Source organism: Anolis sagrei, chromosome Y (assembly GCF_037176765.1).
Source record: "Anolis sagrei isolate rAnoSag1 chromosome Y, rAnoSag1.mat, whole genome shotgun sequence".
NCBI classification, from domain to species: domain Eukaryota; kingdom Metazoa; phylum Chordata; class Lepidosauria; order Squamata; family Dactyloidae; genus Anolis; species Anolis sagrei.
The window spans coordinates 21,118,438-21,240,020 of NC_090035.1; the positions used below are offsets into that span (position 1 = coordinate 21,118,438).

Below are 121,583 nucleotides of genomic sequence, written 5' to 3' on the forward strand. Positions count from 1 at the left end.
AAAGGGCTGGACCAAAATCGGCCACAGAGGCCGCAGTAACTTGTTGTAACTACTTTGAGTTAACAGAAAAGCAAAGAACACTGGATTTTCCAAAAGGGCTGGACCAAAATGGGCCGGTGGCCGCAGTAACTGGTTGCATCTTCTTTGAGTTGACAGAAAAGCAAAGAACACTGGAAGTTCCAAAAGGGGTGGACCAAAATCGGCCACAGAGGCCGCAGTAACTTGTTGTAACTACTTTGAGTTAACAGAAAAGCAAAGAACACTGGATTTTCCAAAAGGGCTGGACCAAAATGGGCCACAGAGGCCACAGTAACTGGTTGTAACTACTTTGAGTTACCAGAAATGCAAAAAACTCTGGATTTTCAAAAAATGCTGGACCAAAATGGGCCTAAGAGGCCACAGTAAGTGGTTGTAACAACTTTGAGTTAACAGTAAAGCAAAGAACACTTGATTTTCCAAAAGGGCTGGACCAAAATGGGCCACGGAGGCTGCAGTCTCTGGTTGTAACTACTTTGAGTTAACAGAAAAGCAAAGAACACCGGATTTTCAAAAAATGATGGACCAAAATGGGCCACAGAGGCCGCAGTAATTGGTTGTAACTACTTTGAGTTCACAGAAAAACAAAGAGCACTTGATTTCTCAGAAGTGCTGGACCAAAATGGGCCACAGGAGCCGCAGTAACTTGTTGTAACTACTTTGAGTTAACAGAAAAGCAAAGAACACTGGATTTTCAAAAAATGCTGGACCAAAATGGGCCACAGAGGCCACAGTATCTGGTTGTAACTTCTTTGAGTTGACAGAAAAGCAAAGAACACTGGAAGTTCCAAAAGGGCTGGACCAAAATCGGCCACAGAGGCCGCAGTAACTTGTTGTAACTACTTTGAGTTAACAGAAAAGCAAAGAACACTGGATTTTCCAAAAGGGATGGACCAAAATGGGCCGGTGGCCGCAGTAACTGGTTGTATCTTCTTTGAGTTGACAGAAAAGCAAAGAACACTGGAAGTTCCAAAAGGGCTGGACCAAAATCGGCCACAGAGGCCGCAGTAACTTGTTGTAACTACTTTGAGTTAACAGAAAAGCAAAGAACACTGGATTTTCCAAAAGGGATGGACCAAAATGGGCTGGTGGCCGCAGCAACTGGTTGTATCTTCTTTGAGTTGACAGAAAAGCAAAGAACACTGGATTTTCCAAAAGGGCTGGACCAAAATGGGCTACAGAGGCCACAGTAACTGGTTGTATCTACTTTGAGTTGACAGAAAAGCAAAGAACACTGGAAGTTCCAAAAGGGCTGGACCAAAATCGGCCACAGAGGCCGCAGTAACTTGTTGTAACTACTTTGAGTTAACAGAAAAGCAAAGAACACTGGATTTTCCAAAAGGGCTGGACCAAAATGGGCCGGTGGCCGCAGTAACTGGTTGCATCTTCTTTGAGTTGACAGAAAAGCAAAGAACACTGGAAGTTCCAAAAGGGGTGGACCAAAATCGGCCACAGAGGCCGCAGTAACTTGTTGTAACTACTTTGAGTTAACAGAAAAGCAAAGAACACTGGATTTTCCAAAAGGGCTGGACCAAAATGGGCCACAGAGGCCACAGTAACTGGTTGTAACTACTTTGAGTTACCAGAAATGCAAAAAACTCTGGATTTTCAAAAAATGCTGGACCAAAATGGGCCTAAGAGGCCACAGTAAGTGGTTGTAACAACTTTGAGTTAACAGTAAAGCAAAGAACACTTGATTTTCCAAAAGGGCTGGACCAAAATGGGCCACGGAGGCTGCAGTCTCTGGTTGTAACTACTTTGAGTTAACAGAAAAGCAAAGAACACCGGATTTTCAAAAAATGATGGACCAAAATGGGCCACAGAGGCCGCAGTAATTGGTTGTAACTACTTTGAGTTCACAGAAAAACAAAGAGCACTTGATTTCTCAGAAGTGCTGGACCAAAATGGGCCACAGGAGCCGCAGTAACTTGTTGTAACTACTTTGAGTTAACAGAAAAGCAAAGAACACTGGATTTTCAAAAAATGCTGGACCAAAATGGGCCACAGAGGCCACAGTATCTGGTTGTAACTTCTTTGAGTTGACAGAAAAGCAAAGAACACTGGAAGTTCCAAAAGGGCTGGACCAAAATCGGCCACAGAGGCCGCAGTAACTTGTTGTAACTACTTTGAGTTAACAGAAAAGCAAAGAACACTGGATTTTCCAAAAGGGATGGACCAAAATGGGCCGGTGGCCGCAGTAACTGGTTGTATCTTCTTTGAGTTGACAGAAAAGCAAAGAACACTGGAAGTTCCAAAAGGGCTGGACCAAAATCGGCCACAGAGGCCGCAGTAACTTGTTGTAACTACTTTGAGTTAACAGAAAAGCAAAGAACACTGGATTTTCCAAAAGGGATGGACCAAAATGGGCTGGTGGCCGCAGCAACTGGTTGTATCTTCTTTGAGTTGACAGAAAAGCAAAGAACACTGGATTTTCCAAAAGGGCTGGACCAAAATGGGCTACAGAGGCCACAGTAACTGGTTGTATCTACTTTGAGTTAACAGAAAAGCAAAGAACACTGGATTTTCCAAAAGGGCTGGACCAAAATGGGCCACAGAGGCCACAGTAACTGGATGTAACTACTTTGAGTTAACAGAAAATCAAAGAGCACTGGATTTTCAAAAAATGCTGGACCAAAATGGTCCACAGATTCCACAGTAATTGGTTGTAACTACTTTGAGTTCACAGAAATGCAAAGAGCACGGTATTTTCCAAAAGGGCTGGACCAAAATGGGCCACAGAGGCCGCAGTAACTTCTTGTAACTACTTTGAGTTTAGAGAAAAACAAAGAACACAGGATTTTCAAAAAATGCTGGACCAAAATGGGTCACGGAGGCCGCAGTCACTGGTTTTAACTACTTTGAGTTCACAGGAAAGCAAAGATCACTGGATTTTTCAAAAGGGCTGGACCAAAATGGGCTGCAGAGGCTGCAGTAACCGGTTGTAACTACTTTGAGTTAATAGAAAAGCAAAGAACACTGGATTTTCCTAAAGGGCTGGACCGAAATGGGCCACAGAGGCCACAGTAACTGGTTGTAACTACTTTGAGTTAACAGAAAAGCAAAAAACTCTGGATTTTCAAAATATGCTGGACCAAAATGGGCCACAGATAACACAGTAATTGGTTGTAACTACTTTGAGTTAACAGAAAAGCAAAGAACACTGGATTTTCCAAAAGGGATCGACCAAAATGGGCCGGTGGCCGCAGTAACTGGTTGTATCTTCTTTGAGTTGACAGAAAAGCAAAGAACACTGGAAGTTCCAAAAGGGCTGGACCAAAATCGGCCACAGAGGCCGCAGTAACTTGTTGTAACTACTTTGAGTTAACAGAAAAGCAAAGAACACTGGATTTTCCAAAAGGGCTGGACCAAAATGGGCCGGTGGCCGCAGTAACTGGTTGCATCTTCTTTGAGTTGACAGAAAAGCAAAGAACACTGGAAGTTCCAAAAGGGGTGGACCAAAATCTGCCACAGAGGCCGCAGTAACTTGTTGTAACTACTTTGAGTTAACAGAAAAGCAAAGAACACTGGATTTTCCAAAAGGGCTGGACCAAAATGGGCCACAGAGGCCACAGTAACTGGTTGTAACTACTTTGAGTTACCAGAAATGCAAAAAACTCTGGATTTTCAAAAAATGCTGGACCAAAATGGGACACAGATGCAACAGTAATTGGTTGTAACTACTTTGAGTTCACAGAAATGCAAAGAGCACGGGATTTTCCAAAAGGGCTGGACCAAAATGGGCCACAGAGGCCGCAGTAATTGCTTCTAACTACTTTGAGTTCACAGAAAAGCAAAGAACACTGGATTTTCAAAAAATGCTGGACCAAAATGGGCCATGGAGTTCGCAGTAACTGGTTGTAACTACTTTGAGTTTAGAGAAAAACAAAGAACACTGGATTTTCAAAAAATGCTGGACCAAAATGGGTCACGGAGGCCGCAGTCACTGGTTGTAACTACTTTGAGTTCACAGGAAAGCAAAGATCACTGGATATTTCAAAAGGGCTGGACCAAAATGGGCTACAGAGGCTGCAGTAACCGGTTGTAACTACTTTGAGTTAATAGAAAAGCAAAGAACACTGGATTTACCTAAAGGGCTGGACCAAAATGGGCCACAGAGGCCACAGTAACTGGTTGTAACTTCTTTGAGTTAACAGAAAAGCAAAGAACACTGGATTTTCAAAAAATGCTGGACCAAAATGGGCCTCAGAGGCCACAGTAAGTGGTTGTAACAACTTTGAGTTAACAGAAAAGCAAAGAACACTTGATTTTCCAAAAGGGCTGGACCAAAATGGGCCACGGAGGCTGCAGTCTCTGGTTGTAACTACTTTGAGTTAACAGAAAAGCAAAGAACACCGGATTTTCAAAAAATGATGGACCAAAATGGGCCACAGAGGCCGCAGTAACTGGTTGTAACTACTTTGAGTTCACAGAAAAACAAAGAGCACTTGATTTTTCAAAAGTGCTGGACCAAAATGGGCCACAGGAGCCGCAGTAACTTGTAACTACTTTGAGTTAACAGAAAAGCAAAGAACACTGGATTTTCAAAAAATGCTGGACCAAAATGGGCCACAGAGGCCACAGTATCTGGTTGTAACGTCTTTGAGTTGACAGAAAAGCAAAGAACACCGGATTTTCAAAAAATGATGGACCAAAATGGGCCACAGAGGCCGCAGTAACTGGTTGTAACTACTTTGAGTTCACAGAAAAACAAAGAGCACTGGATTTTCCAAAAGGGATGGACCAAAATCAGCTACAGAGGCCGCAGTAAATGGTTGCAACTACTTTGACTTAACAGAAAAGCAAAGAACACTGGATTTTCAAAAAATGCTGGACCAAAATGGGCCACAGAGGCCACAGTATCTGGTTGTCACTTACTTGAGTTGACAGAAAAGCAAAGAACACTGGAAGTTCCAATAGGGCTGGACCAAAATCGGCCACGGAGGCCGCAGTAACTTGTTGTAACTATTTTGAGTGAACAGAAAAGCAAAGAACACTGGATTTTCCAAAAGGGCTGGACCAAAATGGGCCGGTGGCCGCAGTAACTGGTTGTATCTTCTTTGAGTTGACAGAAAAGCAAAGAACACTGGAAGTTCCAAAAGGGCTGGACCAAAATCGGCCACAGAGGCCGCAGTAACTTGTTGTAACTACTTTGAGTTAACAGAAAAGCAAAGAACACTGGATTTTCCAAAAGGGCTGGACCAAAATGGGCCACAGAGGCCACAGTAACTGGTTGTAACTACTTTGAGTTAACAGAAAAGCAAAAAACTCTGGATTTTCAAAAAATGCTGGACCAAAATGGGCCACAGATGCCACAGTAATTGGTTGTAACTACTTTGAGTTCACAGAAATGCAAAGAGCACGGGATTTTCCAAAAGGGCTGGACCAAAACGGGCCACAGAGGCCGCAGTAAGTGCTTGTAACTACTTTGAGTTCACAGAAAAGCAAAGAACACTGGATTTTCAAAAAATGCTGGACCAAAATGGGCCATGGAGTTCGGAGTAACTGGTTGTAACTACTTTGAGTTTAGAGAAAAACAAAGAACACTGGATTTTCAAAAAATGCTGGACCAAAATGGGTCACGGAGGCCGCAGTCACTGGTTGTAACTACTTTGAGTTCACAGGAAAGCAAAGATCACTGGATATTTCAAAAGGGCTGGACCAAAATGGGCTACAGAGGCTGCAGTAACCGGTTGTAACTACTTTGAGTTAATAGAAAAGCAAAGAACACTGGATTTTCCTAAAGGGCTGGAATAAAATGGGCCACAGAGGCCACAGTAACTGGTTGTAACTTCTTTGAGTTAACAGAAAAGCAAAGAGCACTGGATTTTCAAAAAATGCTGGACCAAAATGGGCCTCAGAGGCCACAGTAAGTGGTTGTAACAACTTTGAGTTAACAGAAAAGCAAAGAACACTTGATTTTCCAAAAGGGCTGGACCAAAATGGGCCACGGAGGCTGCAGTCTCTGGTTGTAACTACTTTGAGTTAACAGAAAAGCAAAGAACACCGGATTTTCAAAAAATGATGGACCAAAATGGGCCACAGAGGCCGCAGTAACTGGTTGTAACTACTTTGAGTTCACAGAAAAACAAAGAGCACTTGATTTTTCAAAAGTGCTGGACCAAAATGGGCCACAGGAGCCGCAGTAACTTGTTGTAACTACTTTGAGTTAACAGAAAAGCAAAGAACACTGGATTTTCAAAAAATGCTGGACCAAAATGGGCCACAGAGGCCACAGTATCTGGTTGTAACTTCTTTGAGTTGACAGAAAAGCAAAGAACACTGGAAGTTCCAAAAGGGCTGGACCAAAATCGGCCACAGAGGCCGCAGTAACTTGTTGTAACTACTTTGAGTTAACAGAAAAGCAAAGAACACTGGATTTTCCAAAATGGATGGACCAAAATGGGCCACAGAGGCCGCAGTAACTGGTTGTAACTACTTTGAGTTCACAGAAAAGCAAAGAACACTGGAAGTTCCAAAAGGGCTGGACCAAAATCAGCCACAGAGGCCGCAGTAACTGCTTGTAACTACTTTGAGTTAACAGAAAAGCAAAGAACAGTATCACTAATGAAATAATTTTTTAATTATTAATAATAAATATTAAAAATATTTTTAAAAAAGAATTTCAAAAGCTCCCCCTCCCAAAAAACAGCCAGGCAGGCACAAACCCCAGCCCCAGCCAGGGACTGGGAGGCAGACAGACAGCTTCAAGCTCCCTCTCTCCAGCCCAAAGCCAAAGCCTGCAAAGACTCTAACAGGCAGCCGCCCTCAGCAAGCCAGGAGAATGCGCTCCGTCCACCCTCGCTTCCCTAGCACAATGCGGCCACGTGAAGCGTGCAGTCGCTTTTAAAGGGCAATGGCTGCCTTTACTGACCCGTGGCGACTCCTGATTGGCTCGCTGCGCTCCCAGCATCCAACTATCAATGACGTAACTTCTGAAACTGGCGGAAGTCGTTTCAAAGATGGCGGATGCTGCTTCGATAATAAAGTACACTTCCGGGTTTGAAAAAAAAATTAATATTGCTCCGTTATCAAAAAAACCCGAAAAAATAACGAATAACGAAAATAACGAACGAAACCGCCCAGCCCTAATATATATATATTAGTAATAAACAAAAAATAACAATTGAAACATAATAAAGTAGCAAGACTAGAATAGAACACGTTACAGATTAAAATATATCCAACACTTAAGGTTTATTTGAAACTAAATAAAACCATTCCTTCCTTGAGTGGCAAGTGGAGTGCTTATGTGTGTGTTTTCAAAGGGGGCGGGGCCGCTTGGAAGCCGCGGAGGCAAAAGTGACCAGTAGGAAGCAGCGGAGGTGGGGCTTACAGTGCTCAGGGCTCGATCCTAGTTGGTGAAGGTCTTCAAATAGGCAGGGCTTGGGGCCTCTGCTTACAATCTCATTGGCTGATTGGATATGTGTCTTTTCCTCGTAGCGGTAGAGATGAGTCGAGAGGAGCTACATAGGGTTTTTCAAAAGGGCTGGACCAAAATGGGCCACAGAGGCCGAAGTACCTGGTTTCAACTACTTTGATTTCACAGGAAAGCAAAGAGCATTGGATTTTCAATAAATGTTGGACCAAAATGGGCCACAGAGGCCGCAGTAACTGGTTGTAACTACTTTGAGTTAACAGAAAAGCAAAGAACACTGGATTTTCAAAAAATGCTGGACCAAAATGGGCCACGGAGGCTGCAGTAACTGGTTGCAACTACTTTGAGTTAACAGAAAAGCAAAGAACACTGGATTTTCAAGAAATGCTGGACCAAAATGGGCCTCAGAGGCCGCAGTAAGTGGTTGTAACTACTTTGAGTTCACAGAAAAGCAAAGAGCACTGGATTTTCAAAAAGGGCTGGACCAAAATGGGCCACGGAGGCCGCAGTCCCTGGTTGTAACTACTTTGAGTTAACAGAAAAGCAAAGAACACTGGATTTTCAAAAAATGATGGACCAAAATGGGCCAAGGAAGCTGCAGTCACTGGTTGTAACTATTTTGAATTAAAAGAAAAGCAAAGAACACTGGATTTTCAAAAAAGTGCTGGACCAAAATGGGTCACAGAGGCTGCAGTCACTTGTTGTAACTACTTTGAGTTAACAGAAAAGCAAAGAGCACTGGATTTTCCAAAAGGGCTGGACCAAATTGGGCCACAGAGGCCCAGTAAATGGTTGCAACTACTTTGAGTTAACAGAAAAGCAAAGTGCACTGGATTTTTCAAAAGGCTGGACCAAAATGGGCCACAGAGGCCGCAGTAACTGGTTGCAACTACTTTGAGTTAACAGAAAAGCAAAGAATACTGGATTTTCCAAAAGGGCTGGATCAAAATCGTCCACAGAGGCCACAGTAACTGGTTGTAACTACTTTGAGTTAACAGAAAAGCAAAGGACACTGGATTTTCAAAAAATGTTGGACCAAAATGGGCCATAGAGGCTGCAGTAACTGGTTGCAACTACTTTGAGTTAACAGAAAAGCAAAGAACACTGGATTTTCCAAAAGGGCTGGACCAAAATGGGCTACAGAGGCCGCAGTCACTGGTTGTAACTACTTTGAGTTAACAGAAAATCAAAGAACACTGGATTTTCAAAAAGTGCTGGACCAATATGGGCCACAGAGGCTGCAGTCACTGGTTGAACTTGCAACTACTTTGAGTTAACAGAAAAGCAAAGAGCACTGGATTTTCCGAAAGGGCTGGACCAAAATGGGCCACAGAAGCCCAGTAAATGTTTGCAACTACTTTGAGTTAACAGAAAAGCAAAGAACACTGGATTTTCAAAAAATGATGGACCAAAATGGGCCAAGGAAGCTGCAGTAACTGGTTGTAACTACTTTGAATTAAAAGAAAAGCAAAGAACACTGGATTTTCAAAAAAGTGCTGGACCAAAATGGGTCACAGAGGCTGCAGTCACTTGTTGTAACTACTTTGAGTTAACAGAAAAGCAAAGAGCACTGGATTTTCCAAAAGGGCTGGACCAAATTGGGCCACAGAGGCCCAGTAAATGGTTGCAACTACTTTGAGTTAACAGAAAAGCAAAGTGCACTGGATTTTTCAAAAGGCTGGACCAAAATGGGCCACAGAGGCCGCAGTAACTGGTTGCAACTACTTTGAGTTAACAGAAAAGCAAAGAATACTGGATTTTCCAAAAGGGCTGGATCAAAATCGTCCACAGAGGCCACAGTAACTGGTTGTAACTACTTTGAGTTAACAGAAAAGCAAAGGACACTGGATTTTCAAAAAATGTTGGACCAAAATGGGCCATAGAGGCTGCAGTAACTGGTTGCAACTACTTTGAGTTAACAGAAAAGCAAAGAACACTGGATTTTCCAAAAGGGCTGGACCAAAATGGGCTACAGAGGCCGCAGTCACTGGTTGTAACTACTTTGAGTTAACAGAAAATCAAAGAACACTGGATTTTCAAAAAGTGCTGGACCAAGATGGGCCACAGAGGCTGCAGTCACTGGTTGAACTTGCAACTACTTTGAGTTAACAGAAAAGCAAAGAGCACTGGATTTTCCGAAAGGGCTGGACCAAAATGGGCCACAGAAGCCCAGTAAATGTTTGCAACTACTTTGAGTTAACAGAAAAGCAAAGAACACTGGATTTTCAAAAAATGATGGACCAAAATGGGCCACAGAGGCCGCAGTAACTGGTTGTAACTACTTTGAGTTCACAGAAAAGCAAAGAGCACTGGATTTTTCAAAAGGGCTGGACCAAAATGAGCCACAGAGGCCGCAGTAACTGGTTGCAACTACTTTGAGTTAACAGAAAAGCAAAGAACACTGGATTTTCCAAAAGGGCTGGATCAAAATGGGCCACAGAGGCCACAGTAACTGGTTGTAACTACTTTGAGTTAACAGAAAAGCAAAGGACACTGGATTTTCAAAAAATGCTGGACCAAAATGGGCCACGGAGGCTGCAGTAACTGGTTGCAACTACTTTGAGTTAACAGAAAAGCAAAAAACACTGGATTTTCAAAAAATGATGGACCAAAATGGGCCAAGGAGGCCGCAGTCACTGGTTGTAACTATTTTGAGTTAACAGAAAAGCAAAGAGCACTGGATTTTCCAAAAGGACTGGACCAAAATGGGCCACAGAGGCCCAGTAAATGGTTGCAACTACTTTGAGTTAACAGAAAAGCAAAGAGCACTGGATTTTTCAAAAGGGCTGGACCAAAATGGGCCACATAAGCCGCAGTAACTGGTTGCAACTACTTTGAGTTAACAGAAAAGCAAAGAACACTGGATTTTCCAAAAGGGCTGGATCAAAATCGTCCACAGAGGCCACAGTAACTGGTTGTAACTACTTTGAGTTAACAGAAAAGAAAAGGACACTGGATTTTCAAAAAATGCTGGACCAAAATGGGTCATAGAGGCTGCAGTAACTGGTTGCAACTACTTTGAGTTAACAGAAAAGCAAAGAGCACTGGATTTTCCAAAAGGGCTGGACCAAAATGGGCCACGGAGGCCGCAGTCACTGGTTGTAACTACTTTGAGTTAACAGAAAAGCAAAGAACACTGGATTTTCAAAAAGTGCTGGACCAAGATGGGCCACAGAGGCTGCAGTCACTGGTTGAACTTGCAACTACTTTGAGTTAACAGAAAAGCAAAGAACAGTATCACTAATGAAATAATTTTTTAATTATTAATAATAAATATAAAAAATATTTTTAAAAAAGAATTTCAAAACCTCCCCCTCCCAAAAAACAGCCAGGCAGGCACAAACCCCAGCCCCAGCCAGGGACTGGGAGGCAGACAGACAGCTTCAAGCTCCCTGTCCCCAGCCCAAAGCCAAAGCCAAAGCCTGCAAAGACTCTAACAGGCAGCCGCCCTCAGCAAGCCAGGAGAATGCGCTCCGTCCACCCTTGGTTCCCTAGCACAATGCGGCCACGTGGAGCGTGCAGTCGCTTTTAAAGGGTAATGGCCGCCTTTACTGACCCGTGGCGACTCCTGATTGGCTCGCTGCGCTCCCAGCATCCAACTATCAATGACGTAACTTCCGAAACTGGCGGAAGTCGTTTCAAAGATGGCGGATGCTGCTTCGATATTAAAAATACACTTCCGGGTTTGAAAAAAAATTAATATCGCTCCGTTATCAAAAAAACCCGAAAAAATAACGAATAACGAAAATAACGAACGAAACCGCACAGCTCTAATATATATATATTAGTAATAAACAAAAAATAACAATTGAAACATAATAAAGTAGCAAGACTAGAATAGAACACGTTACAGATTAAAATATATCCAACACTTAAGGTTTATTTGAAACTAAATAAAACCATTCCCTCCTTGAGTGGCAAGTGGAGTGCTTATGTGTGTGTTTTCAAAGAGGGCGGGGCCGCTTGGAAGCCGCGGAGGCAAAAGTGACCAGTAGGAAGCAGCGGAGGTGGGGCTTACAGTGCTCAGGGCTCAATCCTAGTTGGTGAAGGTCTTCAAATAGGCAGGGCTTGGGGCCTCTGCTTACAATCTCATTGGCTGATTGGATATGTGTCTTTTCCTCGTAGCGGTAGAGATGAGTCGAGAGAAGCTACATAGGGTTTTTCAAAAGGGCTGGACCAAAATGGGCCACAGAGGCCGAAGTAACTGGTTTCAACTACTTTGATTTCACAGGAAAGCAAAGAGCACTGGATTTTCAAAAAATGCTGGACCAAAATGGGCCACAGAGGCTGCAGTAACTGGTTGTAACTACTTTGAGTTAACAGAAAAGCAAAGAACACTGGATTTTCAAAAAATGCTGGACCAAAATGGGCCACGGAGGCTGCAGTAACTGGTTGCAACTACTTTGAGTTAACAGAAAAGCAAAGAACACTGGATTTTCAAGAAATGCTGGACCAAAATGGGCCTCAGAGGCCGCAGTAAGTGGTTGTAACTACTTTGAGTTCACAGAAAAGCAAAGAGCACTGGATTTTCAAAAAGGGCTGGACCAAAATGGGCCACGGAGGCCGCAGTCCCTGGTTGTAACTACTTTGAGTTAACAGAAAAGCAAAGAACACTGGATTTTCAAAAAATGATGGACCAAAATGGGCCAAGGAAGCTGCAGTCACTGGTTGTAACTATTTTGAATTAACAGGAAAGCAAAAAACACTGGATTTTCAAAAAGTGCTGGACCAAAATGGGTCACAGAGGCTGCAGTCACTTGTTGTAACTACTTTGAGTTAACAGAAAAGCAAAGAGCATTGGATTTTCCAAAAGGGCTGGACCAAAATGGGCCACAGAGGCCCAGTAAATGGTTGCAACTACTTTGAGTTAACAGAAAAGCAAAGAACACTGGATTTTCCAAAAATGCTGGACCAAAATGGGCCACAGAGGCCGCAGTAACTGGTTGTAACTAATTTGAGTTCACAGAAAACCAAAGAGCACTGGATTTTTCTTAAGGGCTGGACCAAAATGGGCCACAGAGGCCACAGTAACTGGTTGCAACTACTTTGAGTTAACAGAAAAGCAAAGAACACTGGATTTTCCAAAAGGGCTGGATCAAAATCGTCCACAGAGGCCACAGTAACTGGTTGTAACTACTTTGAGTTAACAGAAAAGGAAAGGACACTGGATTTTCAAAAAATGCTGGACCAAAATGGGCCATAGAGGCTGCAGTAACTGGTTGCAACTACTTTGAGTTAACAGAAAAGCAAAGAGCACTGGATTTTCCAAAAGGGCTGGACCAAAATGGGCCACAGAGGCCCAGTAAATGGTTGCAACTACTTTGAGTTAACAGAAAAGCAAAGAACATCTTTTGATGCTAAGGTTCATATTGTATTGTTTTGTTATCCAAAATAAAGAAAAACTGAAAGAAAGAAAAAACAGAAAAGCAAAGAGCACTGGATTTTTCAAAAGGGCTGGACCAAAATGGGCCACAGAGGCCGCAGTCACTGGTTGTAACTACTTTGAGTTAACAAAAAAGCAAAGAACACTGGATTTTCAAAAAGTGCTGGACCAAGATGGGCCACAGAGGCTGCAGTCACTGGTTGAACTTGCAACTACTTTGAGTTAACAGAAAAGCAAAGAACAGTAACACTAATGAAATAATTTTTAATTATTAATAATAAATATTAAAAATATTTTTTTAAAGAATTTCAAAAGCTTCCCCTCCCAAAAAACAGCCAGGCAGGCACAAACCCCAGCCCCAGCCAGGGACTGGGAGGCAGACAGACACGTGGAGCGTGCAGTCGCTTTTAAAGGGCAATGGCCGCCTTTACTGACCCGTGGCGACTCCTGATTGGCTCGCTGCGCTCCCAGCATCCAACTATCAATGACGTAACTTCCGAAACTGGCGGAAGTCGTTTCAAAGATGGCGGATGCTGCTTCGATATTAAAAATACACTTCCGGGTTTCAACATTTTTTTAATATCGCTCCGTTATAAAAAGAAACCCGAAAAAATAACGAATAACGAAAATAACGAACGAAACCCCCCAGCCCTAATATATATATATATATTAGTATTAAACAAAAAATAACAATTGAAACATAATAAAGTAGCAAGACTATAATAGAACACGTTACAGATTAAAATATATCCAACACTTAAGGTTTATTTGAAACTAAATAAAACCATTCCTTCCTTGAGTGGCAAGTGGAGTGCTTATGTGTGTGTTTTCAAAGAGGGCGGGGCCGCTTGGAAGCCGCGGAGGCAAAAGTGACCAGTAGGAAGCAGCGGAGGTGGGGCTTACAGTGCTCAGGGCTCGATCCTAGTTGGTGAAGGTCTTCAAATAGGCAGGGCTTGGGGCCTCTGCTTACAATCTCATTGGCTGATTGGATGTGTGTCTTTTCCTCGTAGCGGTAGAGATGAGTCGAGAGAAGCTACATAGGGTTGGTTTGAGAACGGGTTAGCCGTTCGGGAATTTCCGTCAAAGTGTTCGGGAAACATCGTGCATTTCCGACTGTGGCTTCGGCTATTTCCGCTCCGGGGAAGCGCTTGCCGTCGCCAACGGTAACGTTCGGCGTCTTCTTCGCATCGAGGAGCGCGCTTTCTTTCCTCTCAGGCAAGCAGGCGAGGGACGGAGAGGCCTCGTTGGCTCTCGTTTTCCTCCAGGCCTAGGGACCGGGGCCTCGAGTGAGAGGCAGGCCGGAGACGTGAGGGATTGCTGGGCTGCGAGGGTTTCTCCTTTCCCCAGGACGAGAGACTCCAGTACTTCTTATTCACCTTCAAGGAAACTCTTGTTTATGGTTGACAGGGCCGAAGATGGACAGAACCTATCCTTTCCTTCTCCAAACTGAATGGGGCTTCGGACAGGACTTTCTCAAACAGGACCATTTACAAGCTTCAGGTAAAATGAAAGGTGTCCAAAAAAATGTACACACCCTTCAAAGTTTAAAAGCTGATACCTCAGGCCTAGGCCACTTGAACCCTCTCTCCTGGTGTTTTGGACTTCAAGGCCCACAATTCCTAACAGCTGGTTGTTGTTGTTCATTTGTTCAGTCATCTCTGACTCTTCGTGACCTCATGGACCAGCCCACGCCAGAGCTCCCTGTCGGCCATCACCACCCCCAGCTCCTTCAAGGTCAGTCCAGTCACTTCAAGGATGCTATCCATCCATCTTGCCCTTGGTTGGCCCCTCTTCCTTTTACCTTCCACCTTCCCCAGCATAATTGTCTTCTCCAGGCTTTGCTATCTCCTCATGATGTGGCCAAAGTACTTCAACTTTGTCTCTGGTATCCTTCCCTCCAGTGAGCAGTCGGGCTTTATTTCCTGGAGGATGGACTGGTTGGATCTTCTCGCAGTCCAAGGCACTCTCAGAACTTTCCTCCAGCACCACAGCTCAAAAGTATCTACCTTCGCTCAGCCTTCCCTAAGGTCCAGCTCTCACATCCGTAGGTTACTACAGGGAATACCATGGCTTTGACTAGGCGGATCTTTGTTACCAGTGTGATGTCTCTACTCTTTACTATTTTATCGAGACTGGACATTGCTCTCCTCCCAAGAAGTAAGCGTCTTCTGATTTCCTGGCCACAGTCTGCATCTGCAGTAATCTTTGCACCTAGAAATACAAAGTCTGTCATGGCCTCCACATTTTCTCCCTCTATTTCCCAGTTGTCAATCATTATTGTTGCCATAATCTTGGGTTTTTTTTTACTTTTAGCTGCAACCCAGCTTTTGAGCTTTCTTCTTTCACCTTGATTAGAAGGCTCCTCAACTCCTCCTCGCTTTCGGCCATCAGAGTGGTGTCATCTGCATATCTGAGGTTGTTAATGTTTCTTCCAGCAATTTTCACCCCAGCTTTGCATTCATCAAGCCCCGCACATTGCATGATGTGTTCTGCATACAAGTTAAAAAGAATGGGTGAGAGTATGCAGCCTTGCCGTATGCCTTTCCCAATCTTGAGCCAGTCTGTTGTTCCATAGTCAGTTCTTACTGTTGCTACTTGGTCCTTGTACAGATTCCTCAGGAGAGAGACAAGGTGACTTGGGATGCCCATCCCACCAAGAACTTGCCACAATTTATTATGATCCACACAGTCAAAGGTTTTAGAATAGTCAATGAAGCAGAAGTAGATGTTTTTCTGAAACTCCCTGCCTTTCTCCATTATCCAGCGGATATTGGCAATTTGTTCTCTTGTTCCTCTGCCTTTTCTAAACCCAGCTTGAACGTCTGGCAACTCTCTCTCCATGTATTGCTGGAGTCTTCCTTGCAGGATCTTGAGCATTACCTTACTGGCATGAGATATAAGGGCCACTGTATGGAAGTTTGAGCAGTCTTTCACATTTCCCTTTTTTGGTATGGGGATATAAGTTGATTTTTTCCAGTCTGATGGCCATGCTTGTGTTTTCCACATCATCTTTTAAGATTTTAAACAGTTCAGCTGGGATCCCGTCGTCTCCTGCTGCCTTGTTGTTAGCAATGCTTCTTAAGGCCCATTCATCCTCACTCCTCAGGATGTCTGGTTCTAATTCATTCACCACACCGTCAAAACTATCCTCGATATTAATATCCTTCCTATACAGATCTTCTGTATAGTCTCGCCACCTTCTCTTGATCTCTTAAGCTTCTGTTAGGTCCCTGCCATCTTTGTTTCTTATCATACCAATTTTTGCCTGAAATTTACCTCCAATGTTTCTAATTTTCTGGAAGAGGTCTCTTGTCCTTCCTATTCTGTTGTCTTCTTCCACTTCCATGCATTGCTTATTTAAAAATAGTTCCTTATCTCTTCTGGCTAACCTCTGGAATTGCGCATTTAACTGGGTATATCTCCCCTTGTCACTGTTTCCTTTTGCTTTCCTCTTTTCTTGGGCTACTTCCAGTGTCTCAGAAGACAACCATTTTGTCTTCTTGGTTTTCTTTTTCTTTGGGACATACTTTGTTGCCGCCTCCTGAACAATGTCGCGGACTTCTGTCCATAGTTCTTCTGGGACTCTGTTTACTAAGTCTAGTCCTTCAAAGCTGTTCTTCACTTCCACTGTATATTCGCTAGGAATGTTAGTGAGATCATATCTAACTGGTCTGTGTATTTTCCCTGATCTCTTTAGTTTTATTCTAAACTGAGCAATAAGAAGATCGTGATCTGAGCTACAGTCAGCCCCAGGTCTTGTTTTCACCGACTGGATGGATGTCCGCCACCTTTGACTGCAAAGGATGTACTCAATCTGATTTCGGTGATGACCATCTGGTGAGGTCCATGTATAAAGCCGTCTTTTAGGTTGTTGAAAGAGAGTATTCATTATACACAGCGAGTTTTCCTGGCAAAATTCTATGAGCCTGCGTCCCGCTTCATTTTGTTCTCCCAGACCATGCTTGCCTGTGATCCCAGTTGTCATTTGACTTCCCACCTTGGCATTCCAGTCTCCTGTAATGAAAATAATGTCTCTTTTTGGTGTGTTATCCAGTAGGTCCTGCAGATCCTCATAGAACTGATCTACTTCTGCTTCTTCAGCAGCTGTGGTTGGGGCGTATATTTGGATCACTGTAATGTTGTAAGGCTTTCCTTGCACTCGAATTGAGATCATTCTGTCATTTTTTGGGTTGTATCCAAGCACTGCTTTAGCGAATTTCTTATTAATTATGAAGGCTACTCCATTTCTTCGATGTTCCTCTTGTCCACAGTAGTAGAAATGGTGGTCATCTGATGTGAAGTGGCCCATTCCAGTCCATTTCAGTTCGCTGACCCCCAGAATGTCTATCTTTAGTCTTGACATCTCACCAATAACAACATTCAATTTGCCCTGGCTCATAGATCTTACATTCCAGGTTCCTATGGTGTGTTGATCTTTAGAGCATCGGATTCGTCATTCACCTCCAGTACTGTCGGCCGCTAGCCTTCCTTTAGGCTTTGAGCTAGCTGCGTCATCACATCTGGGGCTAGTTGAACTTATCCTCTGCTCCTCCCCAGTAGCATTTTGGCCATCTTCCGACCTGGGAGTCCCATCTTCCAATGGCATACCGACATATCTCTGGTTGTACTGGTCCATTTAGTTTTCTTGGCAAGGATACTGGGGTGGTTTGCCATTGCCTTCCCCAGGGATCACGCTTGGTCTGACCTCTCTGCCACTACCGTCCCGTCTTGGGTGGCCCTTCACGGTTTCGCTCATGACATCATTGAGGTGCTCAAGCTCCAGCACCACGACACGGCGGTGATCCTTTGCTGGAGGAATGGTAGGAATGTTATATTAATTCCTACAGCTGGTAGGAATGTTATATTAATTTTTTGTATCACCAAGAAACAAAATGTTTTTATTTCATTTCCTGACAAAACTTACTTAGTGAGGGAGAGTTATTGACCCCCCTACAATGCATATTTTAATGTGTGGTCAACTTTCCCGTTTCCTCTGATGCTTGGAGTCTTAATCGTTAGAACTTCTTGATTGCTAAATGCTTTTTTTGTATTCTAGATGTGTAGCGTTTGCCTTTCGAAATGGCTGTGTACGTTAATCATCAAATAGAAGCTCTTGAGTCCCATGGACCGCAATTCCATATTGCGTGGCACCACATTCATCCGTTTTTGGCCATTGTGTCTGTTAATTCAAATTCTGGGGGCAGTGTGGGTATTTTTCTAGAACAGATAAGCATTTGAAATGTTTATTTATTTTGTGCCAAAAGCATTGTATAAATAAATATAAAACTGATAATGTTAGAGACTGGGAATTATGGTGACAATCCCAGAAGGCAAGGGAGGAAATGAGATTCCGATGAGGTTTTCCAACAAGGCTTTATTTCAAGTTGATCAACATGAGATGAATAGCCTTTGACCACCCTGGTCAAAGAACAAACGACTATTCACCCCTTGTGTCGCACTTAACAATGGTTTTATATCAAACTTGTAAAAACAACACGTAAGCAACTTCTGATTGGTTGTTCTGTTTCTACCATTACAGCATATTCATGTTTTTGTTGAATGTTTGACCCTGAGCTGTAATTTTACCTATCTGTAAGCTTGCTTATCCAAGGCAGAAAGAATTTCGTGGGAGTAGATCTGCTTGTGTCTGAGCACAGGCAATTATTTTTTCCTATCAGCAGCAGCCCTTGGCAAGCAAAAGCTCTCTCAATAGACAGGGATTCTGGGTCCTGTAATAATTAGAAATTTATTTATCTTAATCATGTTCCTATATTCCCTCCTCTTCTTGTTGCTAAGCGGAGCCTTTGAAGCGAGCATTGCAATCAGTAGTATAAACAATATCATTGTCCTTTGTCATAGCTATCTCTGACACTGTCTCTATCTTTGTTTTATTTTTTCATGTGAGCCTGGCAGTGTCGACATTCGCATGTATAGGGTTCTATGCAGGGATATCATATTTTTAGCAGTTATTGAATCTATAAGGCTTTGAGTTATCAAGCCTTTTCCCATCAAAGTAAAACAGCACAAGAATATCAATAGCATTATGACAATTATAATTTGAGACATGACCAAGCCTTTAACCATTGTAAGTCTGGAAGCCATGATGTGTATATCTTGGAAACATCTTTTCATTTTGCAACAAAATGCATAGACCTCCTTCTCTGTTTAGGTGGTCTATTGTCAATCTGTGTTGCATCTGGGTGTCTTTTATCATATAGTTTGTCAATTTCTCTAGTTGTGCTGAAATGTGCCAGTTAGTGTTATTTTAATATATGGGAACAAAATTGCACCAATTCTTTGTGATCCAGTGAAGTATGCATTGTCAGTGTCATATTGTTATGTGTCACTGTGTGCCCCTTGAACTCTGGCCTATCCGAACTGTTTTGTTCTATGTCTCAAGTGGCTGTTGTATCAAAGACTCTCAATCTGGAAGAAATCAGGGATTAAGTTGTACATGTGCCATTTCAGACTGGGGCAGTATCTTTCCTTCTTGCCCAACTTCTGTAAATCCAGTAGAATCCTGGCCCAATCTTGCCAGTGTCTTTATATGTATGTTGCAATGCAATGCGGAATCATCTGCACATGTCAAATTCTGTTCAGTTGTATAGGTCTGTGTCCTGTATATCTGACAGGAGTATAGTGATGTCACATCTATGGTGTTGTCCCAATTGGACATGGGGCACGGTCATAGTGAGATGTCTTTTCTGTCAGTGAGGTTTGGGCTGAGCTAAGTGGTGCACAAGGGCGTACAAAGGTGTAAGGGGGTGAAGACCTCCCCTTTTAAATTGCATTAACTGGGATCATCTGTCTGATCAGTTGTCCGTTGTATGGTTATGGTGTTTAGAAGTGAGCTGTTTGTTCGTATCATACCCAACAGACCTGCACATGCAATCCTTTTGCAATGCAATTTACCAATTGGTGGAGGGTATCCTTCTCCCATTCTGTTGTAATGGGGTGTGGCATCAGGCTGTGAATGACATCACCTCTGTTTCTTTCTAAAACACAGTTGTAAACACTTGACTGAAACAGTATAAACAAATGAAAGCTTATCAAGCTAGCAATCAGAACTAAATGGTAACAATAACCACTTTAACGATTTAGCAATAGAAATCATTCAACTTGAGAAAGGATATCAAGTCCAGGTCTTGCTGTCTGGCCCAAATGTGGCCATGCACATATGTAAAATCCAGTTTTCATTATCAGGACCAAACGTGGCCACACTCATGTGTATCCAACCTATATGTCTTTTTAGTCTCTTGCATAAAGGCAATCTGAGTCAAACTGGGGATGTGTTCCCCTTCTTGATTGAAGAAATTAGTCTATTAAATTCCAGGTAAAATGAAGAAAGTCTCTATGTCCAACAAGTCTCTACATCCAGCAGTCTCTAGTCTCTAAAGTCAGTCTCTGTGTAAAGAAAGTCTGTAAAATAAAGTCACCATATCTCACGTCTTTAGCTTGTCCTATCCAGCAGGTAGTGCTTTGGATAGGCTCCTGTATTTTTGACTCCCATTAGGCTTCCCAGCTGGCTATGATGCCTTTTGGATATCCAATTTAGGATCCGGGTCTCATACCAGGAGATCAAGAGCTGAAAAAGATAAATAGAAAGATAGTGAGAGAAAAGGGGGAGGGGGATACTGATTACCCATCTGTTGGTTTCCGTCGATAGCTTTCACTCCATTCATTGGCGGGCCTCCACAATCTCTCACTTCGAAGTCCTCTCGGCCATTCTCCATCCTTTTAAACAATTCTTCACGGTTTTCTTCCCATGATTTATCTCACATTCCTTTCCATGATTTATCTCACGTTTCTCTGTCCATCTACTGCAAGCAATCCTTTATACTGGTAGCTCATTTCATCTTCGACTTGCTTTTCCAACTTCAACCTGCTTTTTTTTTCTTCTTTCAACTAAATAAACAGTTTAACCTTTTTGCTGGCAATGTCTCTCAAATCTGGCAAAAACCTTCTTGGCCCTTTGCAATGCATTGTCTTTTAAATCTGGCAACTCCAGGGCAAACTGCCCTGTCTTTCTGGTTTAATGTCCCATTTTAGAATTAATTCTTTCAGTAACTTTGTAGAGGGATTGGGTCAAAATAACAAAATCTGTAGAGGTACTTTGTCCTATGTTTGAAGAAAGCTGTGAAATATAGCCACCTCAGGCTGAGAACTATAACAGAGGCTGGATGGCCATCTGTCAGGAGTGACCTAAATGTAATATTCCTGCTTCTTGGCAGGGGGTTGGACTGGATGGCCCATGAGGTCTCCTCCAACTCTTTGATGTTATGATTCTATAATTCATGTCCAGGGTTATTGTATCCACATAAAAGTAAATTCAGTTGTAAAAGTCAATTGCTGGTTTCCTTTTGAATTAAATACCAAACCAAACAAACAAAAAACAATGTAAAGAACCCTGTATATCAATCAGTGTCTCAATTTACCTACAGGTAAGCTGGGGCTTGACTTTTAAAAAGGCAGTTTTGTTTTGCTTTTCTAACTTAAAATATATTTTATCTGTTGACATCTTGAGGGAGTTTCTATGTACTCCTAACATAAAACCACAGTGGTCACCCCACTGTCATATGAAGAAGAAAAAACCCATCTTGTTATCTTGTGTCTCCAACCAAAAAACTTTGTGTTTCAAAACAATTTTAGACATGAATCTTGTGCCTCTTCTTTGTCTCAAGAGAGGTTGCAGGGAAATCCCCATTTTCTGTAAATTATTAGCTATCACACAGTTCCTAGTGTGTGCATCTCTAAATAGCCAAAAGAAAAAGTTTAAACTTTCAACATCTGAGGATGCCTGTCATAGATGCAGGCAAATTGTCAGGAGAGAATGCTTCAGGAATATGGCCATTCAGCCTGAAATACCTATGATAACCTGAACCTTTAAAACCTATTTGTCCACACACACAGATGTAACATTTCTCTTCTTGACACAAGCCTTAAAAATGTCCCAACCTGTAAAGAGTTAACATCTAATAACAGTCCTTGAAAGAAAGAAGGGGTGGTAAAAATGAAGCATCTTTGAAAACAATGTCTGGGGCAGGCTGCCATCTTTTCTGTTATCTCTCTGTAAGGCAGCTGTCCATTAGGTTTGCTTTAAACATAAGAATCATTTTCATATTCTTGAGCAAAAAATGAAATTTAGACCTCAGGTTTTAAAAATATACTCTTAAAAACACAGTCAATCCATTCCATAATCAGTTTTCCCTTTTCCAAGAACAATAGACACCCTTTGATCTTATTCTGGGCTGGCACCAATGTAAGTTCTTAAATAGCCTGCTTTTTTTAAAAAAAACTTTTTAACACAGACAACGAGTTTGTTTTTGGGTCTTTTTCCCTTTCCAATTCCTGGCATCCAAGGGGTGAATTCTTCATGTTATCTCAGATACATATTCATAGTGCAAGATTCATTTTTCATAGACACAGAACACATTAGGATTTTAACCATTTCAGAAAATGTCACATAGCATAATATTCATTCTCCAAATTCACACACATACAATGCTTGTTAGTTGTTAGGCTTTTTGCACGTTCACACACAGAGAAACCTCGTTCACACACACACACGCATATACACACACAAACTTCCCAAGGTCAGCTCTTTTTTTCCCTTCGCACACAGAACAGAGAACATCAAACTTTTAAAGATCACCCGTTTTGTCATTATCCACACATTTTTTTACATTTTAAAAACACATAAATCATTTTCCATTGAATCAGCATTTTTGTTTCTTTCTTTTTTGAATCCTTCAAACACAATTAACATTCCATATATACCTTTCAGTTCAACATGTCTAAGTTTCTCTTGTTAAATATCAATTACATCATTTGAATGCACAAATTTCAAACTCAGTCCCGTGTCATTTAGACATATATATATCAAGTGATCTGCCAACTTACACAAAACTCTCTCTTTTTAGCACATAATTCCATCAAACACATTCCTATCCTCTCCTGAGTACTGGAACAACAGGTTTCCATTTGAAATAACAAGAATCCAACTCCTCTTTCTCACTTTCCTTTTTACAAAACAGCGCTTCAGACATGCACAAATCTCAATCCAGTGTTGTAACACAGAGACACACACACAATTTATTTCTACAGTTCCCTGACACGGCAAACTGTTTAAACTTCCAAGGGGTCAATTCCTCCCCCCTCTCTGTTTTGTTTCTCTTCTTTTTTTTCCCAAGGGGGCACTGCTGACTGTTCTTGGGGCACCCTCACAATCAGCTATCTGGGGGATTTCTGCCTTCCCCCCTTTGCCTCCCTCCAGCTAGCTTTTCCCCCCCAGGAACAAGGCCTTACAACCCACACACGGACGGTGTTTCTCTGGAATGCCTCGTTCCTCCTTCCTCCGACCTGTCGGCAGTCTTCTTTCAAGTGTTGTTGAACCTCTTTCACGGCAGAGACGGACAGGACACACTCTGTGGCCGCAGCATGTAGAGCCACCGGTCAATCAGAAGGGGCCCCGTTCTCAGCGCACTCTTTACGCCGCAGCCAAGAAGAGGTGCTGTTGCCCTGAGTTTCCAAAAACCATCTCTTCCCCTTCCAGCCAACGGGCACTCACCACCCAGATCTCAGTGGAACCTCCAAAATGTTAGAGACTGGGAATTATGGTGACAATCCCAGAAGGCAAGGAAGGAAATGAGATTCCAATGAGGTTTTCCAACAAGGCTTTATTTCAAGTTGATCAACATGAGATGAATAGCCTTTGACCACCCTGGTCAAAGAACAAACGACTATTTACCCCTTGTGTCGCACTTAACAATGGTTTTATATCAAACTTGTAATAACAACACGTAAGCAACTTCTGATTGGTTGTTCTGTTTCTACCATTACAGCATATTCATGTTTTTGTTGAATGTTTGACCCTGAGCTGTAATTTTACCTATCTGTAAGCTTGCTTATCCAAGGCAGAAATAATTTCGTGGGAGTAGATCTGCTTGTGTCTGAGCACAGGCAATTATTTTTTCCTATCAGCAGCAGCCCTTGGCAAGCAAAAGCTCTCTCAATAGACAGGGATTCTGGGTCCTGTAATAATTAGAAATTTATTTATCTTAATCATGTTCCTATAATAATATAGAGGGAGCACAAACGGCAAAATAATTTTAGACCAGAAACAGGCAACAGTGACTGCATTGTCTGTAGCTTTAAGCAGTTTTTCCTCTGTGCATGAGGCATGACATTGTGGGCAAGCATACAGATGCTGAGTTGTTTGTCCTGCTCCACAGTTGCACAAAGTAGAGGATTCTTCTAGGTAGGGCCATCTTGCCAAGTTGTCTTTTGATTCACCAACTCCACTTTTGAATCTATTCAGGGACTTCTACATTGCCCATTCTTGGTTTGCCCCCTGCAGGCAGACCCTCATATGGGGCCATCCGGTTGGGATTTCCTGGTCTAGCTGCCCAGAGGGATACTCTTGCTGTTGTTGGGAGAACATTAAGAGGAGTGGTGGTTCTCATGAAGCTTTTCCTTGATTGGAGTCTACTGGGAGGAGGTGTTCAACCTCATTTCTCTCACAATTGGCAGCAACTTCTTGTTGCAATGCCAGCTAGCTTATACAGTCAATCAGGTGTAGGTTTGAGACATCCTGTGATTATCCAATATCTTTCATTTAGTGCCATATTCACATGCTTTGCATGGACAGACTTGTACCAAACAGAGCAGGCACACTCGGCAGTTGAGTAAGACAAAACTAGGGCTGATGTACTTGTTAGTTTTGGGTCTGCACCTCATGTGCTGCCAGTAAGTTTCCACAGAATATTATTGTGCACAGCTACTTTATGCTTGGTGTTCATACAGTGTTTCCTAAATATTAGTGTTCAAGCTAAGGTGTCACCGAGATACTTAGGATGGGAACATTTGAAATATGATCTGGTTGTATATAGTCCCATAGAAGAACGGGAAGGGGAGCACAGCACTTCTGTCACCTACCACAATGTGCAAAATGGAGTCTGCCTGTTTCAGTTCTGTGGAGGAAAGAAAGTTTAAATTTGTTCCCCCGTGACAAATTTAGGTTTTATAAAAACAATTCTGGAAACTGCTTGAAAATATGTAATGTCATAAATGCACTTATGCACTTTAACATATGAAGAGGAGGAGGACTAAGATGCTGTAACGCTGGCGAGCCCATTTGCACTATATGTGGCTATACTACATTTTAAATAAACACCTGTGTTAGTGATTTGAAATGCAATTCATTTCTAACTGCTTTTAGTGGTATATGTTTAATGTTCACTCATGTCTTCGTTTCTTCTCTATCTTGGCTTATTGCTGCCTCGTCCCCATTTCAATGTTTAGTTTGTCATTATAAGTTTATTGTTATTACTGTGCATTATTTTGTATTATTCCTGATGTTGTTTGTACTTTGTCAGGCACTGAATGTTTGCCTGTTTCTGTGTGTAAACCACCCCGACTCCCTTTTGGGGGAGAGGGTGGTATAGAAAAAAAGGGAGTCAGCTTTGATAATCATTATGTGCAGTTCTGCATGAACTACTACTGATTTGACAGGAACCTATTCAATAATTAATTTTGAATTTAATTTAACCTGTTAATAGCTTTGAGACGTACATGTTTGTTAACTTCATACATCACATAAGAAGTATATAAAGGTGATCAACATGTAAAAGTTACATTCCATGTCTATTAACATTGGGTTAAATTTTTACAATATATTTTTATGAATTAATCTTATTTAAAAATATATATTAGTAGAAAGAAGAAAAGAAGTGTGGCTTGAATTCCCCTTGACTCAAATAACCTGTACATTGTGAAGATAAAACACTTCTTTAAATAACTTCTTTAATTAGAGTCATTTTCACAAAGTGGGTTTGTTTGTTTTTTTTAGCAAAAAGGCAGGATATATGTTTTATAAACGAGAAATGTAAAAAAGCATGCAACACATCATTTTCAGGGTGAATATGCTTGTGATGCCTACTTGGAAAGAAACTTTCAAGCCACGTGCCTCAGCTGGCACCCATCGAAACAGATCCTGGCGGTGGGCTGCGAAATGGGGGACGTAGTGGTGGTGAACAAGCAAGACAAGGAGCATCACGCTGTACCTTCCAACCACAATGCTGATATTACAATCCTAAACTGGAGCACTAATGGAACCCGGCTAGTTTCTGGTGACAAAGTAAATGGCAAGATGCAAATGATTCTCTACTGTACAACATTTTAACAACTATCATGCAAATTTGTTTGGAAACAAATTTAACGTAATTAACTGAAAAACATTTAGTGGATAGTGACAGTGGCCACTACTATAGTAAGAATCATTTCAAACAGGATCAAAGGAAAAAGGGACGTCAGAGTATTCGGAGAAGGCTAGCAATAGATCATTTAATTCCACAAGAGTTAATATTGTCTATTATCTGTTTTTCCAATTTACTATATTTTCTTTTGAGGTCATGGCCTGTAGGCAGTTGTCTCTTTCATTTAATATCAGAGGAAATCTGATTAAGGCAAGGAGAGGCGGATAATAAATATTATTATTACTACTATACAGACTGTTCCTTCATATGCTCAATTGTAGAGTGTGGAATGCTGAAAGCAGATTTACATTGATTTCATGACTTTGGTATATGGTGACACAGCTGGAAGACAGCTTAGGACACTGGTATCTTGCAGTCTAAGGCCCCATCTACACTGTTTTATAATCCAGTTTCTGACTCCAGATTATCTGCTTTGAACTGGATTATGTGGCAGTGTAGACTCATATAATCAAGTTCAAATAAGATAATCTGGATTTAGAAACGGAATTATATGGCAGTGTAGATGCAGCCTAAGAAGGTCCTTAATGTAGTTTTTTATTTGTTTTGAACAATTCCTAACTCATCTTTCTTTACAAGGAGACCCAGAATGGCTCACAACAAAAAAAAATCAAATACTAGTGTTCTGTCGCATGCTGGGCCTGTAAATAGTTGTCTTTAAAACAGGACGTGCAACCTTTGCCCAATGGGAAGCCAGGGGTCCTGAAGAGAAGTTCTCAGAGGTTTCCACCACAAACAGTCTTTAGATGGTTTGAGAAGTACAACAAAGTCTTTTATTAATGAGTAATCAAACAGAAACTTCTCTTGTCTTCAGTAAAGTTAAGTAAATGATTACAAGCTTTTGGGCAATTGGTGAATTCCTAAACTATCTTCAATAACTTCTTCTTTAAAGGAAAATCCTCTTTTTAACTTTTCCCAGGCTGACTGAAACTTAAACCTAACTGATGTGGGCACCACTACCGGGTTGAACTGCGTCTCAAAGCACCGAGTGGACCTACCAGCAAGGCCTGTAGTCTCTTCAGCTGGAGTTCTTTGATCTTTAGGGCTGTTTCCCTGGAAAGTCTTTGGAGACTCTTTTCCTTCTGTTTCTGTTGGAATTTCTGTAACCCTGGAAATTCTTAAAGGTTGAAGCTTTTGTACAGGGGAAGCTTTAAACACGTCCTGTACATTGGCTAACCTTGCTAAGACTAACTAAAAAATGGCTCCCTTCCCTTCCCAATTGCCCCGAGCAAGGGGCAGGACCAAAACTCAATGATGATAGACAGGTGGCTTGCCCTATAAATGCAGAGTCCCTGAAACCTAGGACTGCAAACAAACATTTAATGTAAAGCAAACAAAATTGGAGCTCCTGGTACAGCTGTACCAGAACAACTAGTTTCAGGAAATTCTAAATGACTTTATGAATCAGATGATAAAATGCAATAATTGATACTATATTAATATCTCTCTTTATAGCTTGGTGTCCTTGTTCTATGGAGGATGGGCCAGCGGGGTAGAGTTCAAGGCCCCCCACTCCTTAAGCATGAATATAGGAAGCATCTCAATTGTATTTTCCGGCCACCTCCTCCTGGCGAGTAAGTAGAACAGTTTGGCTAGATTTCTGTCTAGCAGGATTATTGTATTTTAAAGACTATATGTATTTTATTGAAATTGTAGTTGCTGACATCCTCAGTGTTCACTTTGCAATATCTGTGCCATAACAAACCTCACCTCATGATGGATGTTCTTGAAACCCCGCTTTTATGGCAGATGCCAGTTTGGATTCTTTGCAGTTTGACTCATAGGCTATAGAGATTTTAGTTGTGATTGAAAAATTGAAGTGCAAGTAATAAACCCAAAGCTCATTTTGACTTTATGCCCATTTAAATTGCTTGGAGATGCCTTGAAAGAGCTGTTATTGGAGACTAAAAAGTGTTACCATCTTTGGGCAAGGAAGAGGGGAGAAAATCCTTTCGGCTGGGAAACCAATTATTTCCTTGATGCAGACACAAATTTTAGCAGTAGCATAGTAGACGTTTAGATTACATTGGAGTTCAGCTTAAAAACACATTTTGGCCTCTAGTGTGGCACCATTAATAGACCAACTTTAATAGATAGCGAAATACATTGTTTTTTGTAAAGAAATAAGAAATAAACAAGTGACTATTAGAATATGGAGCTCTGCCTCCCCTTTTTTTGCTTTAGATTGGTTAAGCAGGCAGAGCCTATAACAGAGAGAGTAGACTCTTAAAACTGCCTAGCATTTCAAATTATAGAGTAATGATTTGGTACTCCATGGGTGGACCTTTTTGCCTCTCAGGATAATTGCAAACTGTTTCAATTTGTTTTGAGATTTTACATGGAAGGGGCACTGGCTATTGTTTGGACCACCTATTAGTTATAACTCACTAGCTGTTCCCTGCCACGCGTTGCTGTGGCCTATAGTAAAACTTATCAAAGTTGAGGTAGATATCTGGACTATTATGAAAGAGAGGTCCCTACCTATTCCTTCCCCCTTTTCCTCCCCCTTTCTCTCCTTTTTTCCTTCTCTACCTCTTTCTTTCTTTCACTCCTTGGTTTCATCCTCTCTTTCCTTCATTCCCTCCCCCTTTCTTCCTTTGCCTTCTTCCCTCCCTGTTTGCTTCCTTCTTTCACTTTTTATTTCCTTTTATTTTACCACCATCATAATAATAACAATAATGCAATGCATTGCCTCTGGAACCTGACACCTCTCCCATTCCCCCAGGGTCTCATAGGAACAATAGCATAATAATAATAATAATAGAAATAACAACCTTTACCCGCCACGTGTTGCTGTGGCCAATCTTCCCTCTTTCTCTCCTTCTTTCCCTCCTTCCTTCCCTCCCATCTTTCCTTCTCCTCTTCTTTCTCTATCTCTTTCCTTCCTTCCCCCTTTTTCTTTCTTTTCTGCTGTCTCTCTTTCCTTTCCTTCCATCTTTCCTTTTCTTTCCTTTTCTTCTTCCTTCTTTCTCTAACTTTCCTTCCTTCCCCCTTTTTCTTTACCTCCCTTTCTCTTTCTTCCTTCTTTCCTTCCTTCCTTCCTGTCTTTCCTAGATTTTGACAGGGCAGGAAGGGGCGGGGTGGGGTTTGGAGGTGGCGTGAAGTAAAAGGAGGTAAGATTGGGGCGGGGGAGTGATGGAGCGTGGGGTTGCATGTGTGTGTGCGGCAGCGGGGGGAGTGGAGCATGGGGTTGCGTGTGTGTGTGCGGCGGTGGGGGGCGTGGGGTTGCGTGTGTGCGTGTGGCGGCAGGGGGAGTGATGGAGCGTGGGGTTGTGTGTGTGTGTGCGGCAGCGGGGGGAGTGGGGTTGTGTGTGTGCGTGCGGCAGCGGGGGGAGTGATGGAGTGTGGGGTTGCGTGTGTGTGTGCGGTGGCGGGGGAGTGGGGTTGCGTGTGTGTGTGCGGCGGCGGGGGGAGTGATGGAGTGTGGGGTTGTGTGTGTGTGTGCGGCAGGGGGTGTGTGTGTGCGGGAAGCGGCGCGGTGGGGCTTGGAGTGGGCATGGTTTCCGCAGAGGGAACATTGGCTGGAAGGCCATGTGCGCGCGCCAGGGAACTTGCGGCTGGGCGCCAATGTGCATGCTCAGTTGTTTTGCCGTTTTGTGAGTGTGTTGTTGTGTTGTTTTTCATTTTGAGTAGATATGTTTGTACCTTGTGGGTTGTGTTATGGGCATGGGAATTTTGGTTAAGTTTTGTTGGGGGTTTTTTTAGTTTTGTTCTTTTGCCGTTTTGTGAGTGTGTTGTTGTGTTGTTTTTCATTTTGAGTAGATATGTTTGTACCTTGTGGGTTGTGTTATGGGCACAGGAATTTTGGTTAAGTTTCGTTGGGGGATTTTTGAGTTTTGTTGTTTTGCCGTTTTGTGAGTGTGTTGTTGTGTTGTTTTTCATTTTGAGTAGATATGTTTGTACCTTGTGGGTTGTGTTATGGGCATGGGAATTTTGGTTAAGTTTCGTTGGGGGTTTTTTGAGTTTTGTTTCTCCGTTGGATGCCCCTAACAAATTTATATATATAGATTGTTCTGCATTTACAGTGATATTTCCTTTTCTTCTACTGGCTGAAAGTAGTTATCCTTTCTTTCTAGAAAGTTCTGTTACAAAGGAGGCATAAATAATATGCTTTGTTCTTGCCTACAGGGACTTGGCGCAGTTGGCAAAAGCGGCAGTGAGTGGTGACGAGAAGGCCTTGGATATGTTTAACTGGGGAAAAGCTGGCATGGGAATGCCTCTGAAGATGGGACCACAGGAAGGATTAGACATTGCTGCTTGGTTTCTCCTTCCCGAGCAGTCTTACCTTGCTGATGCAATCTCCACTGTCCTGCTGTGAAAAATTGAAGCAGAAACTGCACATATTCTTCTTTTAAGCTCTTTTCTTTTACCCCATTTTTAGGGACACAATTATCTGTGAATTCTTTCTTTTAGTCACTGAAATCCATTTAGACCAGTAAAGGAGTGTTTTTTTAACCTAATAATAGAAAGTAGTAGCAATTTGTGGGATTTGTATTTTTCACCTGTTAATGGTAAAATAGTGACTTAGCTTATCAGATATTTTTCTTATATAAAATAACAGCAGAGCTGTGATTAAAATGAAATAAGATTTTCAGGGGAATGCTCAAGATGAAAATGCTGTTTTTTTGTTTGTCATGATCTGATTTTTTAGAACGTAACTGAAAAGCAAATTTGTTTTCTGTTATTCAGAAATAACCATTGTTACCTTTAAAGAAATCTTAACTGGGTTACTTAATCACTGCTCGTGGCCCTTGTAAGTATTTAACCATTGTCAACAACTCTACAGGTGCTCCATCAAATGAAACAATACAAGATAGAATTGCAGTCATTTCAATCTGAGGGAATGGGTAGTCTGACTTCTTGGAACCCTCTGCAGACTACATGTTACTGGCCCATTCTTTCCTGTTGTTGACAGTGAACATGACGATCCAGAATGATTATATGCATAACTTGCAAAGTGACAACTTTTTCAAATTATTTTCCAGATCCAATAAATTTATGGTCTGTATCTTGATTTAGTTGAAAATATAAAATAGAAAAGTTTAAATATTTTGAGCGATGATTTATAGCTCAAAATACTGTATAGATCAAGTAGATATTCCTTTCATAATGTTGTGTATATTCTGTTTGGGGATAATGTATATTAAACTCAACACTTCTTGACATATCAGGTTGTGAGGCTGATGTAGGACAACTAGTTTTGTGGTGTAAGGTATCAGAATTACAAAACTTTTGATTATTGAGAAAAAAAATAATTTTGGTCTTTGTGTAATTAAGCAGGGTTTCTTTTCAATACATGCATAATCGTGGTTTTGATTTGCTCTATAGCAATGCCAGTTGAACATATCATTGAACAAGTCTTGGGCTCTGTTGCAGGAATTGTGCATTATGTGAATGAAAGAGGGAAAACAAGCCAGGCATTGACTACAGAGGGTTCAATTCAAAAACTGCTGTTTATGGAAAATGATGTCTTGGTGGTCATAACAGAGACACTCCTTTTATCACTTCATAAAATTTCCCTTGAAGGAGAAACAGAGGAACTCTTGAAGGTAGGTAATGTATACTATAGGATCATTGATTTAACACACACTTAAGTCTAAGATTTGATTGTTGGGGTTTCTAACAAGTTATAGACTGACACAATGAATTGTTGTAGACTAGGCATATTTTGTATATAATTTACAATGTATAAAGCACTGAACCCTGTATATTGGAAAGAAAAATGACAATATTCTGTGTCCAGTTTGGTTTACATCCTCTACTGAAGAGGCCCACACATACTTGTCTTACCTCTTGGTGTCTTTGGTTTTCCTCTAAGCAAAGTCTGAAGAGAACCACTAGGGAGATGGGTTTGCAGTCTGAGGAGGTTCAGGTTGTCAATTCCTACTCAGAAGAAGAAATTTTGGACCAATGTTTTCTCTCTTGCGATTTGCTTGGAAGGCCTGGAAGGTTTGATGCAGGCGTGTGTTGGTTCCTGAGATGCTGAAATGTGCCAGATCTGACCTAGAACCTGACACAGCTCAATATGACCACTCAGTGAAAAATAGTTCTACATAAGCAACATGTTCTTACTTGCCCTAGCTGAAATCCATTGATGCCTAGCTATGTAAAATATAAATCCTAGTTTTCAATATTGTTATCTCACAGGATATATTTTATCGTTAGGTAAAGCTGAGTGGGAAGATTGGTCACCCTGCTGATATTATTTTGACTGACCATAGCCTTCTAATCACTGCAACAAGGGAACCAGTTGTCAGGTAAGAAAACTCAGGAAAAGTTTCATTTAATAAATAACCTGTATATGTATATATAAACTTCTTTATGTTTGTGGACTGTTTTTCAAATAAATATTATTAAAAAGTTGTGTAAAGCAGTTGACTTAGAACCAAAGAAATGAACAGAAAGCCAATCTAACAAATCTCATCCTAACAAATGCGGAGGACCTGATCGATGCGGTCGAAGTGGTAGGATCCTTAGGGTCAAGTGACCATGTGCTCCTGCAATTTGAGGTACAAAGGAAGGCCGAAACTAAGACAAGTCAAACCCGCATTTTGGACTTTAGGAGAGCTGATTTCCAAAAAATGAAGGAAACGCTGAGCAGCATTCCGTGGACACAGATACTAAAAGACAAGGGAGTTACGGATGGATGGGAATTTCTCAAGAGTGAAATACTCAAGGCGCAATTGCAAACCGTGCCAACAAAGAGAAAAAATAGGACAAGTGCAAAGAAGCCAGAATGGATGTCCAAAGAACTTCTAACTGTGCTAAGACACAAAAGAGACATGCACAAGAAGTGGAAAAAGGGAGAAATCACCAAAGAAGAATTCAAACAAATAGCCAACACCTGTAGGGAAAAGGTCCGCAAGGCTAAAGCACAAAACGAGCTCAGGCTTGCCAGGGACATTAAAAACAATAAAAAGGGCTTCTATTCTTATGTCAGTAGAAAAAGGAAAAACAAGGAGGCGATAGGGCCTCTTCGAGGAGAAGATGGGGCAATGCTGACAGGGGATAGGGAAAAGGCAGAACTACTTAATGCCTTCTTTGCCTCGGTCTTCTCACAAAAAGAGAGTCTTCAACCTCAGCAAGATGGAGTGGATGAGGGATTGGAGGACATCCAACTCCAAATTGGGAAAGAAGTCGTCCAGGAATACCTGGCCGCTCTTAATGAGTTCAAGTCCCCAGGGCCAGATCAACTACACCCCAGAGTATTGAAGGAACTAGCGGAAGTCATTTCGGAACCATTGGCAACCATCTTTGAGAGTTCTTGGAGAACGGGAGAAGTTCCAGCAGATTGGAGGAGGGCCAATGTGGTCCCAATCTTCAAGAAGGGAAAAAAGGATGACCCAAACAACTACCGTCCGGTCAGCCTCACGTCGATACCGGGCAAGATTCTGGAAAAGATTGTTAAGGAAGCGGTCTGCAAACACTTAGAAACAAATGCAGTCATCGCTAATAGTCAACATGGATTTATCAAAAACAAGTCATGCCAGACTAATCTGATCTCTTTCTTCGATAGAGCTACAAGCTGGGTAGATGCGGGGAATGCCGTGGATGTAGCGTACCTGGATTTCAGTAAGGCCTTCGACAAGGTCCCCCATGACCTTCTGGCAAGGAAACTAGTCCAATGTGGGCCAGGCAAAACTACGGTGAGGTGGATCTGTAATTGGTTAAGTGGACGAACACAGAGAGTGCTCACTAATGCTTCCTCTTCATCTTGGAAAGAAGTGACAAGTGGAGTGCCGCAGGGTTCCGTCCTGGGCCCGGTCCTGTTCAACATCTTTATTAATGACTTAGATGAAGGGCTAGAAGGCATGATCATCAAGTTTGCAGACGACACCAAATTGGGAGGGATAGCCAATAGTCCAGAGGACAGGAGCAGATTTCAAAACGATCTTGACAGATTAGAGATATGGGCCAAAACTAACAAAATGAAGTTCAACAGTGACAAATGCAAGATACTCCACTTTGGCAGGAAAAACGAAATGCAAAGATACAGAATGGGGGACGCCTGGCTCGAGAGCAGTACGTGTGAAAAAGATCTTGGGAGTCCTCGTGGACAACAAGTTAAACATGAGCCAACAATGTGATGTGGCGGCAAAAAAAGCCAATGGGATTTTGGCCTGCATCAATAGGAGCATAGTGTCTAGATCTAAGGAAGTAATGCTACCCCTCTATTCTGCTTTGGTTAGACCACATCTGGAATATTGTGTCCAATTCTGGGCACCACAATTCAAGAGAGATATTGACAAGCTGGAATGTGTCCAGAGGAGGGCGACTAAAATGATCAAGGGTCTGGAGAACAAGCCCTATGAGGAACGGCTTAGGGAACTGGGCATGTTTAGCCTGAAGAAGAGAAGGCTGAGAGGAGACATGATAGCCATGTATAAATATGTGAGAGGAAGCCACAGGGAGGAGGGAGCAAGCTTGTTTTCTGCTTCCTTGGAGACTAGGACGCGGAACAATGGCTTCAAACTACAAGAGAGGAGATTCCATCTGAACATTAGGAAGAACTTCCTGACTGTGAGAGCCGTTCAGCAGTGGAACTCTCTGCCCCGGAGTGTGGTGGAGGCTCCTTCTTTGGAAGCTTTTAAGCAGAGGCTGGATGTCCATCTGTCAGGGGTGATTTGAATGCAATATTCCTGCTTCTTGGCAGGGGGTTGGACTGGATGGCCCATGAGGTCTCTTCCAACTCTTTGATTCTATGATTCTATGAATACCTGCCTTTTTTGCTCTATTGTGAACAATAAACCTCCATTTTTGAAAAAATGCTATTAAGTGTATATGATATTATCAATCAATACTTATGGATAGTATTGAAAAAATGGCTATAGTATTTTGGGTTGTTGTAAATTTTTTGGGCTGTATGGCCATGTTCCAGAAGCATTCTCTCCTGATGTTTTGCCTGTCTCTATGGCAGGCGTGCTCAGAGGTTGTGAGGTCTCACAACCTCTGAGGATGCCTGCCATAGATGCAGGCAAAATGTCAGGAAAAAAAATACTTCTGGAACATGGCCATACAGCCCAAAAAAACTTACAACTCAGTAATTCCGGCCATGAAAGCCTTTGACAATATAGTCTTTTGGCTTTAGCCTCCAACCATAGGTATTACACAGGCATACCTCAATTAACAAAGTCTCTGACAAAGAAGCTCTTTTTTACAAGGTTCTTTTTAATCCCATCTTAAACAGTATTTGAAGGATGGTAGAGGAATACTGTAGAAATGCACACTTTCAGTTGCTTGGTTGCAATAATATTTCTACCATAAACAGTATAGCTCAGAAATAATGGGATTTTCTTCTAAGACAATCCTATTCCATCTGTCTGTGCCAGGCATAGAAATAGTCCTTTCTCTGGGATCCCTTCTGGCTCATTAATTAAAAGCAAAACTGCCCTGTATCATAGCTAGTATTGGAGAATAGAGACATTGTAGTCCAGTAGCCCACCGCATTCCCCATCCTTTGAACTATGTCCTTTTATTTACAACAGCCAGCCCAGGATAATGCTGGATGGTACTGGCTATTACGTTGGGCCATTTTCTGTGATTTCTCTGGAGCAGCACTGAATGACATAATAAGATCTCCCTTTGTATTGGGAATGGCTGCAAAAGAGAGGAAATTAGCAAACAAGGTGCACAAGAAGCATTGCAATCTAGCTCAGTTTCTGTACAACTTTTGTTATTTTCCCCCGGCCAAGTCATATCTTATAGGAAACTCCTGTTGATTGCCTTCTTTGCTATGTAGATTCTGGGACTTGGAGCTAGGTGAGAACTATGTAGTGTCTCTGGATTAACAGTTCGAATTTGAAGTAGGAGAATGTATCAAATTTCCTATTGCAGTGCTAAAGGTGAGAGATTTTATTGCACTGATTTTCAACATCCTATTCATCCTTATTTACAGACAGACAGCATTCAGTGGTGATTTACTGGAGTTCATAGGAAATCAAGATGTAAACTGAATTATAGTACTTGTTTTTTGTTATAGTACTTGCCTTAGAACCCAAGTTCAACTTTTGTTTTTCTCAGGGTTTTTTTTTTCATTTCAGCAGTAAGATTTGGGATGTGATAGGATGCATTTTGCTGCTGCTGATAGAAATAAACAGTCAGTTTAAAGCCCTAGAAACATACTAATCTTGGAGAAAATGACACTGATGTCAACCACCCCCCCCCCCCCCCCCAATAAGGGATAGTGACATAGTTCTGCAAAGGGCAAGGGCACCAGACTACACAACAAGGGTTAAGTCTTGGTCACATTGCCAAGGCACTAACAACAACAATGACCCCACGAGGCTTTTGGGAAATGGCTGGATCTTGGGACTTCTGCCCTTTGTGAGAGCTGTAGTTTCCCAAGGAACAAAAGCATGAATCAGTTGCAGCACAGCTGGGGTTTCATCTGCCAGTCTTCCCAATGATCATTGGACTCTCTGTTTGCCTGTCTTGGACTTGAGTACATACTATCTCCCTCATGAACTTTCCTCAAAGACCTTTTTAAACATCGGACTTCAGACTTCTTCATGAAAATTAATCTTTTTATTAAATATACTTGGGATGTGGGACAAAGATGGGGTTTTTGCTGCTATAAAATGCTTATGATTTGAATGTATGTGAAACATTGCTTGTCTTACCCTTTAACTTTGCCCTACTAAAACTATGAAGCAACTCCACAAAAGGGACTACAAAGCCCCAAACATTCCTGGACTTCACTCTCTTCAAGGAACCATGAACTTTCTTCAAGACAACTTATGAATTCATGCTGTGTCCTGATATCGTCTGCTTTGTATAATTGGTATTATTAATCTCTCTCTGGGGTCCTGGATGGGAAGATAGCTGCATATTATTTCCCTGTGTATAATTTCTATATGGTTTTTATGTTTATGTAAGGGAACCCCCTGGCCTTCAGAAACAAAAGACTGAAACCTCCTGCCAAAGACACACTTGCATGGATAAAAGAAGGAGATTCTTATCTCTAGCCTTGGGAGATGGCTCACTAGAGTAAAGCATGGTTTAACAAAAGTTTCTGTAACATAAGGGAAATCTTCCCCTCTGCTTTTGCTTACTTCACATTAACCTCAGGCTGCCATCATTGTTCTCCTGCCTCACAACCAGGAAGGATCAGAACACATGTTGATCCTTTGTCTTAGAGCACATGGCATTCCTTTGTCTGCAGATTCCTTTCCCAGATTCCTTTGTGCTCCCTCATCCTGCCTCCATTTCTCCTGATTGGCTGTTGCCACCCCTGGTGGCAGAGGTCTCCCCATTGGATCCTACAGACCACTGGAGCTTCCTGATTGGTCCAGAGGCGCCGGGGGCGGGAGGGCTGCCTCCCAGGTGTCCGCCCATCACCCAATCACAGCGGGGAACATCAGAGGAGCTGGGGTGGGAGGTTTGAACTCTGGGTTTTCAAAAATTGTATATATGCCTGCATCACTGTGCTCTGGCATGCTTGTGGTGGAATTATTCCTACAATGCATCCGATCTCAGCTGAATCGCTAATAAAGACACCTCGATTGCTGAACTTCATCCACTTTGGTGAGCATTATTATTTTTAATATTTTAAATTGCTGAAATTGGCTTCACTGGCCTCACCAAGGTTTATTAAGGACTCTCTTTGGTGCAGTCCTCGGGATCTCCCTAGCTGGGGAGATCCTCCTAAAAGTAGCTCGATATCAACACCACATGATCCAGACAATCACCTCTGTAAACCTGAATGATCACATTCTTTCCTACATAAAAAACAAGATAGTTACTCATGTATAAGTCTAGAAATTTTAGTCAAAAAATCAACTAAAAAAACCTGGGTCAACTAATCCATGGGTGTAAGTACTGTTTCTTAACTGTTCTCAAAAAATGAATCATCACCTTTTTAAAAAAATCTCAGAAGAGAGGCAAAAGGCAAGAGTTTAGTTTATATAGGGAGAACCTCAGTAGAACCCGGTTTTTAAACTTTCTTTTCTACTCTTAGCATTTTAAACCCTTGCTTCTCTGCCTTTTATGGGCAATCTTTGTTGTTTACTACTTTGTGTCTCTATATTGCTTTTCTGTGTCACTCTCTGAATTCCCTCTTCACTTGGTTTCCTCTTTACCTTGTTGAGATAATGTATTTTCTACCGAAGTTCCACTTTGGTTCCCTCTTGATTTCTGTGTTTATTTTTTATTTTTTATTTTTGAATTTAAGTGTTTATTTATAAAGACATTTACATACTGCCTTTGAGCACCTCCTCCATAAGTGCACTTAGGTGGTTTGTAACAATAACACAAAATACAAAAATGAAAAATGAGATCATAGAAACAAACAAAATATAGCACCATTAGCAGATAAATTAAATGCACTTTAAAACCTAGTAAAATGTATATTATCTTCACTGCCCACATAAGAAAAAAAATAACCAGAAAGCATTAACTATGGTGAGCCTTACAATTATTGAAAGCAGAGGCAGTTACATTTCAAAACCCAAGGCATCGTTATGTTGTTATAGATCTGGGTTAGAATCCCTGTGTAATTTCCATTTAAGAAGGGCAAAATTTACCTTGAGAAGAGGAAAAGAATTACTAATGTGATAGTAAAAAATATGCATATTCAAAATGTTAGTTTTCCTGCTGGCGGATATCTGCTTCAACCTTTATATCTCACCAGAGAATTTACCTGTCTGCTTTTATAATGATAACAATGACAATTATTATTATAATTATTATGATCACTATGTCCACCTAAAAGTCTGAGCCAAGTCCACATCAATTACACAAAATTGTTGTTGTTGTTATCATTATTTTATGTGATTAATGCAAAGCTGGCCCAGATCCTTTAATATGCAAGAAAGATTGGGAACCCTCCAGTGTTCATGATATTGATAATCTCTGTGCCTCGTGTCTCCTTGTCACAAAAAGCTCCCTTGCACACTGTTAGGAGTATAAGAGAGCCTTTTGTGACAAATATCCTCATCCCCCTTTCCTTCTTGTCTTCCTAGTAGGTAGCATGATGGAAATATGTGTGTGTATGATCTTCATGTAATATGATCAGTATGGTATATTTGACAGGTCTTTTATCAAGTGTCACAGACAAAGGGAGAATAGCTATGTGGAAGAAAACAACACTCTCCAGCCAAAATACATGGTTGCTGGAAGGAAAGGACAAATGGAAGCTTCAGGCACCTACAGAGTTGGAAGGGAATATCATTCAAATACAGGTAAACAGGTCATATATTTCTTTTTTGTTTTGAGGTGGATAAAGAATGGTTTAATCTCAATGCCAATGCCTATTTGTACTGCCCCCAGAGTATCTACTGAATTGGGGCTGCTATAGAAATGAGCCCCTATCTTCTCCTTGACTATAATAAGCCTTCATAGTTTTTTTAACCATTGCTTTTCTATATTCATCCTAATGGGGATCGAAGAAAAATTTGTTAGCTGTAAACACAACCAACTCTGTGCAGATCCTTAGTGAGCAAGCCATGTGTTCGCATTTTCACCAGCAAGTGGCAGTGGTGCAGGTTTCTCCAAACTTATTCAGCATGACTTCTTTTAGCAACAAGATGACTGAAAATCTCTGTCTTGACATGCGGGTGAATGGGGTTTTTGCCACTAAGGTAACTTGGCATCACAACTGATTGACTGGTGTATGATTGAGAGAAGGGAGAGAGGACGGACTCAATGGAAGATTTTAGACCATGATTTGCTGAACTGCTCTAACAAAAAACTCTATATATGTTTTAAAAAGAAAACACAGCCCCAGAATATAGCTGTTTATGTGAGCAAACTGAAAAAGGACATTATGCCACCTGTTGTGATAAAAGTTTATTGTGTCTTTTCAAATGGAAAGGAAAGAAAGGGGGTATATATAATACAGTAAGTTTGATTGTCATAACATGATTGAGATCTTCCTTGAGGGGGAATTCCATAATTATCATTCAGGTACATCCACAATAATGTGTCTGTAATCCAGTAACCATTCTGTAAGCAAGGGGATGGTTCCTTTTTTATCTAAGAATTAATACTTAACCCTAACTTTTATCAAAAAATAAATTATCTGCTTCCATAAGTAAAGTAGCAAAAGGTCTTTTGAATGTGGAAATAGCAGCAACCAGGAATAACTGGTGCTCTGAGTTGTTACTTAGTGCTTTCATCTCCATAGAATAGATCTGCAGAGTCCTGCGCAGAGTGCCAAACATGTACCCTCTACTTATTCACAGGTTGTACTAAAATCCGTAGTTCTTGCTTCAAAACCTGCCCTTGACTCATATGTGAGGTGAACTTATACTCAAGTGTATATGATACATTAAATAATGAAGTGTATCAAAGAATTTCAGATAAAAATCAGCCTGTTGTTCATAGCCACTTTGATTGAGTCTCCTTTGGGAGAGATAAAGTGGGATGTAATAATAATAATAATAATAATAATAATAATAATAATAATAATCAAGAACAACAAGAACAAACAAAGCCTTTGTGTAGATCACGAAAAACTATGGATTATGTGTGCCACAATATTTGTGTGTGCCACAATATTTAATTATCTTGATGCATAATCTTGTGATGAATGAATATTGGCAGGACAAAATGCAGAGAAATGGAATGGTTCCAATTGTCAAAGCAAGGCTGTATTTTTATTATCATAGACCTGAGCTCTTCTCTTATCCAGTTCTTTGCCTTGTCTTATCTCAGGTTAGGTCCTTCTTTCTCCTAGCCTTGTGATCTTAATCTAAGGTTTATGTTGGATTTTCTCATATGAGATGATATTTTAAAAAAATATATAAGCTCTACTATGTCTATGGAAATAAATGAAAATTAGATGGTAAACTGACATAATAGTCAAGACATATAATTTGTAATTTGGCCCTAATGTGGTAGCGGATAGATGCTAAGTCTAAAGTAGCTTTATGCATTTTCTGTTTTGTTTTCCCCTTGATTTTGTGCAAATCTTAGGATGCTGTAGCCTTTTGGAATGGAAAGCAAGTTGTTGTCTTTGAACTCGGTGCCACTTTACGAAATACAGGTATGATCTGAATAAAAAGATCAGTGGAAGTGGATTTTAGATAAACATTCTTATGTATCTTCAAATCATTTCTAATTTATGATGCTCCTAAAGCAAACCTATCATAGTTGTCTTCAAGAAGAGACTAGATAGGTACCTGCTGTGGATGCTCTAGCTAAATTTTCTTCTTTGAGCAGGACCTTGGATAGCTTTGGAGTTCCATGGAATTCTATGATTCTCTGATTATATTTTATCCTAGCCACTTATTCTGGAACATGGGGGTTTGTAAAAAGCTGAATTTTAGTTTTCTGTGATGAACATTTATAGTTCTTAAAAATATCATTGAATTGTACACATTCTTGAGAACAATTGGTCAATGACAAAGAAACTAGGAGAAAAATAGTATATTGTGTAATTCTGCAGAATATTGCTGAAACAAGATGTTTTATTGAGTGGAAATTTAAATTGTATGTGTCAAATATGTTAAGATTGTGATGAAAACTTCTCTTTTATTTGGTACTAGCTTGGGGACCCGGCGCTGCCCGGGTTATTAGAGAAAGGAATTGTATATCAAGGTTGGTGTTTATCAGTTATTTATATGGCTCGCAGTGGTCTCAGGAAGTTAGTGAAGGTACTGTGAATCCCATCATCTATGGTCCATCGTCCTCCAAACTGCACCAGGATGGAGAGAGGGTCATAGGGGCACTGTGTGCTAAGTTTGGTCTTGATCAGTCATTGGATGAGAGTCACAGCAGTCTCAGAAAGTGAGTTAAGGTACTGCAAATCCCATCATTCAGTCTCCCGCAAACATCACCAGAATGTTGAGTTGGCCATGGGGGTTCTCTGTGCCAAGTTTGGTCTTTATTGGTATTTGGATGAATGTCACTGTGGTTTCAGGAAGTGAGTGAAGATACTGCAAGTCCCATCATCCATTGTCCGTCCTCCTCCAAATAGCACCAGGATGTAGAGTCTCTCATGGGGGCTCTGTGTGCCAAGTTTGGTCTTGATTGGTCATTAGATGAGGGTTGCAGCAGTCTTGAGAAGTGAGTGGAGGTACTTGAAATCCCATCACCCATAGTCTGTTCTCCCCCAGACCTCACCAGAATGTTGAGTTGGTCATGGGGGTTCTGTGTGCCAAGTTTGGTCTTCATCAGTCATTGGATGAGGGTCTCAGTAGTTTCACTAAGTGAGTGAAGGAAATGCAAGTCCCATCATCCATGGTGCATCATCCTCCAAACCACACCAGGATGTAGAGTGCATCATGGAGACCCGGTGTTTGGTCCTTATCAGAAGTTTGGTCCTTATCGGAAATTGGATGATGGTTGCAGTGGTCTCAGGAATTGAGCGAAGATACTGCAAGTCCCATAATCCATGCTCGATCCACAGTCAAACCACACCATGGCGTAAAGTGGGTCATGAGAGGTCTATGTGCCAAGTTTGGTGTTGTTCAGTCATTGTTGAGGGTTGCAGCAGTCTCGGAAAGCGGGTAGAGGTATTTCAAGTCACATCATCCATGGTATGCCTTACTCCAAACTGCAGTAGGATGTAGAGTGGGTCATGGGGGCTCTGTGTGCCAAGTTTGGTTTTGTTCGGACATTAGATGAGGGTTGCAACAGTCTTGGGAAGAGAGTGGAGGTACTTGAAGTCCTATCATCCATGGTCTGTCCTCCTCAAAAGTACACCAGGATGTAGAGTGGGTCATGGGGACTCTGTGTGCCAAGTTTGGTCTTGCTCAGTCATTGGCAAGGGTCTCAGTGGTCTCAGGAAGTGAGTGAAGTGACTGCAAGTCCCATCATCCATTGTCAAATTCTTCCAAACCGCACCAGGATGTAGAGTGGGTCATGTGGGCCCTCTGTGTAAATTGTGGTCCTGATCCATCATTGTTGGCAGTTATGATGGTTTTAAGAAGGGAGTGCAGGTATTGCAAGTCCCATTGTCCATGGTGCATCCTCCTCCAAGCTACACCAGGATGTAGAGTGGGTCATGGAGGCTCAGTGTGCCAAGTTTGGTCTTTATCGGTAATTGGATGAGGGTTGCAGTGGTCTCAAGAATTGAGGAAAGGTACTGCAAGTCCCATAATCCATGGTCCATCCCCCGCCAAGCCAAACCAGGACATAAAGTGGGTCATGAGAAGTCTATGTGCCAAGTTTGTTCCTGATTAGTCATTGGATGAGGTTAACAGCGGTCTCAGAATGTGAGTGATGGTACTGCAAGTCCCATCATCCATGGTTCATCCTCCTCCAAACTGCAGTAGGATGTCGAGTGGGTCATGGGGGCTTTGTTGCCAAGTCTGGTCTGTATTGGTAATTGTCTGACTCAGCCCCCTCTGGCCTTTTCCTTTGTCATCTCGGAATCTTGGAATTGAGGCTGGCCAATCAGAGACCATATGCAAATTTCCTTCTCATGTCTCTGTTTCTGTCATGAACTCTTTTCTCCACCAGGGGCTCCTCTTGAAGCTGGCCAATCAGAGACCATATGCAAACAGCACCGCTGCCCAGCCAATCAGAATCTTGGAACTTTCAGGCTGGCCAATCAGAGACCACAGTGGCAGCCAATCAGAAAGCTAGCACATACACCACCACACTTTTGTCCTCCGCATACAAACTTTCACCTTTATTATATACTAGCTTGGGGACCCGGCGTTGCCCGGGTTATTAGAGAAAGTGGGTAATGGCGGTTCTGTATGCCAAGTTTGGTCTTTATTGGTCTTTGGATAATGGCTGCATTATTTTCAGGAAGTGAGTGAAGGTACTTGAAGTCCCATCATCCATGGCCCATCCTCCTACAAACAGCAGCAGGATATAGAGTGGATCATGGGGGCTCTGTGTGCCAAGTTTGGTCTTTATCAGTCATTAGATGAGGGTGTCAGTGGTGTCAGTAAGTGAGTGAAGGTAGTGCAAGTCCTATCATCCAAAGACCATCCCCTTTCAAACTGCAGCAGGATGTAGAGTGGATCATGAGGGCTCTGTGTGCCAAGTGTGGTCTTGATTGGTCATTAGAAGAGGGTTGCAGGAATCTTCGGAAGGGAGTGGAGGTACTTGTAGTCCCATCATCCATGGTCTGTCCTCCTCCAAACTGCATCAGGTTGTAGAGTGAGTCATTGGAGCTCCATGTTCCAAGTGTAGTCTTGATTAGTCATTGGCGAGGGTCTCAGTGGTCTCAGGAAATGAGCAAAGGTACTGCAAGTCCCATCATCCATCTCTAAAGTTTTCCAAACAACACCATGACGTAACGTGGTCATGAAATGTCTATGTGGCAAGTTTGGTCTTGATCCGTCATTGGATGAGGTTTGCAGAGGTCTCAGAATGTGAGTGACGGTACTGGAAGTTCCATCATCCATGGTCCACCCTTCTCCAAAACTGCAGCAGTATGTAGAGTGGGTCATGGGGGCTCTGTGTGCCAACTTTGGTCTTGATTGGTCATTAGATGAGTTTTGCAGCAGTCTTGGGTAGTGGAGGTACTTGAAGACCCATCATCCATGGTCTGTCATCCTCCAAACTGCTCCAGGATGTAGAGTGGGTCATTGAAGCTCCATGTGCCAAGTTTAGTCTTGATGAGTCATTGGCGAGGGTCTCAGTGGTCTCAGGAAGTGAGTGAAGTGACTGCAAGTCCCATCATCCATTCTTCCAAACCGCACCAGGATGTAGAGTGGGTCATGCTGGGTCTCTGTGTGAATTGTGGTCCTGATTCATCATCGTTGGCAGTTGTAATTGTCTTAGGAAGGGAGTGCAGGTATTGCAAGTCCCATCGTCCATGGTGCATCCTCCTTCAAACTGCACCTGGATGTAGAGTGCGTCATGGAGACTCAAGTGTGTCAAGTTTGGTATTTATTGGTAATTGGATGAGGGTTGCAGTGGTCTGAAGAATTGAGCAATGGTACTGCAAGTCCCATAATCCATGGTCCATCCCCGGCCAAACCACACCAGGACGTAAAGTGGGTCATGAGAGGTCTATGTGCGAAGTTTGGTCCTGTTCAGTCATTGGATAACGTTAACAGCGGTCTCAGAATGTGAGTGGTGGTACTGCAAGTCCCATCATCCATGGTTCATACTCCTCCAAACTGCAGTAGGATGTAGAGTTGGTGATGAGGGCTCTGTGTGCCAAGTTTCGTCTGTATTGGTAGTGTTCTGACCCAGCCCCCGGCCTTTCCTTTCCTCTCTTTGTCATCTCAGAATCTTGGTTTTGAGGCTGGCCAATCAGAGAGCATATGCAAATTTCCTTCTGTCATGCCCCTTTTCTGCCATGAACCCTCTTCTCCACCAGGGGCTCCTATTGAAGCTGGCCAATCAGAGACCATATGCAAATAGCACCACAGCAGCAGCCAATCAGAACGCTGCCACATACACCTTCCGCCCTCCGCCCTTCCTCTGTCCTATACAAACAAACACTCTCTTTTATTATATACTAGCTTGGGGACCCGGTGCTGCCCGGGTTATTAGAGAAAGGAATTGTATATCAAGGTTGGTCTTTATCAGTTATTTATATCGCTCACAGTGGTCTCAGGAAGTTAGTGAAGGTACTGTGAGTCCCATCATCTGTGGTCCATCATCCTCCAAACTGCACCAGGATGGAGAGGGGGTCATGGGGGTTCTGTGTGCTAAGTTTGGTCTTGATCAGTCATTGGATGAGGGTCACAGCAGTCTCAGAAAGTGAGTTAAGGTACTGCAAGTCCCATCATCCATAGTCTCCCTCAAACATCACCAGAATGTTGAGTTGGCCATGGGGGCTCTCTGTGCCAAGTTTGGTCTTTATTGGTATTTGGATGAATGTCACTGTGGTTTCAGGAAGTGAGTGAAGGTACTGCAAGTCCCATCATCCATTGTCCGTCTTCCTCCAAACAGCACCAGGATGTAGAGTCTCTCATGGGGGCTCTGTGTGCCAAGTTTGGTCTTGATTGGTCATTAGATGAGGGCTGCAGCAGTCTTGGGAAGTGAGTGGATGTACTTGAAGTCCCATCATCCATAGTCTGTTCTCCCCCAAACCTCACCAGAATGTTGAGTTGGCCACGGGGGTTCTGTGTGTCAAGTTTGGTCTTCATCAGTCATTGGATGAGGGTCTCAGTAGTTTCACTAAGTGAGTGAAGGAACTGCAAGTCCCATCGTCCATGGTGCATCATCCTCCAAACTGCACCAGGATGTAGAGTGCATCATGGAGACACGGTGTGCCAAGTTTGGTCCTTATTGGAAATTGGATGATGGTTGCAGTGGTCTCAGGAATTGAGCGAAGATACTGCAAGTCCCATAATCCATGCTCGATCCACAGTCAAACCACACCATGGCGTAAAGTGGGTCATGAGAGGTCTATGTGCCAAGTTTGGTGTTGTTCAGTCATTGTTGAGGGTCGCAGAAGTCTCGGAAAGCGAGTAGAGGTACTTCAAGTCCCTGTCATGAACTCTTTTCTCCACCAGGGGCTCCTATTGAAGCTGGCCAATCAGAGACCATATGCAAATAGCACCACAGCGGCAGCCAATCAGAACGCTGGCACATACTCCTCCCGCCACATTTTTGTCCTCTGCATACAAACTTTGACTTTTATTATATACATAGATAGATATTGATATTGATATAGATATAGATATAGATTGCTCCAGGTTCTTTCAGTTGTGATTCTCCAGTGCTGGCTATGCATGAAGAAAACCTTTACACAGATGAGCCAAATCGGGTCCAAGTTCGCACCTGGCAAGTAAGAAAGCTGATATTATTGAGTTATTGTGAGTGTCTGTCTAAGAATTTAATTTTAGAGGGTACCAATCAGTAACTGGTGTTGGGAAAGTTTTCCCCAAGATTATTACTTCCCAGCAAAGAAATATGACAACAACAGCAACAACACTTTACTTATATTCTGCCCTTCTCCCTGAGGGGACTCAGAGTGGATTACAGTATATAAACAGAAAAAGGCAAACATTCAGTGCCTTATTACAATGGCATACAATGAGACACAAACACACAGACAAAGGCTTCTCCTTTCATTTCTGGCTCTTGAGGCAGTGATTATCTCCAGCTCTGGGAGGAGGTGCTCTTTCTCTATTTCTAAACTGAGGAGCCTGCATCCATAGACACTTCTTGGCCATGTGGCTGGAATGACTGCTTGGAGTTTTGGGTTTTTTTGCCTTTTTCTGCTCAAGCGGTAGCTATTGAACTACTCACATTTGCATGTTTTTGAATGGCTAGGTTGGCAGGAGCTAGAGCTAACAGCGGGAGCTCACCCCATCTCATGGATTTGAACTGCCAACCTTCAGTACAGCAGTTCAGCAGCACAAGGGTTTAACCCATTGCACCACCACAACCCCTATAATCCTCTCCCATCCTCTCCCTCGATTGAGGTGGAAATTATTGAAGACATGGAAGAAATTGTGTATGTCTCATTCTTCCAGATTTTCCTCCTGGCCTTTCACAGCCTTATTAGTAGGATATGCCATCCTGGAAAAAGACAGTACTTTGTTGTTCTGCAAGAAACATATTTTTTTTAATGATGTGTAAAATTTAGGCATTTAAAAAAGCTTCCATTACAGATATGGCAATTTCAGGAAACTATAGAATTGAAAACAAAGAGGGGAACGATTATGGAATATCAAGACCTGCTAATTCTGTACTTCTGAAAAGAAGGGAACTGTGGTTCAGGCATTGATATATGCTCTGGAAGCAATTTCAGGCAGAATGACAAAACACCTGAATGAAATCACCATAGTGAAATTACCATAGTGAAATCAACCAGGAAAATTGCCTCACTGATTACTAGATCTTTGGGTCTAATCTGAGGCAAATTACATTCAGTAACATCTGGGAAACAAGATGACAATAGTAAGAATTTCTATAACAACAAATTATGGTGAAAGTCGTAGAGTGACAGAACTGAAACTTTAAAATAAGACTCTATGTATGTCTCTCCCACCCTTTTTCGCACTCTCTCACACACATATGCATTCATGCATGCAGGGGTATTTGTTGCTTGTTAGTGGTTAGTAAATGAAATTGAGATTAGCCACTTTGGTCTTTGTGGTGATTTTTAAGAAAGAGGGGAAGTTTGAGTTTTGAAGAATTTGCTCCTCTTCCATTCTAGGGCACAGTTAAGCAGCTACTAGTGTTCTCTGAATCAGAAGGAAATCCATGCCTCCTTGATGTCTGTGGGAATTTCCTGACAGTGGGATCAAACTTGGCAAACTTCAAAATATTTTATCTTTCTCGCAGGTACAAATAAGACATAACATTGGGGGGAAAGAAAGAACTTACTGTTCCATATTTTGGGATATGGATTCCATTCTGTATTATATAGAGTCCTTTCTAGCCCCGGACTGTTTCATAGCTATGAATTAGGGTGTAATACTATTTTCAACACAAGGAAAGATTCTGCTAGCACAAGACATTTCTCGCTTTGCTACATGCATACAGAGAGGGAACTCGCAGGTAGCCTCTGCAGAGCACTGTCCATATTTGCTTGTTTATGTAAAAACAGGAAAAAAGGTATGTAAAAGAGATGGGAATACCTGCTGTCTTACTTAGAATTGGTATTTGCGTGATAAATTAATATGTGCCCACAGTGAATCATGGATTTATTTTTCTGGTCAAAACAACTAATGTTGCTCTTAAGGCAGAAATCTTAAGGCAACATGAAAAAAAAACTTTTGTAACACTCAGTAGTTTTTTCATAACTGTGAAAATAGATCACAAGGCCTGCAGGCTGAATACAACCCGCCATGTCATTTTATGTGGCTCTCTCCAGATGCTGGACTACAGCTCCTGTTTTCCTCAGGACTAGAGCTGATGAGAGTTGTGATACAATAACATCTGGAAGACTGCAGTTTGTTCTGTTGAGTCAGGAGAGTGGGGTTTGGATTGAGAGACAAGGCTTGCAGATATGAAGTCTGACTTTAAAATGTCCTTTAACCTTTCCCCATACTCAGAGCCACAAGGTCTGTTGGGTAGCAATTCCTGTTATCCCCAGATAATAAAAAGGGATGGAAGTTGTCATTTAAGAACATCTTGGGACCCAAAACGGATAAAACCTAAAGAGCAGCAACCACTATGTAAAAAATACATAGTTGACCCCCCATCCATGGATTCAACAGCTCTTTGAAGGCAACCAGAAGGCTGATGTGGCCCTCAATGAACATGAGTTTGATACCCCTGATTGTTCCAATTCTTCTGACAGAGAGGCGAAAGTGCACTGCAGCAGTAAGGCTCTGACAGATCTGCTTCCAGGTACCGGTGGGATTACATCTGTCAAATGCAATGCAAGTGGAAACAAAGTGAGCATTCTCATCAACAAGGTGAGCTTGGGCTGTATTTTTTGTTGTTGTTTGGGACATGTTTTCTTGTAATTAAGGCCTGAAGCAACATCAGAGCTTACAGAGTTGGAAGGGCCAACTATTCCAACCCTTGTTATGTAAGACAACCATGATGACTACTTTGAAGTGCATTTCTTTGCATTTTAATGTTTAAACTGGAGATAACCAGTAGGCTGTGTGAGTGAATGTTTTAAATTTTTAGGTCTAGAATTAGAAATATTCTATTTTTTAAAGATTCAGAACTGTTTTTAAAAATTGCTCAGGAGCGGCTCTAAACCCAAGGAACTACCTGTTCCATCCCAGAACATCAAGGCCTTTATGCATATGTATTTATGTGTTGTTCTTTATTTTTCTCATTCCCCTGAGTTATTATACCTTTCCCCCCACATCTAACTCTTCCTCTGTATACATTTGTAGGCTGATGGGAGTCTTGATTCCAAGATCTGTTTCTATGACATTGAAATGGATACAGTCACCTTGTTTGATTTCCAGTCTGACCAACAGAAAGATGGCAGGGAGATTTCCTCCTTTGGACAGGAAGCTGAAGGGTGAACATTTTTCTTAATGCTTACATTATTCTTTGAAAAAGCTTACTCTAAAATGATTTTATTGTTCCATTACCCCCCACGGTTAGGCTATTTATAGGAGTGGGGAGAAAAGGGCTCTAACAGTCAGTGTGCTCATTGATTGCAGGTGAACTATAAATCCCAGTACCCACAACTCCAAAATGTCCAGGCCATTTCCCCTCAAAAGCCACCAATATTCGAATACTATACATTTCAGGACCCACAACTCCTATAAATTATGATGAATTCTCCCCAAACCACTCCAGTTGCTGGCCAATTCCTAACAGTCAGTTGGAGTGAGCAAGCTCGTGGGTGTCTGTTGCTGCCTGCGCGTGCACAGGGGTTATTACCAAATGTGTGAATTCACAGGCTACCACTCGGGAAACTATGTTTACAGGTAAGCAACCTATATTACCTTATTCACAAGCGTGGAGAAGGGAAACCCTGTCCAACTTACTGAGCTCATTAGAGGAAAGGAAGAGATCTCTATCTATACACATAAAAGTGAAAATATGTATGTGTGTGTGTGGCTGATGTGTCCCACTTACACAGACAAGCTCTTGCCCCCACAAACAGCTATAGCTCCCACTACTCAGGAGACACCAATGGCCATCCCTCCAGTGCCATTGCAGGTTACAGTGAGTGCCGTGAATGCAAACTCCTTACTGCCAATCACCCAAGTGAAGGCTTTCATACGGGAACAATTTCATCTTAGATTTTATGTGTTTCCTCCACCACAGACATCCCAGTGTTTCTGACTCTCTCCATTGGTGTGGAATTTGCATGACCCCGCCCATTGCTTTCCCCTTAACCCTTTCCTATTCTATGGCACACAGCAAACAGTAATTGGCCAGCAACTGGAGTGGTTTGGGGAGAATTCATCATAATTTATAGGAGTTGTGGGTCCTGAAATGTATAGTATTCGAATATTGGTGGCTTTTGAGGGGAATTGGCCTGGACATTTTGGAGTTGTGGGTACTGGAATTTATAGTTCACCTGCAATCAATGAGCACACTGAACTCCGCCATGGAATTGGACCAAACCTGGCACACAGAACCCCCATGACCAACAGAAAATACTGGAGGTCTTTGGGGGGGGGGGAGTCACCTTGATTTGGGGGAGTTGTAGTTTCCTGTCGTAGTCACTGCAAATTGTACATTTGGTAATCTCTGTGCCTGAGCAGCATCATTCGGAACCTTCTGAAAGAAAAAACTGACAGTTAGACCCCTGGCCACGCCCACCTTCCCCTGGTATAAATAGCCCATGGGCGGGGCCAGCTGGCAGTTCTCTTCGTCCGTGCTGTTAAGCAGCTGGAGAACCTTCTACTCTTGCGAGCTACAGTCATTAAACAGAAAGCGATCCTGTTCCTTTGCTAATTACTATGGCAACTAACTCTTTTAAGAAATGTACCAGATGCCCTAATATTTTGCCAGACAATGATGGGCATGATCTTTGCCTCGCTTGTTTGGGCGAGGCCCTTTTATACCAATCCTGTTCTGTCTGCCAATCCTTTACTCCGCAGACCAGAAAAAAACAGGATTTTGAGATTAAAAGCAGCTCTTTACGAAAGGGCCCTCATATTGTCAACTGATCTAGTTAACATTGACCTACCTCATGTGATAGCACCTAAAAAAAAGGTGAAGAAGCCCAAGGACAAAGGGGCTCAAGATGGCTGCTCGACCGTTAACAAGAAAACGGCCGTTGCTGGAGCAACGGGCAGCTCGTTAACTGCCCGTCATGTTACTGAGGCTGCTTCGAGACCGAGAGAGAAGGGCGGAGAGCTCCCCCTGTCGGTCGATAAAAACAATGCTACACCAATACAAGAGAGACGTGAGGGGGAGCCGAGATCGGCTAAACTCACCCCTCCGATGCCGATTCTCGTGCCCAATCTGCCTCCACCCTCGGTGGGTATGGGGCCCTCGACCTCCGGAGATGACTCGCTCCAATTGCGGCCTCCGACAATGGCTGATGCGCGAGGAGAGGCGCTTGCAGCAGAAGGCTCTTTGCCCATTCCTCCTTCCACTGCCGCCGAGATCGAGCTCGGTGAGGGGGCGGGGCGCGTGAGCGCAGCCCAACCTGCTGTTCTTACGCCAGCTGAGGAGACGGGGCACGCATGCGAGACTCCGCCTGCCGGTATCAAGGCTAATGGAGGAGGGAGGCAGTTGAGCATTGCTCCTCCCCAAATGGACGGGGCTCCGCCTTTCGCTCCAGCTGGCTTCGGGCCATCCTCCAATGGGTTTCTATTATTTATTTATTTATTTATTTACGGCATTTATATGCCACCCGTCTCACCCTGAAGGAGACTCAGAGCGGCTTACAATATATATTTTCATCCAGGATGCTGCCAGATGCCCATGCAAACTCCTGACTCTGTTGGGCACAGACAGAAATATCCACATCATCAGGGAGTGGGGGACCCTAGATTGGATGCTCATCCTGCAGATATGCTGGGCCCTTCCACATCAACAATTACTAATGCCAGACCCCAGTGTGTGACTCGAGATGTAAGGAACACTCAGAGTCAGACTGCATCTTCTTCTGTAGAGATGGCTCCATCACGACACGCTATGAACACTCCTGTTGCAGGAGTGGCCACTTCAAGACCAACAAGTGTGCCACCAGCATCCATCAATGATATACATGGTGATGAACCTTCATCAGCTCATGCGTAAGATGATACAACCCCTCAAGGTCCTGAGTCTGCGTCTCAAGCTGAGGGTGTTGAACATTTACCCAAGCACATGGACAGTTCATCGGAGGAGTCTGATGTGCCTGAATATCTTTGTCAGGGAGACAATGATACCACTTCTCCTATGCAAACTGTTGAAATTAATAAATTTAATGTAGTTATAGGGAGAATGATTAAAGTGTTAGATCTACCCGCTCCAAAAGCGCCAGAGCATGTAGACAATCCCATGTTTCCCTCGGATGAGCAGGTTTCATCACCTGCTACTATTCTGCCGGTGTTGCCTTACCTGCTGAAATTGGCACGTGTGGTAGATACATCTCCCATGTTGGTGCCTGCGATACCAAGGAGGCTTGATGTGCTGTACAAGATTGATGTCTCTTCCAATAAGTGGGTGGTTACTCCCCCTAGACCCAACACAGTTGTGGCGGAAGTTGCTAAAACAAAACGACCCAAGAACACCCTCACGACTCCTCCTGATAAGGAGGGAAAAAAGATAGATACCTTGGGTAAAAAGGCACACCTATCAGCGGGCCTTCTCACGCGTATATTCAAGCTTGATTTGGGGGAGTTGTAGTTCACCTACATCCAGAGAGCACTGTGAACCCAAACACTGATGGATCTGGACCAAACTTGGCACACATACTGATATACTGAAATTTAATAACTGATATACTGAAATTTAATATACTGAAATTTAATTACTGACCTGGCATTGTTGTTCGATCACAACCAAAGAAACTGTGACCTCCACCAATGATGGACCAGGACCAAACTTTGCACACAGAACCTCCAGGACTATCTCAACCTACTGGAGAGATTTGAGGGGACTGACCATAGTGGTAGTTGTAGTTTACCCTGCAGCCAGAGAGCACACTGAACCCCACTGATGATGCATCTAGAGCAGTGGTTCTCAACTTGTGGGCCCCCATGTGTTTTGGCCTCCAGTTCCCAGAAATCTTATTAGCTGGTATACTTGCTGAGATTTCTGGGAGTTGTAAGCCAAAATACCTGGGGACCCACAGGTTGAGAACTACTGATCTACAGCAAACTTGCCCAACATAACAAACTTTTTTTTTAAAGTTAACCCAATAAGTTTACTGGAAACAAAAGACAAAGATAATTTTAGTCAGAGTTCTTAAAAGGCAAATCAAATCAAAATATTACAAAGACAAAGTTTGTTGATTGAATTTAGTTACACTGTAATAAACACTTGACTATATTTGTACAATATAAAGTAATATGCTTGTCTATCATTGTCTTCACTAGGAACTTGGTTATTGATATAATACAGAACTAAAAGGGTAAAGTACAGAACTATAATAACTAAATGGTAAAGGTACAAGCTATAATGGTGAAGCACTCTGGGCGATAGTGGTAAGTACTAAGCTATGATGATGGCATGTCCACGCTATAGTGACTGTGAGGTATATACTATAATGATGGCTATATGGTAAATACAAAGCCATAAGGTATATATAGCTATAGTATAGTACAAGCCATGAAAGTCTATGAGATATATACTATAGTGATGTATATACGTGCTCTAGAATGCCTGTTTAGATTGCCAGGCCAAGAAACCCAGACAATTTCTGGCCTTCTCCTCTAAAATTTTGGTACAGTCTAAGAAGGAGGGAAAAGCCTTTCAGACAAGTTCTGAGGCAGAAGGGGGTTTTAAGTTCCACCCCTAAAACTAAGTATAAATGGAAAAGTCCACACCAAAGAGAGAACAAAACAAGGAAATAAAAGGCTAGCCAGTGGTTCTCAACCTGGGATCCCCAGATGTCCCTGGCCTCCAACTCCCAGAAATCCTAGCAGCTGGTAAACTAGCTGGGATTTCTGGGAGTTTTAGGCCAAAAACACCTGGGGCCCCACAGGCCGAGAACCACTGCTTTAAGGAGACTACTTACCTGTTTCTACTCTAGAGGAGAGGCACTTGGTTGCAGGCAGGTGCCCACATATACTCTTTCCAAGGCAAGTAGGCAAGTTCTCTGTTTCTTACTCTAGAGGAGTGGTGCTTGGCTGCAAGCAAACATATGTGCTTTCTCTCCTGGGCCTTTTTTTTTTAATAATTTTTTATTGTTTTATCACATTTATTACATACTATTACATTTTGTACATCAACCTCTTTAACATGTTGTTTTGTTGTTTTGCTCTGACATTTCCACCCCTTTTCTCTTTTTTTTCCCCCTTTTTCACCACAGTGCTCCCCTCCACCCGTCTCAAGCCACCATTCTTACATTTCATCTGTCCAAAATTTCATTTCTTCTTGTGACGGTAATTTTCCTTCCTTATTTTTTAATCCATTTACCACAAATCTTCCCCATACAGCATCAAAATCGCTTTGTTTCCATATACCTTTTTTAACCTTTAATATACATGTCAATTTATCATTTAATGCTATTTTCCATGCTTCTTTATACCACTCCTCTATTTGTATATTCATTTCTTTTTTCCAATTCCTTGCTATAAGCAGTCTTGCTATAGTTAGTAAGTTTGTTATCGCTTCTTTATCCTCCTTTTTCAATTGCTTATCTTTATATATTGATAGTAAGGCTATACTAGGGCTTTTATCTAATTCTATATTCATTATAGTTTCTATTTCTCTAAATACTTTCTCCCAAAAATTATTTACATATTTACATTGCCACCACATGTGTATATATGTTCCTGGTTCTTGACACCCTCTCCAACAATTTGTTGAGTTATTTTTATTCATATATGCTATTCTTACCGGTGTCAAGTACCACTTCCATATTAACTTGTAATAGTTTTCTTTAACTCGTATCGATAAATTTTTTAAATGTCTTTGTCCCCATAATTGTTGCCACTCTATTTCACTTATTTTTATCCCTAAATCCTCCTCCCAAATCTCTTTAAGGGTGTACTTTTTTGTTTTTTCATCTTTCATTTCAATTAGTATCTTATAAATTTTGCTAATTATACCTCTCAAGTTTTCGTGTTCTTCTACAGTCCTTCCCTTCTGTATTATTTGTTCAAATTGATTGAGTTGGCTTCCACTTCTATTAATTTTTTTCCAGTTTATTAACCATTGTTCTAATTGTATACAATGAAACCATGACAATTTTATTTCTTTAAACTCTTCCAACATCATTTCCCTCTTCATTTCCACCTTCATCCAATCCCCTATCCTATCTAAGTTTATTTCCCTTACCTTTTTATCCATTACATTTTTTAAATTTTTTGGGAACTTCTTTTCCATCACTATTGGGGTTATGATTGATCCCTCCTTTATTAACCTCCCCTTATATTTATTCCATACTTTCAGTATGTTGCTCAACATTGGGTTTCTAATTTCCCTCATTTCTTTTCTAGTAAACTGTTTAAAAAATATATTCCAAGTTTCATCTTCCACTTTTCCTGAATCATTACTAAGCCAATCTATTCCCTCTTTTTTGACCATTCCTTCTAACATAACAAATTTTAAGTACTAATGGAGTTTTTCTGGGTTATCCTGGCATGATGCGAGTTGCAGTTCGCTCACAACTTTATGTATTTTGTACAATTAAAAAAATGAATTTTTCAAATAACCCAGGCAATGCTGGGTACCCAAGCTAATAGATTAAATAAATGCAGAGGATGTATATATGTAACAATGAAACAATCTTCAAAAGCATTACAGTATTTTTAGCCTAATACAAGTTTAATTGACATCAGCACTTTACTCCCATATCAATGGTTATACTACCCCTGCTGCTACTGATACTCTGCCATTCTCCAGCACAAGTGCACCTTAGAACAACCTCAGCACAAGGGCACTTTACAGTTGTCGCTATACTGGAAGGAGCAGGTAATAGTAAGGGGCGGGAATATTGGGAGCCAGGGACAGATAATCATAATTATAAACAAGTGTTTATTACTGAGATAACAACTGCTGGAAACGGAGGGAGAGTCCCCGGGGGAGGTGGGTCCATGGGTGGGGGGGCCATAGAGGTGGTGACAGGTAGAGTGAGATACGGGAAAAGGAGAACAAAACATCTATTTTGGCCCAAAACTTGCAATAATAAATTGGCAACTTCTAAAGATGTTAAGAATCAAAGACAAAATCAAATTCGGCCCAAAATTCTCAATAGGACATTGGCAATTCCAAAAATTAATGCTACTATCCGGCCCGAAATTAACAAAGATAGATTGGCAATTCCAAAACTTTCTCCTGACAAAATACAACCGAGGTGCCAGGATGGTGGCCCCTCCAAGCTGAAGGTTGTGCTGTTCAATGCCAGGTCGGTAAATGGAAAAACTGCCATTATCCAAGATCTAATCCAAGAAGAACGAGCAGACCTGGCTTGTATAACGGAGACCTGGTTGGACGAGGGGGGAGGGGTCAATCTCTCCCAACTCTGTCCACCAGGTTATTCTGTTCAGCACCAACCAAGGCTTGGAGGGTGGGGAGGCGGAGTCGCAGTGATCTACAAGGAATTTATTCCCCTGATCAGGTGTCCCATCCCACAATCATCTTCCTTTGAATGTGCCGGCTTTAGGATAGGTGACCGGGACAGGATAGGGATTCTGTTAGTGTACCGAGCACCCCGCTGCACTACAGTCTCCCTACCTGAGCTAGCAGGAGTGATCTCAGACATGGCGTTGAGCTTCCAACGGCTTTTGGTCTTGGGTGATTTCAAGGTCCATGCTGAGGCCTCTCTTTCTGGCGCGGCTCAGGACTTCATGGCCGCCATGGCAACCATGGGCCTGTCCCAGCTAATATCTGGTCCCACCCATAGCGCCGGGCACACCTTGGATTTGGTCTTCTCCCAGGGATGGGATGAAGGTGACGGGATGGAGGAGCCGACCATCGCTCCATTGCCATGGACCGATCACCATCTGATCAGTTTTAGACTAACTGTGCCTTCTAACCTCTGCAGGGGTGGTGGACCCATTAGAATGGTCCGCCCCAGGAGACTGATGGATCCAAATGGTTTTCTGACGGCTCTTGGGGATTTTTCCACCTCCTTGGCTGGCGACTCTGTCGATGCTCTGGTCCTTCACTGGAATAGTGAGTTGACCAGGGCAATTGACACAATCACTCCGGAACGCCCCCTCTCGAGTAACCGAGCTAAACCAGCTTCTTGGTTTACCGAGGAACTGGCAGCGATGAAGCGAAAGAAGAGGAGGCTAGAGTGCGTGTGGCGCCAGAAGCCCACCAATCCGGCTCAAACACACCTGAATGCCTTTTTAAGGTCCTACGGTGTGGCAATTGCGGCGGCTCAGAAAACATTCATCACAGCCAATATTGCATCCGCGAAGAATCGTCCAGCTGAGCTTTTCCGAGTCATCAGGGGCCTGTTAAATCCGCCAAAAAGCAAGGCTTCGGATAACTCGGTGGCTCGCTGTGAAGCATTTGCTCGATCTTTCGCGGATAAAATTGAGCGGATCCGGTCAGGCTTTGACGTCATGTTAACGGCAGTCTCTGGGGATGTAACGAGAGCATCTGCTTGTCCAGTTTTATTGGATTCTTTTCAATTGGTTCAGCTTGAGGATGTGGACAGGATCCTTGGAGAGGTGCGACCCACCACATGCATCCTAGACCCCTGCCCTTCCTGGCTGATCAAGGAAGCCAGAGGGGGTTTGGCGGAGTGGGTGAAGGTGATGGTTAATGCCTCCTTACAGGAAGGAAAATTTCCAGCGAGCTTAAAGCAAGCTATTATAAAACCGCTGTTGAAGAAACCATCACTGGATCCCACTCAATTCGACAACTATCGGCCAGTCTCCAATCTCCCCTACTTGGGCAAAGTCATGGAACGTGTGGTGGCAACACAACTCCAGGGGTTTCTGGTAGACACTGGATTATCTGGATCCGGCACAGTCTGGCTTTAGGCCGGGACATGGAACTGAGACAGCCTTGGTCGCCTTGGTAGATGATCTTCGCAGGGAACTGGACAGGGGGAGTGTGTCCCTGTTAGTTCTGCTGGACCTCTCAGCGGCTTTCGATACCGTCGATCACGGTATCCTTCTGGGTCGCCTCATGGACATGGGGCTCGGGGGCACTGCTTTGCAGTGGCTCCGATCCTTCCTTGAGGGACGGACCCAGAAGGTGTTACTGGGTGACACCTGTTCGACCCCACAACCGTTGTTGTGTGGAGTCCCACAGGGTTCAATTCTGTCCCCGATGTTATTTAACATCTACATGAAGCCGTTGGGAGAGATCATTCGGAGTTTCGGAATGAGATGTTATCTCTACGCAGATGATGTCCAAATCTGTCACTCCTTTCCACCTGTCACCAAGGAGGCTGTCCAGACCTTGAACCGGTGTTTAGCTGCTGTATCGGACTGGATGAGAGCTAACAAATTGAAATTGAATCCAGACAAGACAGAGGTCCTACTGGTCAGTCGTAAGGCCGAACAGGGTATAGGGTTACAGCCTGTGTTAGACGGGGTTACACTCCCCCTGAAGATGCAAGTTCGCAGCTTGGGAGTGATCCTGGACTCATCGCTGAGCCTGGAACCCCAGGTCTCAGCGGTGGCCGGGAGAGCTTTCGCACAATTAAAAGTTGTGCGCCAGCTGCGCCCGTACCTTGGGAAGTCAGATCTGGCCACGGTGGTCCACGCTCTTGTCACATCCCGGTTGGATTACTGCAACGCACTCTACGTGGGGTTGCCTTTGAAGACTGCTCGGAAACTACAATTAGTCCAGCGAGAAGCAGCCAGATTGCTCACCGGGGCGTCATACAGGGAGCATACCACCCCCCTGTTATGCCAGCTCCACTGGCTGCCGATCCAATTCCGAGCACAATTCAAAGTGCTGGTTTTAACCTACAAAACCCTATACGGTTCCGGCCCAGTGTATTTGTCCGAACGGATCTCCCTCTACGTCCCACCTCGGAGTTTAAGATCATCTGAGGAGGCCCTGCTCTCGACCCCGCCTCTATCTCTAGCGAGGCTGGCGGGGACAAGGAGCAGGGCCTTCTCGGTGGTGGCCCCTCACCTATGGAACTCACTCCCCGGGGAGATCAGATCAGCGACCTCCCTTCTGTCGTTCAGAAAAAAACTGAAGACCTGGATCTGGGACCAAGCTTTTGGACATTCTGGCAGCTAAAATAAGGACCCATTGATGAGCAGGAATTGTTGGAATGAATGGACATTTCGGAACTCTGAATTTCACTGTGCATGAAATTGTTTTTATTATATTATGTAGTGATGTGTTTTAATGCTGCTAAATGTTTATACTGTTTTATATATACTGTTTTATATATGACAGGCATCGAATTTGTGCCTTTGTTTGTAAGCCGCCCTGAGTCCCCCCTTGGGGGTGAGAAGGGCGGGGTATAAGTAACTGCAATAAATAAATAAATAAATAAATTTAGAGTAACCTTATTTGAGTATCAACATCCCTCCAGTTTGTTTTTTCATTGATTTTACCTGTCCAGTTTACCTGTCCGAACGGATTCTCTCATCAAGGCTATTAAGATCTTTGGGGGGGGGGCTGCTCTCGGTCCCACCACCCTTGCAATCACGGTTGGTGGGGACGAGAGACAGGGCCTTCTCGGTGGTGGCTCCCCGGCTTTGGAACTCCCTCCCACTAGAGGTTAGATCTGCCCCCTCCCTCCTGACTTTCAGGAAATCACTAAAAACCTGGCTCTGGAATGTGGCATTCGGGGACTGAACCTAGAACCTTTCCCTGTGATGAATTATGATGAACTGTGACTACGAGCATGACTATGACTTTGACTGGATTGCCGATTTGGCGTAGGAAACTGTAATAATGTAATGATGATGTTTTTATTGTACTGTGTTGTACTATTTTAATATGTAATGATTTGTACTTGTTGTTCTTTTATATGATTGTACTTTATATATGCTGTAAACCGACCTGAGTCCCTCATCGAGGTTGAGAAGGCCAGTATAGAAAACCTCTAAATAAATAAATAATAAATAAATGTTGGAGTTGATTGTTGACTTCTTTGTGGGCTGCTTTTAAACACAAATATAAATCCACCTGAGGGCACTGTGAAACTATCAACCGGCATTTCAAAATGCTGTCAGTTGCTATCAGCAATAAGCTTGCCATTTAATATTGAACATTTAGTGTACATTTTGATGGAATATGTTTATTATATTAAGATGTATACTATATCAGTTCGAAGGGAAAGAACCCTCATTGCTGCAGCCCCAGAACCAAAGGACTGTAGCCTCAACATGATAATATTATAGTTATATGAGTAAAAATAGTATTTCTATAGCAAGATGCATATTATGTCTGCATTTGACATGATCTGAATATTCATTAAAATTGAATCTGTATATCTCTCTAAAGTATTTTTAGTATACATATTGAGGCTATAGTGCGGTTTCTTTCATTTAGTAGAGAGTTAGTGTACATTTAATATAATACAATATACACTAAATCTGTATTAAATTGGCTGTCAGTTGGTACCACCAGTAAGATTGCCATTTAATATAGCTCACATCATGTACTGAAGCTCTAATATTATTCTGTTTTAGTTTCAATAAATGCAGTGGTCTGTGTTTTATTCTGTTTGCATTCTGTATTTTCGGTGCCATTTATGGGTTTTACGAAGTATGGTTACCGAGATTAATGCTTGTGTTGTCTCAATAGGAGAAAAATCTCTGATACTCCTGAGCAGTGTGATCACATCCCTGTTAGTCACTTTTGGGATCAAAATGAGCCAAGGCTTTTCATCTGTGAAACTGTCCTTGACCCAAATCAGCAGTCCCTGGACAAGAAACAACAATCCACAGAAAGCCTAGTATGTCTTTTTGTTGTTGTTCATATCTCATTGGACACTACACAGGAATTGTTTCATGCTGACATAGTTCTAGGCATTTAACTAGCATTTTATGAACAAGCGTTTGGTTAAGCAGTGCAACCAATCATAGGAAGACGGTAAATGGAACATAGGAATGGCACAAGGATTATGAGAACGGATCTGATTTCAACTGAGGTGTTAAGTTATGTCTGTTTTGTTGTTCTGTCTTGTTGATTGTTAACTGTTGTGGATTGATGCTGTTGATCCTGTTTGTTGCATTGTTATGTTTTAATTGCACTGACACTGTTTGATAATTGTACCATGTAAACTGCATTGAGTCGCCCGTTAAGGGCTGAAAAATGCGGTATAGAAATAAAGCAAATAAATAAATAAATAATAAATTTTCAGCCATGTGCCATGTGAGGGAGAGCTGAAGACCTGGAAATTATCATTCAAAAGACTGATTCTGATTAAATGCAACAGGAAAGAGCTAAAATTATAAATAGAGCACCCTTGATAAAGGTTCATTCTTGTCACATCAGTTAGCTGCCCCCACCCCCCAGACAAGGTGAGATCAAGTGAATTAGAAGGCTTGTTTTATCTAGAGAGATCCCTAACCAATTTCTTTCTATAATGAAGCCAATATAAGGAGAGAATGAGAGGTAAGTAATTTGCACAACCCCCCCCCCCCCCAAAAAAAACTAATAACAGTGCAGTAGTAGAATACAGTCTAAACGAAGGGCCCAAGAAGAAGCAAACCTTTCCCATTTATAATGTTTTTTAAAAGTAGAAGCATCAGTCCATAAAGCTGTTTTGCAGATTTCCTCCAGTGGAGCATTTATGGAGAAAGCTGCAAACTGAAATGAACTCGAGGGGAGCAAAGCAGGGTATAAATAAAGATGATGACAATGACATAGTCCTAGCAAACTATATGCAATTTCACTCACTTTTTTAGGGTTGAGTAATTGCTCATGTCTGTGGTCTTCATGTTTAATACTTTGTTCATTTTTGTTTGGATAATGCTCTTTCTTAATAAAATGAAATATGAGAAAGAAAACTGAGAAGGAAGATTGGATTCAGCTGGGCCAGGGAAAGTACTGAAGGAGGAGGGGTCCTTTTTTGAGAGAAACAAGTTGCCCGACTGAAAAGTTTCTCCTACAGACAAGGGGAAAATTATTTCTTTCAGGATTCTGCAACTTCATTGGATATGGGAGACGTTATTATCTTCATTTCATTCTGTTCATTTTTAATTCTGCCACTTCCCTATGTTCTTGTAGTATTTTCAATAGAAGTGATACTATTCACAGGGTCGTCTGCAAATGCCTTTGTCTTACCTGCTTTGTTTGTAAATTGGGGATTGCCTGTATATATATATATATTGAGAGGAAACAAATATGCTAATGAAGGTGGTCAGTTGAAACATTCACACCTAGCTCCAGCAGAGAAAAGCTCTTTGCTCCACCCCAGCCATTCCACAGATATATAGACCCATTGTCCTAATTCCAACAAACCTCACTACCTCTGAGGATGCTTGCCATAGATGCAGGTGAAATGTCAAGAGAAATGCCTCTAGACCATGGCCCTATAGCCCGAAAAAACCCACAAGAACCTAGTGATTCCAGCCATGAAACTCTTCGACAATACAGGAAACAAATAGTTTAACAATCTAACAAAGCAAACCTAAAAAAATTATTGTGCCACTAATTCCCAAATATTATTCTTTTTTGCTTTCCAGGTGGATACTTTGATTACATGCTTCTTCATTACTGAAGAGCATGGCCTTTTGCTGCAGGACAGCTTTCCATTACCATCATCCTACCAGTCTCTCTTAGCCATGGAGGTGCCACATTACTATTTTTCTAGAAAGGTGAGAAAACTAAAGAGGTCACTTCTGAAATCCTAGCCTCTCTCTGCATGCTGCAAACCTGTGCAACTCTGGAGTAAGTAACGATACACTCATAATAGAGCAGAGCTACTGAAAGTGATGATCCCTGGCACATTTCCAGAAAAAGAGACAGTTGTAACCAATGGGTACAAATGTACCAGTCCCTGGTTCATTAGGCCAAAAAACAAAAACAAAACAAACAAAACAACCCCCCCCCCCCAAATAAACAAAAAAACAAACAACCCTGATCCTTTACATCAGATAACATAAGAAGTACCGGACTGGAATACTAATTTTAAAATGCACAAATATTTCTCGGCCCAGTGTAAAATTCGAATGTCACAGTCACTATTGGCAGGTTTTCAATCCAATATATATTAAATTGAAGGAACAAGTGAATAGCATTAATTGTGGGTGGGTTACATGGCACGTATACATTTTACATGGACTCGGATGTTGTTGTTCTTTAATTCCAGTTGATAATCCTTTGAAGGTTCATGGTAGATAGAGGATATTGGTAGGTTACATACCTGTGACCATCTTTCTTCGAGTGGTGCTCTGCGAATTCACACTTGTGAAGAGACTGTGCCTGCGCGGGCTCCAACGGAAACTTCTGCAGTTTAAACTTTTCAAGTTTTGGCGGTAACCCCGCCCAGCCCCGGCAGGGGATAAAAGGGCACCCCGTGCGTATCCTCGCAATTCCTTCGCCGCAAAGGCAACGAGGAAATTGGAGGTTTGCCTGAGGGGAGGCTGGGCGGGTTAGTGTGAATTCGCAGAGCACCACTCGAAGAAAGATGGTCACAGGTATGTAACCTACCATTTTTCTTCGTGGTCTCTGCGAATGCACACTTGTGGAGACTAGCAAGCTGAGGTCCCGGAGGCGGGAAGAAGGCAAACCGACCATCAAATAAAGGGCCAAACAATTTTATTAAGTGCAAAAACGATGAACAACATATTGCTTTCACTTCATAAGAAGGGTACAGTACGTAAGCATATGGGAGTACGTGATCCTCCCAGGCCACACGTGGATGACCGATTCACAGTAAACAAAGACACTCATCGAGATGAGGGCATTTTAAAACAGTTACATAAACATGTTGACCCATGGTAAACAACACACTCATTGAAATGAGGGCACTTTAAATAGTTGCATAAACGTTTGGTAATAAAACACATTGGCGAAAGGCACTACGAAAATGAGCCCAAAAAGAGACTCATGCGCAATGTAGAGTGCAGAGATACCTGTTTGCCAGGCAGGCAGTATAACCTATTCAAACAAGTGCAAGTACATTTTAGTAACTTCAGCGACAAGCTCTATTCGAGCAACCCGTGGTCACAGTAAGACATTACAGTGCAATCATCAGAAAAAAAACGTACGGTACCGTAAAAAAACCACACGGTATCGACGGTACAACTTAGTGCAAGGATTCATGGCGGACACGACGCCAAAAATGCCCTCCCAAAGGCCATGTCAGGTGTACACCTGGTATCCAATCTGTAATGGGATACAAATGTCTGAGGGTTTTTCCAAATGGCTGCTTTGCAAATAGCGTCCAGGGAAATCCCCTTTAGAAAAGCCGTAGAGGCTGCTACTGCCCTGGTTGACCGAGCCCGGACAACTGAGGGGGGTTGTTGTCGAGTCAGCTGGTAACACAGCTCGATGGTCGAAGCAATCCAGTGGGAGAGGCGTTGTGTTGTGATCGGCAGACCCAGTTTGTCCTGGGCGTATGCCACAAATAGTCGCTGAGTCCTTCGGGACTGAGCAGTTCTGTCCCTGTGACACAGCAATGCTCTCCTTACATTGAGCATATGGAGTCTCCTCTCTGCCGGGGTAGAGGGAGATTGGAAAAAGGAAGGGAGAACAATGTCCTCGTTAACGTGAAACGGGGATACAACTTTGGGGAGGAATGTCACATCCGTGCGGAGAACCGCCCTATCCGCATGGAAAACCAAATAGGGTTCATCAATTCTCAGCGCGGCCAGTTCCGACAGCCTGTGGGCTGAGGTGATCACGACCAAAAAGGCCACTTTCCAGGAAAGAAGCCGGAGGTCTATCGATGCCAAGGGTTCAAAGGGGGATCGCATGAGCTGGGCAAGCACGAGGTCGAGGTTCCAACCGGGATGGAGGTTATTGAACCCCTTCAAGAAGGATTTCACTGAGCTGTCAAACAGAGAGGCGCCCCCTCTCCGTTGAAGTTGCCACGAAATGGCAGCTAGATGTGATTTCAATTATGACAGAGAAAGTCCGCGCTCAGTGAGGTGCAGTAAGAACAAGAGAATCGACGGTATCGATGGCTGAGGGTCGTCTATTCCCCTTTCGGCGAGGAAGGCCTGGAAACGGTTGAGGCACGCCAAGTAGCACTTTTTTGTCGCTGGTTTATGAGCTGCAGCCAAGATGGGAAGGACGCCTGGGCAGAGCGTCCTCAGAACTGGATCTTCCACGCTGAAAGGTGAAGGGAAGCAAGGTCGGGATGGAGAAGCTGCCCCCCTTCCCTGGAGAGGAGATCTTGTCAAAGCGGAAGGCGCCGCATCCGATCCCCGGACAGCTGGAGGAGAACTGGGAACCATGGTTGTCGTGGCCATTCCGGTGCTATCAGGATACAGTTCATTTGCGCCATCTGGATCCTCTCGATCACCCTCGGGATGAGTGGGAAGGGTGGGAAGAGGTAGAGTAGGTGTTTCGACCAGTCCAGAAGAAACGCGTCCCCGAGACATCCCGGTACAGCGTTCGGAGCCAGGCGTGCGCCAACCTGCGGTAGCTGAGCATTTAGAGGCGACGCGAAAAGGTCGGCGGCTGGAAGACCCCAGTCGTTGAAAATTTTGGTCAGTTCCTCGGGGTTCAGCCTCCACTCGTGCGAGGTCGACCTCGTTCTGCTGAGTGCGTCCACCTCGACGTTGGTTTCGCCCGGAAGGTGTAGGGCTGTTATCGACACCGACCTGGCTACACACCACTCCCACAGCTCCAGAGACAGCTTGAGCAGCTTTCTCGAACCCGTGCCGCCCTGCTTGTTTACATAAAACATCGCCACCATATTGTCCGTGAGGATTTGGACAGATTTTCCGGTGACGAGAAGAGCAAACGCCCTTAGAGCTTTGAAAATCGCCAGCAGCTCCAAATAGTTTATATGGCATTGTCTTTCCTCTAAGGACCACAGATCGTGGACCGAGAGTTCTCCTGTATGGCATCCCCATGCGAACATCGAGGCATCTGTCGTGATGGTGATGGATGGAGGCTCGGGATGAAAGGGAATGCCTCTGCAGACATGACGATGGTTCATCCACCAGTTTAGGGAGTCTTTCACCGACCTCAGGACCAGCAGACGCTTTGTGGCCCTGTCCCTCATTGGGTTGAAGTGATCCAGGAACCACCTCTGGAGGGGACGGAAACGAAGCCTCGCCAACGGGGTCACCATCACCGTGGAAGCCATGTGCCCGAGAAGGACTTGTATTTGCTTTGCCGGGACAACTCGGGACTGACGAACTCTGAGCGCCTCTGCGCGTAGGGCATTGAATCTCTCCTCTGGGAGGTAAACAGATTGGGAAAGAGAATCGAACATGGCGCCTATAAACTTTATGCGTGTGGTGGGTTCTAAATGGGATTTCTCCCTGTTTAGCTGAAGACCCAGATCTTCTAGGAGGGAAAGTGTTTTTGCCACCTGGAGTCTCAGAAGGCTCGGGGAGCGAGCTGCCAGCAGCCAGTCGTCTAAGTTTGGGAAAATGCGGATTTTTCCCCTTCTGAGGACTGCCGCGACCACTGACATGCATTTGGTAAAAGTTCTCGGTGCCGTCACGATCCCGAACGGGAGCACGTTGAAGGCATAAGTCTGTCCCGCTACCCTGAAAGCCAGGAAGCGCCTGTGGCGTTTTCTCACTGAGTGATAAAAATAGGCGTCTCGGAGGTCGACGGACGCAAAGAAATCTCCGTGTCTGAGGAGGGGAAGTATGGACGATACCGTCACCATCCTGAACCTTTGGGGCTTGATGAAAGAGTTCAAATCTCTGAGAATTGGACGGAGGGAGCCATCCGGCTTTGGGACAGTAAAGTATCTGGAGAAAAAGGCCCGATTGTTTTGACAGTCCGGGAGGGGGGAAATGGCCCCTTTCAGAAGCAGCGTATTGACTTCTGCCAGAATTGTCGGAGATGGTTCGGTATTGACAATTTGTCCCGTTGGCGGGAGTTCTTTGAACTCCAACACATAGCCTTCGCTGACAACTTTTAAAACTCATGCATCTGAGGTGATATGTTGCCATGCAGGGAAGAATTTTGTCAGGCGGTCGCCAAATGGTGCAGGGCCGGATGGAAGAACGAGGGTGGGTGTCGGTGGGAGGGACATGGGAACAGCATCGGTACCGGATATGCAAACGGTATCATCCATTAGGACGTCGGACGTTGCTGCTGGGGTTGTTGTTTGCGCTGCTGCTGAGATTGCTGAGGATGGGTTTGTTGAGATGAATGCAGGGACGAAAGGACTGGCGGTACTGGATTGTACGATACGGGACTGTGTGTCGATGCTTGTATTGAAACCACCTCGTCTTCTGTGCCTGGGGCTGGTTTTCAAAGCCGCATTTGGTAGCCAAAGTCTTAAAGTCTTGGTTCGACTTAAGCTTATCGTCCGTCCCTGCATTTAAGAGACCAAGGGCATCGAAGGGGAGGTCCTCAATGACCTGCCGTGATGATGTTGAGAGGCCAGAAGAGCGGAGCCAAGCATGTCTTCTAATGGCAACGGCGTGGGCAATCATTTTTCCGGTGGTGTCCCCAGTATGCTTGGCCATCTGCATCTGATGATGCGCTAGGGAGTTCGCTTCTTGGGCCAAAGTGGAGAGGACAGTACGATCCTCCTCCGACATTCTCTGGAAAAACGGTGCCGCTTTTTCCCAAAGTATTTGTTGATATGCGCCCATGCACGCACCATAATTAGCCATCCTAGCCAGCAAGAGAGTGCCAGAGTAGAGTTTTCTGCCAACAGCATCGAACCTCTTTTCCTCTCGGTCTGACGGCATCGACAATTGCCTCCCGAACGCTTGGGCCACCTTCACAACCACCGAATTTGGATCGGGGTGATGCTTGAGCCACTCCAAGCCCTCATCATCTGTTCTGTACCATGCTTCAATCCTCTTGGATGTAGGTAAAATGGAGGAAGGGGTCTTCCAAGAGCTTTGGATGACCTCGAGGAGGTACGGCAGGAAAGGCAAGAGAGGAGCAGGTGGAGATTCTGACTGCACCCTTTTGAATACTGGATCCACCACTGCCTTGGAAGTCTATTTGACCTCCAGGCCCAAGGCGTCTGCCATGTGGGCCATTTGATCTGCAAAGGCTCGCACATTGTCTGTAGGGGATGGCGGATCGACCTCGTATGTGTCATGGGTAGGTGATCTCTCGATCCCGAGAGATGGAACCAAGCCCGAGTGTACCGATCCCGGCAACTCGCCATCTTCCTCCTCCTCCTCGGCTGCGATGGACTGGGGAGGGGGTGACGAAGAAACATCCCGAGCCAGCTGCCCCGGCAAAGCGGTTGGAGGGCACTTGAATGCCGAGGCTTGAATGGCACGTGCCAGCCTCATAGTCTGTCTGCCTCTCTCCGGTGTCTCCGTCACCGGAATAGTCTCCTGTCTTGCCATCACAGTTGTCACGGTCTCCTGTCTGGCTGTCACAGGTGGGAAAAGCTCCTGTCTGGCAGTCACAAGACGAACGGGTGCCTCGATCACAGTGTCCACTGAGATCACAGGGGATTCTGGTTGCTCTATGGGCACCTCTGGCGACCGGCGTTTCTCCCGAATAGGCTGGGAGGTCGGCTGGGGCTGAGCTGACTGTATCGGCGATGACCTCGCTGACGAGGTGGCCGAGGAGGCAATGGTCGGTCTTCGAGAGGAAGAAGAAGACGAGGATGGAGGTGGCATCGTCTTCTTCTTCTTCGCTGGGGGCTGTGCCGACTTGGAAAGGGATTTTCCCGGGGTGGGTGGAACAGAGGAAGAGGCAGAGGCACGCCGAGATTCTTCTTGAGCTCGGCGAAAAGCAATGCGAACCGCCGTGGAAGATGGCGGAGTCGCCGATGTCGACCTCGTGGACCTAATCGACCTTGCTGACGCAACCGAGCTGGTCGAAGAGTGTCGGATGCGCACGGTCTCGGTGGTTACCGTGCATGGTCCTGATGTAGTATTCTGGGGAATTCAGATGGGTAGAACAGCTACAAGGAGGACAGTGCATACTAGAAAAACCAGCAATTTAACCTAGAGCCATAGGTTGTAGAGCAGCATTTCTCAACCTGGAGATCAGGATCCCTGAGGGGGTCGCAAAGGGGTGTCAGAGGAGTCGCTAAATATCATCAGAAAACATAGTATTTTCTTTTGGTCATGGAGCTCCGTGTGCGAAGTTTGGCCAATTATATCATTGGTGGGGTTCAGAATGCTCTGATTGTGGGTGAACTATAAATCCCAGCAACTACAACTCTCAAATGCCAAGTTTTATTTTCCCCAAACTCCACCAGTGTTCACATTTGGGCATATTGAGTATCTGTGCCAAGTTTGGTTCAGATCCATCATTGTTTGAGTCCACAGTGCTCTCTGAATGTAGGTGAACTTCAACTCCAAGACTCTAGGTCAATGCCCATCAAACCCTTCCAGTATTTTCTGTTTTTCATGGGAATTCTTTGTGCCAAGTTTGCTTTAATTGCATCATTGGTGGAGTTCAGAATGCTCTCTGATTATAGGTTAACTATAAATCCCAGCAACGACAACTCCAAAATGACAATTGGGCATATTGGGTATTTGTTCCAGATTTGGTCTAGTGAATGAAAATGCATCCTGCATATCAGCTATTTACATTATTATTCATAACAGTAGCAAAATTACAATTATGAAGCAGCAACAAAAATAATTTTATGGTTGGGGGTCACCACAACATGAAGAACTGTATTAAGAGGGTCGCTGCATTAGGAAGGTTGAGAAACACTGTTGTAGGATCACTCTGTACCAGCAGCATGGGTCCTACCCCGTAATTGGGCACTACAGATGATGTGGCATGGGACAATGCCATATCTTCTGTATTCCCCGATGACAGGCATGGCGTCACTCATTCTGGACATGCAGCTTACCCTATCTGAATTACAAATGATACTTGGAATCAGTGGGACTGGGACACTTCTAATTTAAAGACTCTTGCACACAAATAGCACGAAAAGGCAAATGTTAAATGACTGACAAAAGATCTCTATATGTTTCTACAAGTGATCTTTATAGCTACAGTAGTAGTGTAACATGAGGCTTTTTAATTTCACTATACCGCCTGTCGTTTCAGTTTATCTATATTACTCTGCACATAGTTTATTATTTTATTTGCACTTCTTTCTTTTTCTTTTTTTCATTTCTGCTACCTATAGTTATTGTTTTGGAGGGGAGCTCTCTATAACCCTTATGTAAGTATTATGAGCTGTCCTGCCTTAATTATAATTTGTTTTCATTTCAAGGGCTTCTTTGATCCAGTTCCTGTTTGCTTTATTCTGCATATTTATTAATAATGCTTTTGGGGAGGCGATCATTTTTTTTCTGAGGAAAGTCGATTTGCAGACATTATCATATTGGCATCACAGACACCTGGTGGAATGTGGCTCATGATTGTAATATCATCAATTTCTGAGAAATAGACTAAACAGAAAAGGAGAACTTAGCAGCATTATACAAAACGTTTACACTTGTAAGGATTTCCATGACTTAAAGCAGTGGTTCTCAACCTGTAGGACCCCAGATGTTTACCAGCTGTTTGGATTTCTGGGAGTTGAAGACCAAAACATCTGGGGACCCACTGGTTGAGAACCACTGACTTAAAGAATATCTGGATAGAAATTAAGGGGGATAATACATTCCTGGAAAAGAAGTCCACATATTTAGAAAAGAGAGATATAATAGTAATGTGAAATTTCAGCTATCCTAGACTAACAGTTGGAAGAGACCCCAAAGGCCATCTGGTCCACCCACTTACCATGTAGGAATACGCAATCAAAGCACCCCCCGACAGATGGCCATCCAGTCTCTGCTTAAAAATTTCCAGAGAAGGAAACTCTACCAGACTCACAGGCAGCATATTCCACTATCAAATAGTTTTTACAGTCAGGAATTTCTTCTTAATGTTTAGATGGAATCTTCTTTCCAATTTGAATCCATTGTTCAATTGAGTACTAGTTTCTGTGGAACAGAAAACAAGCCTTGCTCCTTCCTTCTCAATGGAACGTTCTTTCAAACATTTAAGCATGGCTATAATGTCTGCTCTCAGCCTTCATTTCTCCAAGCTAAACATATTCAGCTCCTACAGCCATTCCTCAAAGGGGTTAATTGCCAGACCTTTCATGGTTTTGGTCGGCCATCTCTGGACTTGTCAATATCCCTTTGAATTGTAGTGCCCAGAATTTGGTGTCACCTGCAAATTTTGTAAGTATGCCTTCCATTTCACCGTCCAAGTCACATGTTGAACATGATTTGCTGTGCATTGTTTGTTCTTGTTTTGCTATATAACAATTTTTCCTTTCAGCCAGAAGCAGAGAAGAAAGATGAGATGGAGCCTGGTGTGATATCGCTTTACCAGATGGTAGCCAGAAGGCCGATGCGCGATTTCATTGGTCTGGAAGAGTGTGACAAAAGTACGCTTGATGCTGTGCTTAACTTCAGCTTGTATCTTTCAATGGGCAATATGGATGAAGCCTTTAAATCCATCAAACATAAAAAGGTAGGATCAGTACTCGATTTGAATGTGATTGTTGATGGTGTTTATTTTCTCTTTCTCTTACTAATAAATGTCTTCATTCTGTTTGGAGTCTGTTATCCAGATTTTAGGCATGATTCGATTTGATTTAGGATGTGATCTGGTTGTTTTGAGACCAGTTTTCCATTGAATGTGTTTGTCTTATGTGTGTTTGCCCCGTGCCTCATCGTAGTTATTCTTAATGGAAACTTATAATTAGGCCACACAATAAAGAAATCACAGATGTGCAACCATATTTTGGGCAAAACCCACCTCTGCCTGCTACTTCCACCAGGAGGAATTGCCATTCGATGCCTGTCACTTCTGTCTGACTCCTTTCTCTGCTTCTTCAGCGTGATACCTGTGGTATTTCCTGCACCCAAGCAGCTGTTTGGATTCTTCTTTAAAAGCTTTGTTCAATTAGGGACTCCAGGCCTGCCCATCTCCATCAGTTATATAACACGGCAGCGAGGGTTGAGGCTTTACCTCCTTTTGTCCATGGAAGCAGCAACCTCGGTATTTGCTCCACTTGCTACAAAACGACTCTCGGTATTGACTTGGTCTGCTTCCTGGAAACAGGAAACTTTTTTATCTGCCTGCTAAACTGATGAGCATGGCGGCAACTCAAGAAGCCTCTTCGTTTTCAGCTTCTGCAGTGGTTTCTACCTCCAATCAAGCTACTATCCTCCTTTTGGTGTCTGTGCAGATGCCTCCCTGGACTCCTCTGCCTTCCTCCAGGGGGAAGGCATTTGCTGTTGCACAGGAGCGAGGATTGAGTATAATTAGTTTGCAATTAATTGCTCCTGCAATTAACTGGCCCACCACCAGCTGGAGAGGGGAGGGCGCCAATCTTGGCCCTCCTGGTGGCCACTGAGCTCTCGCTACCGGCTTTTGAATCCTTTCCACCCCTGCCATCAGCCCCGTGCGTGCTAGACCATTCTGCTAGGCCTGGGTAACAACGCAAAAATTTGTTTCTAAAATCGATTTGTAATTGGGGTTTTTTTTTGTTTCGATATTTAAAATAATTACAAAACTTTCCCAAAAAAAAGTTTCGGTATTTACGAAATTTCGTAAATATTTACAAAACATTTTGTAAAGATGGCGCCCTTTTTTTTCAATATTTTTTAAATATTTTTTTAAATTTAATTATTAATTTAGTAGAATAGGGATTAATTATTATTAATTATTATTAAGGAGGGAAGGCAGGCACTCACTCTGGCGGGCCCTCTCGCTCGCCGCTCGCTCGCCCCTCTCGCTCCAGCAGACAAGAGTTCTTCCTCCCACCCTGAACATTATTCCACAGATATATCAACCCCACTTGCCTAGTTTCCAACAGACCTCACAACCTCTGAGGATGCCTGCCATAGATGTGGGTGAAATGTCAGGAGAGAGTGCTTCCGCCCCTCTCGCTCGCCGCTCGCTCGCCCCTCTCGCTCGCCCCTCTCAGCAAGCATCAGCAGGCGGCCATCTTACGTATTTCCGAAATGGACGGAAATACAAAATTTTTTGGCGCCTGCCGTTTTGATATTTAAAAACACTTCCAGGTTAAAAAAAAGTTTTGTAATCGTTTCGTAATTCAAAAAATAACGAATTTTTTAACGAATTACGAATTAACGAAACGAATTGACCAGCCCTACATTCTGCCTCCAGGCTTTTCAGGGGAGAGTCCTTCGATACCGTGCACCTAAGTGGCCATCTAGTGGGCACTCACGGTACTGCACCAGCTCATCTTTCCTCACCGGTTAAAGAATCCGATATGGATTCAGGGCCATGGTAAGTAGCAGCACCACGTATCTACAATTTTTGGATACTGCCAAGACTCAGAGGTGTGGAAGGCCAACTATGCATGGATACAGAGCCCATACACATGGATGGCCAACTGAAAATTTATTGGAATGTTTCTGTGAACCGGCTTGAGCCCCTTTGAGGAGATGGTGGCAGGGTTCAAATAAAGGTATTATGTATCATCGTTCTGCTCGTATCATATAATGGGCTCCCTCTGGTTAAGGCTAACAGCTGGACTTAGCCCGCTTGTTTTTCCCTTCTACTTAGGGAAGGCTTGCAGACAATATGGTCCTTTAATCATGACCACCCTTCTCCAATCCTAAATTTAGGATGGGAAGACTGTCTTCAAATGTATACATATGACTATATATCTTTTCTCTTATTCTGTCCATTGTTAAGAGGCATGATAGATCCAAACGCTATTGCTGCTGAGTATATTCTGTTTTATGCTATTAACAGCACTCTTCCTTCCTGTGATGTCACATGACATTGTTCCCAGGCTGTTGATTTTGCCCATGATATCTCAGTCTCCAGTACCCTGGAAAGTGTACAAGGGTATTGGAATAATGATATATTTACTCATCTCCTCTCTTACGATTGTTGTTTCTTAAGCTAGATATGCCATATCTTCAGCACTCAATCATTGGCTTCTTCTATTATGGTTTTTGCTGTCTTCCCCTGATGTATTCTGTAAATGGATGCCACATTGGCCTGGCAGCTTGCCAAAGTAGTACCATACAGCATTCTTTACATTTCCAGTTTGATAGCATTGCCTGCCATGTCCTACCTCATGCGCAGAAGAAGAAGAAGAATTGTTTAAATCTACAGACAATTCATTCACTGTTGCCTGTTTTTGCTCTGAAATTATTTAGCCGCTTGTGTTTCACTTGGGTTATTGTATTCTTTCTCATGTTGGGCTTTTGAGCACTCCTTTGACAACCTCCTGTGCAGCCCATGTGGTTGGATCTGGGCTGTCAGCCTTTACCGCAGTCTGGCGGAGGTCAACCCCAGAGGCCTGGTGCTAAGAACTATCAGCTCATGTCACCTGCCTTCTCTACCTGTTGGGGAGAGACCCAGGCCTTGTTACTGACGGCTGATTGACCACCGGTATCAATTAGTGCACTTCTCTTGCACTTTCTTCAGCTACTTCTGACTGCCTAGAGGGAGGGTACCTAATGTGCCATCCTGAACCTAAGAAACATCAGCTGATACATCCGTTTTTCCCAAGCCTTGGATGATATCGCTTCTACTCTTCTTTCTCTGTCTCTAATGATGCTTCATTTGCCAAAACTGATTTGAGGGATGTTTGTTTCCTTCACCATAGGGGACCAGTACTGTGTTTTATGCACGGCAGTTTGGTCTCATGACTGCTTTTCATGCTTTCCCTAAGTCACCTCAGTGACATTACAGCTACCTGTGTATTCATAGCTGACTACTGGCAACTAAATCAAAGCTTCTACTCCCTTCTCATATCTGGTCTATGTAGTTTTTCCTCATATGACTTTAACTACGACTGCAACACTTCATGCAGGGCCCTATTCTGGCCCATACATGCATATTTTTCCCTTTGTTTTATTACCTCAGTTATGATCCTCACAACCACTTTGTTGGTCAGACCATCAAGCAACATCTGTGCAGTTTGTCCTTCGGACCATGGAATACCCCTAGAATTCTAACTGTGGATTCCTTCTTTTGGATTTGGGGATACACATTCGAAGGGCCTTGATGCCCAGGGGACCTGGCCCAGGATGAAGGCCACCAGACAATTGAATTCCTTTGAAAAGCTACGAGGTGAACAGGGCGTGATGTTACTCGAACCATCGCTGTCGGGGCACATAGTCCAAGCCCTCACAGGTAACATCACCACCACATTCAGATAAGCAAGTAAGATGAAATACACTCTCTGCTTCTAATATTTACCTTTCATCTAAGGAACTGGTGCATCAACAGAAGGATCCACCTTGTGCTAGTATATCTTCCTGAAGCCATGAATACATTAGCCGACCACGTAGGCAGGGCATCATTCTCCCATTTCAGACCATGAGACAATCTGGAGATATATCTGGTCGTGCATCCTCTTTGTTCTGCGTGAGTCAGCCCCACAACCAAACATGGGGCCATTTAAGGGAGGCGTTCCTCTTTGCCTATTCCCTCCATTCCCTGTTGCGTCTCTATTGGTTCTCTTCGCAGTTGGATGGTGCCCAAATTGCGAGTGGATAATGTAGGTTGAATCCTCGTTGCGCTAGCCATGCTTCTTTCCTCCCTGAGATGCTCCAGGATGAGCGGATGCACCTCTCCAATCACTCAGATCTCCTCATGCCCCAGGAGGGTTGAGGTCCCCATTCCAAAGTACATCGTCTAGACTACAGTTTGAAGGATATGGCCGATCAGGGAGGCTGAACCCATCTACCCTGGGCACGGCCACTGAGGAGTATCTTAAAGACAGCCCAAAGAGCCTTCTAAGCTCTGTCACTTAAATTGGACCTGGTTTCAGCCTTTTGCCTTCCTAGTGAGTTTAATCTAGTTTTGACCTTGATTTTTTCTGATTCTGTTTCACAAGGAATTGGAGGCGACTGACCAAATAAACAACAAATTTGTTGTATCTACCCTTCCTCTTTCAGTGCTACATTGTGGCCATGGCTTGTTTTAAGAGGAAAATAGATTCTCCTGTCATGTTCTTGGACCTCTGTTAGTCCATTTCATCGAGAGCTGAGGAATAGGAATGTTCTATGCCCTTTTGGACCTATCTTCGAGATTGGAGATAGTGCTTTCAATTTCAATTTGGGGTTCCTGACCTTACTGATATGTCCTATCTCATGGGAATGGCTTACTGGTACCATTGTTTTGCTGTGTCTTATGAAGGAGTTTTCCATGCTATCTTGGCATGTAATATGAGTGAGCTTTGGGCAGATGAGTCCTATTACGATTTACTATGACAAGATCATAGTAAATATTGATGCGACTTTCTGCCCAAGATAGCCTTCCATTCCTAGTTTCCTCCAAGATCGTCCCTTTTGGTTCAGTCATTACACTCTGTGCCTTTTTATATAGTTCAACAGGACTCTTTTAAATGTCCTAGGCTGTTTCTAAGGTACCAGGAGGATGCCAGTGGTCTCCTGGTGCTCCTGCAATATGGTCTTTGATTTATGTCGTGGTTTATCCAGCTTACTAGTTGAACGGTTGCAATTTATTTATTTATTTACTTACTTACTTTGCTTGTATACCACAGTTTCTCAGCCCGTAGGCGACTCAACGCGGTTCACAACAAGAGCAAAAGTCAGTCCAACAACATACAATATTAAAACCATTAACAGTATAAAATACAAACTAATGACATCTCAATAACAACACATTAACGTCTCGTAACTAAAATCGTGATCCAATTCGTCATCCATAATTCCGTTTCCTATATTCATCATGTTCATTGCACTATTTATCCGAATGCCTGTTCAAACAGCCAGGTTTTTAGTTTTTTTCGAAACACCATTAGCAAAGGAGCTGATCTAATGTCCATGGGAAGGGCGTTCCACAGCCGAGGGGCCACCACAGAGAAGGCCCTGTCCCTCGTCCCCGCCAGCCATGCCTGTGATGCAGGTGGGATCGAGAGCAGGGCCTCTCCAGAAGATCTTAGAGTCCTGGTGGGTTCATAGGCAGAGATACGTTCGGATAGGTAGCTTGCGCCAGAACCGTTTAGGGCTTTATAGGCCAACCCCAGCACTTTGAATTGAGCCCGGTAGCAGATCGGTAGCCAGTGGAGCTGGTGCAGCAAAGGAGTTGTATGCTCCCTGAACTCCGCTCCTGTTAGTATCATGGTGGCCGAACGCTGGACTAGTTGGAGCTTCGAGCCGTCTTCAAAGGCAACCCCATGTAGAGAGCGTTGCAGTAGTCTAAACGGGATGTAACCAGAGCGTGGACTACCGTGGCCAAGTCAGACTTCCCAAGGTACGGGTGCAGCTGGCACACAAGCTTTAACTGTGCAAATGCTCCCCTGGTCACCGCCGAAACCTGGGGTTCCAGGCTCAGCGATGAGTCCAGGATCACACCCAAGCTGCGAACCTGCGTCTTCAGGGGGAGTGCGACCCTATCCAACACAGGCCCCATCCAATTCACCTGGGTAGGTTCAGGATCACCCCGCTGGATCTGTGGTAACTTCCACTGCCCTTCTCAGGGTTTTTTTTTTCTGAAGACCTCTGTTGAACAAATGCTTCACCTAGTCCATATGCCTCCATGTTGCACAACAAGGTTGATGCCCACTGTTGTAAAGGTGTACCCTTTGGCAGGGCCATCTTTTTTTCTTCTGTGAAGGGTCATTCCACGAAGTCGTCATCCACTTCTATGACTTTCATGTTGCACAACAAGGTTGATGCCCACTGTTGTAAAGATGTACGCTTTGGCAGGGCCATCTTTTTCTCTTCTGTGAAGGGTCATTCCACGAAGTCGTCATCCACTTCTATGGCTTTCATGAGGGCTTGCAGCTGGACCCAGTTTGCCATGCTGCCGCATGGTCCACGCCACTTAGCTTTGTGTCCCATTACAAAGTGGACGTCTCCTCCAAGAGGGGTGTATCATTTGGAAGGGCAGTCCTCTTCTCTGCGGTGGCATGACGCCCACCAGCCAGGGTTAATAGCTCACTAGTCTACCATATGTGCGTATTCACAGTTGACTATGACAGGAAATTATAGGTTGCTTAGCTGTAACCGTAGTTTCCTGAGTAGTCACCTGTGAATTCGCACATCCCCGCCCGACCTCCCCTCAAGTGTCATGCCCCGCCTTCCTGCTGCTTTGCGGCGGAAGAGAACTGGTGGCTAGCCCCGCCCATGGGCTATATATACTCGAGGGGGGCGGGGCTAGGCAGGGATGAAAATGTCTATTTTATCTTCTAGAAGGTTCCGAAAGCTGTACTGCACAGGCGCAGAGATACCATATGTGCGAATTCACAGGTGACTACTCAGGAAACTACGGTTACAGGTAAGCAACCTATAAAAACTAGCAGTCCCCTGCCACGCGTTGCTGTGGCCCAGTCTGGTGATCTGTAAAATAAAGTAATTAGAAAGTGCTGGTTTTTAATATATGTAATGTCTTTATGCTTGTGAGTAAACAGTATTTCTTTATATTTCTTTGACAGTGTTGACATAAAGATTGTCTGGTTTGCCTACTCTGGAACATGCAACATTTAATTGTCCATCTTTAGGAGTCCCTTTCAAATGTATAATACTTTATCTCTGTATGTGTGAATCATGCTTATCTATCTATATCTATGGCTTGATGGCTCTCTGTCAGGAGGGCTTTGATTACGTTTTCTTGCCCTGGTGAAGGGAGTTGGATTGGATGGCCTTAAGTATTTTCTGTTGGTCATGAGGGTTCTGTATGGGAAGTTTGGCTCAATTCTGTCATTCATTGGGTTCATTCAGAATGGTCTTTGACTGTAGGTGAACTATAAATCCCAGTAACTACAACTCTCAAATGTCAAGGTCTATTTCCCCCAAACTCCATCTGTATTCATATTTGGGCATATGGAATATTCATGCCAAGTTTGGTCCAGATCCATCATTGTTTGAGTCCACAGTGCTCTCTGGATGTAGGTGAACTACAACTCCCAAACTCAAGGTCAATGCCCACAAAACATTGGTAGTATTTTCTGTTGGTCATGGGAAACCTGTGTGCCAAGTTTGGTTCAATTCCATCGTTGGTGGAATTCAGAATGTTCTTTGATTATAGGTGAACTATAAATCCCAGCAACTACAACTCCCAAATGACAAAATCATAATTTTTTGAGTGATGGTCACTCCTTATGTAGTGAGACGCTTTGTTGCCAAATTTGGTGTGATTCCGTTCATTGGTTTCCCCTCGTGGTCACTGCAATTTGCACATATGGTTTATTCCTGCGCGAGCGCAGGCAGCAACGGAAAAATCTCGAGACCTTTTGTCAGTTAGCGTAGCCCCTGCCCACTCTCTCCCTCCTCTATAAATAGCCTTCAAGGGGGGCTACACTCAGTTCTTCCTATCCGCGCTAAAAAAAGCAGCACGGAAAAGAAGAGACCGCATATAATCTATTAATGATGACTACAACATCCTTCAAAAAGTGTGTGTCATGTCCAAACAAGTATCTGGACAATGACGCTTATTTAAATTGTCTTGTTTGCCTGGGAGAGGAACACCTCTCTTAGGCCTGCACAATTTGTAGTGCCTTCACCCCTCAAACTAGGAAAAATAGATAGCTGCGTTTAAAAGCAGCACTGTATGAGCAGGCCCTGCTACCCAAAGAAAATCCTGCTCAAGTGGAGGCAGCAGAAAAGAGCGATCTGGCTCTAAAGAAAAAGAAAATAATTAAAGTGAAAAAAATTAAGCCTAATAAGCCCTCAGAAGGAGGTGAAATGGCTCAAAATGGCTCAGTAAGGAAAAACAAACCACAAAACCCCTCGAAGGAGGGAGAAGCGGCAAAACAAAGCCAACCGCTAAATACAAAGGCGTCTGTGGCTAACAACATTGAATTAATACAAGTAAATGGAGCTGAGCCTTTTCAACTTACTGGAGACTCTAAAGCTCCGTTGACATCAAATGTTCCATCTGAACATTAGGAAGAACTTCCTGACTGTGAGAGCCGTTCAGCAGTGGAACTCTCTGCCCCGGAGTGTGGTGGAGGCTCCTTCTTTGGAAGCTTTTAAACAGAGGCTGGATGGCCATTTGTCAGGGGTGATTTGAACGCAATATTCCTGCTTCTTGGCAGGGGGTTGGACTGGATGGCCCATGAGGTCTCTTCCAACTCTTTGATTCTATGATTCTATGATTCTATGAGACTCCTTTGGAAGCCTCAAGAACTCCCCCGACTCTGGCCCGCTATTCAAACAGCCTAGAGTCGGTATCGGAGGCTCTTTCTCCTCCACCGGGCTTCCACATGCAAGCCCAAGGCATGCTCGAGATCGAGCTCCCTCTAGGCGCTTAACAAAGAAAGGAGGATGCTGGCGTCGTAGCCGCTCGACGTCAAGGAATTCCAGTTCCTCCTCCAGCAGCTCATCTAGCACCTCCCCATCAAGGAAGCGATGCAGGAAGGGGAGGAGCGGAGGGAGCCACAGAGGCCAAAGAAGAGCCTCCCATTTCAATCCTACAGGGAGAGAGCAGCAATGCCTGCCTCCTCCACCTTTTATGGATGGAAGGGGGCAATGCATCCCCCCCCCCCACCATTCATGAACCAGGGAGGTTACTGGCGAATGGCACCAGATGGCCAAATGATATACTGTGAAGCGATGCCCAGACAATGGCCCCCAATAGCTTCCAAAATAAATAATAAATCAAACTCTTCTTGTGTAAATAAGGTACACTCAAAGAAAAATAAGAAAACATCTACTCAAGATTCTGAGCTTTTGGATTCACAAAGCAATATCTCACCAGCAATTCAAGATCAGATTGTTCATTTATATGAATCTGAGTCTTCTGATGAAGATTTAGATGGCCAAGACAATAGTAGAGATTATGGACATGATGCTTCTAATGAAGATGACACAAAGTTTGCATCTCTACTGATAAGAATGATCCGGGCACTTGACCTACCAACTCCCAAACCATCAGAGTCGGTAGAAGACCTGATGTTTCCCAATGCAGAGCAGCAGAAATCCAATACCACCTAACAAAAGCTAACAAAAATGCAAGAAGGTTCTCCTTCTTTAACCCCCGCAGTACCAAAAAGAGTAGACAGTCTTTATAGGATAGATTTATCCTCTACAAACTGGATAGCTAGACCACTGATACCTAATACGGCTATAGCTGAAGTGGGCCAAGGACAGAAAGCCAAAAAGTTAAATCCTACGCCTTCAGATAAGGAAGGTAGGAAAATAGATGCCATGGGGAAAAAGGCCCACGTGGCTGCTGGACTTTATACAAGGATGGCTCATTACGCTACGTATATGAGCACATACCAAACGTTCTTGTGGAACAAAATGCTACCATATATTGATCTTTTGCCAGAGACTGAACAGCACCTACCGCGAGCATTCCACTCAGAGGCTGTTTTGATAGTGAAGTTCCAGAAAGATTTTGCGAAGCATATGGCAGATACAGCAGGGAAAATCTTTACTAATGCCATAGCAATAAGATGACATGCTTGGCTGCGTGCTTCTGCTTTGTCAGAAGAGGGTCGTTCCTTGGCTGAACATCTTCCTTTGCATGAAGATGGGTTGTTCCACCCAACAACTGATGAAAAATTAAAGCATACCCAGGAAATGAAGAAAACCATGCAAATTTATGGTTTTCCGAAACAAGGATTTTTTCAACAGAAACCTCGATGGCAGACATCAGCATCATACTACGGAAGGAATAAGGGTAATTTTTATGGAAGTCAGCAGTGTCAACGTGCTTTCCAGAACAACATTCCGTTTACACCACGAAAGCAATCTTACGGGTCAAGAAATAGATTACAGCCACATCAAAACAAACCCAATCGTATAGGGGGAAACAAGCAGCGTTTTTGACATTCTCACTGCAGACGAAGGGAAATCTGATTTACTACACCAAGTTTCTGTTTCTCCTGTTTGTAGTAATCCGAATGTTATTCATTCTACGTTACCCTATTTTGGAGCATGTTTAGCTCCATTTTATGAAGTCTGGTCAGGCATTACCACTGACTCCTGGGTTCTTCAGATTGTTAAAGATGATTATTTAATTGAATTTGATAGTTTACCTCCTGTGGGCTTTATTGAGGTCACGTCTCCATCTCCCCCACTTTTAGAGGAGATAGAAACCCTACTCTCCAAAGGGGCAATATGCTCCATTCCACCAATTGATTATGTAAGATGTTTTTCCTCGAGATACTTTTTAGTATCCAAGAAAGGAGGGGCACAATGCCCAATACTGGATCTAAGGGGGGTTAATAACTATATAAGTACTAAGAAGTTTCGTATGGTACCTCTTAAGACAATACCTCCCTTGTTGAATAAAAACGTTTGGTTCACAATGGTGGATTTAAAGGATGCTTATTTCCACATCTTTATTAATGTACAACACCGTAGATTTCTCTCCTTTATGGTTGGGAATCAGGTCTACTGGTTCAATGTCCTTCCGTTTGGTTAAGTGAAAGCCCCGAGAGTTTTTACAAAATGTATGTCCGCAATGGCGGCTTACCTCCGTACAGCTGGAGTAACGGTTTATCCTTAGATGGATGACTAGCTGTGCCCTGCCATGCGTTGCTGTGGCCTATAGTAAGAGTTTTGAAGTCTCTGCCTAGCCTCACTTCCTCCTTTCTTCTCTCTTCCTTCCTTCTCTTGTTCTCTTTCCCTCTTTCTCTCTCACACACTCTTTCCTTTCCCCCCCTCTCTCTCTCGCATCCCTCCTTTCTCGCCCTTCTTTATGCTTATGTGTAAACTTGAGTATTTTCTGTTGGTCATGGGGGTTCAGTGTGGCAAGTTTGCCTCAATTCTGTCGTTGGTGGGGTTCAGGATGCTCTTTGAGTGTAGGTGAACTGTGAATCCCAGTGACTACAACTCCCAAATGTCAAGGTCTATTTCCCCCAAACTCCATCTGTGTTCATATTTGGGCGTATTGAGTGCTTGTGCCAAGTTTGGTCCAGATCCATCATTGTTTGAGTCCACAGTGCTGACTGGATGTATGTGAAATACAACTCCCAAACTCAAGGTCAATGCCCTCCAAGCCTTTCCACTATTTTCTGTTGGTCATGGGAGTTCTGTGTGCCAAGTTTGGTTCAATTCCATCATTAGTGGAGTCCAGAATGCTCTTTGATTGTAGGTGAACTATAAATCCCAGGAACTACATCTCCCAAATGATAAAATCATAATTGTTTGAGTGATGGTCACTCCTTCTGTTGTGAGACGTTGTGTTGTGTTGTGTTGTGGAGCCTCCCCCTCCTCTCCCCCCCGCCTTTCCCTTGCCTTCCAAGAACTCAGCTCTTTTGCTGCTCTTCCGTTGTCCCTCCCTTTGGCCAGAGTCGTCCAAAAAGGCAAGAAGGAAGGGGGGGCGGAGGGAGGGAAGACGGAAGAGCCCAGAGGGAAGAGCGGCAGCGGAAGCAGCGTTCCTTGTGTTTTGCCTCAGTAACTTTCCAAGCGCAGTCCCACAGGCAGCGCCTCGGAGCGCTCCTCCCATCAGCTGGGACTTTTTTTCCTGCCGAGGGAAGGCTGCGGCACACGGCGGTGGCGCTCCTGCTTCCCGATGGGGAGCATGGGCAAAGGGCTCCACGTAAGCTAACATAGGCTCTCCGGCTTTGCGCAGTGAGGGAGGATGGGGTGGGCTTCGTGGAGGGAGCGTTGGCCGGCAAACCATGTGCGCGCGCAGGGGAACTGGCGGCTGGGCGCCATTGCACATGCTCAGTTGTTTTGTCATTTTGTGAGTGTGTTGTTGTGTTGTTTTTCATTTTGATTCGGTTTGTTTGTACCTAGTGGGTTGAGGTAGATGCATGGGAATTTTGGTTAATTTCCGTTGGGGGGTTTTTGAGTTTTGCTTCTCCGTTCGACGCCATTTCAGATTTATATATATAGATTGGATGATAGTAGCAAAAACAAGGGAATTATTGATTTCACACATCAGTAGAACTTTGTTTCTGCTCCATTCCCTAGGTCTAATAATAAGCTGGGAGAAATCCAACCTAATTCCATCAAGTAGAATCCAGTTCATTGGAACCCTACTGGACTTGGAGACACAGAGGGCTTATTTGCCAGACGACCAGTTCCAAAAACTACGAACTTTAGTGCTGCAAGCAGTAGAAAAAGACTACATAAGAGCAAAGCAGATTCAAGTGTTGTTAGGCCACATGGCGTCTACTACTGCAGTGACACCACACGCAAGACTGCACCTCAGACCAATACAATCTTGGTTCCTGTCGGTTTTCAACCCATGGTTGCACAGTTCCAGTATGCGCATATCTTTGCCTACGGAACAGCGCAGGCATTTAATGTGGTGGACAGAGCATCACAATGTTTGTATTGGCCTACCTTTTCATCAACCCAACCCATTCAAAATCTTGACTACAGATTCCTCCCTCAAGGGATGGGGAGCTCATGTGGATGGGCTAACAACCCAAGGCACATGGACGGAATTAGAAGCCACAAACCACATAAACATTCTAGAGTTACTAGCGGTAGAAAAAGCTCTAAAGTCTTTCGAACCAGTACTGATAAACAAGGTAGTTCAAATAGTAACAGACAATACTACAGTGATGTTTTACATAAACAAACAGGGAGGAACACACTCTCCAGATCTGTTGTCATTGACACTCAAGATATGGAACTGGTGCATAGACAGAGGTATTCTCCTATTAGCAATTCACCTCTAAATTTGCTAAAGAGAAAGGAGTGGAGCCTGAAACAGCCCCAATTTCCCTTGTTTTAGACTTCTTAGTGCATATGGTGGATTTGGGTTTGTCCTGGTCCTCTCTGAAGTGTTACCTAGCAGCGTTATCCTGGTATAGGAGAAAAGCGGGTTTACCGTCGTGTTTCAGCGACCCACTGGTTTCTCTTTTAATGAAAGGTTTAAAGAATTTAAGACCTTCTGTGTCCTCAATCACCCCACCTTGGAGTCTAGAGATAGTACTCACGGCTTTGACTAGACCACCCTTTGAACCGATGTCGTCAGTAGACGTATGTTATTTGTCATGGAAAACGGCATTCTTAGTGGCAATTACTTCAGCCCGCAGAGCAGGGGAATTATGTACTTTGAGATGTGATGAACCATATATGAGGGTTCATAAGGATAGAATTGTCTTGAGAACAGACATATCTTTCCTTCCCAAATCAGTAAGTAGGTTCCATTTGTCACAAGAAGTAGTGCTACCAGCCTTTTTCCAGCATTCCGTTTCTCCTCTGGAGAAAAAATTAGACATGTTGGATGTACGTAGGGCAATAGTGTATTATATTGACAGGACTAAAGATCATAGAAAGTCCCCAAGGTTATTCTTGAAATACAAAAAAGATTCCATGGGACTTCCTGTGTCTTCACAGAGGATATCCTCATGGATTGTTTCCACAATCAGACTTGCTTACCGTTTATGTGGGAAAGACTTACCTTTACAGGTCAGAGCGCATTCCACGAGATCTGTTGCAACATCGACGGCGTTCTTGAGAGGGATCCCACTTGATGTGATCTGTAAAGCAGCGACTTGGTCCAAACCAACAACCTTTGTGAAGCATTACAAGTTGGACGTATCGTCTAAGGCGGATGCTGCTTTTGGCAGGACAGTGTTGTTTTCAACTGTGGCATGACGCCCGCCTTCCAAGGTTAGCAGCTCGCTAGTCTACCATATGTGCAAATCGCAGTAACCACGAGGGGAAAATATAGGTTGCTTACCTGTAAACATAGTTTCCCAAGTGGTCACCTGCGGATTTGCACAACCTGCCCATCCTTCCCTCTTCTTATGTCATGCCTCAGATCTTGGCTGCATTTTAGTGGCGGAAGAACTGAGCGTAGCCCCCCTTGAGGGCTATTTATAAAGGAGGGAGAGAGTGGGCGGGGGCTACGCTAACTGACAAAAGGTCTCGAGATTTTTCCGTTGCTGCCAGCATTCGCGCAGGAATAAACCATATGTGCAAATCCGCAGGTGACCACTCGGGAAACTATGTTTACTGGTAAGCAACCTATATTTCTTTTGTTTTTAAGGAACTCATTATGCACAGAGCATTTATATATATATATATAGATTGAATATTCTCTCTTTGTAAATGTTTTATTAGGTGCATATGCTAAGTACCAGTGTTGGTTTGAACTCAAAAAGCTACATTTCCATGGGATATTAGATATTTTTTCTTAAGTAGCTGCCTCCTATGACAATTCTCAAATAGTTTGTGATATGCCATTTGGCATTCATCAGGCATTGCCATTCAGAGGGAGAGAAAACTTTCTGCTGGAATGCTTTCTTCTTTGGCACATAAAACAATGTATTGGTTCCAGAATATTTTGTTCTATTCTCATAAGAATAGTATAATTCAGTGTGTCTTCCCACATCCTTTCTTCTTAAAGGTAGTTGAACTTCTCAACTTTATTTACATTTCTAATATAAGCACATTGATTCTAAATATTGTAGTAAAAATGTCCACAGAGCCCCAGTTTTTCCTAATTTTACATTATTATACTTATTGCAATACTAAAAAGGTAACAAATGTTAAATATTCTAATATTTTAAATATATATTTTAATTGCAGTTAATGAGAGAACGTTTAATTTTCAGCAAATGTAGATCTTTCCTTTTAAAAAGCCAAGTCAGTCGGATTGAGATACAGCCCATTTTTTGAGATACAGCCCATTTTTTTTTGAGATACAGCCCATTTTTTTATTATTTGGGTCCCTATATAGCAGTGGTTCCCAATCTTTTTTACCCGGGACCACTTGAACAGAGACCACTTTGACCAGGGACCATTCTCCAACATTACTACCAAAAGGGTTACAAATCAGGTTTTGGTCAACTTTAGATTCAGTTTAGTTATTTGTCGTGTCAGAGCAACCAGGACATTATATTACATTTCTAACAGAACAAAGCAAACAAAACTTGTGAGTTTGGTAGTTGGTTAAATGTCCTTTGACCAGTATCTGGCCACTTGGAGTGCTTCCGGTGTTGCTGCAAGAAGGTCCTCCATTGTGCATGTGGTAGGGCTCAGGGTGCATTGCAGCAGGTGGTCAGTGGTTTGCTCTTCTCCACACTCGCATGTCGAGGATTCCACTTTGTAGCCCCATTTCTGAAGATTGGGCCTGCATCTCGTGGTGCCAGAACGCAGTCTGTTCAGCGCCTTCCAAGTTGCCCAGTCTTCTGTGTGCCCAGGAGGGAGTCTCTCATTTGGTACCAGCCATTGATTGAGGTGCTGGGTTTGAGCCTGCCACTTTTGGACTCTCGCTTGCTGAGGTGTTCCAGCGAGTGTCTCTGTAGATCTTAGAAAACTATTTCTTGATTTAAGTCATTGACGTGCTAGCTGATACCCAAGCAGGGGATGAGCTGGAGATGTCTCTGCCTTGGTCCTTTCACTATTGCCTGCTACTTCCTGGCAAATGTCAGGTGGTGCAATACCGGCTAAGCAGTGTAATTTCTCCAGTGGTGTAGGGCGCAGACACCCTGTGATAATGCGGCATGTCTCATTAAGAGCCACATCCACTGTTTTAGTGTGGTGAGATGTGTTCCACACTGGGCATGCATACTCAGCAGCAGAGTAGCACAGCGCAAGGGCAGATGTCTTCACTGTATCTGGTTGTGATCCCCAGGTTGTGCCAGTCAGCTTTCGTATGATATTGTTTCTGGCACCCACCTTTTGCTTGATGATCAGGCAGTGCTTCTTGTAGGTAAGAGCACAGTCCAGAGTGACTCCCAGGTATTTGGGTGCGCTGCAATGCTCCAGTGGGCTTCCTTCCCAGGTGATCTTCAGAGCTCGGGATGCTTCTCTGTTCTTGAGATGAAAGGCACATGTCTGTGTTTTAGATGGGTTAGGGATCAGCTGGTTTTCCCTGTAATAGGCAGTAAGAGCACCTAGAGCTTCGGAAAGCTTCTGTTCTACCATCTGAAAGCTCCCTGCTTGAGCAGTTTAGCTATTTAGGGTGCTGATACAGAAAATTGCATTGGATAGTCCACTACAACTCTAATTTCTGAAACAGAACATATGCCATCCAGTAGTCACCATCTGCTCGGCCACAGAAAACCATATTTAATAATCTAGAACTGATGTAGTAGTAGTAATCTTTTGTAGGTAGTCAGCGTCTCCCCTCCCGACATCCCCATTGCCTCGGCACTATAAGAGAGTTTCGCAAGACCAGTTGCTCTTGTTGCCACATGGTTTCGAGGCAATGGTTTAGTAATGATGAGGCCACGGAGCATCTTTTCATTTTTGGGGACCACTGGCGGTCCATGGACCACAGGTTGGGAACTACTGCAGTATATAGTCTTACCAAGATGTTCTGACAAGTCTTATTTTAAGACATTCCAGAGACTTGCTTTGATGCTTTCATACAGGTTTTTCAAACTTCAATTATAATTGGTTTGATAGCCTTTAGAAATACCATGGCAAATAGAACTGCTTTGAAGAAAGATTTTACTTCTCTACTTGTTTTGATATTTTGTTGTTACACATCAAAATAAACCAATGCACCTACAAAAGCCAGAGACTTATTTTTGAAATAAAAAGCCTTGGGTGATATAGTGCATCCATGGAAGGGAAAATGTAATTCCAAACAAACTGTAAATATCTGTGCGCCTTTAAATACCCACATTATATTTGGGCTTGAGTTCATTCAACTTGTCTATGTAGCACCTCATCACAATGGAAATCAAGAACCAGCTTCATAATGTATTTTGTGAAGAAAATGACAGGGTGGAAGTGGGGAGTGAGTGGTTGATGCCAGCATGAAAATGAAAGACAGATTTTAGTCTATTATATATTTTAAAGGTCTCTGATAAAGAGACATTAAATATGAAGCAATTCACATGTCCATCAAACTTTGTCAGTTGACTGTGTAGTAGAGCAACCTCTCCCATCGTTGCCAAATATTTTGCTTAAGTGAACTAATAGATTGGGGAGGCCAGTTCACATTTCCTTTCACGTGCTACAGATGTCACTTTCTACTACTCTTACCTTTTTATGTGTCCTGGTCATTGGACAATGAACATCCCCATGGTACACCAAAAAGATTAGGACCCTATTGAAAGGCATTTTTTTTTGGCATTCTTATCATTTAAATAAGAAATAATACTTTTTTTTCCTTCCAAAAAACTTAAATATGCAGTATTTCCTATCCCTGCCTTCACATCCCAGTAACTTTGATAGTGCATATCTTGGTACGAGACTTGGCATCTTTGGTATTTAAAACAAAATTGATGGCAATGGTGAGCCATCAATTTTGAACTTAATTGTTGGTTTGACATCCTGGATTGAGAATTGTATGGCCTTCCAAATATTCAAATGCAATTTCCAGCAAGCTAAGGGTTGTAATGCATAAATATCTGGAAAAGTCGCACAGCTACATTTATTAGTATGAACTTAATGAAAAGGGGAACAAAACATTTCTACTTTGAATAACTATAAATGGAGCACATTTTAGAACTGTGATCTTTAGGATGTACCTCTTTGTCAACAGAATAAAGCTTTCTAAAATATCACAGAAGACATGTTTAAAATAATAAACTTTCATTTTTTAAAAATGATGTTTTCACAATACCTGATAAGCTGTGCCTGTGATTGATGGACTTGCCCAACTTTGATACAGAAGTATTTTTATCCACTTAGATTTTGTGCATCCCATCAAGTGTTACAAAAACATTGCAAATTAATTAGAGTAAACGGAAATAGTGAGTTGGGTTAATTTGTTGTTTCCTCTTTCAGACTGTTCAGTTGTTGGTTCTGCAAAAGGACCAAGAACCCTTGAGCTTGTTTGCCTGTTATGAAATACAGGCTAACTTTTTTTCCATAAAAGGTCGAGAGCTTGGACTATTGAACTGGCTGTTCCTCCATTTTCACTCCCACTCCCTCACAGAACTCCATCCACTTTATATCTCACACAGTTTGAATCATCTACCTTTTGACTGGCATTCCATCAGGGTTGTTTAGCAGTTAGTATTTTACACTGTACACCAGAGGCATATTATATATAGATGTAGCCCATCCAAATAATAATACTGGGCTTCTTTAATAGACATGTAAATGTCGTGGTTTTCCTGAGGATTTAAATAAAGTGGCATATTTATAGAAAGAAATCAATTTTTAAAATCTTCTCCGGAGCATTTTCCTTTCTGCCCACCACACATTCTCAACATGGTGACTCAACATAGTCATTGTCCAGACCTCGCTGGAAGCGGGCGGTCAAGGTGCGGCTGATCACGATGACCCTGGGTGCCATGCAGTCCTCCCGTCTGTGAAGGATGTTCCATATGAGAATGGCCGCAGTCAGGGTGGCCAAAAGGCAAGCCCCAATGTTCAGGTAACAGGACCAGGACAGCGTTTTGTAGGGTCCTATGCGGTAGAAAGTGACCAGCCCAATGACCAGGACAAAACCTTTTTTAAAAAGCAATAGCATTCTAGGTTAGTGACAGTCCTATCATATTGAAAAACATCTAAAACAGACCAATAAAACATGGAAAAATTTCCTATTTTGATTCAGGATGATACAACAGAAGTTTAAGTTACAATGGAACTGGTTTGAGGAGCAGAAGAAATGATGCTAAACTAAAGTACATATAGGTTATGTTGTTTATAAATAACTATAATTAACTGTAATTGTGAGAGAAATAACACTGTGAAAGCCACCCACTGTATGTCTGTCAGCCTCCTCCCAGTAGACTCAAATCAAGGAAAAGTTTCATGAGAACCACTATTCCTTTAAATCAGTGGTTCCCAACCGTTTTTTGACCAGGGACTACTTAACTAGGGACCACTTTGACCAGGGACCACTCTCCAACATTAGTACCAAAAGGGTTACATAACAGTTTTTGGTCAACTTTAGATTCAGTTTGGTTATTTGGGGTGCTGATTGAGAAAATTGCATTGGATAGACCAAATCAGCTCTAGTTTTCGATACAGAACATATACCACTCAGTAGTCAATGTAACCACTCTCCAATGTAATGTTATGAATCAGCACTCCAAATAACCCTAGGAACAGGCCTAAAAATGAAGACACCAAGGCACCCCCACTTCCAGGCAGCTCTGCTGCGGGGGGGGGGGGGGAGGGAGGAGGAGAAGCAGCAGCCAGGAGGCTTGTTGTCGCACCTTTCTTGGGTAGTCAGCCTCTTCCCTCCCAACATCCCCATTGCATTGGCACTATAAGAGGGTTTTGCGAGACCAGTTGCTCTTGTTGCAACGGTGTAGCAGTGCTGAGGCCATGGACCATATTTTAGTTCTTGCAGACCACTGTTGATCCATGGACAACAGGTTGGGAATCACTGCTCTAAATGTTCCTCCAGCAACAGCAAGAATATCCCTGTGGGCAGCAAAATCGGGCAGTTCCAACTAGATGGCCCCCCAATAGGCTCTTCCTACAGGAGCAAACAAAGAATGGGCAACTTGGAAATCATTGAACAGACTCGGAAGTGGAGGTGGTAGATCAATTTTATTTCCGTCACTTTTACCCCGCCCTTCTCACCCCCGGGGGGGGACTCAGGGCGGCTTACAAAGGAAGGCACAATTCGATGCCTTGTCACATATACATACATATATAAGCAAATTAAACAATTACCTATTAAAATTTTTAAAAAGATCACTACACAAAATACAGACTACCTGGCAACATGGCACTACTTAGAACAGTGGTTCTCAACCTGGGGTCCCCAGATCTTTTTGGCCTTCAACTCCCAGAAATCCTAACAGCTGGTAAACTGGCTGGGATTTCTGGGAGTTGTAGGCCAAAACCATCTGGGGACCCCAGGTTGAGAACCACTGACTTAGAAGAATTTGCTACCTTGTGTGACTGGACCAGAACACAACAAGTAACTCAAAATGGTGTTTATTGTTGACAATGAGTTCATGTTCTTAGGCACAAACTTGATGTTTCAACAGGGAAAATACTTTATAAATGTTAAAGTCCAGGGTCCTAGGAGTTATAAGCTGAGAAGCTTTTCCTGTTCCCTCTCTCTCAATGGCTGTGAATGCCAGAGCAAACCACAACCCCAGTTCAGTGGCCTAAGTTGAAGGACAAGACCTTCCTATGGTGCCAAAGAACCAGAATGAAGGCGCCTGAGATCTTCACAATGTCATTCAGGGGGTTTGAACATAAAGTATAAGACTCAGGGGTAAGAACCTAAGAATCGGTAGTAAAAAATGCCTTGACCAGGGGCTTTGGGCCAAGCTTTGCACACGTCCATCCAATGAGTCTTTTTCTGAGGTAAAAAAGGTAAGAGAGATACCTTTCCTTTCTCCCTTGGAAGGGGCGGAGCCTAAACAACTGAACTGGGGAAACAAGCCAATTGGTGTACAACAACAATAAATTGACAGCTATAATAACCAATGAAATTTAACTATACATATACAAGGTAGACAGGAATAAAATGACAGTTTAAATCCTGCAACTAACAGTACTACATATATGTGGCGCCACACGCGCCGTCACAATCTTGTATGCTTGCCCAAATGCTCTGCTTCATGCACAGAGGAAGAAATGTTAACAAAACTACAGACAATTCAGTCGTCGTTGCCCATTTTTGGTCAAAAACTATTTAGCTGCTTGTGGTCATTTTATCAGTTTTAAACTTCTTTATTTGTGCAATGCTTTTGACACAAACAAATAAATAAATTAGATTAACCTATACAAGTAGTCCCTGAGTTACAGACATCTGACTTACAAATGACTCCTAGTTACAAATGGGGGTGAGAAAACAGGAAGTGAGGCACATCTCCCCCACAGAAGGAAGGGAAATCCAATCCTGGAAGAGTTATTACCATGGGGAAAAGATGTCTATACTGAAACTTGTTCCACAATCCTTGTTTTGACAACAAGCCAAATTTTCCAAAATGCAATACTCACAGGGGCAGAAAGTGAGGTGAAATCTTCTGAACAGGGGCACACACAGACGGCAAAACAAACCCCACAGGGATGTTAACCCTTCCCTTTGCTATCCAAAGCTAATATAGAAGATACATCCTTATTTTCCACAGCTATTCAATACTATGTATTTTGCTATTTGGAAAATTGATTCTTCTCAAAACTTGAAAGATGCCAGGTGTCCTCCACAGGGGGAAAAATATCAATTTTCTGAAAATCAAGTCTCAGCTATTGCAGGTTGCTATACCTCTGGATTACTTGAACTTTTTAAGCAAGAGCCAGTTCACAGTCAGTTAGACTGTTAGGGGGTCGGGGGACTGTAGTTTGTTGTGTGTTTTCAAGTTGTTTCAAGCTTAGGCTGACCCTGTCACAGAGTTTCCTTGTCAAGATTTGTGGTGATAGCAGATGAATAGCAAGGGTAATGGTGGTATAAAGTCTAGGGGCTGGGCAAATGACATTTGAGGCCCTGGCTTGCGGCCCTTAGTTTGGGAACCCCTACTACAACTTGTATGTTATTGTTAAGAGCTGATTCAGACACATAAGACAACAGTGTGAATAACTCCTTTGTCATACATACACAATACTGTGTTGGGTTTTGCACATGACTTTTAACAATACTAGTATAATACTTGCCGATAGTGGCAAGATGGCGGACGCAGCAAGCTCGGGTTACCTGCAGTGAGCTTGCCCCCTTTGAAGCCTCTGGGTGAGTTATACTCCCCCTGCCCAGTGGATGTAAACAGGGCAGCAGAGACCTTAGACTAGTGCCCCCTCGGGGGGGTCCCCCAAGAAGTCATAAGGCAGAGGCAATAAGTGGGAAGTTCTGGCCGAGGCAAGAAAAGGCCAAGGCCAGAAATAGAACACCGGTCACTATTTTAAATCACCTCACCCGAGACTGGATATGAAAGAGTGAAGAGAGAAGGAAGGCGGTCTGAGCCTACAAAAATAAGAGAAAATAGGGGGAAAGTAAGAATAGATACAGTGAGAAGACGAAAGAAGGTAAAAAGCGAAAACAACAAGCAGGAAACGTTCTGAAGAGAAAGAGAAAGAAAGGGAAAGAAAGGAAGGAGAGAACGAGGGGAAATAAATAAATTAAAAGACCGAATGTGTAGAAATCAAAGAGGTCAAAAGAAGAGGCTAATGAACTTAAGAGATCAAAGGAACAACAGAACAATAAAATAAACAAGGGAGACAAAACCAAAGAGACCAGGAAGAATTCTGGAAACACTTAAAGAGAAAGAGGGAGAGTGATTGAACGGGAAAGAATGGGAAGGCGCGGGGGGGGAGGAGAGAGAAGAGATAATAAGGAGAATTAAAGAATACAGAGAGTACAAAGAGGCCCAAGAGACTCAAGAAAAAGAGCCGAAGGAAAGATAGAGGAGAAGCTATAAGAGGAAGCAGCTCGAGGAGGGGAAGAGACAGCAAAAGCAGTTACCCCCATGCTCCGTCCTCCGCGGCCTCACAGCTTGGGTTGCGGTGCAGCGGCGGCACCCTCCTGGACAAGTCACCTCGCCCCCAGCTCGTTTCCCCACTCGCCTACCCATCATCTCAATTTGCCTCCCAGCCTTGCAGTCTCCCTCCCACCCCCTCCCTGGCATCAGGTCTTCCAGCCTCTACTCCACTCCACTCTACGGCCCAGCGTCCTCACTCTCCGAAGACTGAATAAGAACTGAGAAAAAGGGAGAGGATAGAGAAGCGCGCAGAAAAATCTCGTGAGAAAATGCGAAACTGGGAAGTAGCACAAGAGAGGAACAGAGCAACATAAACAAACAAACTGAATGGAGAGAAGAGGGAATAGAAGACAAGACAGCGACAGGGCCAAACACAAGCTACATATTAACTTTAAAAATATTAAATATATTGAATTGAATATTGAACATTAAATAATAAGTAAAAAAGAGCTCAGCTGACAAGAGGGAGAAGTGGGAGAGGAAGGAGGGCACAAAGAGGGTAAAAGAGAATCGAGGGGAGAGAGATTAAAGGTACAAAGACATAAAAAAGCACAGAAAGAGACCTAGATTACCCAGGAAAGACCCAAAACAGCCAAGAAGACAACAAGAAGGACCAAGGAGGCTCTAACATTACAAAAAGAGATGTCTGCCCAAAAAAAAACAAGAAAGAGACAAAGAGAAAGACAAAAAAATGAACAATAAGAAAGACGCCCCACCAAACCAAACATCAAAGATGTGCTGGCAGAAATAACTAAATTACACTTAGTGATACAGAATATCCAAACTAACCAAAACACACAGAATGCAGCATTGAAAGAAGAATTAAAATAGATGAAGAAAGACCTAAAAGAATCACAAGATACACAGAATGCAGCTCTAAAAGAAGAACTAAAAGAGATGAAGAAAGACCTAAAAAAAGAACTACACATAGCTCTTAAGAGAGAGATGAATGAAACGAGAGAAGACATAACCAGACTGAAACAAGAGAATAGAGAACTTAAAAGGGAGAATGAGAACATTAAAGAGCAACAACTAGACTTAAGAAAGAAACTAAAAACAATGAAAGGAACAATCTCTTCGTTAACACTTCATAAAGAATCACAAGAATTCAGAGAAAAAGAACATCAACTAAGATTCCGCAACATAGTAGAAGAGGAGAATGAAAATATCCGAGAAATATTAATGGAACTAATATCGTCTCTATGCAAGACTACTCCAGATATAACAGGAAATTACATGGACCGGGTGCTGAGGATAAACTCCAACTATGCGAAAAAGAACAAAGTTTTGCATGACGTCTTGGTCTTCTTTACAAGGAAAGCAATAAGGGATGAAATCCTCAGAGAGAATGCAAAATCCCCAATAATGTACAAGGGAAACAGAATTGCGATCCTTAAAGAAATACCAATAACAATACTAGAAAGAAGAAGAAAATACCACTTCTTTTTTTTTAAATAAATTTTTATTGAGTTTACATTCTTGGTTATGTTGTGAAGGGGGGGAAGGGTCTGGGAAGGGGGAAGGGTGTAGCAGGGTGTGGTGGGGGGGAGGGTCTGGGGGGGGGAAGAGGGAGGGTCAGGTGGGAAAAATACCACTTCTTGACAGACGAACTGAAAAGAAGGAATGTCCGGTTCAGATGGGAGAAAACAGAGGGAGTGATGGTCACCTGGAACAACACCAAACATTGGCTTACAACAGAGGACAAAGCCAAAACCTTCTGGGAGAAAATACTACAAAACGAACCTCTGGACAATCCAGTGGAAGAGGCAAGAGAAGTCCCCAAAACTCCAATGATAGAAGGAGGAATTAGCAAAAATGACAGCAGTGAAGAGATCTCCCCGTCAGGAACAAACCAGACCAAAAAGAAGAGAAAAAGACCTAGGAAGAAATCCCTGAAACACCTCACCTTGACCTCGGATCCTGAGAAGAACATCCACAAGATTGAAAATAAGGTAATAATAAATGGCTTTAATGGATCAAAGAATTAGGATAATTTCCCAGAATATAAATGGAATGAACTCCCCGAGTAAAAGGAAAAGAGTGTGGCATCATTTAAAAAAAGAAAGATGTGAGATAATTTGCCTTCAAGAGACCCACATCATGCAAAAACACGTCACACACCTAGAACAAAACAGCTTAGGAAATCTATTCCAAGCATCCTGCTTGGAAAAGAAAAGAGGGCTCGCAACATATGTGAATAATAAGCTACCTTCCAAATTAGCATTTAAAGATGGGGAGGGAAGAATATTGGGGGTAATAGTTGAAATGAAGGGACGAAATACTTTAATCTGTAACATATATGCTCCAAATGGCGGGAAAACTCAATTCTGCCAAAAGTTACAAAACTTTATATTAGAAACAGACGATGACGAATTGATGATAATAGGAGACTTCAACGGAGTACTAGACATCTGTAAGGATAAAACAAAAAAAGGGGGAAGAAGTTCTCCCCGCCAATCAGGAGTACTCCCGAAAGCATGTCTCCATATATTAGAAGAATTTGAACTGATAGATATTTGGAGAGCCCAACATAAGAACGATATCGACTACACCTTTTTCTCGAACTGTCACCAAATATGGTTACGGATAGACATGGCTTGGTGCTCCAAATCACTGACAACCAGAGTTAACAAATTAAAGATACTCCCAATCCTAACCTCCGACCATGCACCAATACTTGTAGTAATCCAAGAACCCATGATAACAGTGACAACAGTTGCATGGAAATTAAAAGACCATCTAGTGAAAGGTGAAGAAAATTTAAAAAGATATAAAGAATTAATTAAGGAATTCTTTACTCTTAACAACGAGAGGGATACCCCATCAGAGACAATATGGGACGCCTCAAAAGCCTATATAAGAGGCTTTTTCATAGAACACTCGTCCAGATTAAGTAAAAAGAAAAGAGAGGAACAAGACAAACTAAGGAAGGAACTAGAACAAAAGGAAAAAATACTTAAACTGAACCCAACTAATAAAAAACTACAATATCAAATTACTGTGGTAAGGAAGCAGTTAACAACCCTAAATTTAGAAGAAATGGAAAGGAAATTAAAGTACGTCCGACAGGACTACTTCGAAAATGCGAATAAAGTAAGTAGATGGCTGGCTAGAAAACTGGCAGTTAAAAAACATTCTCGCATAATATCGCGTATAGAAGAAGAAGGAAAGATTTATAATCAAACTTCAGAAATAATAGATCAATTCACGAAATTTTACAAAAAATTATATGCAGAAGACAAAATCCCAAAAGAAAAGGTTATGCAGTTTCTAGGTAGGCAGAATATAACAAAGATAACAGAAGCCCAAAGGGAGATAATAAACAAGGAGATATCAAAGGAGGAGATCAAGAGAACAATTAAAAATCTACCCCATAACAAGGCGCCCGGACCTGACAGTTTAATGGCCACATATTATAAATCCTTCACAGACAAACTAATAATTCCACTCCAAAAAATAATGAACAAAGTGATGGAGGAAGGAAAAATCCCAGAGACATGGAAGCATGCCAATGTGACGCTGATTCCAAAAGATAACACTGACAATACCCAAACCAAAAACTATAGACCGATATCACTTCTGAACTTAGACTACAAAATTTTTACCAACATACTCGGAAATAGACTAAAAGAAATCCTAAGCGACAGAATAGAAGAAGAACAAAAAAGTTTTCTTCCAAAGCGCCAATTAAAAGACAATATACGCATAATAATAGACTCAATAGAATATTATGAGAAGAGAATACAAAAAGAGGTGGCATTTCTTTTCCTCAACGCTGAGAAGGCGTTCGATAATGTCAATTGGTTTTTTTCCAAGGAAACCCTAAAAGAAATGGACACTGGATACAATTTTATTGGAGCAATAGAGGTGCTATATTCTGAACAATATGCAAGCTTAGTGGTAAACGGTCAATTATCAAAAATGTTCAGAATTGAAAAAGGTACTAGACAGGGGTGCCCTTTATCCCCCCTAATATTCATCTTAACCCTGGAGCTACTATTGAACAATATAAGAAGAAATGACGAACTAAAGGGCTTAAGGATAGGAAAACACTCCTTTAAGATCCGAGCCTTTGCAGACGACATCGTCTGCATTATAGAGGACCCAGTAAACACCATAAACAAATGGTGGCAAGAAAAAGACCTCTACAGTGAAGTGGCAGGTTTCAAAATAAATAGAGCTAAAACCCAAATGCTTACTAAAAATATCCCTAAACAGAAGGAGGAAGAATTACAAAAAAGAACGAAGGTTAAAATAGTGAAAAAAGTGAAGTATTTAGGGATTATATTAACAACAAAAAATATCCAACTATATAAAAACAACTATGATCAAAAATGGTCTCAAATCAGAGAAAAGCTGAAGAGATGGGAGACATTAAACCTCTCCCTGATGGGGAGAGTGGCAGCGATCCAAATGTGCATCCTACCGGATATACTCCATCTTTTCCAGACACTCCTAATAATAAAAACAAAGACGTCTTTTAAAATCTGGCACAAGGACATAACAAATTTTATATGGAAAAGAGGGAGGCACAGAATAAGCTTTGTGAACATGTGCGATAGTAAGAAAAGAGGAGGCCTCGCTCTATCAAATTTGCAATTATACCATGATGCTGCGGCCATGTGCTGGGTAAAAGACTGGATAAGCCTTAAGGAAAGGAATCTGCTAGCCTTAGAAGGCTTCGACTTAATGCAAGGATGGCATAATTACCTGTGGAGGGGAAAGGCAAAGGGAGAGAGCAGTTTTAAAAACTACTTTGTCCAAGACCCTCTCCTACAAATTTGGGAGAGATACAAAATAAAACTCTACCAAAAAACACCGCTATGGTTTTCACCTAACAAAGCCAGCCAAATTAGGGGAGTCCCGAGGGAAGACTGGTTAATGTATAAGGACATATTAAAAAACTCACCGCCAGGACCCACACTCAAATCCCAGGAAGATCTAAAAGTATATGATTCCAAGCTTTCATGGTTCCAATACCATCAGATTAAAGAAAGTTATAACTCAGATAAAAAACTGGGATTCGAAACTGAAGACACAGTATGTGAGAAAATCCTAAAGACGGACAGAAAACACATTAGGAAAGTATATCAACAATTACTCACATGGGAAACAGAAAAAGAACAAGTAAAAGACAATATGATTAGATGGGCCAAAGACATTGGTCGACCAATTAGATTAGAGGAATGGGAGGAAATATGGTCAAGAAAATTAAAACTCACATATGCAAACGAAATCAAAGAAAATTGGTATAAGCTTTTCTACAGGTGGTACCTGACACCGGAACAAATTGCTAAATTCAACAAAGGGAAAACAGAGGGGAAATGCTGGAAGTGTCAGAGAGCTAGTGGAAACTTTATGCATATGTGGTGGGGTTGCAAAAAGGTCAAAACCTTCTGGCGCCAGATCCACAAGGAAGCAGAAAAAATCCTCCATACAAAATTCAAATTAAAACCAGAATACTTTCTACTGGGTATTTTAGACCTTAAAGTAGAATACAATGAAAACAAGATTCTTTTCTATCTCTCTACAGCGGCCAGAATAAAACTGGCGAAACTTTGGAAAATTAATAAAATACCAACACTAGAGCAGTGGACTCTGAAGGTTTATGACCTGATGAACATGGATTTATTGACACAAAGACTTTCAAGCACTAATGACAAGAAAAAAAATACGAACTGGGACAGGTTCCTGAATTATTTTAAGAATATAAAGAATTAAAGGTAAAGAAAGATTAACATTGCTTAAAGAAGATTAAAACCCGGACTAATGTTCGAGTTACGAAGAGAATTCGCACATACCCAGCTGCACAGACCAACCTGGAAGTTCTTCTACCCCTTTTACCCCCACTATCCCCCCACTCCCCTTCCCCTGCCCTGGTTGAAAGAAGAGGTGAATGGCACTAGATGTGAATGTTAGAAGGAATGAATGCACCCCAGCATCCCCCCCCCCCCTCTTTTCCTCCCCTCCCCAAGATTTTTATATGTACATTTAAAAGCTTAATAAAAACATTTTTTAAAAAAAACAATACTAGTATAATAAATGATCGCCTCAAATATTTGATTTGCCATGACCAAGAAATGTGTTTTATCTAGGATTTGACCTTTTTCTGTAAAATGGCAGGAAAGTTTCTGATATTTCAGGTGCAAGAGCGTTCTACATTTTGGTAGTACATTCTCTCTCTGTTTTGAAGATGTTTAAGTGTAAAAGTATCCCATGATCCCTTCCTGTTTCATATATATCTTGAATATTCGGTGATTCATCTTTCAGAGTTGAGGAAACTGAGGTGAGGAGGCTTGTATATCTATACAGGAAATCTGTCAAGGGTTCACCAACAGAACCCAAAATGCCTGACCTCAAAGTCTTTTGAGTATAATCACAAAACTATCCTCCTTTCCTATACAACGGGCATCAATATTACCCAGTTTCTTGAAAAGCTTTATGTATTATGTTAGTTTCCCTTACTTTTCTTTACTCTTTTGCATCTAATTATTAAATACAAGTATAGACCAGTCATGAACAATACAAAAAGCAGATTAGGAAAGTAAATTGGCTCTGTTTTCTCATAAACACTTTCACTTCACTTCACTGTTTTTCTTAATTAGTCGCTCTCCACCAAGGTTCTTAACTACCCCATGTTGAGGCATATCGTATTGATTATTCAGTTCTTTACACATGTATCTGCTCATTTGTTTGCATACGCAGACTTGCATATGTACACTGGATTATGGGTGTTGTTTTTAAATATGCTGATTTTATTTGCTTTAAGTAGAGCTTTGCGGGACAGGTTCCCATCAGCTAAGATTGCTTATTGTTGTGTGGCAGATTTAAAAGGCAACTATGGAAGCAGATGTCTGTGTCATGAGAGAATGGGACAGAGGGAATGATTTGATAGGATTAATTAATCAGTTGGGGAAAGTCTTCCCAAGAGGGACTGCACCTCGAAAAAGGGATGAAAACCTACATATTACCCTATTTACTTGAATCGAATGCCTCCCTTTTTTGATTAAGTTACGTTAACAAAATCAGGGAATACCTTAGGTTTGATAATACAGTAATCTTAGTGCTGATCCAAGCAAAAGGGGAGGCAACTTCTGAGGATGCCTGCCCTAGATGCAGGCAAAACATCAGGAGAGAATGCTTCTGGAACATGGCCAGACAGCCCGAAAAACTTAGAACAACGCAGTGATTCCACCATGAAAGCCTTCAACAATACAAAGGGGAAACTGTTCAGGAGTTGCACCTGGACCTCCGATTTGAGGGAACTCATCTCTCATTTAATGGTCAGGGCTCAACTCTATGGGATTCTGGGATTTGTAGTTTGGTGAGGCATCTGCATTCTTTGGCAGAGAAGGCTTAATATCTTGTACAACTTCAGCCCCTGTGACTCCATAGCATTGAACCATGGCAATTAAAGAAGATTCATTCTGCAGCTTCCCAAAGTTTTCTTTTCCATCACTGGAAGCTTTGGGGTTCTAAATGACAAAGAGGGCACTTTTTGCCGTTGTGCATTACATTCAGCAGGAGATACTTTTTTGGTTTCATGGCTGTGAAAATTGGGGTGCCTATTAGATTTGATAGTGCATTAGACTCAAGTAAATATGGTATTTGAATTGTGTTGCCTATAAATATATGGTGATAGTTTTCATTATCTGACAAAAATCGGGTGTAGTTGCTGCTTGGTTGTTTTAAGTAAAGCTTTTCTAGCTCTCATGAACTTTAGTGTCTGAACTTAGTAAGCCTGTATATGACATCAGCAAAGCCTGAGGCAGTTCTGTCCACATTCAAGAAAGAACAGAAACTCAGTTTGATGGCAAATTGCCTTGGTCCTACACATTGCACATTACTCTGCCTCTGTAAATTACTCTGCTTGGCAGCTGTGATGGACTGGATGAGGGTCAACAAACTGAGGCTTAATCCAGACAAGATAGAGGTCCTCCTGGTCAGTCGCGAGGCTGATCGGGGTATAGGGTGGCAGCCTGTGCTCGACTCCCCCTGGAGACACAGATCCGTAGTCGGGGGGGTCTTCCTGGACTCAGCGCTAACGTTTGAAGCTCAGGTATCGGTGGTGGTCTAGAGGGCCTTTGCACAGTTAAACTTGTACACCAGCTGTGACCGTACCTCAAAAAGCCTGACTTGGCATGGTGGTCCATGCCTTAGTTACATCCAGAATGGATTACTGTAATGCACTGCACATGGGGCTGTCTTTGAAGATGGCTCAGAAACTGGAGTTAATGCAAAGGTTGGCAGCCAGACTACTAATAGGGGCTAGCTATAGGGAGCATACCACGCCCCTATTAAACCAGCTCCATTGGCTTCCGACAAGTGTCTGGGGCCAATTCAAAGTGCAAGTTATCACCTATAAAGCCCTATACACTTCAGGTCCAACCTATCTTCGAGACTGCATCTCTTTATATAAACCAGTGCGATCTCTGAAATCTGCCGGGGAGGCCCTTCTCTTGGTCCCATCACTATCTCAAGCACGGTTGGTGAGGACAAGAGAGAGAGCCTTCTCAGTGGTGGCTCCCCAGCTCTGGAATGCCCTCCCTAGAGAGATTAAGTTAGCCCCCACTCTCCAAATCTTTCGGTCTAGCCTAAAAACATGGCTTTTTAAATGGACCTTTGACCTTGATTAGATTTCAGTGGTGGCATGTGAGGACTGGTTGTTCACTCTGGCATTTTGCTCGATTATTGAAGACAGCCAGTTTTATCCACAGGCACTATGTGTTTTATAAATTTTAAATTTTATTATGTGATGTTACATGCATTGTTGTCTTTGCAATTGTAATTTTGTAATCTTATTGTTTGTTTGTTTGTTTTTGCTTATGTAAGTTTATTTTATGTGTGGCACTGCCCCGAGTCCCTTCGGGGAGATGGTGGCAGGGTATAAATAAAGTTTTATTATTTTATTATGGGAGCTTAACCAACAGCACTGGTGAGAGAGGATGAGACTTCTCATTGTTTCCCAATGTGGATCAATGCCTGTCATGTTTTACAGTTTGAGGAACAGTTCTTTGCAGGACATGTCAACTCAGCATTGTTCATACAAGGTTATAGCAGGTGTGGTGCATTTGAAACTCTTAGTTTAAACACTCCAAGATGTCTGGAATATCTTCTTGAAATAGTCAAACTCACTGGGCCTAATGGAATTCAAGTTGGTCATGATTAACATAAACCTCATTAATTTCATTGGGTCTGGTCTAAGCATGATAAAATTAGAACCCAGCCCCAGTGCTCTTTACAGAACTATGTTTGATTCTTGAATAACAAAGATAATGGTAATAAAATGTGTTTATATTTAAAGTTTTCCTAGAATATGAGCACAGCTTGATTCTTCCTGGTAACTGCTCATGTATGTTTAAAATGAAAAAATTACTACAGCATATTCAAATATTTGTTATTCATTCATTCAGTGGTCTCCGACTCTTTGTGATCTCATGGATCTCATGGACCAGCCCACGCCAGAGCTCCCTGTTGGCCGTCACCACCCCCAGCTCCTTCAAGGTCAGTCCAGTCACTTCAAGGATGCTATCCATTCATCTTGCCCTTGGTTGGCCCCTCTTCCTTTTACCTCCCAAGAAGTAAGCGTCTTCTGATTTCCTGGCCACAGTCTGCATCTGCAGTAATCATAGCACCTAGAAATACAAAGTCTGTCATGGCCTCCACATTTTCTCCCTCTATTTTCCAGTTGTCAATCATTCTTGTTGCCATAATCTTGGTTTTTTTATATTTAGCTGCAACCCAGCTTTTGCGCTTTCTTCTTTCACCTTGATTAGAAGGCTCCTCAGCTCCTCCTCGCTTTCGGCCATCAGAGTGGTGTCATCTGAATATCTGAGGTTGTTAATGTTTCTTCCAGCAATTTTCACCCCAGCCTTGCATTCATCAAGCCCCGCACATCGCATGATGTGTTCTGCATACAAGTTAAAAAGGTTGGGTGAGAGTATGCAGCCTTGCCGTACACCTTTCCCAATCTTGAACCAGTCTCCTGTTCCGTGGTCAGTTCTTACTGCTGCTACTTGGTCCTTGTACAGATTCCTCAGGAGAGAGACAAGGTGGCTTGATATGCCCATCCCCTCAAGAACTTGTCACAATTTATTATGATCCACACAGTCAAAGGCTTTACAATAGTCAATGAAGCAAACATAGATGTTTTTCTGAAACTCCCTGCCTTTCTCCATTATCCAGCAGATACTGGCAATCTGGTCTCTCGTTCCCTTTTCTAAACCCAGCTTGAGCATCTGGCAACTCTCACTCCATGTATTGCTGGAGTCTTCCTTGCAGGATCTTGAGCATTACCTTACTGGCATGAGAAATAAGGGCCACTGTACGGAAGTTTGAGCAGTCTTTCGCATTTCCCTTTTTGGTATGGGGATATAAGTTGATTTTTTTCCAGTCTGATGGCCATCCTTGTGTTTTCCATATTTGCTGGCATATAGCATGCATCACCTTGACAGCATTATCTTGAACCTTGTAGAGTAAAATTTATGAGTGCAAAACTCCCTGTGAAGAAACCTGCTTGCATTCTCACCACAATATTCTTCCAAAGCAAACAGTTCTTTCCTGTAAGATGTAATGCTGTGTAGTTCCAGAGCTGTATGAATCCCAATACAGCTGCCAAAGCAGTTTTCCTTCCTCTTCTTTTTCCTTCCTCTCCGCTTCCTATTTTGTTTGATTTCTTTTTCTTTTTTAAAAAAGATGCCCCTTTATCAAAGTTAATGTGTCTGAGGTAATGATGCTCTGGTCTCTCTAAAAGCGTGCATATCTCCCTTTTGATGATGGTGAAATTGCTTTAAAGTTAGAATAGTAATTCCAAAAATGTCTGTAAACTTGATATTTATATAACTGACAATTTCCTGATGTAAAATATGCAACTATCACATAGAGAGAGAAGCTGGAGCAGTGGTTCTCAACCTGGTGTCCCCAGATTTTTTTGGCCTTCAATTCCCAGAAATCCTAACAGCTGGTAAACTGGCTAGGATTTCTGGGAGTTGTAGGCCAAAAACATCTGGGGACCCCAGGTTGAGAACCAATGAGCTGGAATCATATTTCTTATATATTTTAAAGTTTTATAAAGGAAAGAGTTATATTAGTTAGCATGAGAAGTGATGCCTTGCAACCTTCTTTCTTTGATTAATTAATTTGACTGTTAAAAGAAGAGGCTCATCCTAAGAAGAAAATGATCATAGAATCCTAGAGTTGGAAGAGACCTCATGGGCCATCCAGTCCAACCTGTTTCTGCCAAGAAGCAGGAAAATTGCATTCAAAGAACCCCCGACAGATGGCATTCAGCCTCTGTTTGAAAGCCTACAAAGAAGGAACCTCCACAAAACCCCTAGGCAGAGAGTTCCACTGCTGCGCAGCTCTATGACCCACTTAGAAAATTCTTCCTAATGTTCAAGTAGAATCTCCTTTCCAGTAGTTTGAAGCCATTGTTCTGTGTCCTAGTCTCCAGGGCAGCAGAAAACTAGCTTGCTCCCTCCTTCTCTATGACTTCTCCTCACATCTTTATACATGGACCTCATCATGTCCCCTCTCAGCCTTCTCTGCTGCAGGCTAAACATGTCCATCTCTTTAAGCTGCTCCTCATAGGACTTGCACTTCAGACCCTTGATCATTTGAGTCACCCTCCTCTGGACACATTCCAGCTTAGAGTCAACATCTCCCTTCAATTGCAGTGCCCAGAATTGGACACAGTGTAATTCCAGGTGTGGTCTGACCAAGGCAGAATAGAGGGGTAGCATTACTTCCCTGGATCTAGACACTATATCAGTTGATTGTGTTAGTTTTGCAATAGTCGTTCCAACTCTCCTCTCCCCTCCCGCTGCTGAAAATTTCAAGGTTCAGCTTGCATAACAGGTAATAGCAGGCATTTCCTTCTCCTGTGTCAGGATATCCTGGTGCCCTTCAGTCTCTCTCTCTTCAACTCTGTTTAAAACAGACTGTAGCACAACAAAAAGACTCTAATCTAAAATTAGCAGGGTGATACAAGAAAGGCACACGGCTGTCCTCTGTACTGTTTGTCAATGAAACAACAAGTTCTAAACGGGGCCAGAATGCATTTCGTCCTGATGAAAAATAGGAGAGTGTGGTTTTGCTCAGCCTGAGGATAGAGCAATAGGAAGAGAGCTTCAAGCTGTTTTTCAAGAGAAATAAGTGTGGGATAATAGAGGGAGGTTGCAAGATTTGCAAGCAGCTTAATGTCCTTAAAGTGAATGAACGGTTTCTATAGACACAGTGTTAAATTACATTTTTTGGGACTTTATTCAGCGGGGAATGGTTTCTATAAACACATGGTTAACATATGATTTTCAGGACTTCATTCAGCAGGGATAGACATTACCATAGAATATTAGTGTTAAAAGGGATCCAGTGTACAAATAGGCCCAGCTTCCTACTTAATGTGAGGCTTCCATCCAGAGCACCTAAAGCAGGTACATCTACAGTAAGAGATCTCACCATCTTGCAAGTGGTTTCCATGTTCAACTGCCTTTTCTTTCAAAATTTTCTTTCTAATGTTCAGTTGAAATCTACCTTCTGCAGTTTGAAATCATTAGACTTAGTTCTACCCTCTTAAGGCAACAGAGAAAAGCCTACACCAGTGGTTCTCAACCTGTGGGTCCCCAGATGTTTTGGCCTTCAACTTCCAGAAATCCGAACAGCTGATAAACTGGCTGTGATTTCTAGGAGTTGTTGGCCAAAACACCTGGGGATCCACCGGTTGAAAATTATTGGCCTACACCTTCCTCTTTGTCTCAGCCTGTGAAATATTAAAAGAGTGCAATACTGTCACCTCTCAGTCTTGTCTTCACCAACTTGAAAATGTTCAGGTTCCTCAATCTCTCCTTGTGTGTTTTCCATTCCTCTTATCATTCTCATTGCATTTCTCCGAATTCATTTCAGCTTGTGTATATCCTTCTTAAAATGAGTTGCCCACAATTGAACACAATCCTCTGGAAGAGGCCGGATCATAGGAGAATATAGAGTAACTATTACTTCCCTTGACTTGCCAGTTTCTGTTCTTCTCTGTATCTGCACCATTTAGCTACATATGGTCTCTGCATCATACAGATATATTTTGCATCCATTTCTGTGAGGTCATAGGTATCCACACTACAGGTAAGTAACCGTATCTTATTCTCGATCTCTGTGTCTCACACGGATGGATACAAAACCTATTTCTGAGGGCACAGATGACCATTCAGAGAATCATACTTACAGGCAAGCAAACTGTTATTCTATAAATGACTTTCTTTGCTGCAGCACCACACTTCTGATTCATGTTCATCTTATAACCAACAGTAATCCCAACAAAACCTTTCACATGTATTCCTGCTGGGCCAAGTGGCCCTTGCCCCATACCTATGCATTTGGATTTTGTGGCACAAATGTAGAATGTTGCGTGCACCTCTGTTTAATTTTGTTTTGTTAACTTCAGCTCTTTTTTTATCATAGTCTCTTTGAATTCTGTTCTCGTCTTGCATTGTGTTAGCTGCCCCTCCCAGTTTTGTATCATCTGCAGATTTGATAAGAATTCTCTCCACCCTATTGATAAAAATATTAAAGAGTGTCAGCTGCTGGACAGAGCCCTACAGCAGATAATTACTTGAATACTTCAAAAGACAGAAACAGAATTCAAAATGATTTAGCAAAATACTCCACTTAGGCAGAAAAAAATAAAATACAAAGATACAGAATGGGGAGCGCCTTGCTTGACAGCAGTATATGTGAAAAAGATTTTGGAGTTCTCATGGACAGGAAGATGAACAGGAGCCAACAATGTCATGCGGTGGATAAAAAAGCCAATGGAATTTTGGCCTGCATAAATAAGTGTCTAGTGTCTAGATCAGGGGTCCTCAAACGTTTTAAACAGAGGGTCAGGTCATCCTCAAACTGTTGGAGGGCTGGACTATAATTTGAAAAAGGCATGAATGAATACCTATGCACACTGCACATATCTTATTTGTAGTGCAAAAAAACTTAAAAACAACACAATAATTAAAATGAAGAACAATTTTAACAAATATAAACTTATTAATATTTCAATGGGAAGTGTAGAAAGCTTTTGGCTGATGAGATAGGATTGTTGTTATTATTGTTGTTGTTGTGTGTTTTCAAGTCATTTCAGACTTAGGTTGACTCTGAGTGATGGCCAGGTAAATGACCTTGGAGGGCTGTATCTGGCCGCCGGGCCTTAGTTTGAGCACTCCTGGTCTAGATTCAGGGAAGTCATGCTACCCCTATATTCTGCCTTGGTCAGATCAAACCTGGAATAGTGTTTCCAATGTTTCCACCGCAATTTAAGGGAGATGTTGACAAGCCGGAATGTGTCCAGAGGAGAGCAACTAAAATGATTATGGGTCTGGAGAACAAGCCCCGTGAGAAGAGATATGAAGAGCTGGGCATGCTTAGCCTGCTGAAGAGAAGGCTGAGAGGAGACATTATGAGGGCCATGTATCAAGATGTGAGGGGAAGTCATAGGGAGGAGGGAGTGAGATTGTCTTCTGCTGCCCTGGAGACTAGGACACAGAACAATGACTTCAAACTACAGGACAGGAGATTCCACCTGAACGTTAGGAAGAACTTCCTCACTTTGAAAGCTGTTCAGCAGTGGAACTCACTCCTCTGGAGGTTGGTGGAGGTTTCTTCTCTGGAGGCTTTAAAACAGAGGCTGGATGACCATCTGTTGGGGGTGCTTTGAATGCGATTTTCCTGCTTCTTGGCTGGGGGTTGGACTGGATGGTCCACAAAGTCTCTTCCAATTCTATGATTCTATAATTCTCTCATTCAGTTTGAAGCACTGCTACTGATGACAACTCTTTGAGTATGGTTTTTCAACCAATTAAGAATCCATATGATGTTGTCATCTATTCCATATTTTGTCAGTTTGCTAACAAGACTATCACTGGTTAACCTTATCAAATGCTTTGCTGAAATCCAGATAAAAGACATCCACAGACTTCCCCAATCTAGGAATCCTTTTTAAACAGGATAAATTAAAAACTAGCCATCTCTGAGGAGGAACACAAATAGTTAAACAACCCATTAACAATACACAAAGTGACAATGGTGATCAAGGGTTTGAAATTAGATAAGGCACCAGGACCAGATGGCTTCACTGCAATCTATTATAAAGCAGTAGCATATGAAATTGCTCTACCCCTCCACAAAGTTTTGAATGAGATACTAAAAAAAGCATATCCCAGAGACATGGCAAGAAGCAAAATTACATCAATCATGAAAAATGATCAGGATCTCTTACAAGTCCAGAACTACAGACCTGTTGGTTTGGTTTCACATGAAACTTTTGAAAAACTCTTGAACAGAGAAGCACTTCTAAACCTGCAAAATAAATTACTTACTGGCAAGCTGAAAGACGGCAGCGGTGGCTTCTTCCCACCATTGTGTATCTTGAGAAATAATGGGCAGTTCAACCAGGCCCATTACGAAGAGAAGCTGACCAGCTGTCAAAGCGACTGTGGCAATCACGTTACAGGCCCGCATCATATCGAATTGCACTGTAACAATGAAAGGTAAAAGTGCATTATATTAATTGAGAAGCCAAAGGAGTTACCTGTCATTGCAAGAAGCATGTGCTGTCTTTACAAATCATAATTTTTTTATTTTTTTATTATTTCATTTTTTGTCCTTCCTCTCAATGTTTTCTCTCTCAGAGCACATTTGAGTATTTATGTTATTTAAAGGCATTTCCCAAAAAACACACATTTTTAATGAAGTGGATACAAATTGATTATCCCAATACAAAATAGAACAGCTTCACTTACAAAAATGTTCTTTGGCAATACATATACTAGAAAAATGTCACCAAACAAACTTGTTCCTTGTGATGTTTATTCTTTCAGTCGCTTCCGACTCTTCGTGCCTTCATGGACCAACCCACACCAGAGCTCCCTGTCGGCCGTCACCACCCCCAGCTCCTTCAGAGTCAAGCCAGTCACTTCAAGGATCCCAAGTGACTGGCTTGACTCTGAAGGAGCTGGGGGTGGTGACGGCCGACAGGGAGCTCTGGTGTGGGTTGGTCCATGAAGGCATGAAGAGTCGGAAGCGACTGAAAAGCGACCGTAGGTTACTACGGGGAATACCATTGCTTTAACTATGTGTATCTTCGTTGCCAGTGTGATGTTTCTACTCTTCACTATTTTATCAAGATTGGTCATTGCTCTCCTCTCAAGAAGTAAACGTCTTCTGATTTCCTGGCTGCAGTCTGCATCTGCAGTAATTTTCACACCTAGAAATACAAAGTCTTTCACTGCCTCCACATTTTCTCCCTCTATTTGCCAGTTATCAATCAGTCTGGTTGCCAGAATCTTGGGATTTTTTTATGTTTAACTGCAACCCAGGTTCTGCACTTTCTTCTTTCACCTTGATTAGAAGACTCCTCAGCTCACTTTCAGCCATCAAAGTGGTATCATCTGCATATCTAAGGTTGCTAATGTTTCTTCCAGCAATTTTAACCCCAGCCTTGCATTTGTCAAGCCCCACACATTGATGATGTGTTCTTCATACAAGTTGAATAAGTTGGGTGAGAGTATACAACCCTGCCATATGCCTTTCTCAGTCTTGAACCAGTCTGTTGTTCCATGGTCAGTTCTTACTGTTGCTACTCAGTTGTTATACAGATTCCTCAGGAGAGAGACAAGATGATTTGGTATCCCCATACCACCAAGAACTTGCCACAATTTATTATGATGCACACAGTCAAAGGCTTTAGAATTGTCAATGAAGCAGAAGTAGATGCTTTTCTGAAACTCCAGCGGATATTGGCAATTTGGTCTCTTGTTCCTCTGCCTTTTCTAAACCCAGCTTGTACATCTGGCAACTCTCGCTCCATGTATTGTTGGAGTCTTCCTTGTAGGAACTTGAGCATTACTTTACTGACATGTGAAATAAGTGCCACTATATGAAAGTTTGAGCATTTTTAACATTTCCCTTTTTGGTATGAGGATATAAGTTGATTTTTTTCCAGTCTGATGGCCATTCTTGTGTTTTCTATATTTGCTGGCATATGGCATGCATCACCTTGACAGCATCATCTTTCAAGATTTTAAACAGTTCAGGTGGGATCCCACTGTCTCCTGCTGCCTTGTTGTTAGCAATGCTTCTTAAGGCCCATTAAACCTCACTCCTCAGGATTTCTTGTTCCTAATAGTCATTAAATCCTTACTTAACCTATTCATGCAAAATCCAGATCCTCAAAGAACTACTGTCTAATAGCAAGAACATTTGGATTTTCCTGAACATAACTAGTTCAGTGTTATAGACAGTATCTCAAAGGGTATTCTAAAAAAAGGTATAACCCTCCAGGTTATAACATGTATGTCACAGTTGCAAAGTAATGGTCCTCCAGAGATTGTCGTCCTTCAAATCCCAGCATTCCTTGCTTATCATTGGTTTTATGGGTAGAAATGATAAAAGCAGGATTCCATCCCTCTAGAGAGGTGTGCTGTGCACACTCCAGGTGTAAGTCATCATAAACACTTTCCCAATAAAGCTGAGTAACAGGACAGCTCCAAAAGCATGGATCAGATCCGATCTGTATCAGATCTAGAGTTATATTCTTCCAGTACTCCAAAGTGGACTCAATACATATCATTTTTCCTCACAATGAGTCCATATTTCACCTTTCTAAGACTTTGTAGCAAGTTGACAAAAATACGTATTGACCTTAAATTCATCTCCCTCATTTGGAATGTAAAAACTTTCAAACCAGGGAGATATTCATTGCTATTACTAATTTTTTATCTATAGGAATTATCTCAATTTGTTAACCAAATCATAGAATCATAGAATCAAAGAGTTGGAAGAGACCTCATGGACCATCCAGTCCAACCCCCTGCCGAGAAGCAGGAATATTGCATTCAAATCACCCCTGACAGATGGCCATCCAGCCTCTGTTTAAAATCCAGCAACTTGTGGAATTTTTGCTTTTCATAGTACCTTATATGATGTTTACTGAATGCACTTAATATTTATAGTTATAAATATAAATATTTTAAAATTAATAGCATTAGTTTAGGTATGTTTTATTTGTGCTTGGCTTCTCTCTTCATACTGTTTTACGTGTTTGAAGATATATTTGTCCACCATGCCTATTTACTAGAAATCAGTTTACACTGGATTATGTTCCCAGAAATAAGCTCTGCGTTTTCCTATTTTTTTTCTTTTAAATTGATTTATTTCCTGTTTTCAGCCTCTTCCTTCCTCTCTCTCTTGGATTCATAAGCACCACTGTGTTAACACACCATCATATCATGTTGCTGCTCTCTCTCTCTTTCATATATAATCTCTTCTTATATGAATAGTCAAAAGTTAGAACCTTAGTTTTATAGAGCTACTCAGTGTTTTTGTCAAGTACTACCACCAGACATCTAAAACATACTACATTTGTTTTTGTCAAACCCATTCAGTGTGTTTCATGTGACTGTTAATCATTATGCTTCTTTATATCCCAGGCTATGCCAGAGTTGGGCAAATATCGATATGGATATGGTTATATCTATCTATCTATCATCTATCTATTCATCTATCTATCTATCTATCTATCTATCCATCAGACCTTAGCCATTAGAGCCAATGATGAGGGATTATCAAAGTTCTATTCTGAAAACATCTGGAGAGCCACAGCTGGCAACTTCTCAGATATGCAGCCATTTTAATGAGTAGAGCAAGAGTTCAAACTGAGGCCCCATCTATACCACACTGCCATATAATATATGGTCTGTGTAGACTATGGTTCCCAACATTTTTTTTAACCAGGGACCACTTGACCAGAGACCACTTTCCTACATTAGTACCAAAAGGGTTATGAATCAGTTTTTTGTCAACTTTAAATTCTGTTTGGTTATTTGGGATGCTGATTCAGAAAATTGCATTGGATAGACCACATCAACTCTAGTTTCTGATACAGGACGTATGCCATCCAGTAGTCACCATCTACTCGCCCACAGAAAACCATATTTAATAAGCCTCGGCACTATAAGAGGGTTTTGCGAGACTAGTCGCTCTCGTTACAATGGTGTAGTAATGATGAGGCTGCAGACCATATTCTAGTTCTTGCGGACCACTGGTGATCCATGGACCACAGGTTGGGAACCACTAGTGTAGACTCATATAATACAGTTATATAGGTCTACACCAACCTTACAATGCAGTTTGAAACTGCATTATATGGCAATCTAAATGGGGCCATAGATAAGTTGGAAAAGACATTTTTGGACTGCCAACTCCCAGAACCCCTCCATCACCAAAATGTCCAGCCAAATCCATGATATTAATGGTGACTTCAATTTATGGTGAACCCATGAATGAAAAACTGCCAAGGCTTCCCTGAGTCGGTTCGTCTGGAATGCCATTTTCCTCTTTTCCTACCCCTTCTACCTTACCAGGAATTATTGCCTTTTCTAGTGAGTATTATCTCATTAAGCCCCCTACGACCACCATTTGGCAAAGAGGGGTCATTGTGGCATAACAAAGCACTCCACTATGAGTGCCATCACCTTGATCGTTACATAATAGTTACATAATGGAATACTGAATGCTTCTCGGTTGTCTGAGAGGTGAGACATGGATGCCATAAGCCATATTTTTATTTTCTTTGAAGAAGAGAGTACTAAAAGCTGATGAACCCCCTTTTAATATCTGGTATTTACAAATACATCATCAGAGCATAAATTGAGATATATGGCTTAGGTCCAGGTTATTTGAAGGATGGTACCTCTCTCTACTAACCTGTTAGAAATTTAGAATAACCTGGGGAGGATTTCCTCCCTGTCCCACCACCTCTCAGGCATCTTTGTTGGGAACAAGGGAGAGGACCCTTTTTGGCAGCTCCCAGCAACTCCCTCTCAAGAGAGACCCAAAAGGCCCCATCTCTGCTTGCCTTCTGCAAGCACGTTGAGACCTTTCTTTGCTATCAGGCCTTTGCGGGAGGATGAAGGGCTCGCTGCTGGGGAGGTTGTGGGTGGGATTTTGGGGTGATGGTGAATTTAAAATGTAACTTTCATTGTATTGATTGTATTTTAATTGTATTTTAACTTTTATTTCCACACACTAATATTCAATTGCTTTTTTTAAATGTATTGGATTTGTTTTAAATTTTTATTGCATTATGTGTTTGTTAGCTGCTTTGAGGGAGCCCCCGGTGGTGCAATGGGTTAAACCCCTGTGCCGGCAGGACTGAAGACCGACAGGTCACAGGTTCAAATCCGGGGAGAGGCGGATGAGCTCCCTCTATCAGCTCCAGCTCCTCATGCGGGGACATGAGAAAAGCCTCCCACAAGGATGATAAAATATCAAATCATCCAGGCATCCCCTGGGCAACGTCCTTGCAGATGGCCAATTCTCTCACACCAGAAGCGACTTGCAGTTTCTCAGGTCGCTCCTGACATTACAAAAAAAAAAGCTGCTTTGAGTTCCTATGGGGAGAACGGCGGGATATAAATAATGTTGTTGGTGATGATTATGATGATGAGCAGGCATTCCTACAGAATAGAAGATCTGTTAATCACATATCAAATTCCCTAAGGAGAAGTTTTATGTCTCCAAGATGCTCCTAGACTTCCACTATCTTGCTTTCTCTGGGCCCTTCCACATAGCCATATAACCCAGAATATCAAAGCAGAAAATCCACAATATCTGCTTTGAACTGGGTTATTTGAGTCCACACTGCCATATAATCCAGTTCACTGTGGATTTTATACAGCTGTGTGGAAGGGGCCTCCATTGTCCACTTTCATGTCTTTCTAAGCTTCCAGTTTCTTTTTCTTTATAGCTACACACAAAGCTACAGTGCCCTACTGAATAGAAGTTTCCTTGTTGCTCTAATTGCGGTTTGATTCAAAAAGTAATTGCCAGTAACTCTCCTGATCCCATTTTAGGAAATAAGAAGCCACTATTATAAACTATTAACCTAAAAAAAGAATCAGGGTTGTAACCCAAAACATTCACAGAGGGATAGGTTTGGGAACACTGGCACAGATCCTACTACCATGATCAGTGTTTTCTTTCTGGAATGAAATGGAGAAAAAAGTAGAGAAAATAGTACTTTTTCTTTCAATAGTAAGTGAATGTGATGACTGGATCCATCCTTCCATCCTTAGCTCTGCAAGTGGTATACAGGCCTGTAGCCGGGGGGTGGGAGTGGGTGGGTTGGGGGGTTCAACACCCCCCCCCCCAAATTTTCAGGTTAAAAACAAATTTGGTTTACTCATGAATTTTAACTTGTTAACCAAATCCCCATGCTAAGTCTATGAGACGCAAAAAATTAAGAGTCCCTCCAGAACTGCAAGCATTATCTTGAGCAAATGTTGACAATTTATTCACACTGTCATTACTTGCAGCAATAGCCGATGTAGCGAAGCAACCAAGTTTGCGGGGGTGGGGGGGGGAGGAGTGTTGAATGCTCTCATTAAGGAGGCCAAACTTGGTGTAGGTGGTTGACAGGGGCAAAGCTGCAGGCTATTGAAGCCTGCTATGTTTGCTTCAGTGTGAGCTAGGAGGCAATTTTCAACCCTCCCCAAAAAAAATTTCTGGCTACGGCCCTGGTGGTATACACAGTACAACGGGGCTGAAAAGACAAGAATGTTGAGATTTGCATTAGCTGCAAGCACTCCCAAATTAGCACCATGGGGAAGGGAACTTGTTTTTCCTGCAGCATTTTCCTGATCAGCAGTTGGTCTTTGTGCATGGAATAGATATAAATACTTGGAGATACAGGCAGATACAATTTATGGACAGTAATCTCTGCATGCAGTTTGCAAGAGCCAGACATGTATGAGTGTTGACATATGGGTGCTGAATTAGTGCATCAAATCCCTGTTCCCCCCCCCCCCCAAAGTCCCCGTTTTGTGTTCTAATATGGGAAAAAACAAATGAGTGAAATGGCCTCAATGTGACAACTAATCTGAATCGACCTGTTCAGAGGCCACGTGCTCACAATTTTTGCAAAATATTGCTGTCTAGCAAACTGGAAACAGCACAAAAAGGTCAAGATATATATCACAGTGAATTATGCACAAACTTAAAAAATAAACAAGGCACAACCAACGAGGCCTTTATCTGGAGCAGAAGATCTGCAGACAGATTGAAGATGAGAGTTTTTAAAATCCCTTCAGCTTCAAACTGCTCTCTTGTCAAGCTTTTAAATTAGACATGGGCACACTTGAGCCCTCCAGGTGTTTTGGACTTCAACTCCCACAATTCCTAACACCCCATGCCTGATTTAAATCCTTTTGTTTCCCAGAATGATATCAGGAAGGTATCGGGAATCAGGAATCTGCAACACCTTTGGTTTTTAACCCTTTTCAGATGGCCACGATATGGGACATCTCTGAATTATTTCTCATATCATGGCTCAGTCATAAAAGGGTTGAACACCAGAGGTGCTGTGGTTTCTTGAGACCTCTTCTGTGAATTGTGTTCTGCTGTGTGTTGCATGCTAACATTTTAGTGGGGCAGTCTTGAAACATAAAGGTAAGAGTGAGGGCGAGAAGGAAGACTTACGTTTGACTGTGCTACGAGATTCCTGGAACCCAGCGGGCTCTGTGCCCCAGCCTAAAGGTTCACATTCTTGCTCTGCCCCTTGCCCATGCCTGGCACTTGTGCTGGCGCCACCTTTCCCCTTCTCTGACAGCCAACACATCTTCCACAATCCCACACTGCGCTTGCGCCCATCCTCCAAGGTCTGGTACACCCAGTTGGGGGTGAAAGCAGCAGCATTGTTGAGGATAAGGGAGACCAGAGCTACTAACACAGCTGTGGCTACCAGTTTCTGGACAGTCATATCTGACTGTCCTCCACTGCGGGTAGACACTCTTTGTAGAAGATGGAAGAGTCCCAGTCAATCGTAGTGCATTCAGGTACTTCAGGTGGAACGTAAGCACAGGACACTGTTATGGATGGCTAGAGAACATCACCATTCATTCTCAAAGTCAGATTCTAAGGTATGTCTGATTGCACAAAGAAATGATAGGCCAGGAAACGTAATCCATATGAAAAAATAGGATCGATACTTCCACAATGCCGTGTTGCCAAACTGTGCTTTATTCACCTTCCTGCACTTTGAGTAGAGCCGAGCTGATGACAAGCTGAAAGGATTGCATATTTTCCAAGTCTTGATTTGCGAACAAGGTTGAGAATGCCGCCTTCTTAGACAATAGCATTGTCTGATAACGTTGAAGGGCACTTCATCCTTCTGGAGCACAGCTGTGACAAGAGACTAATGCCCACATATAAGAGTTGAGCAGCAGAAGCTCCAAAATTGTGTAGTTCTCCAGCTTCAAAACATCCCACCACAAAAGCTAATCCGCTGCCAAAGCAAATTCGGAGGAACACCAAAAATGCTGTTATCTCCAAGGAGTCTAGGAAGGTTGGTAGATTCCAAGGAAATCTTCTCTGCTGTCCCTGTTCTTCGGCAGATATCGGACTCGCGAGCAACAGAAACAGGAAAGCTGAACCTCGGCTGTAAGGAAGTTTTTCCCTCCTGTCTCTCAATTGAGAGAGGAAACAGTTTGTGGATGTTTTTGGTGAGCCCTCAGAGCGTAGCCGACTGCAACCAACAGAGCCTCTGCCACAGCAATTAGATATGAACAGGATGTGTTTCCTGAAAGGAAAAGACTGAGGAAGACTTCTAAAGTCCTAGTCCATCCCTGCCTCTCTCCACCCCCAGTCCTCCTCCTTAATTCCAGTTACCTCCTCCCCTCGTATTCTTTCATTCCCAGAAGAAAATGTAAGCAATTCAGTGATAAAATATTAAACAACTATCATATGTGATAGGGATTCTCGAAATATTGAAAAGGAGCACTGCATTCCCAATGACCATCTCACATGTCAGTGGTCTCAGTCGCCAGATCCAACTGGGAACAAGAAGGCTTTGAGTGGCTGGATGTGTAGGCCACTTTTCAAGCTACTCTGCTGCAAAAGCGGAAAGACGGAGAGACTTTTAAAATGTTACTTATTGGTGAGAAAAATTATTGAAATTACTACTCATTTTGCAAAGGTAGTTTAGCATTTGGGCACACTCCAAGAAGCACAGCGGGATCTGTCATGTTAATGACTCCTAAGAGTAGCAATGGATTCCCATCCCATCCCTTTCATCCTTTTATTAAGTCATCCTTTAGCAAAGGTAAAAGTTTCCTCTGACATTAAGTCTAGTCGTATCCAACTCTGGAGGTTGGTGCTCGTCTTCACGTCTAAGCTGAATTATGAAGAACCAGTGTTGTCCGTAGATACCTCCCAAGGTCATGTGTTCAGCATGACTGCATGGAGTGCCATTACCTTCCTGCAGAAGCAGTACCTATCTATTGATCTACTCACATTTACATGTTTTTGAACAGCTAGGTTGGCAGAAGCTGGGCCTAACAATGGGAGTTCACCCCACTCATTGGATTCGAACCGCCAACCTTTCGGTCAGCAAACTCATCAGCTCAGTGGTCATCTTTTACTTTTACCTATACTTACTTTTCTTTTCTTTTGAATTAGGGTTCACTTTTCCACTGCAGACCAAAATGCAAAATTATCCTTTAAAGCCTGAGTGGGGTAACTCAGAGGGCCTGTCGTTGTCATTAATCAAAACTGACGTGAAAGCATTTAACAACAATGCTCCCCTGTGACACTTCATCTTGTCGGTTCTCACAAATAAGATCGAAACAACAACAGAGCCTACATGCAAGAAATAAAGTCATGATGTTGAGAGCTTGTATTCCTGTATTTGAGATGGAAAACTAAGTCCTAGAGATCACAAGGAGTAGTAGTATTTTAAATGGATAATGCGTCCCTACTTTTTGGCTGCATCTGTTCTTTGTGACTGGCTAATTCTAGCTAAGGAAGTGCAGATGTGAGATACCACTCCAAAGATAAACTCAGGAAATGCTCTGTGTGGAGGCTGGGAATAATTGTCATGTGGCACACACTGTTTAATATTTTGTTTAAAAAAGGACCATCCCTTGATTTAGCCATACTAAGGGTAGACACATTGGAATCAAATGAACTGTAGTTTATCATAATTAAACTGTTCTTTCTCATTGCTAGGTAGGTAGAAGCTTGGGCTGACAGCTGGGAGCTCACCCCGACTCACAGCTTCGAACTGCTAACCCTCCAGTCAGCAGATTTGCTGTAGCTAGCGGTTTAACCCGCTGCTCTATCACGACTCTCAACTTCTTAATGCAACTTTTAAAGAACCATTCTCTGTTTATCGCTTCTGTTTTGCTGTATATCGTTAGAAAGGCCATGGCGTGACATTCGGCATGGCCAATAAAACATTTCAGACAACCATTTGACCAACATCAAACATTCCGAACTTTAACATTTTCATATTTGTGCAGTAAGTTCCAGAAACTTTCCACCTGGGTGGTCTTTTATAGTATAAAAAACAAATACTTCATAGCTCTGAGTAAACCTAGTAGCAAAACAGCTACTCTTATTGACCATGGTAGGCACCCCAAAATAGGAAGATATCAAATACTTATCAATGGCAAATGTTATTTTACCTGATTCCATTTTTGAAGTACACCTAGTATTTCAGAATAAAAACTTAAGTGCTCTTTAGTGAATCATCCACATTTAAAGAAATCTTATCAAATGCTGCTAAATTTTCTAATAGCATTTAAATCATAGTTCTTTATAAATTTAATTTACTTTTTTTTATTAATTGATTTTTATAATTTCCAAAGGTTTACAGTGAAAGTGGGAGAACAATGTGATTGTTTTAGAGAGAAAGTTGGAAAAGGAAAGTGAAGTGTTGTGAATGGGGCGGGAAAGAAGGGGGCGGGGGAAGGGGAAGGGGAGGGGAAAGGGGGGAGACAAGAAAAGGAGGAGGGGGAAGGGAGGGGAGGGGGGGAAGATGTGCTGCCTTCCGGTTCGTTCCGCAGGGACAGGGGTAATTATGTCCATTTGCATTTTCCTTGTGATTTAATTATATTTCTCTGTATCGATTAGTTGGACCTTCATCCTTAGAGTTGGATCTGCATCTCTTCTTTCATGAACCATTTCTAAGGTTCCCAGTTCGTTTGCTTACTCTTAATCCTGTTGCCGATATAGTAAGATAAATTGTCCATACCCATATACTCTAGAATTTTATTTATCCAGTCGTCAACTTGTGGAGGGTCTTTTTCTTTCCATCTTTGGACAATTGTCATTCTTGCTGCAGCTGAGATATAAAGAAACAGTTTCTCTTTGTTTTCGCTTAAATTCCAGTTTATAATGTTCAAAAGATAAAATTCGGGTTTGGGATCAAATTTCATTCCAATGATTTTTTTGTGTGTATGTATGTATTGTTATCCAGTACTTCTTAATTAACTTACATCCCCACCATATTTTAAAAATCATGTTTTTAAAATAGTCTATATCTTTTCCCAAACGTATTAGGCTTTCATTCAGCTTCCATCTTCTTATTCATTTCCCAATCTGTATCTCGAATTTAATCGGGCAATGATCAGAGTTTAATCTCGGCAGGATGGTTGTTTTTTTAATTTGTGGTGAAAGTGAGTTAGATGACCAAACCATATCAATCCGAGAACCACAATCGATGTCTGTCAGAATAAAAGGTATAGTCTTTCTCCGTTTGGTGTTGTATCCTCCAAATATCTTTAAGGTGGAAAGATTCTTTTAGTTGTAAAAACTTTTGAGGTAGTTTACCACCTTTAGGATCCCCACCTCTAACTTTTTTTCTGGATCTGTCTTTGTCACAGTCTATTACACCATTAAAATCCCCAAGAATTATTAAGTGATTAAATGTTTGATCGGATATTTTCCTTCTCAGTAGCTTTATGAATGATGATTTAGCCCCTGTTGGGGCATAAATATTACATAACAGTATTTCCTGTTCATTAAACTTGATTTTAACACCTATCATCCTGCCCTCGTCATCTTTGAAGACTAGTTCTGGGTTAAGTCTCTCCTTTATATATAAAGCAACTCCTCTTTTCTTTACCATTGCTGAAGAGTAGAATAACTTGCCTAAGTGTTTGTTTTCTAGGTAGGCTGCAT

General features: G+C 42.5%; 1 protein-coding gene and 1 pseudogene across 1 annotated transcript; one reads left to right on the forward strand and one right to left on the reverse strand.

The window, feature by feature from the left end:
• Nucleotides 1-17,854: 17,854 nt before the first annotated feature.
• On the forward strand, nt 17,855-74,791 carry LOC137095301 (intraflagellar transport protein 140 homolog; annotated as a pseudogene).
• A 15,450-nt stretch (nt 74,792-90,241) lies between these two features.
• On the reverse strand, nt 90,242-118,195 carry LOC137095138 (transmembrane protein 204-like). The gene is made up of 3 exons (XM_067461437.1): nt 117,102-118,195; nt 109,943-110,098; nt 90,242-90,651 (listed from the first exon to the last, which is right to left on the reverse strand). The coding sequence occupies exons 1-3, from the start codon at nt 117,379-117,381 to the stop codon at nt 90,407-90,409; spliced, it is 681 nt and encodes a 226-aa protein (XP_067317538.1). The 5' UTR covers nt 117,382-118,195; the 3' UTR covers nt 90,242-90,406.
• Nucleotides 118,196-121,583: the final 3,388 nt, after the last annotated feature.

Coding starts and splice junctions, on each gene's coding strand:
- LOC137095138 (XM_067461437.1), bottom strand. CDS start 117,381: ATGACTGTCCAGAAACTGGTAGCCACAGCTGTGTTAGTAGCTCTGGTC. Junction 110,099..117,101: donor ATCTCGTAGCACAGTCAAAC/GTAAGTCTTCCT, acceptor TCATTGTTACAG/TGCAATTCGATATGATGCGG. Junction 90,652..109,942: donor TGCCGTCTTTCAGCTTGCCA/GTAAGTAATTTA, acceptor TTTTTAAAAAAG/GTTTTGTCCTGGTCATTGGG.